Raw genomic sequence first — 142,201 nt, 5'->3', positions numbered from 1 at the left:
TCGTTTTTCTCATCCTGGCTGTCCTGCAGCACCTCTTCTCACCCTCTCTCTGAAATGCTCTGTTGTAGTGCTTGTTCCTCCCTCCAGAAAACAAAGTCTGCCCTGATTGGTCAGCTAGCCCGCTCTGTTGTGATTGGTCAACGTTTTCACATTTCAATCATTCCGCCGCTGGCTGTCGAGGTGGTGTCCTGCAAGCAATGTGGGCTTCGTAGACAATTGGCATACTTTCTGGGGAAAACCTGGTCTGATTAGGAGAGACGGCATTCATCCTACTTTGGATGGAGCGGATCTCATCTCTAGAAATCTGACCCAGTTCATTAGTGGACCTAATCCATGACCCAGAGTTCAGACCAGGAAGCAGAAGCAAAGTCGCAGTCTTTCACACTTCTCTGCGCTTCCTTTGGAGCAGTTACCCACCCATTTACCCACCCAAAACCCTATAGAGACTGTGTCTGCCCCACGGCCACTTCAATTATTTAAAGTCAACAGAAGAGGAGTTATACAAAATAACTTAGGTTGCATTAGTTAAGGCAACCAATGCAACAGTGCATCAAAACAGGACAATTAAATGTGGACTCTTAAATATTAGATCTCTGTCATCTAAGGGTGTACTTGTAAATGATTTAATATCAGATAATCATATTGATTTATTTTGTCTTACTGAAACCTGGCTGTGTCATGAAGAGTACGTTAGCCTTAATGAATCAACTCCTCCAAGTTATATCAATACTCATATTCCTCGAGGCACAGGCCGAGGAGGTGGAGTAGCAGCTATCTTTTACTCAAGCCTATTAATAAACCTATTTAATAAAAATTAAATTACAACTCATTTGAAAGCCTTGTTCTTAGCTGTGTTTAATTAAACTGATTGGACTTGATTAGGAAAGGCACACACCTGTCTATATAAGACCTTACAGCTCACAGTGCATGTCAGAACAAATGAGAATCATGAGGTCGAAGGAACTACCCAAGGAGCTCAGAGACAGAATTGTGGCAAGGCACAGATCTGGCCAAGGTTACAAAATAATTTCTGCAGCACTTAAGGTTCCTAAGAGCACAGTGGCCTCCATAATCCTTAAATGGAAGAAGTATGGGATGACCAGAACTCTTCCTAGACCTGGCCGTCCAGCCAAACTGAGCAATCGTGGGAGAAGAGCCTTGGTGAGAGAGGTAAAGAAGAACCCAAAGATCACTGTGGCTGAGCTCCAGAGATGCAGTAGGGAGATTGGAGAAAGTTCCACAAAGTCAACTATCACTGCAGCCCTCCACCAGTCGGGGCTTTATGGCAGAGTGGCCCGACGGAAGCCTCTCCTCAGTGCAAGACATATGAAAGCCTGCATAGAGTTTGCCAAAAAACACATGGAGGACTCCCAAACTATGAGAAATAAGATTCTCTGGTCTGATGAGACCAAGATTGAACTTTTTGGCGTTAATTCTAAGCGGTATGTGTGGAGAAAACCAGGCACTGCTCATCACCTGCCCAATACAATCCCAACAATGAAACATGGTGGTGGCAGCATCATGCTATGGGGGTGTTTTTCAGCTGCAGGGACAGGACGACTGGTTGCAATTGAAGGAAAGATGAATGCGGCCAAGTACAGAGATATCCTGGAAGAAAACCTCCTCCAGAGTGCTCAGGACCTCAGACTGGGCCGAAGGTTCACCTTCCAACAAGACAATGACCCGAAGCACACAGCTAAAATAACAAAGGAGTGGCTTCGGAACAAGTCTGTGACCATTCTTGACTGGCCCAGCCAGAGCCCTGACCTAAACCCAATTGAGCATCTCTGGAGAGACCTGAAAATGGCTGTCCAGCAACGTTCACCATCCAACCTGACAGAACTGGAGAGGATCTGCAAGGAAGAATGGCAGAGGATCCCCAAATCCAGGTGTGAGAAACTTGTTGCATCATTCCCAAGAAGACTCATGGCTGTACTAGCTCAAAAGGGTGCTTCTACTCAATGCTGAGCAAAGGGTCTGAATACTTATGACCATGTGATATTTCAGTTTTTTTTATTTTTATAAATTTGCAAAAAGTTCTACATTTCTGTTTTTTTCTGTCAAGATGGGTTGCTGAGTGTACATTAATGCGAAAAAAAAAACTTTTTCGATTTTAGCAAATGGCTGCAATGAAACAAAGGGTGAAAAATTTAAAGGGGTCTGAATACTTTCCGTACCCACTGTATATTTAGATGGCTTTTCTCCCATCGACCTTCAACAATTGACTTTAACTATTTCTAAGTCTAAACCTTCCACCTGTCTCTTAGACCCGATTCCGACTAGGCTGCTTAAGGAAGTTTTACCTTTAATTAGCAATTCTTTATTAGAAATTATCAATCTGTCTTTACTAACGGGCCATGTACCACAGGCCTTCAAACTAGCTGTAATTAAACCTCTTCTTAAGAAACCTACTCTTGATCCAGAGGTGTTGGCTAACTATAGACCTATAACTATAGACCTCTAACCTTCCGTTCCTCTCCAAGATCCTTGAGAAAGCAGTAGCAAATCAGCTCTGTGACTTTATGCATAACAATAGTTTATTTGAGGATTTTCAGTCAGGATTTAGAGTGAATCATAGCACAGAGACGGCACTGGTGAAAATTACCAATGACCTTCTAATAGCTTCAGACAAAGGACTTGTCTCTGTACTTGTATTGCTAGACCTTAGTGCTGCATTTGATACCATTGATCACCAAATCCTATTACAGAGATTGGAGCATCTTATAGGCATTAAAAGAACCGCACTTAGCTGGTTTAAGTCGTATTTATCAGACCGATCTCAGTTTGTATATGTAAACAATGAAAGCTCGATGAAAACCAGGGTTAGTCACGGAGTTCCACAGGGGTCTGTTCTTGGACCTATTTTATTTACCTTATATATGCTTCCCCTGGGGAATATTATCAGAAAACACTCAGTAAACTTTCATTGTTATGCAGATGATACCCAGTTATATCTATCAATTAAGCCAGACGAAACTAACCAGTTCTCTAAACTTCAAGCATGTCTTACGGACATAAAAACCTGGATGATCTGTAACTTTTTAATGTTAAACTCTGAAAAAACAGAAGGCCCTAGATCACCTTCGAATTCAATTATCTAATGATATAGTTTCTCTAGATGGCATTGCTCTAGCATCCAGCACTACCGTTAAGAACCTTGGAGTTATCTTTGACCAGGATCTGTCTTTTAACTCTTATATAAAACAGATCTCAAGGACAGCCTTTTTTCATTTACGTAACATTGCGAAAATCAGGCAAATCCTGTCTCAAAGCGATGCAGAAAAACTAGTTCATGCATTTGTTACCTCTAGACTAGATTACTGTAACTCCTTATTATCAGGCTGCTCTAATAGGTCTCTTAGATCTTTACAGTTGATCCAGAATGCTGCAGCACGTGTTCTAACAAAAACTAAGAAAAGAGATCATATTACTCCAGTATTAGCTTCTCTGCACTGGCTCCCTGTTAAATCAAGAATAGAATTTAAAATTCTTTTACTTACCTACAAAGCTCTAACTGGCCAGGCACCGTCTTATCTTAAGGAACTTATAGTTCCATATTACCCAACTAGAGAGCTGCGCTCAATCAATGCAGGGTTGCTTGTGGTTCCTAGAGTATATAAAAGTAGGATGGGAGCCAGAGCCTTCAGTTATCAGGCTCCTCTTCTGTGGAACCAGGTTCCAGTTTCAGTCCGGGGGCAGACACACTCACCACTTTCAAGAGCAGGCTTAAGACCTTCCTTTTTGACAGCGCTTATAGTTAGGGCTGGTTCAGGTTCGCCTTGGTCCAGCCCCTAGATATGCTGCTATATGCCTAGACAGCCGGGGACTACCTAGGATACGCTGAGCTCCTCTCTCCTCTTCTCTCCCTCCATCTTTATGTATTAATCTCCTATTTATGCACATTACTGATTTTGCTTCTTCCCCAGAGTTCTTGTGCTTTCTCGCCTCGCAGGTTCCCAGGAATCGGGGTTATATTTGGACTGTCATCGTGCCACCCACTGAGGTCCTGCTGACACCCACTACTACTACCACTATCATTATTAGTCACATTACTATTATTATTGCCTGTACTATTACGCTTATTGACTTGCTTGTACCCTGGAGTCTTTGTGCTTTCTCGCTTCGCAGGCTTCTATAAATCGTGGCTGTACCTGGACCGTGGTCGTGCATCCTGCTACGGCCCTGCTGACACCGACTGCTACCACCATTATTATTACTAGTCACATTACTATTACTGTTACCTGTACCATTAAGCATTTTAGCTTTACTTCCACCCTGAAGCCCTTTTGCTTTCTCGTTCTGCAGGTTTCCATGAATCGTTGTGGTACCTGGACCATAGTCGTGCCTCCTGCTGTGAGCCGACTGACACCCACTGCTACTTCAATTATTATTATTAATCACATTACTATCCCTATTTTCATAACTATAATTCTACTGTAATAATTGCTGCTGTTATTATAAGTACCGTATTTTCCGCACTATAGGGCGCACTGGATTATAAGGCGCACTGTCAATGAATGGTCTATTTTCGATCTTTTTTCATATATAAGGCGCATTAAGCGAAACAAAACAGTCAGTCAGTCAAACTTCCTCCACTTCCGTACCATTGATTCATTAATGTTGACTTCTCTCGCAGCTGCTCTATTCCCATGTTCTACTGCGTGACTGATAGCCTTGAGTTTGAAGTCCGCGTCGTCAGCGTGTCTCTTGACAGGTGCCATGTTGGGTCCTTATACACACACACTGTAATATTATGGTGAAGCACAGTATGTATTACTCCGCGACGCTCCTGACTACGGTAGCCGTAATGCTGCAAGCGGTGCGGCTTTGTAGTTTACCAAAGTCGTACTAAAACATGTTGACAGAGCGCCGTGTACCACACAAAATCGCTTCGAGGTCAGTAAGCACAACCAGAATTAATCCATATATAAGGCGCTCCGGATTATAAGGCGCACTGTCGTTTTTTGAGAAAATTAAAGGCTTTTAAGTGCGCCTTATAGTGCGGAAAATACGGTAGTCTTATTATATGAATCATTTATGTCATATACATTGAATGTGTTGTATCTCTGTTATGCTGTTCATTCTGTACACATGACATCTATTGCATTCTGTCCATCCTGGGAGAAGGATCCCTCCTCTGTCGTTCTCCCATAGGTTTCTTCCTTTTTTCTCCCTGTTAAAGGGGTTTTTCAGGGGAGTTTTTCCTGTGCCGATGTGAGGGAAGGGCAGAGGATGTCGCATGTGCACAGATTGTAAAGCCCTCTGAGGCAAATTTGTAATTTGTGATTCTGGGCTATACAAAATAAACTGAATTGAATTGAATTGAATTTTGTTGTTTCAGGGCCAAACTAGCCGGAAGGAGTTTTACGTCACTTCTGTAACATTATGACCTCATAAAGTTACGGAAGTGAAGGAGAGAATTCAATGGAGCCGTTTCAGGCAGCTCAGGAGCAGTGTTTCTGAGGGGGAGGGTAACTCCTTTTTGGCGTGGACTTCAGATTTTACACTCTACAGACCTTTTACATGTACAAATATATATATATATATATATATATATATATATAATAAATAACACACTAGAGGAGAGTCAAAAAGTGGAAAAGCATAATAGGGCCACTTTAAAAAGTTCATTGAGCTTTATCTAGTGTGCAGACTGTGCAGACTTTGTTTACATTAACAACAGGACATTTACACGCCTGATAGAGAAACTAAATGTAACAAGAAAATTGATGTTTGGACGCCTATAACTATCCTGAAAAGCAACCCCAAAAAAAGTCAGCCTCTGCTAACTTTAGCCAAAGGCTCATGGCTGTGATTTGCTGAAAGCTAAACTTTTAGCAACATTTTCTCACCATCTCTAATAGTTTAGCCTTATGCATGAGCTCACCGGCTTCTGGGGTATGTCAGCCATGATGGCTATGACGACTATGGTTCAAACAAGAGCTTTTTATTTCAATGGTAAAATCTCAAGTTGGAGCCGTACTACTACTTTGAAGAGTAGGCCCTCGATCTGCCACATGTTATTTTTCCTTTAAACTGCTGTATGCTAGGCAAGTCAGAAGATCTCTTGCGAGGAGCTTAGGAGCCTTCAGCCAGTTCCAGTGCGCCAGTAAGTCCTTCAAATGAGAAAGAAATTGGATCAGGGGACTAAATTGATGCATGACAATGCTTTTTTTTAAATTTATTTTTTTAAATCTAGCCTATGTAATAAAATAGAATTGTTTTGGTTTTTTTACAAAATAAATAAGCTACATTACGTATTATCAATAGACTGTTATGTTCTAACATAACAATTTAAGAGTAACAATATGTCTGACTGCACGTCTACACTTTTGTTTACACCATATGCAGCAAATTTCGTGCAGATATAAATTTGATCGTTTTTGTGATGCTTTTATTCTGAATAATTCGGGACGGAAGTGTTTTTCGTGTTGCAACTGCCGGAACTCAGACTTGACTGTGGTCCTATCGAGCATCAGCGTGGACTAATTGAATGAGAGGATGAACCGGGTCCGGGAGAGCAGATGAGTGAGCAGCTGGATGTTGGATTTAACAGACACCTGATCCGGTTCACATCGGTTTACACTCAGTGCTGCAGCCTCTACTGGCCTGCCGTCGTTCGACGCTTCACCCGACGTTCTGCTGCTCGTCGCTTTCTCCATTCTGTTACCATCGGTTCTTCTGTTCGGAGGATGCGACGGGCCCGCGGTGCTCTGCGCACTGTGGAAACATCCAGCTGCCGCTGTTATGCTCTCAGATGCCTGGAGCTTCATCTTCAACACAAACAATTAATCTGAATGATGGGAATAATTTAAGAGGGACTAAGTAGGAGGGAGTAAGAAGGCGTCGTTTAGGGCAGGCATTACTGTCGGGGTCTCTTCCATCCTTTTTAAGCGAGGTATGAAACAACATAAAATGTCTTTGGAATTATCTCTTATAATCTATTTGTACGGATACATGTGGACGGCTATTATTCTGCTGTAGATTTGTCTACTCAGAGGTCAAAAGCACTGATGGGCCTTTCCTGGGATCAGTTGTTTTTTACTGTTACTGTCTGTTGTGGGCTCAGTCTGTCGAGGTGGCCTGCAGCACCGCTGGACATTCACGATTATGCGCTGTAACTACAGTAACGGCATTTCTAACTGAGATCAGAACAGACATGGCATTCATGTACTGTATGTCCTCCATGTCAGTTAATATGAATGATATTTGTGTTAAACGTATTCTACCTGTGAGGCTGCTCCTAGCCTTTATATGTCCGCAAGTAACCAGAATTAGCTTTTTTAAACATTAGAAGAAACTATAAATGAATGCCAAATATATTAATAGCGCCAAAACAGGATATCAATTATTAATAATAATTAAATGAGAGAAAAATTTGAAAGATATTGAAACTACATATTGCCTAATATACATTCAATGGACACTTTGTTAGATACAACAGTAAAATATATTGGAATTCAATACAAGGCTTTGCCATAAATTGTACCATTACTGAGATAACATTGGTGGAAAATTTAAGCCAAATTTACTGCTGTATTTATCATTAAGCTTTAGCTTATCTCAGATATAAGAAATGAAAATAATCAAATCTTTGCTTTGGTTATTGAAATGAAGCCGTTGTTTTGAGTACTCACTTTAATCAAATGATGATAATAACAGTCCCTGTAGAGAAATGTTTCCCAGGTAAGCAGCAACAGAACTCTTCAGCTCCAAGAGAAACAAAACGAAAAGGCCTTGATGATGAATCCTTACATGGAAACCAATGCCTCATGGCATGGGTGGTTCCTATGGTGACAGTGATTCCGAGACTGAAATGAATATACAAAAGAGCTTTAATCTGTAGTGTTGTCATCAGTACTCAGATTGTTACAATGAATGTATTCCTCTTCAAAGACATAATCCCAGTGAAGCTGCTGTTACAACACACTTCTGGTTTGATAGGATTCATTCTTTCGCTGTAACTGAAGTATGTTCTACCGCTTGATACTAAAATAACACTGTTACTGTGTGCCAAACAATTTATAAAGGTTTAGTTCTGTCAGACCTTTTTTCAGACTTTCATTCAGGCTGTTGTCTTTCAGCATTTGTAGCTATATACGAAGAATAATGCAATGTAATCCGTAGATGTACCAATAAATCTAACTGTATGTAATCCACTGATCAAGAACCAGACTGCAAGAGCCCAAACAGGACGGTGGATGGATCAAACAAAAAACGATCCGTCACCCTGGAGACATCTGTTTGTTCCCTATGTGAAAAGATAAATTTGCTTTGATTTATTTGTCACAGTACTTGTGTACTTCAGTAACGTAGCTTCTGTAGTTATTTTAACCCAAACGATGATCTTTTCCTAAAATAACCAAGTAGTATTGTTGCCTAAATGTATTTCACAATCTATTCCGAAATCTAACTAAGTTGTTTCCTGTGGAAAAGACTGTATGCATGTAACGAGCGTAAAGACACATGTCGTACAAGAAACACACAAAGATTGAGAAGTAATTTTTCATCTTACCAACTGTTGTCTGAGGATACTTTGTTTTATTAGTTGGGGTTTCCAGAGCCATGCATGTATTCGTCAAAAACTTTGATGAATACATGCAAAACGAACATAAATTTGTGAGAATAAAGTGCAGTTTAACTTTGGGTATTGGTTCCCTCAGGAATTATACCATTGTACTCACCATTGTACTCACAAGTTTATTTCTGAGTTATAGGAAAACCGTGACATAAAAAGCCAGATTGATCAAAAAACATGAGCAGACTGCTTCCACTTCTTTCATTCCTTCCAGATCTCATGATTTACTTTTGACTGAGTCATACACAAAACATTTCCATGAAAAAAACGTTTTAAACAAACGTTTGATATTTTGTATTTTTGATAACCTTGACATATTATCACACATTTTACCCAATGTGACTAACTGAAATGTAATTTCCCATTTCAGAGATCAACAATTACATTTTGGATATATAGCCAAAATGATTATTGAAGATTTGTTCAATAATCACTTTGACTTGTGGGAATTCCTTTTTTTAAATCTAACATTTATTCAAGAAATTTTAGATAGCACTGGTTCATGGAGCCAAGACATGTGTCTGTATAACTGACTGATACAGATTTTTTAAGGCCATTACTTATGCAAGTTTGAACTAATATCTGGTAACAATATATTGTCCTTTATTCATACTATTAACAGAAACAGATATAAAACATTGTTATTGAAGATCCCTTAAATGTGGTTTATAAAGAATTGTGTGTACATGTCGTGCGTGTGCATACACATATTCTCTCTGCTGCATTTGTTTCTGTAACTCTTTTGTTTGTTACAGGGTATTGACTCATGTTTCAGAACTTCTGCCTTTTGTGTTTGCTATACTATTTGTGTCAACAAAAAGATGACAAAGATACGTAGGCAAAAAACATTTTACATCGAAAAATAAACTTCCAGCACACAAACTATGTAATGCAGACAATGTTTCTGAATGACCTCAAACATATTGACATTTCTTGTTCCTGTCAGCCAACATGTAAGCAGATAGTACTAACATATCTGTTATAAGCTAATAGGAGCAGGTAAAAGCTAACACAGATAATTAAGATAATTATGCATACTATTGTCAAATGTAGTTTTGTTTATTTGGCATTGTGACAGAGGACAATAAATCAAAACAAAAAATCTTAAAATCAATAAACCAAAACAATATAGTGTTATTGTGTGCAAAAGTAAATTACTCAGATTCTCAACACCACATAACCCAAAGGAACAGGTGTTGGGGTTTAAGTTCAGCAAGCAAAGATGAGCACGCTAGTTGTTCCCCTAAACCTACAAGGTAGTATTTAAGATACTGAGCAGCTCTCTCCTTAAAAACAGAGTTTTATTTAATGGCTCAAGCCTTCAAGGTTAACTCGAAAAACTGGAAAAGCAAGCTGCTACACCCATCGATCAATACTGACCTATGTTTTCACTGTTCTCTCTTCATCCTCAGTCCTGTACGTTGATGTGATGGCTGTGGTTTGGGGGCTTTCTCTCTCGGTGCTTCTTCTGTCCCTGCACACTCCGAGTCAAGCTTCTCCTTCCTGCCCTGTTCGCTGTCGCTGCTACAGCCTTACTGTGGAGTGTGGGTCCACTAGCCTTAGGGACGTTCCCAAACACATTCCTCCATCCACACAGGTAGGGCCTCATGCATGAACATTTTCGTATTCTTATCTTTGCTTTCCCTTAAATTTTCTTTTGTACATTGAGCTCGTAGGAGTGTGCCAGGTCAGATTCAGCAAACACTCCTAACTTCAGATAACTGTAAACTACCAGTGTAAACATTATTAATAGCACCTTTGCTTGAAAGGCTGTGCGTTCATGAGAATTGTGATTAGCATAACCAACAATAATACCATGTAAGGCTTTGCATCCTGCTGTTACGACATGTGGAAACATGTCAGCAGAGGTTCGGTACACGGGTCATAACAGGCAAACAAATCAGGCAGGGATGAGGCAAAAGCATGGTCGAGGATAAACAGGCAGAGATCAGAAAAACCATGAACATAACACTAGGAAAATAGCTGGAACTTGCCAGACGACTAAGACAAACTGGCACTGAGACAGGGGAACACAGGGTTCAAAAAACTTCTTGCTTCTCTTCAGTCATTGATCGACTTGTAGTGACAAGTCGATCAATGACTGCAAAGGGAGGGGTCCACAGGAAGTCTCCATCACAGAGATGGAGGAGAGATATATGCCAGAATAGGTGATGCTGCACTCTTTCCATTGACAGTGACTTCCATCTGTCCCTGCTAATATCAGGATGCTGTCTAAAGGCATGATCTCTTCTTTTGAGCTAAAACATCCAACAAAAGTAGAAGTTAGCCATCCATGATGATCCTGGTTACACTTCTCACTGACCATATTATATATAGAGACAAATTAATTAGTTATTTTGCAGAATGAGATTTCCATATTGATATTGCAGTGCTATACTATTGTATAGCACTGCAATAGCAACAATAGCCAATTTTGAATTAGATTATAATTCAAGTCGCAGAGTCAAACAGGAAAAGGTCAACATCATTTGGTGTAATTAAATGCAATTTATAGAAAAATAATTAAATATAAAATTCATGAGTGAAAAACTTAGAGTTGGATTACAGTAGACCAAATTCAAATGACTCCTCCAAAAGGTCTCGACAACTCGTAAATCGTGTTCATACCGAAGAGAAAATTCATACAGATCTTGCATGAGGCCTATTTTTACTTGTGAATGACCTAATATCCCAAGTCCTACTGCTGACAGCATACTGCAAAACTGGATTAGGAAAGGTATAAAAAAGATTGATGATCCATCTATTAATGGCATGTTTGCTAGCTTTCTCCTATATTAATTATTTGATTTACCAAGGCATGACCTTTTATGTATCTACAATGAGGGACATTGGATCAGAGATTCCCTCATAAACCTGAGAAATCCATATAGGAAATTGTTTTTTTGAGACCTAACTTTCTTCTACAATGGGCCTAAAAGCTTCCATATACAACACCCTTATTAATAACCTCCCAGCATGCCATAGATCTTCAATAATGCAAAAATGGGAATCAGACCTGGGGTGTTCTAATGGTGATGGTGACTGGTGTACTCTCCTAGAAAATGACAAACTGTATTGATTTTGACCAAACAACATTTTACACAGAACATGATGTACTCTTACTAGATAATATTAATTATGGCACATGGGGCCATGTGAAAGAGTTGTAGAATGTCTACTTGGATTCTTCTTCACATGCTCTGAACAGCACCATTTTCGATTATTATATAATTCGAATCGCAGTCAAACAGGAAAATGTCAACATAATTATGTGTTAACAAAATGTAATTTGTTTATGTTTTCTAAGGAAAAATTGCTTATAAAATTCATGAGTGAAAAACTTAGGTTTGGATAACAGCAGACCAAAGTCACATGACTCTTCCAACAGGTCTGGACCACTCCTAAATTGTGTTCATACCGAAGAGAAAAATCAAAATACGAGGAAATCTGTGAATTTGGCAAGTTCTCCAAAATCACTGAGAGTGGATCTTGCATAAGGCCCATTTCACTGAAAGAGAACTCTACTACGGATGTCACCTTAATCAAGACTGATACCAGAATTAAAGAACAACATACATAGAATGAAATACAGTTCACCACCAAATCACAATCCTGGAACATTCACAAATGCTAACTCTTCCTTTGAACGTATTCATCTTGTCTTCTCTCTATCAAGACCATCTTCCTCCAGGACAATGTGATTGGTCAGATCCGTCGACAGGACCTCATTCTGCTGCAGCACCTTCACTACTTGTACCTGCAGGTAGCAAGCATACATACAAGCACACACCTGTAGTTTTTGACAGAAATACCACAACAAAATGTAAAAGAAAAAATGCTAAGAAAACAAACAGTTTATCCCAGGGAAAAGTCTGAACAATATTCACCACTAAAAAAACCAATATATGTATATATATATACATATATCACCATGATATATATACATATATCACCATGTACTCAGCCATTAAGTATAACATTATACCTCTTAATTCATACTTTGCAAAGTCTGTATAACGATCTTACTGATATAATTCATGATTTGTAAAATGCAGAAAGTGCTAGTTTTAACATTCAGACCGCATATATGAGAGATTGCCTCCCCTCACTGCTGTCTTAAGTACTTTGTATACCTCTTTATTTTCCTCATACATATTTCTGTGAAATATTGTCCCAGTGCAGTACATCTACTCACATTTAAATGAATGTATACACACAAACATATATATATATATATATATATATATATATATATATATATATATATATATATATATATATATATATATACCAGTTTATCCATAGACTGCTGCATTCCCATGCAGAGTAATCACAATGACCAGTCAGTCTGCCAAGAGCGCGCCGTTAAACAGCTAACTTCTATGGAGGATGCATTGACATGTATCGTGTTTTTTAAGCTCTACTTACCAAAATGAGTATTGGTTGAAGGTAAATCATAACAATATAATGGTGTGTTTAAATGTCATCTTGTAAAATTAGTTTTTTGGTGAAATACTTGAATAATAAATCCAGTTGTTTGAAGGAGATGTTTTCAAAGCAATATAAACATGTAGCGTTGTTAATAACTACGTTAAAATAAAAAATATTGCTCACGTTAAAAATTGCGGGGCACCACTCCTTACTAGGAGAAAATAATAAAAATTCGATCAATAATTTGGTAACAAATTATTCAGGCTCAATATCTCAGGCGTAAGTCCTGATTTCAGTGACCTTATAGTTCACCTTTTGAAACAATATGACAGACAACGACTTGGCGATAAATGGGTAATTTATTAAAAAGGGAATTAAATGAATGGACGACAGGATTATTAATAAAACAAGAATACAAATCATGAATGAATGGATTTCAAATAAACAGGCAATATTATATCAAATAGTGAAGAAAAGTTGCGAACGCCTCTTTATCTGATTCCTACTCTACCTGGTCAATCTAATTTATTATTTGCTTCTATATCTCCTACACCAACTCTGGATCATAATAATGTTGATTGTTCCTACTTTGTGCCGTGGGGTCCAGATCCCTTTGGGGGTCCCTGCAGTTGCTTCAGCTGGTAGTTTCAACTCTTCACCTCCGTCGGAGGTGAAGAGTTGAGGGTTCGCGGACCGGTGGCTCTCCGCTGTCTCCGGGATTCTCACTCAGTCAACAGGCAAAAGTCTCTGAATTCTTTGTGTCTTGTTTCAAGACGGGCGTTGGATCCGGTTCGGTGTTTGGAGAGGGATATAGCTCTGAATAGTTTGATAACTCAGGCTACTCGTTGATATACTCAAACTAATCTAGTTTTGGCCTAAACAATAATAATTAAAGTTGATATCTCACGAGGTCAACAGATGTACACTAAAATAAAATAAGGCATGCTCAAAAGAATAATTCTAAGGTGCTCAAAGGAGTTTGAGGAGGAAAAGTATTGACAAAAGTTTTGTTTCTAAAAATAAAGTAACGGTCACGTGTAAGGAGCTCCGTTAGACTAAAAAGACACACACATAACATAAACGAATAATGAAAGGACAAGAGGCCGGACAAAGGAAATCTCCTGGTTTTATCTGTTCAGGATAGGTGTTTTATGGCTTTGTTTCTGCCAAGATTTCGGATTCCTTTGTTTCCTAGTTTCGGTGTGTGCTGGTTTGGTAGTTTAACTAATCTAACATTTTAAACAAATAACCCACATACTTTTCTTCACTATGAGCTTAATAGACCTTACACACTTGTATGGATACAGAGATGGAATTTCAGTTACATACATTTGGTATCCAGAATTTAACAGAGGTTATGCGTGTCAGATATGTGTTATCACCAATTGACCACTGGAGGGCTGTATGGTCACATGATGAGTCCGATCTGAAATATCTGAAAATTAATTTAACTGTTTTCCACTCCACAACTATGGGAGAAAAACGTATTATCCTGGAATCAAAGAATACGTGGTGTGGTTCCTGCTCCCTTTACCCAAGAAGTTTATGATGTGACCTGGGAAGACCAGATGTTCGGTTATCAGATAGAAAAAAGAGGGGGAGGAGAGGAAGAACGTTATTCATTGGTTCGGATTTCCCGGGCTGACTTCGTATCTTGACTTGAGATCTTCCTCTCAGCCTGTGGAGTGTCAGAGTTGACGCCTTTACGGCTGAAGGTGTATCCTTATTGTCTGAGGATGTGGGGGTCTCTGAGAAAGGTTATTCGGATTCCCTTGAGGAGGTGATAAGTGAGAGAAGAGGGGGAGAAGAATGCTTCGGGAGGACAAATGGAGGAGCCTCCATTTGATAGTTATACCAGGCGTGTCCAGCCTCGCTACAAACAAAATATTAGAGATAAATTATGACCTGATTAGCTTCCAAACACTAGCTCTAAGCAGCTTATAATACATAATTAAAACTACTAATGTGAGTAAGTGAGAGTTTTTTTAAATAATTAAAGCAAAGTAATCAGTTTTTGATAAAAACACAATAATTCATTTCCTTATCATTTGAATTTTAAAATCACCTGTTTCTAAAGCATCTCAAAACAAACTGGACGTCTTTGTATATTCCCTAGACATGTAAATAGTGTTTCTATTAGTGAATTGTCACGGGATTGTGCACGTTGCGCGCCCCAAGTTCCAAAAATTAGCTTCAGTCCATTTTTATATACAGTCCATGATATCATCGCTGTACAGCGCAACCTTGTGGTCTTCTCTTTTTATCCTCATCCCCCTTTGCCTCCGTCTTACTTACCCACTGTGGGAGAGGCTCTAAATAAAGTGCAACATGCAAAGGTCAAATTGGACACCCTTGTCTTGGTCAATGCTCTAATATGATTGTGTCTGAGAGATACCCTTTCTATTTTTGTCAGGGCTGATGGTTTTGCATACAATGACCTTAATGAAATTGTTCAGCATTCCAAATCTTTCAAGGACTTTATATTAAAAAAGACCATCTCATTGAATAAAAGGCCTTCTCAGGGTCTAGGATGACTAGAAAGGCATTAAAATGGTTGTGTTTGATTTGGTTTAATATGTGCAACAATCACGTGATGTTATTGCGAGTTTGTCTTTGTAAGATAAACACAGACTTGTCAGACAAGGTAGGATCTTTTCCAGTCTTTTTGGTAAGGATTGTTGTGTCAATAGGACCTACACATCCATTTAATGTTATATTGCAAGACCTAAGAAGGCTTGGCATTAGGTGAAAAGTAAATGAAAAGGCTTTCTGAAGGAATGTTATGCCTGCAGCAGCCAATATAGTCTGCAACAAAGCTGAGCAGCAGGCTACAGAAATCTGGTGAGCTGAATATTATAGAAAATTTCTTTCTCTATACAATTTTTTTAACTTTTCAAACTTGTAGTCCCAACCAATGCAGACTCAAGTGATTCACTTTAGAACCTTTTTTAGACTTCACATGGATCCCGCTGGAGAAACTATGGGCTTAATAGGACTTTTTCACATATGCAGTAGAACACCTGGAAACTGATTTTGATGTGGAAAATCTTTGCAGTTCACCTTTAAGTAGAAAACAAAATCACTTGTAATTACATTATGTGATGTTTAGATTGACAAACAGACAGAGTGCCTCTCTCTATATTAATGTGGTTGAAAAATAAATTCTAAACCGGAATGGAACAAAGTCAGATTCTGTTCCAGCTGGAAAGGAACAAAACAGAAGAAACAGCACCTAAGCAGTTAAAGCACTGGTTTATTTATAGTGCAAATGGTGTCAGCAGTAGAAGCTGCAGTTCCTGAGCAATAACCAGCCGCAAAGATGTTTGGTCACCCTATTATGTTTCTCTTACTCCAGAACAACACCATCTCGGCAGTGGAGCCTGGCTCTTTCCAGAACCAGGGTCAGTTGCTGGAGCTGGCTCTGAACGGGAACAGGGTCCACCTGGTGACAGCTGACATGTTTCAGGGACTTGAACATCTCCGCATTCTTTACTTGGCAGGAAATTACATCACACGCCTACTGGACTACACCTTCCGTGGTTTACAAGTAAGGCATGTTAGAGCACAGTATGATGTCCATGATCATTTACACGTTTTATCAATAAACTCAATATGGAGCTATCTATTCAAGATGCAATCTCCATGTCATGCTCAGCACTGCAGTCTTCTTCATTCCTAGACAAGGGTCCATAAATGAAATGTACCGTGTACCATGTCTTTGCAGCGCCTGCAGGAGCTCCATTTGCAGCACAACAATATAGAGATTTTAGCAGACCAAGCTCTAGTTGGTTTGACTTCTCTGGCTCTGCTGGATCTGAGTAGGAACAATCTCCACACCATTGGCCCTGCGTCCCTGCGACCTCTGGTCAGCCTACAGGTGCTGCGCATCACAGGTGAGACTGGATTACTGACATACATGATGTTTGGGGAACATACTGGGGAAAACTGTGTGTTTTTCTAGTTTTCTTTAAAATGCAACCTGCTGTTTTTGCATTATAAGATACATTGAGTTATAAGACAACCATTTCCTACAAATAGACAGAATCAGGCAGGCAGACCCCTTTTGACTGGTTATCTAATTAAAACATTATAATAATTTCATTGAATCAGTTTATTTCACATTCTTCCTGAAGTTATGCCTTATGCAGTCAATGCATTTCTCTGTCTTTGTTTGGTTACTCCCAAACCTTTAATCCAGTCAGTGCAGTTTCCTCATTTTTCAGAGGTCAGTCCAAAACCATTCATGACCGTCCTGTCAATACGTATACATTGTTTATATACCTTATACACACACCTTATTCACTACTCACAAAACATCGTCTTTCAGTACTCTGAAATGTCCTCTCCCTACCACCACCAGGGACTAGGACCTCCCCTTGCTCAGTATCAAGGGGTTGCAAGCTAACCTCCTGTCCTCTGTTCTGCTGTAGACAACCCATGGCGCTGTGACTGTGCTCTCCACTGGCTTAGGAGCTGGATTGATGAGGAGGGCCAGCGGCTGCTCAGCTCTGCAGAACGTCGACTGGTCTGCACCGAGCCGCCGCGCCTCTCTCACCTCAGCCTGGTGGAGGTCCCCCTGAATAGCTTGGTGTGTATCCCTCCACTGGTGCAGCTGGAGCCCAGGAGGCTAGCTGTGCGCCTGGGAGAGAGCCTCAGGGTGTCTTGCCATGCCTCTGGTTACCCACGGCCACAGGTAGGGATACTTAAAGAGAATAATTATAACTGTAGTTTCCACTACACTGGTTTGCTTCAGCATCCAGAGTAGTCTAGCAGCAGTTTGCTCACTTGGTTATGATGTGCGAAATAACTATTATATCAGAAATTCATTAAACTAAAATCTGATTCAGATAAATTCTATTTCTATTTGCACAAGCACATTGGAATTCTTAAGCATATATCTCAGAGTCAAAGACTTCAACAAATATACAAAAGATACACACTGTATGTCAGTAAATACAAAGTGAGCTGCTTGGTGTTGGTGTCTGAGGAAGTATAGTTTGTCCACTGAAGGAAGGTCAGAGCTGATGATTCTCTCTCGCAGTTTTATTGACTTGTTGAAGAGTTAACCTCTCAGCCTGATTTGTGTGTCCAAACCACACGATCATCCCACTGGTGAGAATGCTCTCCATGAATCCTTCTTAGGCCTGGATAAGGGGCTGACGGCTGAGTCCTGCCTTTTGAAGGAAAGACACTGCTGTTCTTTATCCACTGTTGCCACAGTGTTTTTGGCCCGGCTCATGTTTTTGTCATGTGAAGACCCTGTCAGCCATCACTGTGATGATGATGAGTTGCATGGGAGGGCTTTCCTCCTTAAGTACAGGACACTGAACGATGAAGAGTGTGGAAAAACCTGCGAGAGAGGAATATTAATTCTCGTCCAACAATCCTGGTGTGGAGTGGATTCTGGATTTCCTCACAGGTGTCAGTAATGAACGGTCGGCTCTGAAGACCATGTAGCCTGCTGGTGTTATGGACTCGTCGGGAGTCTGCCGTCTGAAGCCCGTTTCACAGAAGTACAACATGGAACAGTTGTGAATGTACCCTTCTATTTGGCCATCAGACTTGGCAGGGCGTCCATTTTATCATCCAGAGACTGGATGTTGGCAAAAAGTGCAACTGGAAGGGTTAGACTTCCTTTACTAACCAGTTGAAGCCACGCTTCCTTGGCAACCTCAGCTTGCTGGGAAAGCCCCCTACTGCGGCCTGTCTGGCTGTAACTTTGGGGTGGCGATGTGGTTTTGGGAAGGCATCGAGCACAATATGGGTAAAATATCCTCGAAAGTTGTTCAATCATAACCCTTACAAACCGCACATAAAGTCTGATGTCAATAAAAGGTTAAGTTATTAACTTCAACTGTCAGTGGTTTTAATGTTGTGGCTGATTGGTGTACAGGTAGTGTAACAAAAAGGTAGCCTTCATATGTGTTAAGTTGATGATGATGATGATGATGATGATGGTGATGATCAGTTCTTCATCATGAGAGACCTTAAACATGATCAAATATCTGTCAGTTTTAGGGAGTGCTGACAGTTAAAGTTTTTTCTTAAATACCAACCTAATCCCACTGAGCAGCTCTAATGAAAATAGTCAAAAGGTGAAATACAGTCTGATATAACCACAGACCCACGATGATGCTTGAATTAAATTTAAGAATTATGTTGTTCTCTTCAAATTTCATCGGACAAATGTTGTAGAAAAGATTGGGCATAACAAACAGAGCTACCTAGTGAGCTTTCTCTGTATTCCAACAATCCCACACACTGTTTTTTCCTTTGTGACCACTAAGTCAGGCTTTACTTCAGGTTTATAATACAAAAAGGTTCCTCCTTTTGTGAGTAATACAATGTTTTCTTTTCATCTTGATGGATTATGAGACAATGGTTGGCTGGGAACAATAGTTAAAGACCCCCAGTATATTAGCAGCTACAAAAGATTAAATATAATCAAAATTAATATTTGATAGGATTCCAAATATTGATATTGAAAAAAAAGAAAATGAAAGGACTTTTAGGATAATTATTAGGTGGGTCACAATTTTGATAAAAAATTAAAATAGATCCGACTTAGCTTTTGATTCAGATCTTCCCAGTCAAAAGCAGTATCAGTGATTTTTCCAGTATTTTTCCCTCCAACCCCGCCTTCTTGCTCTCCTGAAGAAAAGATACAACACACTTCATAGACGACACAGCGTAGCTTACCGGATGCCCGACCTGCAGCTTCAGTTTTTGAGACACCAAGGCCATCCGCGTAGTTGGAGATGATGGAGAAACATCAGAACTGTAATAACCTCCTGCTTCTCTGAAGTTATCTGAACATTTTCCCTGCCTTGTGACTCTAATAACATTTTGACTTTCCAACAAGAGATGCTCTGCCTTAAAACACAAGTTAACGTCTTTTTAAGTTAGTCTTAAATCAATAGTCAGGTGCCCATATGAACATTAAAACAGCTTTTGGTGTAATCATTCCTCCTGTTCATACTGACCAGCTATCTATCTACCCTTCCTAATGTGTTCTTTAAGTAATGGTATTTCATTCCTTTACAGAACAAGGACTGGATTATTTGTCAGTCTTAACAGGAGAAATGATTAAAGCCAGCAAAATTGTTTCACTGTTCACATGGGCACCTGATTTGTTTTAAGAGAGACTGGAAAAATACTGGGCCCATTCGGCAAACCCTCTATGGTATCAGCCTATATACTGTATGGTTGTCATAGTTCTGCTCCCATGCACTCCTGTCACTCTGTCTCACACTCACCTCTCAGCCACTCACACTTCACCAGCCTGTCACAGCTCTGCCCCTTCTCTCCTGCCACTCCATCTCTCACTCACCTAATCAGTTCATTCAGTGCACCTGTCTGCCACACCCACCTCATCAGTCCATCACTCTCACCTGCCCACTCTGCTGCACCTACTCACCTCTGTATTTAAACCCCAGTCACTCACTCACTCGTTGCCAGATCGTTCTCCGCACTATGCCAGACTTTCCAGCGTTTACCCTCCGACTGACTTCCCGTTGCCGACCCTGCCTGTTTGGACTTCTCCGCCTTCTGTCCCTGACCACAAGATTAGCCTCCGCTTCCTCTAGTTTCCGTCTGCCTGCTCCCCTGACGGCTACTCCAGCCTGGTTCTCTGTTGTATGTTCAGCCTGGAATGAAGCTTCTCCATTCTACTCCGTGTGTCTGTCGTACTGCTTCTGGGTCCACACCACACCCGTAACAGTTAGATCTGGCCTTAACATGGACCCAGCATACGACACCTCGTCCCAAGCCCGGTTCGTGTCTATCGAAGAGGCGATTCAGCGACACTAGACCCAGTTCGTCGCCAACACAGCTGAGGTTCGCCTCACTCTGGCGAACCAGGATCAGATTATGACCGCCTTGATTCACCAGGTACAGCAACTCACGGCAGCCACTACCCAGACGATCGCAGTGCCACCGCCGCCACCTGCTCCGGTTCACTCTGGGCTCGAACCGGCGCGTTCAACGCCCGTCTCGGAACCCCGGGTTGGGGAGCCGGAACGCTACGCTGGGGATCCAGAGGGTTGCAATGCGTTCCTGACGAACTGCTCCATCCTGTTTGCGTTGCAGCCCCTCACCTTCGCTTCTGAGGACGCACAAGTGGCGTTCACCATCAACCACCTGACGGGGAGAGCTCGCCTTTGGGGAATGGCGGAATGGGATCGCCGGACTCCTGCCTGCGCTTCCTTCCGGACCTTCTCCGGAAAACTGCCTTCAACACACCTAAGGGGCACTACGAATACCTGGTGATGCCCTTTGGGTTAACCAACGACCCCGCCATCTTCCAGACCCTGGTGAACGACGTGCTCCGGGATGTTGGACCGACATGTTTTCGTCTACCTCGATGACATCCTCATATTCTCCAAGACTCAAGAGGAAGACGTACACCACGTCTAATCCGTGCTTCAACGCCTACTGGAGAACTCCCTGAACGTGAAGGCAGAGAAGTGTGAGTTTCACGTACCCACCGTTTCGTTCCTGGGATACATTGTATCCAGCGGCAGCATCAAAATGGACCCCACGAAGGTTGCTTCCGTCACTTCCTGGTCTGTCCCAGACACCCGCAAGCAGCTTCAACATTTCTTGGGGTTTGCCAACTTCTACAGAAGGTTCATCAGAAACTACAGCTCGATCGCCTCCCCACTCACTGCCCTCACATCCTCCAAGATTCCCTTCCTCTGGACTCCTGCAGCCGTGGAAGCCTTTCAAAACTGAGGGTCAAGCCGGTCCCAGCGCCTGTCCTCCGAACTGCCTGTTCGTCCCTCAGGCCCTGCGGTCCGACGTCCTCCAGTGGGCCCACTCCTCGGAACTTACCTGCCACCCGGGCATCCAAAGGACTCAGGACGTGCTTCAACAGCGCTTTTGGTGGGCCTCACTCAACGAGAACACCAGAAAATTCATCAACGCCTGCCCAACCTGCAAACAACACAAGTCCTCTCACCAAACTCCGGCCGGTCTCCTTCACCCTCTCCCAGTACCTCATCGTCCATGGCCCCACATCTCCCTGGACTTTGTCACTGGGCTGCCACCATCTGAGGGGCAACACCGCCATCCTGACAGTGGTCGACAGGTTCAGCAAGTCAGGAGATGGAGACAGCCCTCCGCTGCCTGGTTTCCCGGAATCCTGCCTCCTGGTCCTGCCAGCTGATGTGGGTGGAATACGCCCACAATACCCTGACCAGTTCTGCCACAGGTCTGTCCCCCTTCCAGTGCGCATATGGTTTCCAGCCTCCTCTGTTTCCCGCATTGGAAAAGGAGGTTTCCTGCCCTTCAGTCCAGACCTTCATCCGCTGCTGCCGCCACACCTGGACTAAGGCCCTAACAGCCCTGCTCCGGTCCGCCGACCGCTATGCGACGACGGCTAACCGAGACCGCACTCAGGCCCCCGTCTACCAAATGGGTCAGAAAGTATGGTTGTCGACCCGGGACCTACCCTTGTGGGTAGAGTCCAAAAAGCTGGGTCCCAAGTTCATCGGTCCCTTCCAGATCGAGAGGATCATCAACCCGGCGGCAGTGAGGCTCAAGCTCCCCAGATCCATGTGCATCCAACCCCCGTTCCACGTATCCAAGGTCAAACCTGTCCGGGAGAGCCCCTTGATGCCTGCTGCTCCTCCTCCTCCTCGCCTCATCGAAGGAGGTCCTGTCTACTCGATTCATCGCCTGCTTCGCTCCCGCCGCTGGGGTCGAGTCCTCCAATACCTTGTCTACTGGGAAGGATACGCTCCGGAAGAGAGGTCCTGGGTCCCAGCTCGCAACATCTTCGACCCTCGACTCATCGCCAAGTTCCATCGACAGCATCCAGACCAGCCCTCCAGGACTAAGACGTCTGCCGGGAACACCCAGCTCCCGGTTCGGACAGTGAGGGCTCTTCCTCTGGTTCCGAGGAACCCTACCTCTGGACCCCCTCCACCCACCCGTCTGAGGATGCTGACTCTGCGGCCTCGGAGGAGTCCGTCGTACTGCTTCTGGGTCCAAACCACACCCGTTACAATGGTGTTTCAGTTCCTATCCATGATCTTATTTCAATTTCAGTAAACCTTTAGCTTTGAAAACTATTTTTTTAAATTATTTTTTTTAATTAATAAATAGAAGTACGTATTTGGTCTAACAACAATCCATGGTGGACTGTTTAAGTATATAATGTGTAAGTGCACTAAAAGTATCAGCACATTCTTTTTTTCATTACAACACTTAACAAAAGCAACAATCAACAAATACATAACATCCAAATAACCCTGCCTCCCCTACTCTGTATGCTACATTTGTTACATCTCTCAAAATCATGTGGAACTAATGACAGGTAGAAACATAACAATACATGATAAATAATAAATAGGATCAGAAATAATAAACTCAAGTACATAGATTAGTCGTAGGATATCAAGAAAAGAAGTGCAGTTACAGTCAAAGCTTGCAGTGTTTGTCCTTTTTTGGTATGTATTTGAAGTATAATTATTTATTTGCTGCAGATTTTGCAAGCAGGATAAATTACTTCTCATGATCAGTCATGTTAGGTGGGCTGTATTCACCCAGAATCCATACTTTGTCTCTGTGATGGAGACCTCCTGTGGACCCCTCCCTTTGCAGTCATTGATCGACTTGTAGTGGCAAGAAGTTTTTTTAAGCCATTTTCATATTCAATTCAATTCAGTTTATTTTGTATAGCCCAGAATCACAAATTACAAATTTGCCTCAGAGGGCTTTACAATCTGTGCACATGCGACATCCTCTGTCCTTCCCTCACATCGGATATGGAACCATCTCTCTTTTATTTCAGTAACAGTACGACCCTCAGATGACACAGCACTAACACCGGGTCTTGGATTGAGCAGGTCCCTATTAATCGCATTGCTGAAGGTGTTAAAAAGTATAGATTTTCTTTAACGGATCTCTGAAAGCATGACTAAAATCTCAAAATGTTTAAGTTCTCCTCTTTATGCTATGGTGCCGTGTTCATGAATGGACACTTAAGGACATATGGGGCAGGACGCAAAGCCTCACATGGTATTATTAAAGCGTTGATCATGATAATCCCAATTCTCATGTATGCACACTCATTCGAGCTAAGGTGGAAATCCTAATGTTTACGCTGGTTGTTTTTACACTTTAATCTGAAGTTAGGAGTGTTTGAATCGGACGTGGCACACTCCTACGAGCTCAATGTTGAGAAAAAAATTAAGTGAAAGTTAAGAAAATAATTTGAAAATGTTCTTGCATGAGGCCCATTGCTTTTTATCCTGAGAGTATATTACGTTCCTGCCATTAGCAGCAATTTAATCTTAAAGTGCCCAAATGAACCAGATTTCTTCCCAGAAAGTTTCTTCATCGAGCCGAAGGAAGGTATAATTGTTCCAGAGGTAGTTTCATTTTATGTTGCTCTATTGAGACCCATCTCACATCACTGTTCCCTGAATGCAACTAGATCCATATGTGAAACTAAGAAGCAAGGCAATGGAATCTGAAATTTGGGAAAATTTGGACCCATAAGGGGCCAAAAGTATGATGCGTTCACCCTCTGGTATTTGTAATGCCATAAAAATGTGGATAAAGCTTTTTTGAGGTTCTAAAAGATACAAAGAGATTACCAAAGGGATATAATGGAATAAATAAATACATTTGGATGGTATATTCTTTTTAGTTGTATTGATTTTACCAAGCAATCACAGCGGTGAGCCCATACACCACAAAAGTTCCATTTTAGTTTAGTTCAACAGTTTCTCATAGTTTTCTTGATAGACTTTACCAAAGAAACCTCCAACATGGATATCCAATATTTAAAACACCTAGGGCATCATTTTAGGGACAAAGAGAGACTTCTTACACTGTCGTCCATGTAGCGTAATTGCTTGTAGCTGATTTATTAAATAAGAATGAATTAATATCAAAATAACAAACAGTTAATACTAACTACATTTTTCAAAAACTCATGAATGAGTATAAAAAAGACTTGATGGTACTCAGCTTTTGCCATAAAACACCATTAGTTTAACTAACAGAATTCAACTTTAGATTAGATAAAGGACACCATCAAATTTTGGAAAAATAGGGAAAACTTAGACACAACTTAAAGTCACAATCTCAGGTTTGCAACGGAGTTCTTGGTCATGGTGTAAAGGGACCTCTTATTTCATATAGACACAAATCAAATGACATTTCTACATCCTTGTTGAATGATAGTAGTGCAATTGGATCACATTCTTCCATCTCTAGCTCTGAGGCAGTTGGTTGGGCTTTATCTGGTATCTTACACATCTTCTTTGTGTAGGTTCAAATTGAACCGTTTTTCTCCATCTCCATCTCTCTCTCTCAGAGAGAGATGTAGCTGCCGGGGTCATTATGGCATGTTTGCCAGTCTCAAAATGTCTTTAATTTTAGAGTATTTTCAATTCACTCTCTCCTAATAGCTGCTGGAAGAAAACTTCAGCACGTTTGTGCATCACAAGTTGGCGCTGCATGGCACGTTAGACAACACAGGATGGCCGTAGTGGACAGGTCAGGAACACAAGGCCAGAGAACAGGCAGAGCTGGCAGATTCACAAAGTAGATATTTGGCATGCAGGATTCAAAGTTAATAATCACAGCTGTAGCATATTAGAAACCAAGTGAAGGAAGGCACTTCTTCAGGTTTTTGCTGCTCAGGTCGGCTGGATGTCCTCTCAGCCTGTGGAGATGTCTTGGCTTGCAGTGGGCCTTCAAGACTGTAGGAGAGCCGAGTTTCTTCTGACTTCTTCTTGCTTTTATCTTCTTGAGAAAGGGGTGATGTGTTTAGTTGACACAAAACATCAAGCCACTCTCATCCAACAAGTATCGTGTTACTTTCAATTAACCTTCTTCCACAGAATTATTACTAGTTAACTGACATAGTATTTAATGTTTAAGTCTTCCATATTTGAAAGCTGGGCTATCTGCAGACGGTACCCAACAGATTGATATAAATCACTGAATAATACCTGATCAATTAGAAATATAATTATTAAACAATTATACAACATAGATCAAACAAAGTCCTATACACACATACATATATATATATATATATATATATATATATATATACATATACACATATATATGTGTGTGTGTGTATGCATCGTAAATAAATGAATAGGATTAAACTCAACATCTCAGCAAAAACATCCCTCCCCCCTCTTGGAACAGACAGGATGATGGTCTGTGCTTCTCTTTGGTTGAGAGGGGAGTTTCAGGCAGAACAATCAACATACAATTTAAATGGCAGAAAACTAAAATAATTGTAAACAGAGTGGGTTATCATTAACAAAACTATACACATGATTTATTGATATTTGGTTAACTTAAAGCTTGCAGATTAATGTTTAGAGGCAAGTTATATTTAGTGAGTCATTAACGTAAAATTTAATGTAAGAGCTTTTTATGACTCCAGAACAAAGATTAGGACCAATGCAAACAAACTCACTTTGTTTGCATGTGACAGTGAAGTTTTGATGTCAGCTGTCTTCTGTTGTGACCTGCCATCACATAGACAGTTCACATAGACAGTCAATTACAGTAAAATTGTGACTACTTTTGAGGCACACCAAGAGCTCACACACACGCATCCAACTTCAGTGGCTGCGTCACATGATTCCCCCTAATCAGTTTAGGTTGACTGCTGATTTTTTTTTATTATTTATGTGATTATAACCTTCCTAGCTTGTTAACTGTTCATGAAACCCTGACTGATTTTCCAGGTGACCTGGAGGAAGGCGTCCCAGGGTAAAGTGGTACTTTCTCCCAGAGGCCTGGTTCAGGAGCTGGGTGCAGGAGGAGGTGGAATTAATGGAGGAGAGGAACCTTCAGAGGAAGGCAGAGTTGGTCTGCAGAAGACTGACGCCGATCGCTTTGACCCCGACACTGGCAGTGGCATGCTGTTTCTCAGTAATGTGACAGTGGCTCATGCAGGTTTCTATGAATGTGAAGCCTGGAACGCAGGGGGTGTGGCCAGGGTGACTTTTCAGCTCGCCATCAACTCATCCACTTCATCTTCCTCCTCTTCTTCCTCCATCTGGGCCTCATGGTCGCAGGTGTCCTTGCCATACTCACCCTCCTGGCCCAGGCTGAGGGGCCAAGGTCCTGCTATGGGCTCAGATGTTAGCCGGGAGCCCCTGTATGCACTAGGCAGCATGGCCTTCAGCGCTCTGGGAGCTGCCACTCAAACTGCTATAGCTGTGGGCATCTCCCTGCTGGCTCTGACCGCTCTGCTGCTGGTCGCCATGATCTACAGCCGACATCGACAACGAGAGAAGGAAGCTGATGGAGCTGAGAAGGTGTGTGTATGTTTATCTGTACAAGATTAAATGGTACATTTCTTAATATCCAACCTAATAAGTAAGAGGAACTTGTTGAGGTATATATGTTATTGGAACAACACAACATTTATATACAGACCAAACAATGATTTTCTGACACATTACACATATGGAAGCAGGTTTGGAACAGTTTACATAGCCTCCTTAAGTTATAACTCTAAACCTTCCCTTTGGAACTGATATATTCAGTCTGGTGAAATTTCTAGGAGGAGTGTACGTTAAAGTATGCCTCCTGAAAATGGCAAAAATCTGAATGGCTGACTTCCTGCTGGGTTTACACATGTTGAATCTACCTACCAAACGTGTTCAAAAGTTCCTCTCCATGTTGCTGCACTGATTAGACTAAAAATGTGTGCCTTTTTTTTCCATTACTGCTGTATCCCAAAAGTGATGAATGTAAATTGTAACCTGCAGGAGGAGAGCATCCTGTACGTTAATGACTACTCTGATGGCCCCACCACCTTTGCCCAGCTGGAGGAATATCGTGATGAGCGCGGCCATGAGATGTACGTCCTCAACAGGTCCAAGCCTGTGCTACCTCCTGCTCCACCCACAGCTGTTTCCACCACTAACCTGGGTTGCCTCGCTCCATCTGACACCTCCAGCCAGACCCTCTCCTCTGGGCCTTGCCAGACCATGAGTCCCACTCTGGCCCCCAACAAAAAGCTGCAACAGCAGCAGGACGGGGACATACGGACCATGAGGAGGATGGCGGGGGAGGGAGGGGAAGCCAAGCCTGTGATCACATCAGAGGCAGAAGGGATGTATCTTAATCACACAGGCCTGTTCATGGACTCACAGATAGCCTATGAGATCCACTGCTGAAGTGGGGGAAATAATTCACTACTTACTTACTTGTTTGTCAAACAGTGGTTTACGGAAAAGCCTGTCAAATCTTAAAGCCAGGGTCACTGATGGAATCTACTAGTAACTGAGGTAAGTACACATCCCTGTGGAAGGTTTTTATTTCTACAAGTCTCATCCACCAGGGCTCTTATTGGAGAAGGTTTACATACCAGGCTCACGATTGGGTTTATTAAATCAATAGCACTAAGGGACTTTTCAATGAACAAACTGTGTATACTTGCACGTCAAAACAACAGCAGTGGCCGGTAAATTGGCATTCAAATGACACTCAAAGACAAATGTGATGAGACTCAGGTATATACTGAGCTGTGCACAGCTGAACTGTTCTGTACATGAATCACCAAAAGTTCACATCGTTCATCTCAAGAACTTTGAAGACTCAAGTTTGTGAGTATATCAAAATGGGGAAATCATGGAATCTTCCATTTCATGAGCATGTAGGAACAGTAGTGTATTTTATAACTGTGGTTAATGTCTGGACATGTTTTAATTCAATCTCAGACTTTATAGTTTGTTGTTGAGCATCTGAAGTGTCTATGTTACAACAACAGCTGTATTTTATAACTATTTATCAAACAATTTGGAAACATGTTAATTCTTCAGGCAGAAAGTATCTTAAAGGACAATTATGAATCTGAGTCTTAATATCTCACCATGAAACAAAAATGTTGAAGTGGCAAGTATTCAGCAAGGTAAACAATTTAGGATAGAATCTCTCAACTGAAGCAGAATAAAATATAATTTAGATATTAATACAGAGGCCTATTTAAGTTGTTAGGATGATTCATAGTATGGTGGCTCTGAGGGCCAAACACAGTCAATTTAGTGAAGACATGCTAATAGACAAATCACAAGCAAATTAAAAAAACATCCTAACCAATTTCACAACACAAAGGTTCAAAAAGATAAAATAGACAAACAAATGCTGAAACACATGGCAAATCACAACACAAAAACTGCTGCCCGTTCTTTCGTTCTGTACACATGACATCTATTGCCCTATGTCCATCCTGGGAGAAGGATCCCTCTGTTGCTCTTCCAGAGTTGTCTTCCTTTTTTCCTTCTTAAAGGTTTTATCTGATTCAATTCAATTCAATTCAGTTTATTTTGTATAGCCCAAAATCACAAATTACAAATTTACCTTAGAGGGCTTTACAATCTGTACACATGCGACATCCTCTGTCCCGGAACCCTCACATCGGCACAGGAAAAACTCCCCTAAAAAACCCTTTAACAGGAAGAAAAAAGGAAGACACCTATGGGAGAGCGACAGAGGAGGGATCCTTCTCCCAGGATGGACAGAATGCAATAGATGTCATGTGTACAGATGTGATGTGAAGGTCATATTGGGCTTTACAAAGAAAATGTAATTGAATTCTAGAGGGGTGTACATTTTATTAATATTATTTATGCCACCATAACCTAACCCAACTGCATTGCAATTTATTTTTTGCCTTGAAAGTTTCTTGGGGACAGTTCGGAAATTGACTATAGCCGGCCTATATAATATGAACCATTTTCCACAATTACTTGTGTGTATTTCATCAGATTATTTGAATTTGTAGGCAAATAATAAGCAAAAGGGCAACGCTATTTCTGCAATGACATCTGAAGCATGCTATCACAACAACCAAAAAAAAGGAACCACTTCTTAGTTAATTTTCCAACACCACTGAAGGATAGCCGACTTCAATAACAAGCCATGTGACTCGCTTGCTCTACATCCCTTGCATCACCTGCTACTTGCAGTACATTGACATTTGTAATTGAGTTTCTGAATTTGGTGTGTTTTCTGTATCTGAAGCACATTTTCTCTATTTGCATTTCTTTTTTAATGCTGCACTTGGTGCTTGATGTTGCATTTGCTGAAGATGTTTTAATTCTTGCAGTGTGTTGAGCTCTCAGGGCTATAATAATATACAAATAATTAAAATGGTCAGCAACATGATCAGTATTCTAGTACGTGAGGATAAATAAATTATTACTGAGAAATTAACTTTAAATCAGCCTGAAAATCGATTTGAATAAAACTTGAAGAAAAGAAGAAAGATAAATGCCTATTAAGGTATATCTGAACTGTTACAAATCACTGTGATTATTTTTTGTCCAATAAAAATGCTACAGGGGGCATTATATTATATATATATATATACATATATGCATATATATACATATATATATATGCCCTCAACTACCTGTCAGTTAATGTAAAATAAAGGCGCTTTGTCCCTGTCAGGATTTTGTAAGATTGATTACTCAATTTTAGGCTGTACAGGCTGTATGTTTTGATCTGATTTTATGAACCTTTTTTTTCCTCAAAATATTTTATTTAGCAGGACCAAACACTAAAGTAATTATATCAAGGATGTAGTGGATACACACACACACACACACACACACACACACACACACACACACACACACACACACACACACACACACACACACACACACACACACACACACACACACACACACACTTTTTATGTATGTGACATTTTTCTAATATTAAAATCAATTGTTCCAAGAAAAGAAAACTGTCCATCTCATTGTCAAAGCAAATATTAAATATAATTCTGAATACCATTATAATTTTTACAATTATTAGTATGCATTAAAAATAACATTTTAAAAAGTTTTAACCATGTGAAGGGCGTATTATTAGTATGCATTAAAAATAACATTTTAAAAAGACTCAAAAGGGGTTTTAACCATGTGAAGGGCTCCGTCATCCGCAAAAATTTCATAATGAGATGTGCAACCATGGAGGACATGGTTTCCACCTCGTGATAATACATTGACGTGGAGCCAAGATGAGTTTTGCTAACATGCTATCGCTGCCTATGAGTTTTGTGTGTGGGGTTGGTAAAGGAAGGAGAGAGAAAAGTGTTCAAGGCAAGGCAAAGCAAAAAATAATCCTAACTGCTGCGGGAATACACAATAGCAGCAACCCATAAGGCAGTATATATATACATATACACACATATACACACACACACCGGGTAAAATAAGTATTGAACACGTCACCATTTTTCCTCAGTAAATATATTTCTAAAGGTGCTATTGACATGAAATTTTCACCAGATGTCGCTAACAACCCAAGTAATCCATACATACAAAGAAAACCAAACAAATAAGTTCAGAAATTAAGTTATGTGTAATAAAATGGAATGACACAGGGAAAACGTATTGAACACGCTTACTGAAATTTATTTAATACTTCATAAAAAAAGCATTTGTTGGTAATGACAGCTTCAAAACGCCTCCTGTATGAGAAACTATTCTCATGCATTGCTCAGGTGTGATTTTGGCCCATTCTTCCACACAAACAGTCTTCAAATCTTGAAGGTTCAGTGGGCCTCTCCTATGAACTCTGATCCGTAGTTCTTTCCATAGATTTTCTATTGGATTCAAGTCGGCTGGGCCATTCTAGCAGCTTTATTTTCTTTATCTGAAACCAATTGAGAGTTTCCTTGGCTGTGTGTTTGGGATCATTGTCTTGCTGAAATGTCCACCCTCGTTTCATCTTCATCATCCTGGTAGATGGCAGCAGATTTTTTCAAGAATGTCTAGGTACATTTTTCCATTCATCCTTCCTTCAATTATATGAAGTTTGCCAGTGCCGTATGCTGAAAAACAGTCCCACACCATGATGTTCCCACCGCCAAACTTCACTGTTGGTATGGTGTTTTTGGGGTGATGTGCAGTGCCATTTGACCTCCAAACATTGTGTGTACTATGGCATCCAAAGAGTTCAATTTTGGTCTCATCTGACCAGACTATATTCTCCCAGTATTTCACAGGCTTGTCTAAATGTTGTGCAGCAAACTTTAAACGAGCTTCAACATGCTTTTTCTTCAGCAATGGAGTCTTGCGTGGTGAGCGTGCATACAGGCCACGGCGGTTGAGTGCATTACTTATTGTTTTCTTTGAAACAATTGTACCTGCTAATTCCAGGTCTTTCTGAAGCTCTCCTCAAGTGGTCCTTGGCTCTTGGATAACTCTTCTGATAATTATTTTCACTCCTCTGTCAGAAATCTTGCGAGGAGCATCTGGTCGTGGCCGGTTTATGGTGAAATAATGTTCTTTCCACTTCCGGATTATGGCCCCAACAGTGCTCACTGGAACATTCAGAAGTTTAGAAATCCTTCTGTAACCAATGCCATCAGTATGTTTTGCAACAATAAGTTTGCCAAGGTCTTGAGAGAGCTCTTTGCTTTTACCCATCATGAGATGTTTCTTGTGTGACACCTTGGTAATGAGACACCTTTTTATAGGCCATCAGTTGGGATTGAACCAGCTGATATTAATTTGCACTGACAAGGGGCAGGATTGCTTTCTTATTACTGATAGATTTCAGCTGGTGTCTTGACTTTCCATGCCTTTTTGCACCTCCCTTTCCTTCATGTGCAATACCTTTTCCCTGCGTCATTCCATTTTATTACACATAACTTAATTTCTGAACTTATTTGTTTGGTTTTCTTTGTGTGTATGGATTACTTGGGTTGTTACCGACATCTGGTGAACATTTCATGTCAATAGCACCTTTAGAAATATATTTACTGAGAAAAATGGTGACGTGTTCAATACTTATTTTACCCGCTGTATATATACACACGTGGACAAAATTGTTGGAACCCTTCCGTTAAAGAAAGAAAAACCCACAATGGTCTCTGAAATAACTTGAAACTGACAAAAGTAATAATAAATAAAAATTTACTGAAAATGAACTAATGAAAATCTGACATTGCTAACTAATGAACTAATGAAAATGGCCTGGGCAAAAATGATGGTACCCTTAACTTAATATTTTGTTGCACAACCTTTTGAGGCAAACACTGCAATCAAGCGATTTCTGTAACTCTCAATGAGACTTCTGCACCTGTCAACAGGTATTTTGGCCCACTCCTCGTGAGCAAACTGCTCCAGCTGTCTGAGGTTTTGAAGGGTGCCTTCTCCAGACTGCATGTTTCAGCTCCTTCCACAGATGTTCAATAGGATTTAGATCAGGACTCATAGAAGGCCACTTCAGAATAGTAAAATGTTTTGCTCTTAGCCATTCTTGGGTGTTTTTAGCTGTGTGTTTTGGGTCATTATCCTGTTGGAGGACCCATGACCTGCGACTGAGACCAGACTTTCTGACACTGGGCAGCACATTTCGCTCCAGAATGCCTTGATAGTCTTGAGATTTCATTGTACCCTGCACAGATTCAAGACACCCTGTGCCAGATGCAGCAAAGCAGCCCCAGAACATAACCATGTTTCACAGTAGGTACAGTGTTCTTTTCTTTGTATGCTTCATTTTTGCATCTGTGAACATAGAGCTGATGTAACTTGCCAAAAAGCTCCAGTTTTGTCTCATCTGTCCAAAGGACATTCTCCCAGAAGCTTTGTGGCTTGTCAATATGCATTTTGGCAAATTCCAGTATCACTTTTTTATGATTTGCTTTCAACAGTGGTGTCCTCCTCGGTCGTCTTCCATGAAGTCCACTTTGGCTCAAACAGCGACGGATGGTGCGATCTGACACTGATGGACCTTGACCTTGGAGTTCACCTCTAATCTCTTTGGAAGTTGTTCTGGGCTCTTTGGTTACCATTCGTATTATCCATCTCTTCATTTTGTCATCAATTTTCCTCTTGCGGCCACGGCCAGGGAGGTTGGCTACAGTCCCGTGGACCTTAAACTTCTCAATAATATGTGCAACTGTAGTCACAGGAACATCAAGCTGCTTGGAGATGGTCTTATAGCCTTTACCTTTAACATGCTTGTCTATAATTTTCTTTCTAATCTCCTGAGACAACTCTCTCCTTAGCTTTCTGTGGTCCATGTTCAGTGTGGTACAAACCTTGATACCAAACAGCACAGTGACTACTTTTCACCCTTTAAATAGGCAGACTGACTGATTATAAGTTTGAAGACACCTGTGATGCTAATTAGAGGACACACCTTAGTTTAACCATGTCCCTATGGTCAAATTATTTTCAATCTTTTCTAGGGGTACCATCATTTTTGTCCAGGCCATTTTCATTAGTTTGTTTTTTTAAAATGATTCTGTTGAACGACAATTCAAAAGCAATGTCTGATTTTCATTAGTCAGTTTTCAGTAATTTTTTTATTAATTATTACTTTTGTCAGTTTCAAGTTATTTCAGTGACCATTGTGGGTTTTTCTTTCTTTAACGGAAGGGTACCAACAATTTTGTCCACGTGTGTATATGTTATGGTATGGTATACATCTTATGGTCACTATGCTATTTTTTTAACAAGCTTATCATTCTGTTTATTATTATAATTCTGTTCTCATTCCTCAAAGGATCATTAAAACACTTTATAGTAGTAAGTGGGTCAAATATGTCTCATGAATGCATACAGAAGGAATGTATTTTGTGTTTTATACATAAATTAATTTCCACACGAGTAGTTTTCTATGCTCACTAAAATAGTTATGTTTTACAAATGATGGCCTTTCCTTCAATATCCCGGATATAAATTTAAATTCAGTTTCTGTATCCCTTTGGATTGTTTTGGGGTCAGAAGTTCAGGCCATTCGCCAAAGGTAACTATCTCAGCCGTTTCCAGATCTAGTCTTGAAGTATAGATTGCATGGATTGATTTTTCTGCATTATTTTGAAACATGACCTGCCTGAGTTTTTAATGTTTCCTAGATAAAAAAAAGGCAATGCTTTGTTATTTCCTGTGGTACATAGCCTGTTATTAAATACATATTGATTTTCTTTAAGAGGTGCTTACTAATGGCAAAACTTCTTTAAGCACCGCTATAAGGCTTCCTTAATATTCTAAAAGAATCGTTCTCATCGCTCTGATAATTTATCAAACAAAAAATTATTCACATTCTATAGTCTATAATCAGATTAGTGTCAATTATGGTTGTAGTCCATTTACCTGTGTGTGTCTGTACTCCACCTCACCATGCTGTGTTATTTAGTTTAAAGATTTGTGAGCAGTGTGCCATTTAAAATGCAATAAAGTCCAAAATTCTAGCATTAGATGACTCTATAGCCAAGCTCGATTTATACTGAAAAGCACCAATATTTTCATTTCACACATTCAATATTTGATGTGGACTTGAAGTGAGATAAAATTAATTAAATGTTGATTTTAAAGCAGTAGATACTCTTGAATGTCTGTGAGTAGCATAAGGATGGAAACAGTTTATTAAAGACTACACTTCATAACTTAAATACAACAGCAATCAAAACACAATATAAACACAAAAGGATGGCAAACGTCATATACTGTTTAAGGAAAAATAGTATATTTCAATTTAAAGACTTTAATACATTCTCCATGATCACTGGAATCCACCATTCAGAAAGGTGCTACAGCATTTACTGTGACCACAGATCAGAAGATAGATGTGTAAAACATAAGCACACAAATTGAAACAGCAACAGAAGCTACTTATAAAGTGAATTCCACACAGTAGGTCAGTTACAGATTAGTATGGTTTCACTTCCACCTGGAGTTAAATTGCAATTCAGTGTGATGCAAGGAATCCCGCTGCTTCTGCTTCATGCAGAGAAGTAAGCAGAAGCTACGGAGGGCTTTGTTTGCTGAGGGAACTCTACAAAAAAACAAACAGGAAACAGACGTGTCAATCAAAAGACTTAGCATTAGGGGTGTGTGTGTGTGTGTGGTGTGTGTGTGTGTGTGTGTGTGTGTGTGTGTGTGTGTGTGTGTGTGTGTGTGTGTGTGTGTGTGTGTGTGTGTGTGTCAAATGCTGGAAAAGATATGATGTTTCCCTGCTAAAGCACTCAATGTGAAGCTCTAAATGATGAGCGGTTTACCTTTGGGGAACACATTAGGTGACAGACCATAGACTGGGATGCTATCATCTCTCCTCTCAAAGTACTTAGAATCCAGACCTGCAGGGGCTCCACTGAGGATGAGAAGAACACAGTGAAAATGATTTACATCCCAAAAGTTGGACTTGTACACACAAGTGTATACTGTGGAAAGAAAGAATAAACACACGTGTGTCTCATGGTTTGCTGCACTGATCGCTGATCAGCAGGAGACGCTGCACCTGTCTGAGGGTAAAGTGCAGTATTAAGTTTTGTTGCTGTACTTGGAGTCAAGTGTGACAGTAGTGTCATGTGAACTACAGTGTACCTTCAGTCCTGTTGCTGCTGATAGAAGTGAATGCCTGTCCAAAGGTTCAGGAGACTGTGACTTTCTGCAGAACTGCTTTTCATTTAGCTGCTTGTTGAGCCAATTTATAACTGTAGAAAAAGAACAATAGCACAGAAGATGAGTGTGCTAATAAAGTGACAAAGTTCTCTGATCTTCAAAGTATTATAAGTACTATGTGTCATCAGTGTGGGGTCTAATGTCAGGAAATATTGAAGGGCTGCAGTTCTCTGTTGTGACAGTGGACTAAAGACTGTTACATCTATCTACTGACAGGAATACACCAGAGCTTTTCAGCCCTATGGCCATGTTCTTAGAAAGTCATTGAAATCAAATGAAACACATTATCCACAAATAAGCTGCTCACATGCTTCATGTCAAGAGTTTATCCAGAATAACAGAGTCACTATTTCCTGTGAATGATGCTGCTGCTCATTTCTTATATAAATATATTTTTTTTATAGTTGTGAGCATCACAAAATGAATTGTATTTGGTATCAAACCTAAATCCATTACTTTACTGAGCTAAACGTGTGTATCGGGAATGGAAATGGTCAGAACCATTCAACGGCATTGATAATTGGCACTGAATGCTGGTCAGATTCCAAAGTGCAGAGCACATTTGTGTACAGACCGAAGTAGTAGTCAGGCTGTGTCAGTTATCTGGATCAGAACTCTGCAGATCCAGTCGGATCTTATTCAGGGTCGGGCTGAAAATGTTAACTACATTTCTATTTCGCTTATTGTTAAGTGATTCTGAAGTTTGACCAGAATGACGCATGTGCACAGTTTGAAACATACCTCTGTGTTCACCTTAAATCGCTGTTTAACATGTGTATGTACAAGCAGAACTCTGTTACATCACAACTAGCTGGAAGCCAAGTGGCCAGTATGTAAGGGACATGTGGAATGTGCACAAACACTGAGAAAGGACTTTTCAGTGAAGTAGGAAACATCTGGGGACCAACAGTCAAAAACAATATTTGCCAAGTTGCTGGATTTTCAATGAGGGAGAAGGGGGAGATGAAATTTTAACATTTTCTCACTGAACGTTATTGTGAATTTGTTGAAAGTTATTATTCCATGTGTCTTACAACACGTCTGATCTTTACACACTGACGGGATAGCTGATGGGTCGGTTTAAAACTTAAACTTTATTCCTATTATCACACACATGAACTGTGAGCAGCTCAAGGACACGACATGAGGACAGAGGAGCCGGGGGATTGAACCGCCAACCTTGTGGTTGAAGGACGAACGGCTCACGAACAGTGACACAAGCTTCCTCACCATTCTCATTTGTCTTCAACACCTCTCTGCTTTCATTTAGCTTCTGTACCGTCGTCTCCAACTGCTCCTTCAGTTTTGAAACCTGTAGTACACAAATCAAGTTTATATCAAACCCCATCTTTCCTGTTGATATGCCCTATAGGCCAACTGGCCTTCAAACTGATGTTACCCTGGGTAATGTTGGTTTGGTGCCACTCAACCAGCCACAGTATAGAACAAGAACATGTATACATGTTTGTATTTCAAATCAACACTACTCCAACAAATGAAGACAAAGCTGTTATAAAATATACATTTCTCCACTTTGGTTTCAGATTTTTTGTCAAAGGACAAGGGATTGACAGAGTACACACATTTAAGATATAATAAGGTGAGGTCAGGTGGGGTGGGATGCGGTAATGGGATAGTATCTAGTCCTAGTAATTTTCCTAATAAACAAGATTATTAGGACTACATACTTTATAAAGGTGCCCCAATGTGAAAGTTAACTGATCATTACTGATGTGTCCGATACCAATATGATGACTGATAATATTAAGCTTACAAAATCAAAATGTTAACAAAGGCATTGTTTTGAGACTGACATGTTTATTTTTCTAATCATCACCATCTCTAGAATAACGCATATTGAAAGAATTTAGAATTTTAGTTTTGTTGTTTAAGTAGACTTCTGATCAAAAAGCATCAGCGCTGTTAAGATGAAGTGAGCTACATAAGAGTGCAGACGTACCTGCTCATCCCTGGTGACGAGCTGCTGCTGAGTGCTCTGTAGATCCTTTTCAACATTCTCAAGTTTTCCTGATGTGTCTTGGAGGAGCTTCTCCTGTGACACAGTCACAGTGTTTTTCACTTTTATTTTTCCAACTAGGCCTCGAACCTCTCCCTGCAGCTTCTTAATGATACCGTTAGCCTGGATTCAAAAGGAATAGAAGGTAGTAAGACACTGGACCCTGTTGAAACATAAGGAGCAGTTATACACTCAGCTCAGCCAGTTTATTAGTAAAACCCACAGGTCCTTCTAATATTTTCTCCACCCACTTTATATGGTAAATGGTAATTGGACTGTACTTGTATAGCGCTTTTCTAGTCTTCCGACCACTCAAAGCGCTTTTTACATTACTAATCATTCACCCTTTCATACCCATTCAGGGGCTACCATGCAAGGTGCCACCTGCCCATCAGGGTCTCTCTAATCATTCACACCCATTCATACACCGATGGCACAGCCTTCGGGAGCAACTCAGGGTTAAGTGTCTTGCCCAAGGACACATCGACATGGACTGCCGGAGCCAGGGATCGAACCGCCGATCCTCTGATTGGAGGACGACCCTGCTCTCCACAGCCGCCTTGGCGGTTAAGCTAAATAACAGCGCATGCAATGCATTAACCAAATCTATGAAAAAATGCCACAAAGCCATCTTGAATGGACACAGTAAGAGGGATACTGATGGGTAACAATTATCCCTTTATGTGTTGACTATAGGGGTTAAACCATAGCAAACCTTTATCAGCTCCTCAGACAGGGATTTCACTGTTGCCTCAAGTTTTCTAATCTGAAGTTCTTTAATTTCAGCATTTTCTTCCATTGATTCCTAGAAAACACACACAAAAAAAAAATTATTTAAAGAGAGAGAGAGATAGATAGATCGGTATGTATATATATACAAAATATGATTTTATCATGCAATAAAACTTACTATGATGTCACCAAAGACTTAATATATACACACAGCGGGTAAAATAAGTATTCAACATGTCACCATTTTTCTCAGTAAATATATTTCTAAAGGTGCTATTGACATGACATTTTCACCAGATGTCGGTAACAACCCAAATAATCCATACATACAAAGAAAACCAAACAAATACATTCAGAAATTAAGTTATGTGTAATAAAATGGAATGACACAGGGAAAAAGTATTGAACACGCTTACTGAAATTTATTCAATACATGCCTTTGTTGGTAATGACAGCTTCAAGACGCCTCCTGTATGGAGAAACTAGTCGCATGCATTGCTCAGGTGTGATTTTGGTCCATTCTTCCACACAAACAGTCTTCAAATCTTGAAGGTTCAGTGGGCCTCTTCAATGAACTCTGATCTTTAGTTCTTTCCATGGATTTTCTATTGGATTCAAGTCAGGTTATTGGCTGGGCCATTCTAGCAGCTTTATTTTCTTTCTCTGAAACCAGTTGAGTTTCCTTGGCTGTGTGTTTGGGATCATTGTCTTGCTGAAATGTCCACCCTCATTTCATCTTCATCATCTTGGTAGATTGCAGCAGATTTTTTTCAAGAATGCCTCGGTACATTTTTCCATTCATCCTTCCTTCAATTATATGAAGTTTGCCAGTGCCTTATGCTGAAAAACAGCCCCACACCATGATGTTCCCACCTCCAAACTTCACTGTTGGTATGGTGTTTTTGGGGTGATGTGCAGTGCCATTTGACCTCCAAACATGGTGTGTATTATGGCATCCAAAGAGTTCAATTTTGGTCTCATCTGACCAGACTATATTCTCCCAGTATTTCACAGGCTTGTCTTAATGTTGTGCAGCAAACTTTAAACGAGCTTCAACATGCTTTTTCTTCAGCAATGGAGTCTTGCGTGGTGAGCGTGCATACAGGCCACGGCGGTTGAGTGCATTACTTATTGTTTTCTTTGAAACAATTGTACCTTCTAATTCCAGGTCTTTCTGAAGCTCTCCACAAGTGATCTTTGGCTCTTGGACAACTCTTCTGATAATTCTTTTCACTCCTCTGTCAGAAATCTTGCAAGGTTTATGGTGAAATGATGTTCTTTCCACTTCCGGATTATGGCCCCAACAGTGCTCACTGGAACATTCAGAAGTTTAGAAATCTTTCTGTAACCAATGCCATCAGTATGTTTTGCAACAATAAGGTTACTTGGGTTGTTACCGACATCTGGTGAAAATTTCATGTCAATAGCACTTTTAGAAATAGATTTACTGAGAAAAATGGTGACGTGTTCAATACTTATTTTACCCGCTGTGTGTATATATGTTATGGTATGGTATACATCTTATGGTCACTATGCTATTTTTTTAACAAGCTTATCATTCTGTTTATTATTATAATTCTGTTCTCATTCCTCAAAGGGTCATTAAAACACTTTATAGTAGTAATTGGGTCAAATATGTCTCATGAATGCATACAGAAGTAATGTATTTTGTGTTTTATACATAAATTAATTTCCACACGAGTAGTTTTCTATGCTCACTAAAATAGTTATGTTTTACAAATGATGGCCTTTCCTTCAATATCCCGGATATAAATTTAAATTCAGTTTCTGTATCCCTTTGGATTGTTTTGGGGATCCTTACAGACTAATATGTCCATGTTTGGTTGACATCATAGTAAGTTTTATTGCATGATAAAATATATTTTTATTAGTTCATCGCTTTAATGCTGCAGCTGGTCAATGTTGAGCTCATTTGAATAATTTTAATATATTTCATATATTACTGACATAGGCAGGAAGGCAGGTAGGTCTGCACGAAACAAGAAAAATCTGTCGTGCCATATTCATTTGTACAATATTGCCATGACATTATGACTCAAGATAGATAAAAACAAATATTGAAACGTGCATATCACCTACACATTTCCTCACATTTTAAATATAACTAAATATTGTTTCTAAGGCAGCACTAGTTATGTTTACAACAGCAAAGTCACTTCATAAAGTCATGAACGTGTCACTGCACCAAGACAACAAACACTTTATTCAGTCCATTCCACCCTTAACTATAAAATTCCCCGAATACTGCTTAATAGAGGGATCTTAAAGCCACTCAGAGCCTCCATTAAGAGCTGCACACTCTGCTCGCTGTGATTGGCTGGGACTTACACCTCCACAAGGTGCCCAAAGGCTCTTTGTTGACGTCCAGAAACTTCCTGAAGGCAGCGAAATAAGAGGAGAGAACATCCAGGCAGAGGGCAGAGTCTCTGTACATTCAGAAACCACCAAACACGTCTAGTGGTCAGAATTGATGGAGCCGCATTTAAGTTTATTTTTTATGAATGTAATTTACTAATTTTCTTCTATATTTGTGTTTGAAAAGCAAAGAGTGCCCCGCCCACAGGTGGGGGAGAGAAAGCGGGTGACAGCAGATATCGTTTTTGATCTCAGCCTGTGAGAGCGTTTGCTGGTAAATGGCATCGGCAACGCAACAGTGAAATATTAAGGACACTAAAGACAACTGCATCTTATTTTCCCATTATGTTTATTTTGCAATAAATCACAATCAACTGTGAACACTGAACGCCCTTTGGACTTCTTTTTTGAAACAAGGCTGCGAGTCTAACAAATTGCACCCGAACTCTCTCTGTGGTAAACCAATAGGATAGTGGAACAGGAGTTAAAGAAAAACCCAGTTATCGAGGTGTTGCCACTACAATGATGATGAAGAGGGATCATTTTTTATGAAAATGCTGCATGTTATACCTTTAAGTTTAACCTTTAAATTAACACATCCAAGAAGCTGAAGCATATAATGTACCTGAATTCACAAACAGGAAGGATATTACTACGAACACTCTTGTAATGTTACGTTGCACGTCTGGTGTCTCAAGTTAACGTTAGTTTCATTAAATTGTTCATTTATATTATACATTGTTGCTTGCTGTTACTGGCTGGTATTCACTCATGTTACGCCCTTAGTAATTGTATGGTGTTATTGGAGAGGTTATGATTTCAGGCCCACCATAAAAATACTGAACACAAAAATGGTGACAGTTTAACTTTACAATTCAGAATGATATAGTTCACTCTATTCACATGTACTAACATGTATGTTGACAAAGAAATCTTAGAAGGCTCATGGTAGAATGTTATGTCACCATCAGAGCAGCAGTGCAGAAATTAGTTTTAAGATGGGGGCGATGAGAAACATTTAGGAAATCTATTTAAAGTGATTACTAACACAAACCGTACCGTTGTGTCGATAATCCTGAAATAACATGCTTAGGTGGCAACAAATACAAACCAGGAGACCCTGCTGCTTTGACAAAACGCTCCAGGGTGGGAGGGGAGGGAGATGAGATGGAGGCTAAGCTAACCCAGCTACGACCTACTCCACTACCCAGCCTACAGCTGGGTAGTGGAGTAGGTCGTAGCTGGGTTAGCTGTCTGATGTTCAGCCGCAGAAAAATAAGACTTTAGGCAAACCCAGCAGTGGGAGGTCAGTGACTGTTGATCCCACATCTTTACAGAGACCTGGCTCCATCGTGGTCCCAGATCAAGCTGCACTTGACTGCCTGATTGCCGGACTGCAGGACTGCAGGACTGAGTGCAGGACTCCGGTCGGACGAGAAGAGACGGACATCAATGATGCTTGGTGCTCAAACATAGTCAAAGCTGATGGACAATGTTTTCCTGATATCAAATATTTAATGTGTAGCCTACTTGCTTCAAAGCTTAATTTGGTGTGAATGCAGCCTAAACCACACAGTGGGATGAAAGAGACTAAACTGGGCCTGCAAAAAAAAACAACTATCCAATGAATCAAAACTATGTCTCTAAAAATCAACTAGATGAGGTCGATGTGATATTGAGTCTCAGTGCTTTTCAGGCGACTAAAAAGAAAAAACACAGCTGAAGTTGCACTTACCTTCTGCTGCTGAGTGGCTTCCAGCACCTCTTTTGAGTGGTGCATGAGCTGATCCTTATCTTTGATCTCATGTTCCAAAACAGACACTCTCATCTGCAGCTGGCTCACCAAACGCTCCTTGTCATGGACCTCTGTGTCCAGAGAGCTGTTCTCCCTCCTGAGAGACAGGATCTGCTGCTTTGAACGCTGGCACTCCTAAACAAACCAGCAGGAAAACAGTCTAATCGTCAATAAGCTTTCTTGAAATAATCCTTATCATCACCATTCTTCAAGTATGTCTTAAGGATATAAAAACCTGGATGACATGCAACTTCTTGATGTTAAACTCCGACAAAACTGAAGTTATTCTACTAGGCCCAGATCACCAGCGAAATAGATTATCTAATGATATAGTTTCTCTAGATGGCATTGCTCTGGCATCCAGCACTACCGTTAAGAACCTCTGAGATATCTTTGATCAGGATCTGTCTTTTAACTCTTATATAAAACAGATCTCAAGGACAGCCTTTTTTCATTTACGTAACATTTAGAAAATCAGGCAAATCCTGTCTCAAAGCGATGCAGAAAAACTAGTTCATGCATTTGTTACCTCTAGACTAGATTACTGCAATTTGTTATCATCAGGCTGCTCAAATAAGTCTCTTAAATCTCTCCAGTTGATCCATAATGCTGCAGCACGTGTTCTAACAAAAACTATGAAAAGAGATCATATTACTCCAGTATTAGCTTCTCTGCACTGGCTCCCTGTTAAATCAAGAAGAGAATTTAAAATTCTTCTATTCACCTACAAAGCTCTAACTGGCCAGGCACAGTCTTATCTTAAGGAACTTATAGTTCCATATTACCCAACTAGAGAGCTGCGCTCCATCAATGCAGGGTTACTTGTGGTTCCTAGACTATATAAAAGCAGGATGGGAGCCAGAGCCTTCAGTTATCAAGCTCCTCTTCTGTGGAACCAGGTTCCAGTTTCAGTCCGGTGCAGACACACTCACCACTTTTAAGAGTAGGCTGAAGACCTTCCTTTTTGATAGCGCTTATAGTTAGGGCTGGTTCAGGTTTGCCTTGGTCCAGCCCCTAGATATGCTGCTATATGCCTAGACAGTCGGGGGACTACATAGGATACACTGAGCTCCTCTCTCCTCTCCCTCCATCTTTATGTATTAATCTCCTATTCATGCACATTACTGATTTTGCTTCTTCACCGGAGTCCTTGTGCTTTCTCGCCTCGCAGGTTCCCATGAATATTGGTTATATTTGGACTGTCATCGTGCCTCCTGCTGTGGCCCTGCTGACACCCACTGCTACTACCACTATTATTATTAGTCACATTACTATTATTATTCCCTGTACTATTACGCTTATTAGCTTTGCTTCTACCCTGGAGTCTTTGTGCTTTCTCGCCTCGCAGGTTTCCATAAATCGTGGCTGTACCTGGACTGTGGTCGTGCCTCCTGCTGTGGCCCTGCTGACACCCACTGCTACTACCATTATTATTATTAGTCACATTGCTAATACTATTCCCTATATCATTATTTTAATTCTACTATTGTCATTGCTGCTTTTATAAGTCGTCTTATTTTTTTCCTTCGTTACTCTGCTTACTACTGTGATTATATGATTCATTTATGTCATATATATTGAATGTGTTGTAACTCTGTTATGTTGTTCATTCTGTACACATGACATCTATTGCATTCTGTCCATCCTGGGAGAAGGATCCCTCCTCTGTCGCTCTCCCAAAGGTTTCTTCCTTTTTTCTCCCTGTTAAAGGGATTTTTTAGGGGAGTTTGTCCTGTGCCGATGTGAGGGTTCCGGGACAGAGGATGTCGCATGTGTACAGATTGTAAAGCCCTCTGAGGCAAATTTGTAATTTTGGGCTATACAAAATAAACTGAATTGAATCTACAGAGGTCTTCAAAAGAATGGAATAACTACACCACAGAACAGGTGCCCCACAGTCAACTGTCGGTGCTCATTTTAGAGGCAAGTTTATACTGTTATTGTAAAAGGTAAACAGTTTGTCACACCCCTCCTAATCCGGCCCCCCATCCACTTACCTCCTCTGCACCTACTAGTTTAATTTTCAGGTCTCTGATGACAGACTCGTTTTTGTATTTCCTCTCTGTCAGCTCTCTGCAAGAGGCCTCCAGCTCTGTCAGTCTGCTGTGGAGCTGCTGGCTGCTCTTCTTATGTGAACTCTCCAGCTCCTGACGGAGCAGCTCCGTCTGCTGCTGAAGTCTGCTCTGTAACTAAAGACGTAAACCTCTCTTACAAATCCGGATGCAGAATGCATCTCTTTACTGTTCATCCATGAGCTTGGTTAATTCCAAATATGGTTGTCATGATATGAAATGTTGATATTACTATTGCCAGAGGAAATATCAAGGTTTCACAATTATTTATCACAATATTTATATAGGCCTAGCTAATGAACTAAAATATTCATAACCAGTGGTTATTTGCATATATATTAGGAAATAAAAGATTGTATCTTTATTGACAAGAGTATTAGTAGTTTCGAGGGTCAACTAATATGCAAAAGGCACTTTTCATGGCTTTTAAACATAAATGTGTGTGTCTACAGACCCCCAACGCTTATTGGCTTTGCTTCTACCCTGAAGCCCTTTTGCTTTCTCGCCTCACAGGTTTTCATGAATTGTTGTGGTACCTGGACCGTGGTCGTGCCTCCTGCTGTGAACCGGCTGACACTCACTGCTACTTCGATTATTATTATTAGTCACATTACTATTACTATTCCATATATCATTATTTTATTCTACTATAGTCATTGCTGCTTTTATTGTCTTAATAGTTTTCCTTCGTTAATCTGCCATGTTTATGTTATTTTAGTTAGTGTACTTAGCCGTCTGTTAGCCTGTTAATGTTAGCATGCTGCACTGCTGATGCGGCTCGCTTCAATTGTGGGTACACAGGTAATACAGACTGTGTGGACATTAAGCCTAACATAAAGCCAGTTAAATAACTACAGTGGGATGTGGGTAACAGACTTTTTACTTGTTGCCTAACTTGTACTGCAATGTAGACAATCTGCTTTGTTAGCATGAAGGCCTGTCTTCTCTGTGATCAACACAGGTGTGTGTGTGTGTGTGTGCGTTGCTGCTCTGTTGAGTGTGTAGATTTACTTGACAGACTGCCCTGAAGGCACAGATCTAAAAAAACAAATGGTCAGAATGTATGGAATAAAAAATGTTTATTCCTTTGCTTGGTTGTGTAATGTTAGCTTACACAACAGTAGTGACTCACTGTAGCAGCACTGTAGCAGTTCCAGTGTAACATAACATGTTAAAATACTGTCAGCTGATGCTCGGTTCTGAAGTTCCTGTCTAATGAAGTGTTCCTGAACCCAGCAGACTCTCCTCACAGTATGAGAAATCACCACTGACCTGAGAGCTCCATCAGCATCTGACACACCTTCAGTCGACAATAAACCCATGGAGCACATGATCTGGACATTTTACATACAAGTTATGGCTTTGCTACCAGGGTTTTTGTCATTTTTAAACATCACAGCTAATACAACCTGGGCATTTTTATAACTCAGTGTCTTTAACGACGGGGCATTAGAAACATGGTGTGTGCAGATAATTCTTACCTCTACAGCTTTCTCCCTCTCTGATTGCAACTCCTGACAATGACGGCTGGACAGAGAGCTGGTCTGACTTGTCCACTCTGAACGCAGTTTGTCCAACTCTTTTGTCTTTTCAGACAGCGTCTGTTAGAGAAACACACGTGTTATGAATGAAACCGTTTCTTCTTTTCAAACCACTCCCATAAATGGGCTGTACTTGTATAACGTTTTTCTACCTAAAAGAACACAGTGCTTCACAATTGGCTTCTCATTCACACTCATACGCTGCTAGTGACAGCGCTGCCCTGCCCATAGGGTTCAGTTTCTTGTCCAAGTACACTTGGACACGTGGATAGGCCAACCCTGTGATGAGTGGAAGACCCCCTGAGCCACAGCCATTGTTCATTTTTCACAAAATGTGGATTATATGTACACAATTTGTTACTCATACAGCAGTCTTTACAACAAGAGATCCTAGAAATGAGAAGTGAAATACTGTTGAAAAGAACAGCTGACTCACTTGATAACAAAATGCACATCCAACTTACATTTCCTAGATTGTGCCAGAAAATCAGACCCTGAGGTCTCTCAGCTCTCTTAAGGTGGTTTTAGACCCTGGAGACCAGTTTGAGCCCTAAAAGTAATTAATCAGTTATGAAGAAAAACAGAGGTTTGATAAAAGTAGTTATGAGTAATAAAGTAATAAAGATACCTGTCCCTACCTGAGGGCCACCGTTGTTCTCAGGCACACGTGTTAAGGGAGGCTGAGAAGAGGGGCATGCTGTTACTTGCGATCTGCAACCTCAACACTAGATGCCACTAAATCTTGCACGCTGCTCCTTTAATGTCTGTCAAGTTGAGCTTTCAATTCATAATGCCGGATAGTGTAAGGCATAATAATACATCATATTTAAATTGGTTTGTATTTTGTGAGTCAAATCTAAATCCTGAACGTGACCAGTCTCTGTGTAAGGAAAATGTAGTACTACAATGTTTTTCTCTGAAGTAGATGTACATGGTAAGTAGTATACCCTCCAGTTGCATATTCTTGAGTGCCTTTTGTAAGTTATTTTGGTGTACAATGACTTAAAAAAAGTAATAATTGCATTACATCATAATAAATCCATAGCTTTTTGGCTCCAGGCAGTTGTCCACCTTGTCTAACAGAAAAGACTGCCCTAGTGTTTTTTTTCTTAGTCACAGTATATTTCACCAGTGTTACTGACCGTGAATAGCTGCAACTTTGTTGTGTGATTCATTTATTTCACGGCAGGTGTGTTGCTGAGGACCCAAGGAAGCTCAGTGTTAAATGTGAAGTTGTTTGAAGGAGCAGTTCTCTGGAAGCACTGTCCAGGCACTTAGCCAAACTCAACACACACACACACACACATATAAATACATATATTTAAACATACATATACAGCGGGTAAAATAAGTATTGAACACATCACCATTTTTGTCAGTAAATATATTTCTAAAGGTGCTATTGACATGAACATTTTCACCAGATGTCAGTAACAACCCTATATACATACTTCATATGAAGTTTGCCAGTGCCGTATGCTGAAAAACAGCCCCACACCATGATGTTCCCACCTCCAAACTTCACTGTTGGTATGGTGTTTTTGGGGTGATGTGCAGTGCCATTTGACCTCAAAACATGGTGTGTATTATGGCATCCAAAGAGTTAAATTTTGGTTTCATCTGACCAGACTATATTCTCCCAGTATTTCACATGCTTGTCTAAATGTTGGGCAGCAAACTTTAAACGAGCTTCAACATGCTTTTTCTTCAGCAATGGAGTCTTGCGTGGTGAGCGTGCATACAGGCCACGGCGGTTGAGTGCATTACTTATTGTTTTCTTTGAAACAATTGTACCTGCTAATTCCAGGTCTTTCTGAAGCTCTCCACAAGTGGTCCTTGGCTCTTGGACAACTCTTCTGATAATTCTTTTCACTCCTCTGTCAGAAATCTTGCGAGGAGCACCTGGTCGTGGCCGGTTTATGGTGAAATTATGTTCTTTCCATTTCCGGATTATGGCCCCAGCAGTGCTCACTGGAACATTTAGAAGTTTAGAAATCCTTCTGTAACCAATGCCATCAGTATGTTTTGCAACAATAAGGTTGTGAAGGTCTTGAGAGAGCTCTTTGCTTTACCCATCATGAGATGTTTCTTGTGTGACACCTTGGTAATGAGACACCTTTTTATAGGCCATCAGTTGGGACTGAACCAGCTGATATTCATTTGCACTGACAAGGGGCAGGATTGCTTTCTTATTACTGATAGATTTCAGCTGGTGTCTTGGCTTTCCATGCCTTTTTGCACCTCCCTTTCTTCATGTGTTCAATAATTTTTCCCTGTGTCATTCCATTTTATTACACATAACTTAATTTCTGAACTTATTTGTTTGGTTTTCTTTGTATGTATGGATTACTTGGGTTGTTACCGAAATCTGGTGAACATTTCATGTCAATAGCACCTTTAGAAATATATTTACTGAGAAAAATGGTGAAGTGTTCAATACTTATTTTACCCGCTGTATATATACATATATATTGGGGTGTAATGGTTCACAAATTTCCCGGTTCGGTTCAATGGTACAGTGGTGCTGTATTTATTAAAACTAACATAACGGATTATTTATTTTTTTACTTTGAACAATGATAAATTAATTTGTGTACAGGAAGCTGCAGCAACATGGCTTTTCATCTCCCATTCAGCTGTGAGGTAATGTGCCGTTACAGTCAGATAGCTTTGTGTAGCCCTTTACCTCCAACCATCTGTTGTCAGAGCAACAATGGGTGTTCCGGATATTTGATTCTCTATTTTGGCAAATATGAAACCCTACTCTGAAATGGAAAACGCAGGCTTTACCAACATGCTGAATAATAATGATTCCAGTTACACTACTCCTTCACGAGCCCATTTCAGCCATACTGTAATTCCTGTGATGCACAAGACACAAGTAGAGATCAAATGTCCTTATTAGGGGTGTAACAGTTCACAAAAATCACGGTTCAGTTCAATACGGTACAGTGGTGCCTGCTAAGTACTATTTTATTTACTTGTACTATCTTATATAACATATTCAATTTCTTTTAACGCTAAGCACACTTTGATCTAGTTGTTGCGCTTACTCAATTAAAATTATAAACACCAAGTCCAACTGCCAAAGGCAATTTCTGAAGAAATGGCAATGTGAATGCTGGATGTTGAAAAGCTAATGCCAAACTGGATTGCTGGCTTTAAAAGTTAAACAGTATCCATAATGTATGAATGATGAGCGATTTTTTGCTCAAAGCATGAATAAGTTCAGACGACTTGAAAAATGTTTGAAAAAGTATTCAAATGTCTGAGAGCTTATTTAAATGGTAAATGGACTGTACAGCGCTTTTCTAGTCTTCCGACCACTAAAAGCGCTTTTACACTACATATCATCATTCACCCATTCAGACACTGAATGCAGGGGCTACCATGTAAGGTGCCACCTGTACATCAGGACTGCAACATTCATACAACATTCACACACACCGATGGCACAGCCTTCGGTAAAAACTTTGGGTTAAGTGTCTCACCCAAGGAAACATCAACATGGACTGCCGAAGCAGGGGATCGAACCGCATATCCTCTGATTGGAGGACGACCCCCTGATCTACCACTGAGCCACAGTCGCCAGTTCGGTGTGTGTCAAACTGTCAATCTCTCAATCAGCTCTGTGTTCCAACTTGTAACCAAAAGTTGCCATGGTGATGCTAGGTGACGCATGGCTCAGGGAGTTCATTGCATGAAGATGAGGCTGAAGCGCACATCTTACACTCTTGCTTCTAGTTTAAAGAACCCGAGTTTAGCGCTTCAATTTATAAGGTAGGACACCTTGCTGAACATGATGTGCGACATTTGTGTGTGTGTAGTTTTAAAATGTGAGTTTTAGTAGGTTGCAAAAGTCCTTGTTTCTGGTTCCCTCCTAAAAATGCTATTTTCAGTTTACATGACATTCTATACTGAAGTTAGTTGGCATTCCTGTCACTTGGCATCTCAGAAGCTCAGACAGTTGCCTGAAACTTAGAGAAATAAAGTTGAATTGCTTTAAGAAAGCCCCAAGTGTCGTGAAAGTTTTAAAGTTGATGAGCCGGTATGATGGTTTTTCTTATTGACTTCCATTTTAACAAAACTTCAAACAATGTTAAATATTTAGAAACGTTTTAATAGGATTTGAAAGTTGAATGTGAAAGATGTGGAAAACATTTAAAGTTTGATTAGAGTTTCTTGGTGAATGTATTATTGAGTAGATAAACGCACACCTGTTGGGCATAACTCAGCTGCCTGGACAGATCCTCGTCAGTCTTCTGAAGCTTCATCTCTAGGGCCTGCTTCTCTGCCTGAAACATTAAGAAAACAAGTCTTAACTGACTTAAGAACAAAAGGGTTTGGGTTACACAAAAAACATTATGGATGCTATAATTAGATGATCCACTAAAGCAAGCACTTTATTTATATATTGTTTTTCAAAAATATCCATGTGAGGTTTGCATATCTGTTGATTTTAAAATGAGAAGACACCTTGTGATCTATTGTTTTGCTCTTCTCTTACAAGAGCATAAAGTCACTGAACTACTTAAACTCACCTGGCTGAAAAGTACGAGTAATAAGCAGTGTACAGTCAACTCCTTAAACAAACAGCACAGACATAAAAGCTCTTGGGATTGTTAAAATTAAATTATCCCTATGCAATCCACACAACAAACCTCAGTTTGATCACTTGAATTTTACCGTTATTCTAATGAATGAGCAAACCTTGAGAGAGGAGAGACACACTGCCAGATAGTCTTTAATCTCTTTATCAGAGCCATGTACAAGTCTTAAAGACAAGTGGTTCAGGTGTTTAAATGCATTTGTCTCTACAACACTGAAGTTGGCAGGGCCTTCAAGCACTAGAGACTGACTGGACAAGTGCAAGAGAAACCTGTGGAAAGATAAGAAAACAGTCATTTAGAGTCTGGTTTTGTTTTACTGGACATCTCTAATATTGTGTCTATCACACAGATAAAACCCGATCAACTAATAAAAGCAACCACATGCATGTTAAGTTATTTCCAGATATATGCAACCAATCATAAGAGTTATCCAAATCAACTAACTTTTTTCTCTATAGCTCACAATATTTATGTAAAAGAAAATTAATTGGAATGGAATTATTAGGACTGATACAATCCTTATATAATGTGAAGCTGGCTTTATTTAGTAGAACAGTGTAATGCTGTGTGGTGGTTTTCTTCATACCTTGGATCGTCTGACTCTTGCTCAGAATAACACAGATTAAGCAGGTCAATAAACTTCTGAGGAAATGATGCAAAGTCTATCAGAAGCCCCTGTTGGACTTTCAAGCTACACAAACAATAAGAAAGAAAGACAACATTAGAGAAAATCTTGTTCATGACATCCTAAATTCCATTACTGACATTGTAGTTTACAGAATTCTACCAGCACTTACCTTTGGAAATCTTCTTCTGATATAGAGAGGTTGAAGAGAAAGTATGGATCAGTATCATCTGTTAGTCTTACTAGAAGATCCTAATACAAACAGAAACAACTGCAGGTTAAGTAAGCAGGAAGAATAACTTATAAAAAGGTTACACTGAGAAAAGAAATGGAAATAACAGGTGTAGGCCTCAAAGGGTTTTTCCAATTAGCTGACTACTAAAAACAACAGATAAGACATTGTCATAGACATTGTTATGTAGAAATCATACTCACCCTTTTGTGTACTGGACTGTTCGTCAACTGAAGCTCAATGGAGACTCGGATGTTTGCTTTCCTGTAAAATGAAGAAGTTAAAACTGCTTAATATAATAAAAAATAAATAGGATATGTCTCTCTCTCCAGCGTGTTCTGGATCTATGATGCAGCTCTTTTACCAGTTTGGGGTGCCCAACTCTAAAAAGAGAAAAAAACAAAAAAAAAAACAAAAAAAAAACAACAACTCTAAAAAGGGAGGGTCCTGTTCAGATGACCCAACCACCTCAGCTTGCCTCTTACAACACAAAGGAGCAGCGGATCTACTCCAAGATCCCTACGGATGTCTCTCAGGCTGAGCCCAGTCACCCCACGAAGGAAGCTCATTTTGGCCGCTTGTAACCGTCATCTCATTCTTTCAGTCACTATCCAAAGCTCATTACATAGGTGAGGGCTGGAACATAAATGGACAGGTAAATCAAGAGCTTTGCCTTACAACTCAGCTCCCTCTCAACCACAATAGTCTGGTACAAACCCTGCAGCACTGCTGAAGCTGCACCAAACGGCCTGTCCATCTCAACCTCCATTTTACAGTCCCTGGTGAACAAGCCCCCAAGACACTTGAACTCCCTCGCTTGGGGCAGTGACTCACACCTAACCCGGAGGGTAAAATTGATTTCCAGCAGAGAAAAATCACAAACAGCATCGGTGAGAAGTAGGGATGGGTATCGTTAGGATTTTATCGATACTAGTATTACTATCGATACTGCTTATCGGTTCGGTTCCTTATCGGTACTGCTCGATTATTTTGTGAGAAAGAATAATTTAAAAAAAAAAAGTCTGTGTTGTTAGAATTTAGTGCTATAACCTATAACGCTAACTTATAACAACACAGCTGCTCCCCTTATTAATAACTATGCATCAAACATCCCTTTGACTCCACTGTTGAGAATGGGTGCAGGCCTTTCACAATAAACTGTGTAACAGCCCTGTGACACTTGTTCACCCTCTCCGGGCATATATATATATAAAAAATATATATATATTTATTTGATTGTTGTTGATATAAACATTTTATCAAAGCAATAAATCACATAAACACCATTCATCCAGAACAATGGAATGTTGAATGAAGGTGGTGTAAATCTTAAATGTAATATATTTCAATGTTATGAATGGCAATTTAAGGCTAAAAGTCGTTTATTACTAATTCTAAAAAGGTACATGGCTCCAAATTCCCCCTGCAATCTTAAGTAAACTTGGTGGTATTGGCTTTCTGTTAAGATGTGATTTTGATGTTGACAAATTCCCTATGAAAGCCTCTGAATTTCACAAAGTGAAGTCCTCCTAGTTTTGGACAACAGGTGTATGAAATAATATATTAACTTGGATGGAAAAAGCTGCAATTATGAGTGTGCTCAAAAAACACAATATTTGGAAAAGGGAATTCTTTATAAACAATTTGATTTTCCTGGAAAAATGTTTTTTCTTGAAGCTTTTAAATAATTTAGACATAACAGTAAAATGAATTACAACTAACGTTACTTAACTCCCTTGAATTGTATTTTACATTATTCTGTTTCTCACACGTACGTTTTTGAAAATTAATTTAACTAGTATTTTATTTTAATTACTTGACTTCCCAGGAATTGTTCAGTTCCTGTAGCAACTGTTTTAAGTTCTGTTAAAACGTTAATGAACAAACGCTTACTCAATCATACAAATAAAAAGCAATCATCTGCGAAACCTCGCTCAAGCCAGCCGGCGCTGGAAATGTTATGCTAGTCTATTTGTTATGCTACGGTACGGGTGCTTGGATAGCCCAAAAAGCACGAAGATAGACCAACAGTTTGGCAATAATTTGTCCAATTTGATATATCAATGGCAAAATCAACATTATGCTGCACATTATATGAAATCGAATTAAAATCTGAAGTTACACTACTGTACTTATTTTAATAAAAAAAAGGGGCATCACAAGTTAAAATGTTATCAAATAATAATATTGGATTTGTAATAAAACCATTGCCTTTATTGGTTAGCTAGAATTTCCACTGGATGTCAGTTAAAGGTGATCCCGACTTTGTCCATCTCAAATTTCACGTGATTGTACTGTACAGTTTGTGAGAATATTAATTCGAATCGATATTGATTCGAACCCGTATCATTGAGTGGGAAAACATAATAGGTGGGCAAAGAACTGTGCCATTACGCTATGTCCAAAACACAGACATCAATCAGAGACATAGGATAAATATAAGGTCAACACACAGTCAGCAGTCGCTTTTTAAAGCACAAAGCAGCCAGATCAACTTGTGACCACCCTGTCCATGTCCTTCGGTGCAGTTTTGAATTATGCCGGTTAATTAAGTGTAATAATCCTAAAGTTGGTAAAAAAACACATAATCGTCTTTGGAGCCTGTTTTGTGTCAAACTGTTTCACGTAGAAAAACTTTGTGGCACCATTAAAGTAATAATACAAATAAAAAAAACATAATGGGGTTTGAACTCATATCATTGTGTGGGAAAACAGTTGATGGTCAGAGGTAATACAACTACGCCACGATCAGCGTGGTGAAATGTGTTGAAGGCAAAAATTAAGCCAAAACATTAAACAGTCAGCAGTCACTCCAAAGCTGCACAGAGCAGCATGATCAACTTGTGCCATTTTGTAATATAGCTGGTTTGCGAAACAAATGGACGGATGTTTAAAAACTGACTATTCTAAACGTCTTTGTAGCGCTGCAAATTAATGAGGCAGATGTTGTGATTCATGAGGTTAAAAATTGCATCAGAGGCCACAAAAAAAAACAGTTTTTCAGATCAAATGCAACCAGCCAAAAATACAGATTTGTGAAACAATTGAGAATAAGTAAAATACATAATCACATTCAATTTGTCTAATAGCCTCACAACTTGTATTACATGGTAGACACACTCAAGGGGTAAAATTAGCAAATAATTTGACTGTTTATCACTGATATTTTTTTAATACAAATTATCCATTTATGTTGTCACTTCATGACAACATCACAAACATCTTTATCATTGATTTTAAGCGCTACAATGACATTTTGAATCAACAGATTTCAAAGAGCCGCCTATTCATGCTTTGTGCTTTAAAGAGCGACTGCTGACTGTGTGTTTACCTTATATTTATCCTATATCCCTGATTGATGTCCGTGTTTTGGACATAGCGCAGTTCTTTCCCCACCCATTATGTTTTCCCACTCAATGATACGGGTTCGAATCCCGTTAAAATATATATACAGTGGGTACGGAAAGTATTCAGACCCCTTTAAATTTTTCACCCTTTGTTTCATTGCAGCCATTTGCTAAAATCGAAAAAGTTCATTTTTTTTCGCATTAATGTACACTCAGCAACCCATCTTGACAGAAAAAAACAGAAATGTAGAAATTTTTGCAAATTTATTAAAAAAGAAAAACTGAAATATCACATGGTCATAAGTATTCAGACCCTTTGCTCAGTATTGAGTAGAAGCACCCTTTTGAGCTAGTACAGCCTTCTTGGGAATGATGCAACAAGTTTCTCACACCTGGATTTGGGGATCCTCTGCCATTCTTCCTTGCAGATACTCTCCAGTTCTGTCAGGTTGGATGGTGAACGTTGGTGGACAGCCATTTTCAGGTCTTTCCAGAGATGCTCAATTGGGTTTAGGTCAGGGCTCTGGCTGGGCCAGTCAAGAATGGTCACAGACTTGTTCCGAAGCCACTCCTTTGTTATTTTAGCTGTGTGCTTCAGGTCATTGTCTTGTTGGAAGGTGAACCTTCGGCCCAGTCTGAGGTCCTGAGCACTCTGGAGGAGGTTTTCTTCCAGGATATCTCTGTACTTGGCCGCATTCATCTTTCCTTCAATTGCAACCAGTCGTCCTGTCCCTGCAGCTGAAAAACACCCCCATAGCATGATGCTGCCACCACCATGTTTCACTGTTGGGATTGTATTGGGCAGGTGATGAGCAGTGCCTGGTTTTCTCCACACATACCGCTTAGAATTAACGCCAAAAGTTCAATCTTGGTCTCATCAGACCAGAGAATCTTATTTCTCATAGTTTGGGAGTCCTCCATGTGTTTTTTGGCAAACTCTATGCGGGCTTTCATATGTCTTGCACCGAGGAGAGGCTTCCGTCGGGCCACTCTGCCATAAAGCCCCGACTGGTGGAGGGCTGCAGTGATAGTTTACTTTGTGGAACTTTCTCCCATCTCCCTACTGCATCTCTGGAGCTCAGCCACAGTGATCTTTGGGTTCTTCTTTACCTCTCTCACCAAGGCTCTTCTCCCACGACTGCTCAGTTTGGCTGGACGGCCAGGTCTAGGAAGAGTTCTGGTCATCCCATACTTCTTCCATTTAAGGATTATGGAGGCCACTGTGCTCTTAGGAACCTTGAGTGCTGCAGAAATTATTTTGTAACCTTGGCCAGATCCGTGCCTTGCCACAATTCTGTCTCTGAGCTCCTTGGGCAGTTCCTTCGACCTCATGATTCTCATTTGTTCTGACATGCACTGTGAGCTGTAAGGTCTTATATAGACAGGTGTGTGCCTTTCCTAATCAAGTCCAATCAGTTTAATTAAACACAGCTGGACTCCAATGAAGGAGTAGAACCATCTCAAGGAGGATCAGAAGAAATGGACAGCATGTGAGTTAAATATGAGTGTCACAGCAAAGGGTCTGAATACTTATGACCATGTGATATTTCAGTTTTTCTTTTTTAATAAATTTGCAAAAAATTCTACATTTCTGTTTTTTTCTGTCAAGATGGGTTGCTGAGTGTACATTAATGCGAAAGAAAATGAACTTTTTCGATTTTAGCAAATGGCTGCAATGACACAAAGAGTGAAAAATTTAAAGGGGTCTGAATACTTTCCGTACCCACTATATATATTTTTTTACTTCTAAATGTTCTACAGAGTTCTTCTACTTGACAACAACAGACGCATTCGGCTGAAATTCGCCATTACCATGGTTAAAACACCGAGGTTTCGCAGATGACGGCTCACTTGACCGCAGTTTATTTTTTGGAGATTTTTGGGGGAGTTAGTTAACTGACTGAGTTTATCTATCAAGCGACACAGGGTTAGTCATTAACCTGGTTAATGTGGTAACATGCTGACGTGCACCTAGTGGTCGCGTTAACTTTGTATATTCATCTTTATTGCTTACATAAACACATTAGAAAGATATCTTGCTGGTCTGCCGCTGAAATACATAACGCCAGGTCACGTTAGCTAGGTTTTGTTAAAATAGGAAAATCAATGTCCGCAGTCTTACCTCTCCTCACAGTCCCTGCACCTCACGTTCACTTGTAACCCTTTGCTGTAGAGTTGCTCCATGTTGTAGTCAAACTAAATACGTATTTAGTTGTTACTCCTTCATTGTGTTTGATTTGGCGCTTTTCAGCCGCCAACTGAATCCCCCTGGAAACGGAATGTGAATTATTCTCTTCTTTTTGAAGTTTATTTGACGCTGGCAAACATAAAACCCCTTACCGCCGCCTAGTGACTTGGAGTGGAACCGGAGAGGATTGTATTCAATTGCAACAAGTAATAATCTCAGCAGGGGAAATCCATGGTGTGTAATAAGGTGCAGTTCAAATTACCTAACTCACCTACTTTCCATTCAAGTGGCACCTGTACTGCATAGTTTGTCTGTTTTTAATTAGTGGAGCAAAACAGAGAACACACATGTGTGGTATGACATGTGGGGGCTGAAGTTTGTTTGGGTGTAAAAAGAATGTATTATAGAGACAGGTATTTAAAAAAAATTGAAGAAAATAAAAGAAAGATATTTTTGTGTGAAAGAAAATATCCACCAAGTTTGGAGATTTTTGTGAAATCTGTGCCTGGTCCATGTTTGGAATGGCTGGCGCCCATTATTGAGCGATTTCGATTGCAAAATAGTTGAACAAAAAAAGGGTCAACTTTGACTCCTTTAGACAAACAAATATTCCAATATAATTTTAAATTCATGTAAACAGCATATTCTGTTTGGGTATTCTAAATTAGGTCTTATTCCAAATAGAGCAATTTCCATAGAGCCAGGATGTGCAGATAGCAAGGTTATGGTTAAGTTTTCTTTAAAATAAAATCAGTTAACAAAACACTCTTAAATATTCCCAAAACAAACTTTTCAGCTGAAACCAATGTATATGGGTATTTAGTAGTGTTGTTTAATCATGACATTTTAAAGCAAAGTATTTGAATTCTACATATTGCATTATACATTATAGCGTTGTTAATGACTACGTTAAAATAAAAATATTGCTTACGTAAAAATTGCGGGGCACCACTTCTGAATAGAAGAAACAAATAAAAATATGATCAATAATTTGGTAACAAATTATCCAGTCTCAATATCTCAGGCGTAAATCCTGATTTCAGTGACCTCATAGTTCCCACCTTGAATCAATATGACAGACAACGGCTTGGCGATACATGAGTAATTTATTTCTCAAGGGATTAAATTAATGGATGACAAGATGAATAATTAAACAAGGATACAAATCAGGAATTAATTGATTTCAAATAAACAGGCAATATCATATCAGATAGTGAAGAAAAGTTGAGGTCTCCTCTTTCTCCTATCCCTACTCTACCCGTTCAATCTAAATTATTATTTATCAGAGCTTTTATATACCCCACACCAACCCTGGATCATACTGAAGCTGGTTGTTCCTACTGTGAGTAGCGGTGTCCAGATGCCTTTGCAGGGGTTCAAACAGCTGTTTCTGCGGCCCTCGGAGTCGGCTCACATCCCTCAGAACGGAAGTGGTTCCGTCGGTGAAGCGAAGGAATGCCGGTGCAGGGCTCGCAGGAGCGTTGATATTCAGCGGTTCTTCTGAAAGCTCACCCAGTGAGCTGGCAAAGTGTCTCTGAAGTTCTTTGTGTCTTGCTTCAAGACAGGTGTTGGATTCGGTTCGGTGTTTGGAGAGGGATATAGCTCTGAATAGTTCTTTAAGTGAGGCTACTCGTTGATATACTCAGACTAAACTTGTTTGGCCTAACGATAATAATCTAAGTTGATATCTCACGAGGCCAACAGATGTGCACTAAAACAAAGTAAAGCTTGCCAAAAAAAAGAATAATTATAAGATACTTAAAAGTAGTTGAAAAGGAAAAGTACTGACAAAAACAGCTGTTCTAAAATAAAATAACGGGAGCTTGTATGAAGCTCCCTAACACTTAACAAGACACACCTAAGACCGACAAAAACGAAAAAGACAAGAGAGCGAACAAAGGAAATCTCCTGGTTTTATCTGTTCAGGATAGGTGTCGGGTCCCAGGGTGTGGCTTGATTTTATGGCTTAGTTTTTGCCAAGATTTCGGATTCCTTTGTTTCCTAGTTTCGGTGTGTTCTGGTTTGGTAGCTTAACTAATCTAACATTTTAAACAAATATCCTGCATACTTTTCTTCACTATGAGCTCAATAGACCTGACACACTTGTATGGATGCAGAGACGGAATTTCAGTTACATACATTTGGTATACAGAATTTAACAGAGTTGTTCTGACATGTTATCACCACTTGACATGTTATCACCACTTGACCACTGGAGGGCAATATGGTCACATGATGAGTCCGATCTGAAATATCTGAAAATGAATTTAACTCTGTTTTCCACTCCACAACTACGCGAGAAAAACGTATTATCCTGAAATCAAGTGGGAAATAATTTGGTTGGGGTTATTGAATGTTTCACAGACTTATGCAGTATTATACAGGGATACAAGGAATAATTGCAGAGATAGGTAGTGTGGTTCCTGTTCTCTTGAGCCAAGGAATTTATTGCTTTGACCTCAGTTAGCCTTTTATTTTAGTTCCTGGCTGGGCAAAAGAAGGAGGGGATGTTTACACATACAAACGAAAGGCATGCTCGAGTTCATCCCTTCCTGATGGCTTTTCCAGATGTCGCGTGCGTGACCCCCACCCCCTTTGAGGTCTTCCTCTCAATGATGTGGAGTGTCAGCCCTGACGCCTTTATAGAGTGGGGGTTTTGGGAGTGTCTTTGCGAAAGTGTATTGAAACCTCCTCTATAGAGATGAAATACCAGAGAGGGGGGGGAAATGAATGTCTCGGGTTGTTAGTCACTTCAGGCCTTTCCAACCTCGCTACAACATATCAAATTCTATTCAATTCAATTTATTTTGTATAGCCCAAAATCCCAATTCACAAATTTGCCTCAGAGGGCTTTACAAATCTGTACACATACAACATCCTCTGTCCTTAGACCCCCACATTCGAACAGGAAAAATTCCCCCCCCAAACTCCCTGTTAAACTTTAACAGGGAGAAAAAAAAGGAAGAAACCTTTGGAAGAGTGACAGAGGAGGGATCCTTCTCCCAGGATGGACAGAAGTACAATAGATGTCATGTGTACAGAATGAACAACATAACAGAGTTACCACACATTCAATTCATATGACATAACTGATTCATATAATAAGAGTAGTAAGCAGAATGATGATGGAACAATTATATTATTATAGATATAGTAGAATTATATTGATGACTTAAAGCAGTTATGGTATATCCATCCATTTCCTTCCGCTTATCCGGGGCCAGGTCGCGGGGGCAGCAAGCTAAGGAGGGTCCTCCAGACGTCCTTCTCCCCAGCAACACTTTCCAGCTCCTCCTGGGGAACCCCGAGGCGTTCCCAGGCCAGACGAGATATATAATCTCTCCAGCGTGTTCTGGGTCTACCCCGGGGCCTCTTACCAGTTGGACGTGCCTGGAAAACCTCTAAAGGGAGGCGTCCAGGAGGCATCCTGATCAGATGCCCGAACCACCTCAGCTGGCCCCTTTCGATGCGAAGGAGCAGCGGCTCTACTCCGAGCTCCCTCCGGATGTCTGAGCTCCTCACCCTATCTCTAAGGCTGAGCCCAGCCACCCTACGAAGGAAGCTCATTTCGGCCGCTTGTATTCGCGATCCCATTCTTTCGGTCACTACCCAAAGCTCATGACTATAGGTGAGGGTTGGAACGTAGATGGACTGGTAAATTGAGAGCTTTGCCTTACGGCTCAGCTCCTTCTTCACCAAAACGGTCCGGTACAACACCCGCATCACTGCTGACGCTGCACCGAACCGCCTGTCCATCTCCCGTTCCATTTTACCCTCACTCGTGAATAAGATCCCGAGATACTTGAACTCCCTCGCTTGGGGCAGTGACTCACTCCCAACCCAGAGGGTGCAATCCACCGTTTTCTGGAAGAGAACCATGGCCTCAGATTTGGAGGTACTGACTCTCATCCCGACCGCTTCACACTCGGCTGTGAACCGCCCCAGTGCGTGCTGAAGGTCCCGTTCTGAAGAAGCCAACAGAACCACATCATCTGCAAAAAGCAGGGATGTGATTCTGAGGTCCCCAAACCGGAAACTCTCCTCCCCCCAGCTGCACCTTGAAATCCTGTCCATGAAAATCACAAACAGGATTGGTGACAATGGGCAGCCCTGGCGGAGGCCAACACACACTGGGAACAAGCTCGACTTTGTGCCGAGTATTCGGACGCAGCTCTCACTTTGGTCATACAAGGACCGAATGGCTCGTAGTAATGAACCAGGTACCCCATATTCCCGCAGTACCCCCACAGGACTCCCCGAGGGACACGGTCGAAGGCCTTCTCCAAGTCCACAAAACACATGTAGACTGGATGAGCAAACTCTCATGCACCCTCCAACAGACCTGCAAGGGTAAAGAGCTGGTCCGCTGTTCCACGGCCAGGACGGAATCCTGGTTATGGTATAGGGAATAGTAAAAGTCACAGGACTAATAATATTGATGATAATGATAGTAGCAGTGGGTGTCAGCAGAGCCATGGCATGAGGCACAACCACGGTCAAACTGTTACCACTGTACATGTAAACCTGCAAGGAGAGAAAGCACAAAGACTCCGGAAAAGAAGCAATGTAAATAATGTGCATTAATGGGAAATGAATTCATACAAACGAAGATAGAGAAGAGGAGAGAGGAGATCAGTGTATTCTAGGTAGTCCCCCGGCTGTCTAGGCATATAGCAGCATATCTAGGGGCTAGGCCAAAGCAAACATGAGCCAGCGCTAACTATAAGATAAGATAAGATAAGATAAGATAAAATAATCCTTTATTAGTCCCGCAGCGGGGACATTTACAGGATTACAGCAGCATAGAGATAGTGCAAACAAGAGACATAGTAAGTAATAAAAGTAATAAAACAGGAAAGAATATTAAATAAGTAAAAAAAGTAAAAAAGTCCACAATAACTAAAAATATTATATATACAGACAGAATAAATATAGTATTGCACAGTGTATTTATATTGCACAGATTTTCTAGTGTTTTGCGCTATCAAAAGCGTATCAAAAAGTAAAGTCTTAAGCCTACTCCTAAAAGTTGTGAGTGCGTCTTCCCCCCAGACTGAAAATCTCTCTAGTGGGGAAATAGGGTACTTTAGGCTCCTTAAGATATGATGGTGCCTGGCCAATTAGGGACTGTAGGTGACGTGAGGGATTAAATTATTGATTTTAAAGAGAGCCAGTGCAGAGAAGCTAATACAGGAGTAATATGATTTATTTTCTTAGATTTTGTTAGTATCAGTGCCTAAACATTCTTGATCAACTGGAGAGATTCAAGAGACTTATTAGAACAGCCTAATAACAAGGAATTGCAGTAACCTAGTCTAGACCTGCAAACAAATGTTTTTCTGTATTGCTCTGAGACAGGATTTGCCTGATTAGCAACTGCCCTTTACTGGTTGAAACATGGCTATTGCATTTGAATTTTACTTTTGGCAGATTTATGCATAAAGAAGGGTTCAATTCTGGTTTTACTGGCAGAGGGATACAGTGAGCATCAGGTTGCTTCCATCTTTAAAATTTCAAAGACGGCGGTTCATAAGAACAAGGTCAAACAGCAGACATTAGGGACAACAAAGCCACAGACCGGCAAAGGACAAAAAAAACCTCTCCACTCACCGGGATGACCGCCAACTCATTCGAAAGTCACTCAACAACCGTAGGATGACGTCAAGTGACCTCCAAAAAGAGTTGGGGTGGAGTGCACGGCGAGGACGGTTAGAAACAGGCTCCTAGGGGCAGGGCTGAAGTCGTGCAAAGCTAGAAAAAGCCCTTCATCAACGAGAAGCAAAGAAGAGCCAGGCTGAGGTTTGCAAAATACCATAAGGATTGGACCATAGAGGACTGGAGTAAGGTCATCTTCTCTGATGAGTTCAATTTTCAGCTTTGCCCAACACCTGGTCGTCTAATGGTTAGACGGAGACCTTGAGAGGCCTACAAGCCACAGTGTCTCGCACCTACTGTGAAATTTGGTGGAGGATCGTTGATGATCTGGGGGTGCTTCAGCAAGGCTGGAATCGGGCAGATTTGTCTTTGTGAAGGACGCATGAATCAAGCCAAGTACAAAGTTGTCCTGGAAGAAAACTTGCTTCCTTCTGCTCTGACAATGTTCCCCAACTCTGAGGAGTGGTTTTTCCAGCAGGACAATGCTCCATGCCACACAGCCAGGTCTGTGAAGGTGTGGCTGAAGGACCACCAGATCAGGACCCTGTCATGGCCAGCCCAATCTCCAGACCTGAATCCCATTGAAAACCTCTGGAATGTGATCAAGAGGAAGATGGATGGTCAAAAGCCATCAAACAAAGCCGAACTGCTTGAATTTTTGCGCCAGGAGTGGCATACAGTCATCCAACAGCAATGTGAAAGACTGGTGGAGAGCATGCCAAGACGCATGAAGGCTTGTAAATCAAGGTTATTCCACCAAATATTGATTTCTGAACTCTTCCTAAGTTAAAACATTAGTATTGTGTTGTTTAAAACAGAATATGAACTTGTTTTCTTTGCATTATTCCAGATCTGAAAACACTGCATCATTTTCTGCAAATAAATGCTCTAAATGACAATATTTTTATTTGAAATTTTTATTTTGAAATGTTGTCAGTAGTTTATAGATAAAACAAAAATTTAAATTTTACTCAAACACATACCAATAAATAGTAAAACCAGAGAAACTGATAATTTTGAAGTGGTCTCTTAATTATTTCCAGAGCTGTGTATATATATATATATATATATATATATATATATATATATATACAGTACCAGTCAAAAATTTGGACACACCTTCTCATTCAATGGTTTTTCTTTATTTTTAAAAAAAGAAATATTCTACATTGTAGATTAATATTGAAGACATCCAAACTAAGAAGGAACACATATGGAGTTACGTGGTAAACAAACAAATGCTCAACAAACCAGAATATGTTTTATATTTTAGATTCTTCAAAGTAGTTGAATGAGAAGGTGTGTCCAAACTTTTGACTGGTACTATATATATATGAAGGAAATAAAATAAATGTATTGTTAAATAATACATTGTCTATTTTATTTACAAGAACTATAAATGACTGAAAAATAGTTATTTGACATAGCAACTGATTTAATTATTATACTGATTATTCACTTAGAAAACAATATTATTTAAGAAAAGAACTATGAATGAATTATTAAACATGATTGGAAAAAAAAGATCAAAAACATAAATAAAAAAATATACAGTATATATATATATATATATATATATATATTTATATATAATTCTGCTGACTAAGGGTTTCTGATGGTCTGCTGGACCTAGATGGAGTACCACAATAAAGACGCTGGTGTTTTTGGTAATGGTTACATCATCTGGGTGGTCTCCAGAGTGTTAGGGATGCACCTCTCCACTGTCCACCTCATTGTTCCTCACTGGGTTTGCAAGGCTAACATGTCACTAAGAATTCTTTTCAGAAATAAGGAAGATTAAAAGACTCACAAGCTTATTTTTAAAGAATCAGTCTCAACACAAGAAAACCTATTCAACAACAAATTTTAACTCATAAGGTATCACAACTTCACAATTGTTTTACTTGCCTAAAAATAATTATGGTCACGGGGTACCTCCTCGAGGGTAGACACCTCTGCAGACAGCTGGTCCCGCTAAGGAACACCAGGGACTGCCTCTCAACAGTTCTCTCCTCTGGCACGTCCTCCACAGGCTCATCTTCTGGGGCCATGCTGTCACCATCCCAAAGGCAGATGTGGGGTAGTGATGTGTGCGGATGATGGGCCATTCCTTTTATGACTTGAAATGGTAAAAAGGCAGAATATTGACATATTTGATCTAGACCACATAACTACCTGGTCAGATTTAGGCAACATAACTACTTGGTCAGATTAATGCAACAGAGCTAATTGGTCAAAATTAGGCCAGAGAGCTACTCTATCAGATTCAGGCAACAGAGCTACTTGGTTAGATTTAGGCAACAGAACTATTTGGTCAGATTCAGGCCACAGAACTACTTGGTCAGACTTAAGCATTGGAACGACTTGTTTAGATTCAGGCAACATAACTACTTGTTAAGATTTAGACCAAATAACTACTTGTTCAGATTTAGGCAACATAACTACTTGTTAAGATTTAGGCCGCATAACTAGTTGTTCAGATTCAGGCAACAGAATTACGTAGTCAGATTTAAGGCCAAAAAACTACTTGGTTAGGCAACAGAACTATTTGGTCAGATTCAGGCCACAGAACTACTTGGTCAGACTTAAGCATTGGAACGACTTGTTTAGATTCAGGCAACATAACTACTTGTTAAGATTTAGACCAAATAACTACTTGTTCAGATTTAGGCAACATAACTACTTGTTAAGATTTAGGCCGCATAACTAGTTGTTCAGATTCAGGCAACAGAATTACGTAGTCAGATTTAAGGCCAACATAACTACTTGGTCAGATTTAGGCAACGCAACTACTTGGTCAGATTTAGGCAAAATAACTACTTGGTCAGATTTAGACAACAGAACAACTTGATCAGATTTAGACAAGAGAACAATTTAGATTTAGGCAAAATAAATATTTGGTCAGATTTAGGCTACATTATTACTTGATCAGATTTAGGCAACAGAACTAATTGGTTAGATGTAGGTAAAAGACCTACTTGGTTAGATTTAGGCAACAGAACTACTTGGTCAGATTCAGGCAACATAATTACTTCTCAAATTTAAGAAATCAGAACTACTTGGTTAGACTCAGGCAACAGAACTAATTTGTCTAGATTTAGGCAACGCAACTACTTGTTCAGATTTAGGCAACACTGAACAGAAGATGTGTCTCATCTCTCTAAATCACCCCATTAAAAAAGAAAGTTTCAAAATGTAAAATAAAATCTAAAAATATATATTTTATGTAAGACTAATGCAATTTATATCTAGGTTTTCCAATGTACCTAAAAATTGATTTTAACATGTATTTTTCATGAAAACAAGTTAATTATCGTAATGGAACTATGATCTGTGAAGGGTAAATAACACCATTTCACTAAATACTGATTGAATTGTTAGTATTGGTGTTGGTAATGAGGTACAAACTATGTTTATTAGGATTTTTTGGTTTCTGACAAATTTTGGATGATTAAACATGCATCGGGGCACAGTGACCCGGGAACATCATTGCTGTTCCTTTCAAATGAACATAACAGGAGGGTTAAGCCACAAAACTACTTGTTTGGATTTAGCAGTGGCGAATCGTAACTATCAGAACGGGCCCTTTGATCTCCCTACAAATAAAAAAAATTCTAACTAGAAATATGGTCGTCCCTGGCCGCTTTTATGTTATATGCAAAACATAATGTTACTGCTCCACAGGGCATGCATGAATATTATCTTCACCTATTTTCAGAGTCGGCTATCAATCACTAATTAGCACCAAGCTAGGTTTCGTGAGCGGGTCTTCTAGAACAGTGGTTCTCAACCTTTTTTCAGTGATGTACCCCCTGTGAAATACTTTTTTAGCCAAGTACCCCCTAACCAGCGCAAAGCATTTTTGGTTGAAAAAAAGATGTAATACTAAGCGCTCTGCCATCAAGTGTCTGATTTATTAAACTGTCAACACTGCATTGCACTGCACTGCATTAAATTCAGTTTATGAACTTACAGTTATATTTTATTGAATATTTATTAAATAACAATTTTTAAAGGATTTTTGAATGGATGCTAATTTTAAATATATTTTTTAAAAATCTCACGTACCCCCTGGAGTGCCTTCACGTAATAACAATAAAAATATATAAGGTTATTTATTTGGTATCTGTAAATAAAGATATTTATTGAGAAAGCCTAATTCCAACTTGATTTCAACATTTTTTCAGTCAGAGAACTGGAATGTGTGAAGTCCATAGATTAATGATTGTGAAGCATCAGAAAACATTAAAAGGAGAGCACAATTGTAACTGATGGAAACTTGCGGTGTTACTTTTCCTCAGTATGTAGCCTATTTATGTAACACGTGATGTTTGGACTGTGAGTTTTTCAATTTCTGAAATTAAAATTGTATGATTTAGAAATGACACTACCTTCAGGTATATTTATTTATATAGATGTTTAAATAAATATGACATCCAAGAACTAAAATATGCCCAATCTTATATCCTCAATTATAACAAAGATATAGTTGATAATTAAGAAGATATCCAAAAGAAGTCTGCAAACTACAGGTAGCCTACAAATGTAACGAACAGGAAGTAAACATTTCAATGACTTCCTGTGTTTTCATGAGGCTCGTTCGAGATGAGCCAGTCCTGCGCAGAATCGATCACCGGCGATCGCCGCACAATGCATGTGGGTTAGATTTGTGTCCAACGATAACCTCACGAGAGCGAGGCGGCTGCAGGTTTTGGATTTAGGCCAAAGTACTCACTTGTTAGATTTAGGCCACGGAACTAATTGGTCAGATTTAGGCAACAGAACTACTTGGTCAGATTAAGGCAAAGTAACTAATTGGTGAGATTTAAGGGCATAAAACTACTTGGTTAGATTTAGGCAACAGAACTACTTGGTTATATTTAGGCCATATAACTACATGGTTATATTTAGGCCATATAACTACTTGGTCAAATTTAAGGCCACATAACTACTTGGTTAGATTTAGGCAACAGAACTACTTGGTCAGATTAAGGCAACAGAACAACGTGGTTAGATTTAGATAAAATAACTACATGGTCAGATTTAGGCCGCATGACTACTTGGTTAAATTTAGGCAACATAACTACTTGGTCAGTTTTAGGGAAAATAACTACTTGGTTAGATTTAGGCAACAGAACCACATGGTCAGATTTAGGCCACAGACCTACTTGGTCAGATTCAGGGCACAGAACTACTTGGTTAGATTTAGGCAACAATACTACTTTTTAAGATTGAGGCCACATAATTATTTGGTAAGATTTAGGTAAAATAACTAGTTGGTTAGATTTAGGCAACATACCTACTTGGTTAGATTTAGGCCAAAGAACTACTTATTCACATATAGGCAACAGAGCAACTTGGTCAAATTTTGGCGACAGAACTACTTTGTTAGATTCAGGCAACATAACTACTTGGTCAGATTCAGGGCACAGAACTACTTGGTTAGATTTGGGCAACAGAACTACTTAGTCAGGGCACATAACTTCTTGGTTAGATTTAGGCCACATAACTACTTGGTCAGATTTAGGCAACAGAACAACTTGGTCAGATTTAGGCAACAGAACTACTTGGTCAGATTTAGGCGACACATCTACTTGGTTAGATTCAGGCAACAAAACTACTTGGTCAGATTTAGGCAACAGAACTACTTGGTCAGATTTAGGCGACAGAACTACTTGGTTAGATTTAGGCAACATACCTACTTGGTTAGATTTAGGCCAAAGAACTACTTATTCACATATAGGCAACAGAGCAACTTGGTCAAATTTTGGCGACAGAACTACTTTGTTAGATTCAGGCAACATAACTACTTGGTCAGATTCAGGGCACAGAACTACTTGGTTAGATTTGGGCAACAGAACTACTTGGTCATATTCAGGGCACATAACTTCTTGGTTAGATTTAGGCAACATAACTACTTAGTCAGATTTAGGCCACATAACTACTTGGTCAGATTTAGGCAACAGAACAACTTGGTCAGATTTAGGCAACAGAACTACTTGGTCAGATTTAGGCGACACATCTACTTGGTTAGATTCAGGCAACAAAACTACTTGGTCAGATTTAGGCAACAGAACTACTTGGTCAGATTTAGGCGACAGAACTACTTGGTTAGATTCAGGGCACGGAACTACTTGGTTAGATTTAGGCTAAAGAACTACTTGTTCAGATTTAGGCAACTGAACAACTGAGGCAGATTCAGACAGCATGTACGAAAGCCAGTAGTTATTTATTCCAGTAGTTTTCATGGAAGGGCACAGCTGATTATTTGTATTTTTGGACCTATCACGGTTCTTCTGAAACCAGCAACAAAGAAACTTGATCAGCAACACACATCAGCAGTGTGGGACACACATTTACAGTCACTCCCATTGATTCATGTAATGTAAGCACACTTTGTCACAGTCTGCTCCACTGCTTACCTGCTGCATCCCAGTAGTTTTCCACTCACCCAGCCTTTGCTCCGCTCTTTCTGCCAGTAACTCCAACCTCATCTGCATACCCCACTCACCTGTGTAACCCAAGTGAGGTGAGATGCATCCCATCTCCAATCAAGCCAGTACTTAAGCCTCTCCTGCTCACTCTCTTGTTGCCCCAGTGGACGAATATGGCTCAGTGGTAGAGTAGGGTCATCCTTTTGGTGGTTCAATCCCCATCTCCGCTAGTCCATGTCGATATGTCCTTGGGCAAGATACATAACCCGAAATTGCTCCACAGGCTGTTCCTGCCGTTTATGAATGGGTATGAATGCAGGTGATCTTCCCCATCTCTATGCAAGGCTCCCCAGAACTCATCCTTGGACTGATTTCTTGTTGCCGACCCTGCTTGCCTGGGCCTTTCCTGCTTCATTGTGATCCCGAAAATCGCCTCAGGCCTCTGTCCCTGACCACAAATTCCGCCTCAGCGTTCCTGATTTCTGCCTGCCTTTCCCCTTGGGTGTTTGGCTTTTCTCAGCGACGTTGCAACAGTGAGTTTTCTAGTCTACTTAGCTGCGGCTCAGACACTTTCACTGTGTCATCACCATTGTTGTGGGTCCTGTGACCATTTACCAGCTGGCTTCACAAACCTCCCCTGGCCCCGACTTACCTTCCACCTGGTCTCTACTGGTTTCGTCTGCTTCACCTGAGTGCTTACCTGGATATTTCTGATCAAATTTCATGTCTTACCGGTACCTGGAACAACACGTCAACACCAATGCAGCCTCCTACAGGGCTGTTTTTTTGTCTTAAGAGTGCAGGCAAGTTTTCACAGTCACCATTATTCAAGCAGATATGAATAACATGAACAAACAGGAGGTCTGTTGGCCTAGTTGTGGTATATCTTGTTTATTAATGATAGTTTTTCTTGCATAGGGAAACATACTAATTTCCAGTCATGAACTCATCAGCATTTGCTGATAACAATGGCTAAATATGGTTATAATGACATATTATCAAAGATGTTAATATCCCCCACAGCAGAATAACATTAGGCCAGAAATGCTGGTTCAGACAACTGTCAGTCAAACTATGAGACATTCAAACAGGAACAAAAAGTCCAACCTTGTGCAAACAGTTGTCAGTCCATGGGTGTTTCTCAAAGTCAAGTAATGATCCTTATAGTTCTTAAAATAATTATTCCAAGGACAGAGTTCTTCGCTCAGAGGTTTTTCAAGGATGCATGTGTTTATCCTCCGCGCACCTAAAACACCCGCATTTCCTGTCCACTGATTTGGAAACGGGGGAAATATGCTCGTACATTTTCAGTTATTACGAGTCTGCCAAAATCAGATTCTTAACCAATTCTAGCAAGATTGCTTAAAAGTTTGATTCCACTTTTGATGCTCAGTGAGAGACTTGCTCAGTGTGCTATGAATAACACTTAGGCCGGCAACAACAGGGAAAGAAGGCATGGTAAAGCCAGCATATTTTCACGTCTAACTCTGTGAACTAATAATGAGTTTTAAAATGTTTCAATGTGGCTCTGCTAGGAAGAAATTTTGCCTAGCCTCTGTAGAACCTGACTTGGAAGGACCCGTCCTACCAAGGAAGGATCCTTGACTTTGATGAACACCTCATGGCTTCATTTTAGATGGCCATAAGAAGACATAATGATACCACAGTGTGGACATCATTTCCTGTCCCTGTCCAAATTAAGTCTAAGTAGAACAGTTTACATCATGCAAATAAAGGTTGATTATTAATATTAGCTTCATCTAAAAAATCCAAAGGAAAAAGTACTTTAAGCTCTCGTCAAAGCTGCTACAAACTACATCCAGCCCAGAGCAGCAGCCCCTTCCACAGTGAACATTTTAGGCCAGATTTAATACCAGCCTCCCAATCTGGAACATAAGAAAAACAATGGGCCTCTCCCCCATCTATAATTTTCTCATGTTGGGATACCAAGTCATGTATTATTGCATGTTGGCTGTCAGGTGTCAATTACAATTGTAAAGCAAGTTAATTACTCAAGTTAAACAAGAAAGTTGTGGCATAGTCCTTTTTAGCGTGTTCTTTGGGAAGTGGCCATGATATGATAATGCACTCTGAGGTGTTCCAATATATAAAATAATAGACTCCCCCTCACCCTTGTCTGTTGTTTTGAGGTATTGGTTTCCAAAGAATTGGTGTTGGTATTCCATAGCAAAAGAAAAAACTATATATAACTCTGCTGTACAGTTCATGTGAAAGGACTGTGGTCCTGGACTGTGGTCATGCATAACTGATGAAAGCTGTTCATGCCTATGCTCTCTCTCTGATGTAAGGGATATATATGGAAGCAAGCAAAGCAGTCCTTTAATATAATATCTGAAAAGTTATGAGAAATATGAAACTGCATTAAAAGGTTCTCTGAGAAACAACTATTTCGTTCATAACAAACTCTCTTTAGCACATGGAATATAAAGTGTGCAAAAGTAATGTACTCGCAGATACAGAAAGGAATCAATATGGCATCACTATCACAGGAAGCTTGTAGGACAACAAAATCGGATTTTCAGTAGCTAAAAGATGTTTTCCAACTGTTGTGAATCTGAATTACAGAAAAAGGTTTGAAGGGCCATTGAAAAATACAATTTCATTAAGAAATATCAAAAAGAATAATTTATTGGAGTAGCTAGGATTTCAGGCAACAGCAGCAGTAGGGTAGACTGTGAATACCATTAGTAGGTTATAGAAAAGCGCCCCCCTCTATGAAAACATACCCCAATCCCACAAAATTCAATTCTTTAGGAGCCCTTTTTCCTCACACAGCATTCAGCTACAGATCTGATCAACTGCAGCTGCTGAGCTAACAAACAGGAATCACTCCCTGCAGTACTACTATTCTGTTACAATTATAACGGCTTAAAACACCAAACTATAACCAGCCAATCATAAGGGTAAAACAGTTATGATTCTGATTTGATGCATCTTAACAGGAGTCGTACAGAAACATTGTCTGGTTATTCACTGCTAACAGTGGTCAGAACAGCACTTGGTTTGTACCATAGAATAAAGCAAGATCTATAGGGAACATGTTAATCAGCACTTAGCCCATAATTCAAAAGATCTTTACAATTCCTTGAATGGAATTTCCATAAAAGTATACAGGATTTCAGAACCTACCATCAGGGTAAAACTATAATCATGTCATCTTAACAGCTTCAACCAAGTTTAACACACCATCAGGTGGATCCTGTTGTTAGTTATTATAACTGTAAGGTACTCCAAATCCTCAGTAGTCCCCAACTAGTAAGGATGAAATTAGGAAGTGCTAATCAATGCATAGTTAATGAATAGCTCCAGAATAAATCAAGGATTGTAAAGAATATAATAATGAACCAGTATGTAATGATTTGTTCTTATAAATACTAAATACTTAAAAAAACGATAGTGAATAACTCAAATGCTGAATTGATGCTTAATCAAATGCTAAATAGTACATAACTACTAGCTGCAATGCCAACGCTGGCATTGTTTCACCTTTGTGTGTGTCATAATGGCAAAGTGTGGTCCAGGTAACACCCCCTGTAGCAGGACTACCTAAGAGGAGATGTAGAGTACTATGCCAGGTGTTTATGTCTGTGAACAGATTTTGTCAATGTGTTAAGAGTCACAACCGCATAAGTCACAAAACATTACAGGTGTTAAGTTTAGAAAAAAATGAAGGCCAGGTTCAAAGATAGGTTTGGTCCAAGCAAGGGCACCAAAGTAAGGGGTAGAAAGTGGGGAAGAGGCCATTGGCCCCCACTTTATGCCCCTGACTCAATTTTGAGTTGTGGCCAGTGTGATCACAACGCAAGAGGGTCTCTAGGAGTCTGTTTATGTGCTGTACTGTAAAAATTTTTTTTACAACAGCTCCAAGTAAATCATGTGTTTAAGTGACATTGAACCACAAGCACAATTCCAGGGAAAAACATCATGTGTGAAAAGGTTTATGAGAGTGAGGTCAATGCTTAGGACATGAGAACATGATCCAACTTAAAGTGAAGAACCATGAGCCATGAATCCTGGTCTGTTTCCTCTACATTTTCTTCAACTCTTTGGGTTGTTTATGGCTTGTTACCGTAGGACCTGCACAGCCCATCTCCAGTGGCCAGGGCTGGTGATGAGCCCCAACCCCAGGGCTGAAGTGTGTCCCACGACCATGTCGTGTTTTAACACAACACATACTGCAAAGCACTCTATCATAAATAAGAGAAAACTAGCAGTTAAATTATATACTCAGTAGAATATATCAGTAAAATGTCATGATCTGTCCATGCTGTCTGCATGCTGGTATATTTGAATAGAGCAGAGAAAGTGATGATGTGATGTTCTTTGACCCGAGAGAGCACATTATTTGCACTGAACTGATGTGAACTATTTTCTCTCAGTTTTGTGATGAACATGAGTATTTTCACCTCACCACACTTTGGAATTGAGGTATCCTGAACATACTGAAGTCGATCATTGTTAATTCCTCCATTGGACTATTACACAACTTCACAAGAGTTAATAGAAATTGTCAACATTCAAAGTGGAGATTATTCTTACCAGCAGTGTGTCCAGAGTCATTGAAAGCTGCATGGTACTTAACCTTGTCAGCTTGTGCTTGGTACACTGTAGAGGCCTGGGCTTACTGTATGTTAATGCATTTTTTCTTGCTGGGGGTTTAATTTATAATAATCCAATGTCTCTATTCAGTAAATTTTGTAGTATGGAATGAAGAGCCATCCCACTGCACAACACAGTGGATTTGTCTACCACTCAGCTGGCTGCTGTCTTGTAGGGAGCCATTTGACTTACTTTGTGCAATGACTGTATTGATAGTATCGAAGTGAAGAGTATTCAAACTTCATAACCTGCTTCAACACAGAATCAAACCTCTCCCGACAGCCAGGAAACATACAAACATCATCTCTATAAGTCCAGGGTTAGAATCAAAATCTTTTTTTCTTTCTTCTTAGCTACAAGCAGAGCTTCTACAAGACAAAATGAAGCAGTGACGAGATTCTTAAAGTACAATGTGCTCAGTAATCTTGGCCGTCAGTCACGAAGCCACTGCAGTACATCAGCCTTACAATATATATAACCTTTGCACTTCTTCCAAGAGAGGTGATTTGAATGGCAATGTTTAGCTTTGTTGTGTTGGGTTGTGCGACATTATATTATTGTGTCCACCCCCTTACATGTATTTGTCAGGCAGCCACGAGTTCCACAGGCTCCATACCTGGTTTTGCTGGTTACACAGTCTTGGATGTATCACCATGGTCATATTATTAAGAACTCTACTTTGATTGAAAGAGGGAGTGCAAACATTTAAGCATATAACATTGAAGAGACAAATTTTAGTGTCAACTGTACATCTGTAGGGATAGTACCTTCATATGGTTACTTACAAAGCACTTTTTCTTTGGCTCATCATTTACCACAGAACTCCTAACGAGAGGCCTACTTGAATCAGATCCAGTGTCAGATTATAATAACTAATTTAAAAGGTCTGTGCCACCTTCGCAGAGGTATGCATTCTACCTCTGTTTAACTTAACTTCTCTACCAAGTTTGTCCCTCTCCCACTACAAGCATTCGTCATCCCTCACATGGCTTAAATTTACAATGAGCCCACCAACAATTTTACACATTTCATGGCTCCCTTGCTCTGTCACCACTTTAAGAAAGCCAAAATAAAATGCACAAACACAACAAACTTAGACACTCTATAAATCCTTTTTATGACTGATAAGTCCATGTTGTACATATTTAACACACTGTGTTGTATTTAAAACTATAATGCTACAAGCAACATAATAACTCGAGAAATAATAATAATAAATAATAATAAACCTAAAAGCCAAGTTGAGATAAAATAGTATTAAGTGCATGCATCCATATAAAACTCAAACTCATCTATTGCATTTGAAGTAATTTATCATATTATTCGTCACATGGCCAAAGTCATGCATGTTTAATGGATGGTGTTCTGTGGCCATAGTAATACAGCTGTAGAGTCTTGGAGACAGTTTTCTATTAGATAGGACTGAGTGGCTAAATGCCTGATAATAATTGACTTTTCTCTGCAATAAATACTATCATTGTGTTAAACACTTAATATTAAAACAGGATGTGAACATTTAGGCAATACTTAACCACCAGACTTCACTTTCGGAACCAAAGTGTTTGCTTTTACAGTGCTATTTTGAGATAAAAGGTAGACAAACTGTACCTTGTGATAGTGTTTAATTTACAACACACTGGCATCCCCATTTTGGGACAACACACATCCAGCTCATTTTAAACACTGTGTCACACACAGCAAAATTGTCAATGCCCACACACACCTATGAGCCATCACTTCATCTTAAAACAGCTGAGCTACTGAACCAGATCAGCTCAATGAGTACAATCAATGTCATGGGGATGATTCAATTGTCATATGACAAAGAATAGAACTTTGTCATGTGATACAGTATCTGGAGGGCAGATCATAACCATTGATGCCATCCTTAAACCAGGATGTGGGTTTAGATCTCCCCTGTATGTGACCACTTGTTGTCAGCATACCAAAGTTCCATACTTAGGTCACTGAATGACACTAGAAACAACTCATCAGCTAATAAAACCTGTGAGATGAGGTCGAATGCAATGGACAAAGGTAGTAAATGGACCTTGAGCTGAGATAATAGGGGCCAGGGTTGGGATTTCTGTTGTGTGTAAGCTGCCGGACGGTGGAATGACAGAGATATCATCCTTCTCATGAGACTCTGAGTATGACAGCAAACATGTGGAATTCCCTATGTCAGAATTTTCTTACACTGCAGACGTTTAGAGTCTTTAGGTGGATAGTAGCAGAGGATGAGTATGGCCCCAGTCTCTACTGAAGCTGATGAAAGCTGTCTTTGAGCTTGCAGTTACTACACTGCCCATGTCTACCAGCTACACTGGTTATTGTCAAGCAATCACACATGCAGCTTTTTTATTGTTGTTTTCTAAGTGCTACCAGCTGTTCCATAAAAAGTATATCACTTCTCCATAAAGTATTACTGTTCTTTAACTAAAGGCAAGGCACATAATGTGTTTTATTAAATATCGTGCAAAATAGAAGTTTAATAGCGGAACTAATATCAAAATCTAAAGAAATAGACAGCAATACACTTTAATCCACTGTCTTCGGATGTAATACAGAGTACAAAGAGAAGAAAGGGGAGGAGGAAGAGCGGTATAGAGAGGGAGAGGTATCATCAGTTTGAGCCATGCATTCATTAGGTCAACACAGCGACCAGGGCAAAACCATGCAGTATACATCAGCTTTAAGCCAACTTTAACCAAACCTCAAACCTGGCCCTTCCAAACAGCTAATATCAGCACCTTCAGTGTAAACGATTAACCACTCGCAGACACTGACACTTACCCAGAGAAAGGAAATGACACCTGTGATCAGATTGAAAGCATAGCGAATTTTAGACACAGCCTGACTGCATGCAGAGTCAACAGAAGGACTAAGATCCTAGGTAGCACCAAATCAGGTGGATAGCCTTCTTTGTGAGTGGAAAAAATCAATCCCACAGTTTGACAGTAACATTTAAAAAAGCAAAGGTGCAAAAGGAAAACTGTTCCTGGGGGATTTCAGAGTTGGAGCTGACGGAACAGCCACTCTCTGGGGGGATACCTTAGGGCAGCGGTCCCCAAACCCCGGGCCGCGGTACCGGCCGCACAGAAACTTATATTATTTCCATTTTATTTATTATCAGAGTCTGAAAGATGTTTTATTTTTGAAATAATAGATTCTCTCGCGTCTTGACACATGTCAAGACGCTTGTCTCAGTCACGTGATACGCTACCTGAAAAATTAAACCCACAAGCTAGCGAAAATTAGGGATTTTCTGCAGTGACAGGAATCAAAATTAGGGAGTAGACTGTACATAAGGAACACACTTCGGGTGTCATTGTCTCCCATTACCCCCAGATGGGACTGTCTCGTTGCAGAGAAACAAGCTCAGGGCTCCCACTGATTCAGCGTTATGGTGATTTGTATTTTTTATGCATTTTATATTTATTTTCATGCCGGTCGTATCGTTTTATTTCGTCGTGTTTATCCGCCACACCTTGAGGGCCGGTCCGTGAAAGTATTGTCTTACATGAAACCGGTCTGTGGCGCAAAAAAGGTTGGGGACCGCTGCCTTAGGGGATAGTTATCTTTTACTACTGGCAGTTGCCGTTTCCAAAATTGTCTGCCTTCTACATGGAATGATTTTTTCCAAGGGTGAAACCATTGTATGAATCCAATATTTCCACTGATAGTGCACCACGGCTCTACTATTCACTGGATCAGGTCCACTGCTAAGGCTTCAGCATGGGTGGGAATTATTGCATTTTTAACCTTGGTTTGGCCCTTGGAGGACATTTTATCTTTCGAGGTAGATGGAGGACACCTGTGTGACCACTGCTGTAATACAAGTAAAATAATAATGTTTTGACTTCTCCCGTACGGTTTGCACAGGGAATGCAAGCGACCAAATCATGGAGTATAACGTCTTTGGACGGCACAAACACTCGAGCAGTCGAATTCATGTGAATAGAGCAAATTGGCTTGCAGTTCCATCTGATCACATCTCAACACAGAAACACCAATCCACATCCTCAGGCAACGTGTTTCAATAGACTACTTTATAGTTGCAAAGCCTTGGAGATTAAAAAGATTGGCACATATTAAGAAATATGAATACCTTAAAATAAAATGTACATTCAGTGGTTTCATCTCCAAAGATATGGTGTACAAAATAGCAAAAGGCCAGGCTGCATGCATTTACTTTTACCGACAAATATTAATAACGCTATATTTTCTCTTTTGATTTTGGTTCTGCATTTAGATCTTTGACAACTACACACAGACTGAGTTGTTGCTATAAGCTGACCTGATATCTCTCTTTGTTACTTTGAAGATTCTTACACTAAGTTAAAAAGCAGAATGTAAGAGTTTAAGCTATTAAATGTCTTTCAAACAATTACTGACTGAATTAAGCTTCCAAAAGATAGAATATTGCTTTGCCTCACTAAGGAAAATATGATGCAAATATTGTGTCAAGGTTGGACACAGAAAAGCAAGCGTATTGCTTGCTGCCGGTGGTAAACCATCAAGGTTGGACTTGAAACACTGGCTTTCTGTTCATCTGAAACCCAACACAAACCCTACTGTTGCAGACAGGTCAGGTCAGGTTGGCTTCTAGACCATTCTGGAGCTGAACAAGAAACTTCAAGTCAGTCAGAACCATAATCATTGACATCTACAAGAGAAACCCACCACAGCCTGTCGGTCTGCTAATATGCCACATCATGGACTTAATCCTAGTGCAATGCCTGCTGTAGCTCTTTTTGATACACCTTCATACCACAACAAACATGTCACTGTGCTCTATTAGACACAAACCAAATAATTTCAAAACAGACCAGGGAGTGTAAATGCAGGAGCCATACTCACAATCTGACATACACACACACACACACACACAAACAGTCACAGACACAGTCACAGACACACTCACACACACTCACACACACACACACACACATACACTATGCTACTGTTTCAAACACATTGAAATCAGCAGCCAGTCTACTGCTGCCACATGGTCCAGGTTTCACAGGCGGATGCATGTCAGCCCTCAAACAATTGTGTCATGACAAAATGATGAGCATCTGAAAAGATGACCACAGCCCCTCCTGGTTCTAGTCCCACTGGGCCTAACTCTACACTGGTGTTCAACTGTAGCACTTATGTTTAGTAAAATCAAACAGTCTTAAACACATTAGCTTAGCAAAGCAACGTTATGGTTTTAGGCTGATGATTGTCAATAAAAAAGGCAAAGCCTCTGTCTTTTGCTGGGAAGAGAAAAAAAAACTGCTCAGTTTAAACTCTACATTTTCTTCAGATGTATCCATAACACAATAAAAAATGCAAAAAAACATTACATACAACAGGATCTCTTTCTAGTGGGTTCAGAAAAAAGGGAGGCTTATTTGCATATATATTTTAAGCAGCACCTGCAGCGGAGAGGGGAATTCTGGGTGTTGAGGTGGGATAAGGTCTGTCCTGGGGAGGAGTCCTTGCACTGGATATAGAGTAGAGACCCAGGGTATATGGCTAAAGGCTGACATCCATTCCAGGGATACGGGCCTCATCCTGGGAATACAGTTGGGATACAGGCTTCTTAGGATCTGGTGTGTTTAGGCCTGCTTCTGGTCTGAGTTCATCTAGACCAACCACTGAAAATCACATCGCACCAGTGGCCATTTGTAAGAACTATTTAGTGTCACATGGCATAGTTCACTCTGTGTCTGTAACATGGCTGAGTGAGAGCGGCATCCTTCTTCTATCCAGGCTGTTTCTTCTGGGTACATACAGATATACAAATATATTACACTGTATATTTATATATATGTATGACCACATGTTATACTTCTATAAAGATGAATATATTTTTCCTCTGGTAATGTCATGACAGCATCGTTTCCTTTCCTCCAGGACAGTGCTGCTTTGACAATCACCTTTCCTCCACAGTTCACTTAGTTGCCCAGATACCAAGACTGGAACAGAGACAAAGACACAAGTTTTGAAATGTTAAACTTCAGCCTGCATTTCTTCACACACAAGTACATAGAATCTAACATTGGTAATCAACACACTGTAAGTTATATAATTTGTAAACCACAAATATATATAAGAATTTATGCTATTACTTATTTTATGATTTCTTACAGAATGTGAAGCTATTGATAGTACAAATAACGATCCTATTTAAATGATTGGTGCTGACCCACTTTGTGGAACATTTTAAAAGAACACAGAACTTTCCTGATTGGCTTAAATAAGCAGCAGCAGCGGAAAGGTTATTCAGTACGACTCCAATCCCCATCAGCAATGAACCTGGTCCATCGCTGCTCACGCTGTCAGAGGTTAGCCAAGCTCGAGATCTATTTCACACTGAATAAGAGATGAGAACTGAATCCTGCGATGATACTCACCCTCAACCCAAACTGTAATAATCCATGAGGGCACCAATCAAATGATGAAAAGGAAACCCTTCAACTTTTGCTAGCTGTTATTTTAAATATAATTCTCTCTCCCATTCCTTTTAACATGTTTCACTAATCAAAAGCAAAATAAAAAATAAAAGCGTTTACAGATTTATTAAAGCAGAACATGATTGAGATGCAAAACTTTAACTTAATCAAACTTGTCCGCTTAGCCAAATTAGTTGTGGGTAGCTTCAATAGGGAACTCCTCCGTCGCACCCGGGTACAACGAACCCCAAAAAAACCAAGGTTACTTGGGACTAGGTCGAGCAGAGTTGAGATCTGAGCAAATGTAGTGGATGTAGTCATTTGTCTAGACCCCATGATGCAAGTGTATGGCATGGGTTAAAGTGATAGGATGAGGCGGAGAACTTGGAACAAAGCCTCAAAAAAACAACAAGCGAAAAAGGCAGGAGAAAATGTTGTTCCTAAAGTTCGAGCAATGTGAGGATTTTTGTCTAAGGAGCAGATAGTGTGTATCCATAGTGACGGCGAGTTACCAGTAGGAAGTAGCTGCTAAGATTTTTTGTGTAGAAGACCTTTGAGAGTGATGTTATGGATTAGGGTTAGATAGTTAGGACAGCTGGAGGCCAGGCTAGGGCTACCGCATAAGAGTATTAGAAGCTTATTCTACTACGCTAAGTTGGATGGTAAGTGTTCTTGATGGCTATCACAGAATGGGCAATGGTAACTAAAACAGATCATGGGACAAGATTGAATGACGGGAAGATTATGGTGTACTGGTCACGTTGAGGAAGTAGGGGAAACTCTTCCAAGCTGACCAGTTGAACGAAAAGGTTGATGGAGAAATTTTATCGACTATGGAGTTCTCTAAATTGATGATCGGCGAAATTGGGGCAGGATTTACAAGTTGATCGACAGCGTAAAATATGAAGGAGCTGATGTTGGATGGGTGTCTGCAAGAAGGCCGAACTTCGGAACTTCTGGATTGAGAAACGAGAAAACAACTGTGTTTGAGTGGCCTGGACATGTGCTGCCTGGAGAACGTACTGGTGTGTAATAGAGTGCTGGATTAGGCGGAGCGTGAAATGCAAGATTGATGGGGCTGTGCGGCATCCTTTGATGATGAGGTAAATGACTGCAAGGTTGTCTACAGTAAAGAGATGGACTAGAGCAAGCTGCTTTGTTTGCTGGAAGTAGGTGGCGTGTAGCACTGGAATCTCGCTGACAGGTGCCCTGGTGTCTATAATCTCGAGATCACAAGTTAATTACCAAATTTTCTCAATAAAACTAAAGTGTTTTTCCTCTTATAATGTTTATCAGAGTACAACGCCAGCATGCATAGAGATGTCACTTGCTTCTCCGATGTCAAAACAGCTGACTGGCATTTGGAATGTTTTCCTTTACTGTCATAAAAAGACTCTATGAGCTGACAGCTTGCAACGGATGGAGGTAAGCATTAGGATACACATGTGACTACTTCCTGTTGTCAAAATAAGGTGTTCAAAAAGAGTATGTACAAAAAACATTCTGTATGTAGTAAGTGATGTCTGCAATTCAAATGAATACCAGCCATTGCCAAGAATTATTTAATTAATAATTCTTGGCATAATTCCAGTATTTATTTAATTAATAATTACTAGGAGTTATTTAAATTAAAATCAAAGATTAAAGGTATTTCCCTAACATTTAAGTGGTATTTTCTTTGTTTCTATTTGTTTTATACTTGTAAAGAAAATCGAATTCATCTTATTTACTTTATATAGGTATTTTGTGTACACCCTTTATGAACAACTTACTTTGAAAACCATACCTAGTCCTTCCGCTAACTTTGCTGAGTCAGCCGCTAGCTGCCTGTTCATTTTAATGGATAGAGACTTATTATATTATCATTTTTAGCTCAATCTGAACCGGTTGAATGCATTTTGTATAAATGACAGTATATGATTTGACCATGGACTGAGATCAAGTGTTGGCTTGATCTCAGTCAGCACCTCTAGTCTTCAGACCACTCAAAGCGCTTCAACACTACATGTCATTATTCACCTTTGAGCACCACCAAGCAAATTTGTATATTCATTTTTTATTGACCTCTATTCTATGTCTGGAATGGCAGAGGTCTCAGAGGCGGATATATCCAAATCTCAGCATCTTCTGCTGCTATTTGCATGGCGAGATACTATGATAATTAAGTGGCAACTGATTTGCTTTTGTTACCGATTCTGGAGCTCTTAACCACCCAATAATCTGGGCAGGAGAACTGAATCTCTTCCAAATTAGGCTAAATATTGTCAAACGAATCATACTAACCTGGGCTTGGTAGAGTCCACCTGGGTCTCGAGGGGTGACTCCAACGAAGGAGGTGCGATTGGCAGGGGGTGTCCCAGGGGCCGAGTATGCTGAGGGTGTTTGCGTTAACAACATCAGTCTCATACTATCTCTCATAATGCCATGTAGCTAAATTGCAAGGGGGAGTAGCCTACTTCAAACAAAATCTGTCCACAAGGAGCTACAACAGAGACCAGCATCAAACTGGCTAGCCCTAACTGCAAATAAGTCACTCTTTAGTTGTTTCATTGTCTACCAAGGAAAATCAAACACCAACAGAGGCAGCAGATCTGATGTTGGAGTACTGCCCTGCTCCTCACTTATTGTCTGCCTGTTGCAGGCAGGAAGTCAAACTCCACCCAGCTGATATGTTTACACCTGACCTGAGAGGTATTCCAGATTGTGGAACTGGCAAAAATGTCTAACAACTGGTATTATTAACCCACTTCTACTGTAGGAACTTAGAGGAATATCATGTCGTGTGTCCATTGTTTCCTCCGTTGTCTGCTTTGGGGGAAAGTTCTGGTTCCCTGGCTCGGTGGCTAATTCCGGATACACTTTGGATAGTGATAAGTCAAGTATCACAGCTCACCGAGGACAGCTATAACAAACACAACAGCAACCACCGCTTTATGTATGGAGCAAGAAAACCAATACTATAATAATACAGTTTATAGAAAAAAATAAGGGTTACAGTGCATTCAGCAAAGCAAACCAAAAACCTACGAAACCTTTTGACTCGCTGAACTCTGTTTTAGGTGAACCAAGAAGGGACCCGGATCATCTCTAAGAGTACAAATTGTATCTCATATTTACCTGCTATGAAATCAATTTTTTAATGATTGCCGGTCTCACAAAAACTTACTTGACTTATCTACCAAAACTACAATTGAAAGCTCCAGAATAGCTACTGAATGGATTGGACCTTGAATGGATGGACTTTGGGGTAGGGTGACTTTGTCAACTGCTCCTTCCAAGGCCTTTAAAGTAGCATTATGGACATTACTGGAATAGACAAGTTCACAGCTAGATTTCTCAGGGTTTAAAGTTTGTATGAAAACGAACAGGGAGTGTATGTTGTGTGTTAGTGTAATTCACCTTTAAGTGTGAAATCACAGTAAGAATCACTGTCTTTTGATGAGGCATCAAAGTTTAGATGAGTATTAAGATCAGACTCAACCTCCTCTAGCCCCCTGTTCAGCTCCGCCTCATCTAACCCCGCCTTCACCCCACCTCCTCTAACCCCGTCTTCACCACCTCTAACCCCATCTTCACCTCCACCTCCTCTTACACCCTCTTCACATCCTCTAAACCCCTCTTCAGCTCCACCTCCTCTAACCCCCCCTTCACCTCAACCTCTGCCTCCTCTAAACCCATTTTCATCTCCACCTCATCTAACCCCCACTTCAGCTCCACCTCCTGTAACACCCCCTTCACCTCGACCTCTGCTTACACCCTCTCTGCCTCCTCTAAACCCCTCTTCCTTTTCACCTCCTCAAAACCCATCTTCAGCTCCACCTCCTCTAACCCCGCCCTCCAGGTTTTCCTTTGGCGAGTGTGTGCTCACTCAATCTCTACTTTGTAGTTTTGTTTAACTGTGTTGTAATTTGGTTGAGTCTAATTGGTGGTGCTTTCTGTATCTGGCGCCTTATGTGTTGGTGGGCTGAGTGGTTACTGTTACAAGCAGGCTCCTTTGAGGGCTTCAGTTTCTATCTTGAATGAAATTAATGAATCTACCTCCTTTTTCTTTGGGATGGAGAAGCAACAGGTGAGGATAAGCACATGCACTGTTTGCATTTGTCTGATGGGCGAGTCACTTCTGAATTAAGAAATTAAGGAGGGGACTGTAGACTTTTATGAGAGACTGTAGCTGAGAAGAGTGTGATCCAGCCAGGCGGCAACCTCCGGTTCTGCCAAGTGAAGTCTATTAACACTTGCATTCTCTCTACTGACCAGCAGGGGGCCACTCCACCGTTTAATAATAATAATAATTAAGCCTTTATTAGTCCCACAATGGGGAAATTCAGTTCTCTGCATTTGACCCATCCTGGAGGAGCAGTGGGCTGCAATGAAGCGCCCGGGGAGCAATTTTGGGGTTAGGTGTCTCGCTCAAGGACACCTCGGCATGTTGCCGGTAGAGGGGTTCGAACCACCAACCTTGTGGTTGCGGGTCAAGCGCTCTACCTCATGTGCCACAGCCGCCCCAGAAATAAATCGGATTGCATGGAAGTCAATGAAAAAACAACTGTACTAACTTGATCAATTAACTCAGTAAACATTGTGAATTTGAGTTTATGTCTTCAAATGCTAGTTTCAAGTCTTCTTTAATACAACACAATGTTCATTTTATAAATTATGGTCCATTTAGAGTCAAATAGACCATAAAGCTCTCTACATAATTTCTCAAAATTTCAAATATGGTAACTTCCTTCAACATGGCGACTGTGAAATCGTTAAACTCGCGGCCTCACGTCACGATGACTCGTCCACTTCTTATATACAGTCTATGAATCCAGAGTTTGCTGAAGTACTGATGGAGAGTTTGCCACAACTATCCCCAGAACTGAAGGCTGAACCCAAGAATGAGCGTAGCAAAACACAAATCAGAAAATAGATACAATATTGTTTATCAAATCACTACTAAACTCACAGGATATGTTTCATGACAATGTTGAACCACTTGTGTAAAACTATTTGGAAACTGCCCAATAGGGGGCACCACTAGTTCCAATCTTGTGCATGGGCCTGACGCATATCTGGCCAATGACAGTTTGTCCAATCACCAAACTTGCTGAACATTTTTAATTGAGCAGTTGAGACATGTCTCCAACATGCTAAGACAAATGATGGAGAGACGCTGAGTGCGGTATTACTGCATTCATTGTCTTGATGAAATAAGAAGTGTGTGATGCTCCCAGTCCTTCTTTAGACAGAATTAATTTTGCTCAGCTCTGTGAAGCCCAAACCCGCTCTCTGCTGCCTGCTATAGCAATTCATACTGTAATAATCAGCACATAATGTAAGAAAACCATCATAATATATTAAGTTATAACATTATGAAAAAAAATACCAAAAACTATTTAAATATTGTAATAAATTCAGCACATAGTGTAACATTATTATTCAAGGACGTTTAAAAGTCAAAAAGTCTCTCTCAATTCAATTCATTATGCTTTATTGACATAAACCAGCTTCCAGTTTCAGTCCGGGGGGCAGACACACTCACCACTTTTAAGAGTGGGCTTAAGACCTTCCTTTTTGATAATACTTATAGTTAGGGCTGGCTCATGTTTGCCTTGGTCTAGCCCCTAGATATGCTGCTATAGTCCTAGACTGCCAGGGGACTACCTAGGATACACTGAGCTCCTCTCTCCTCTTCTCTCTCTCCATCTGTATTTATGTCCCATTTATGCACATTTCTGACTTTGCTTCTTCCCCGGGGTCCTTGTGCTTTCTCGCCCTTGCAGGTTTCCATGAATCTGGGTTATATCTAGACCGTGCTCGTGCCTCCTGCTGTGGCCCTGCTGACACCTACTGATACTACCACTATTATTATTAGTCACATTACTATTACTATTCCCTATACCATTACTGCTCTTATCATTATTGTTATTCTACTATATCCATTGCTGCTGTCATTTTTAGTAGTCTTAATTTTTTCCATCATTATTCCCCTTACTACTATCTATTGCATTTCTGTCCATCCTAGTAGAAGGATCCCTCCTCTGTTGCTCTCCCTAAGGTTTCTTCCTTTTTTTCTCCCTCTTAAAGGTTTTTTTTAGGGGAGTTTTTCCTATGCCGATGTGAGGGTCCCGAGACAGAGGATGTCCTATGTGTACAAATTGTAAAGCCCTCTGAGGCAAATTTGTTATTTGGGTTTTGGGCTATACAAAATACATTGAATTGAATTGAAAAAATTGAATAAAGTACCACTGTTTCCAAGGCAGAAAAATAAATAACTCTACCCCCCATTAAAGTGCTTTTTAAAAATTTGGTACAATTAAGACATTAACAGCATGATATTATTAACAGAAATCAAACCTTTCTTTCTACAGTAAAACTATTAGTAGTTAAAAACTATATAAATGTTTACTTCAAGTGAAGAATGACAGAGGCATTATCAGCACAATGTACTTAAATGTACTTATATTTACTTAATGTCTGTTCAAGGTGGCCCCTTCAATTTATAATGCTGGATAGTTTAATGCATAATAATAATCATATTTTTTAACTCATATTTTAATTGGTTTGTATTTTGTGAGTGAAATCTGAATCTGCAACGTGACCAGTCTCTGTGTAAAGTAAATGTAGTACTACAATGTTTTTCTCTGAAGTAGATGTACATGGTTAGTAGTATACCCTCCAGTTGCATATTCTTAAGTCCCTTTTGTAAGTTATTTTGGTGTACAATGACTTAGAATAGTAATAATTGCATTACATCATAATAAATCCATAGCTTTTTGGCTCCAGGGAGTTGTCCACCTTGTCTAACAGAAAAGTATGTCCCTAGTGCTTTTTCCTGAGTCACAGTATATTTCACCAGTGTTTCTGACCGTGAGTAGCTGCAACTTTGTTGTGTGATTCATTTATTTCACGGCAGGTGTGTTGCTGAGGACCCAAGGAAGCTCAGTGTTAAATGTGAAGTTGTTTGAAGGATCAGTTTTCTAGAAAGCTGCCAGCAGCAAAACCAGGCACTCAGCCCCGTTCTGAATAGCCATGTTTCCAACAGCTGCTGCGCTATCCTATATAAAGAGGGTATTTATTGGATAACTATATCACATCTTATTGTCTTAAACAGAAAAATAGATAAAGAATTACAATAAATTGATGAGTAAGTCTGCGACCCTTAACTGGATAAGCGCTTACGGAAGATGAATGATGAGTAAGTCATCAAATCTAAAGTTTGCTAATATAATACAATCTTAAAGTTCTACTGTGTTACACACTGTGCGGCTGGATATACAAACTGTGGCTTCATCAGTTTTTCAAACGTTGTGAAGAACAATGTTGTCAATTAATTTAAGATGTGTTTGTGCTGTTACTCAGAAAGGCTGTGATAGTGGGCTTCAGGATCAGCTTGCGCCAACAAGTGAACCTCGAACTGGATCACTTTAATCATGCAGAGAGACAAAAGGGAATGTTAAGGTCCTAGGTTTCTTGTTTAGTTCCCGCTTTATTTTGTAAGCTCGGTTCTCCCCCTGTGTCATGTCTGGCTTTACTTTGCCTTTGTGATTGTCTGCTCCTTCTTAATTTTTCCACCTGTGTGTAATCACCCTGCTCTCCTTGTGTGCTTCCCCTGTGTCTATTAGTGCCTCTTCTTACTTTGTATTCAGTAGTCCAGCCTGTTCTCCTGTGTGTCAGCGCTTCTGGTATGTTTTTGTATTTGCATCAAATTGCCTGTTTTGTGGACTTTCACTCTGTAAGTTGAATTATCATTAAATCATTTATCACCACCTGTTTGGGTCCTAACATTACTGAAGCATGACAGAGAAGTTTCCCAGATGTGCTCTACATCTGTGGTTTGGGCTGTTCTGTGGACCTTGATGATTTCCTTAAATAACTGTAGGTTAAGTTTGTTATGTTAAGTTGTTTTTCAATTGGGGTTAGTTCCATGATGTATTCACTTTCACATGAGGATGGGATGAATTACTATACTGACTGGTTTTAGCCAGATTTAAAATGGGTGATTGACTATATTTTGTGATGCTACAGTAGGTCCTGTGTGCCTTATCTGTGAGGGAATGTATTTCTTTGCCATACCTCCCAGATGCACCGATGATTATGCCCTAGTACTTGAACCTTGAAATGAGATTCCTTTCCTCCTGTAGTGAAACTGTGTATGGATTTCTTTGACCTGGCCTTTTCTTGAATATCAAGATATAATATTTTTGTGGAGGTCCTTTTGTTCCATTAGCTATACAGCATTAATTGTCAGTATTTGGATTTGATTAAGTCTCATATTTTCCTCCAAAGGCATAGTGAATGAGCTGGAAGAACAATTATCTTTGCCAGTCATGATGGGTTATGATTTCTGAAAAAAAACAATGTTTTTTTGGTGTTTTGAGTTGTCTTTCTTTCATATTGACAGGGTAGTCAAGCAAAAAGTCAGTGGGAGCAGGAAACAAACCAAAAATGCAAAATTATAAAAAAATTGACCCTTCGCTAAGTCCGGCCCCGCGAACGTAGACTGGCCAATCATAGTTTAGTGTCAGTCAGCTCTGGCCAGCGCCCGACAACTATTCCACTGTGCTTCTCTCATGCAATAGTTTCACATCTTCTTCATTACCAGGCTGGTTTAGAGGGACGTTGTTGTTTCTTAATTTCATTGTCTTCTGTCCCGACAGTCAGGTGATGTGGGGGTTCACTTTTACACTTTAGCTTCTATCTTTATCTTTTTAACCTGTTTTCATCCTGTATAAATCCATCAAACAAATGTTGTTGACCCTTCCGTCTGTTCCCTAAAATCACTTTTTCGTTTTGTCAAAACATAGGCAAATATTTCTTCAGGGAGTGCAGTTTGTGACAGTGTGGGCTCCATGGAAAGGTAGATCGAAAGAGAGCTTGATGGAGTAACAGCGGGGAAAGGGGCTTAGCCAATGGTCAATTAGAACATGTTTAACATCCTTAAAATTGAGGTTTGTATTGGACAGGTTCTCCATAGCATTTTAAGCAGTGCGGCTCAGGATCTTTTTGGATGTTCTGGGAAGCGGCGTTTTATATTAATGTGTTTCCCATTGGAATCACACAGAAACATAACTTTTCTGTTGCTGTGAGGGTTTTTGAGAAGGTGTTGGTTATTAGGAGATTAGGAGAGGAGGGGGTTCCAGGCAGTGTCACTCTTCTACCGATTGATCGTGTCATCAGATGTCTGGTAAACACTGTTCATTGTGTTCTCTCTGAAGGCTATGAATTCTTGCTCCAATGTTGAGAGTCCCTCCCTTAGCACTCTCGGACTTCAGGAAAGTTTGCGTGTTGATTCAATGGAAGGTATCGGAGGCAAGTTGCTGGCGACGGCAAACCTGTAGCTCTTCCTGACGAGAACATGCTTTAATTATAAATGTCAATACAGACTTCAATGTCTGGAAACTGATCCTGGTTTCTGATCCTTGAATCATAACTGTCCCGTTGTTGCAGAGGTGATGTGCATTCTTCTATGTCTGAGCAAATGAGTCATATATTTTGCCAGATTGCAGGTTATAAGGGCGGTGAGTGAAGAACAGCAAGCTGCATTTAACCTTACAGTTGTTCCTTTGAGTAGAGTCTGTTAGTAATGTATCTGGCTTGTCACTCAGGACTTTCAGGACTTCTTCAGGATACTGAATTTTCAAAGTCATTCATGTGTCCTGGATGTCTATGTGTAGCATGAAATGTTTCTACTTTCTGTCTTAATTTTCTGCTGTTCAGTAGCTGCTCCAATGTGTCCATCAGCATGGGGGATTCTTACTGACAGTTTGTGACAACTGCTTTTTTGTTTGAAAGCAGTTATACTGAAATAGATATGGTCATGTAGATGACCTTGCTTAGATGTTTGTCCAGTTGATCTGAGCGTTGAGTCCGCTGATAAAATAAACAGCGCTGTGGTAATCTTTGTTGTTAAGGTAGACAAAGTAAACAAAGTGATTGAGTCTGGCGTTGTTGATTATGATCCGTTCGTTTCAGTGTCTCCTCTCACTGCAGCGGCAAAAAGAGACATGTATTCTGAGTGTGTCCTCAGAATGAACATGGTGAGGAAACAGCAGAGACTCAGCATAGTCAGTATAAAGACAAGGGGACAGCAGAGACAGAGTAGTGTCAGAATAGACATTGTCAGGGGACTACAGAGACACGGTAGAGTCAGAATAAAGATGAGGGGACAGCAGAGAGACATTAGAGTCAGAATAAAGGTGAGGGGACAGCAGATATACAGTAGAGTCAGAATAAAGATAAGGGGACAACACAGACACAGTAAAGGTAGAATAAAGACAAGCGGACAGCAAAGACACAGCAGATTCAATAAAGACAAAGGGACAGCACATACACAGTAGAGTCAGAATAAAGACAAGGTGACAGAAGAGACACAGTAGAGTTAGAATAAAGGTGAGGGGGCAGAAGAGACACAGTAGAGTCAGAATAAAGGTGAGGGGACAGAAGAGACACAGTAGAGACAGAAAAAGGTGAGGGGATAGCAGAGACACAGTAGAGACAGAAAAGGGTGAGGGGACAGCAGAGAGACATAAGAGTCAGAATAAAGGTGAGGGGACAGCAGATATACAGTAGAGTCAGGAAGAAAGAGGGAGGACAGCAGATACACAGTCGAGTCAGAATAAAGATAAGGGGACAGCACAGGCACAGTAAAGGTAGAATAAAGACAAGGGGAATTTTAAGAGAATGTATTATTTTTAAATGGAACGAACTGGACACTGCAGCTTCACTGTTTTGGATCCGGGAGGAGTCTTTAATTCAAGGGACCCTGATGGATGTTCCGGACAGCATTAGACCTTGTGTCACCCAGCATTTGTGTTCAGCTGGGGCAGTAAAGCTGAGGCCCATAGTGAATGCTGCAGGTCCAGGACTTGGTAACACAGAGGCAGTGATCTCTCTACTTGGTCTAAGATCAAGTCGTCACACCACAGACATATTAAAGACATGGACTAACAGGCTGATGACTGAGGACCTGCGAATACTGCAGGAGTACATCCCAGGAGCAGAGACTCCTTATAAAGGGGATCCTTTCCATGAAATGGGTCTTAAAGTAGACCGGACTGACGGCCCATTACCGGCTTTATAACTGTTGCAGCTGCAGACCTGTACATGTTGAATGGGAAAGCTCTGTACAAGTACTGTGTCCAACATTTGAACAAGAGCGAGGTGAGTGGGAGAACAGACACAGTTTGGAGAGAGAGAATAAACTAGTTTGGAGGCTGTTTTATAAAGCACCTTTGGACAATCCTGCAGGGGGCTGGCTGTCAACCTCTTTGTTGCAAAGATCAGTCCTACTGTGTCCAACAAATGTCGTTTTTGTCAGGAACCAGAAACTTTCACTGTTTCCTGGACTATATGAGACTTGAAGTGTTGTTTGAAACTTTGAAAACTTTGTTTTCAAAAGAGTTGGTCTGAAAACTGCTTTTATATATTGTATCTCAGTGGTGTTTTGCTAAAAATGTCAGTTCTGTTGTTGAAGGGCAACCTACCTAATTATTTTATCCCTGTTTACTCTGGGAACTGTCTTGTTGAGATTACGATTGTCTCTCTTTATAAGAAAGTAGAGGTTTTCTACAATCTGAAAAAAGTCTCTCTCTCGCTCCCTCCCCCTCTCTGTCTCTCTCTCTGAATAAGAGAGATAAAATAAGATAATCCTTTATTAGTCCTGCAGCGGGGAAATTTGCCGGATTAAAGCAGCAGAGTGGATAGTGCAAAAAAGATATATAGGTATAAAAAAAAAAAGTTTCAAAACAGGTATACTAAATAAGTTATCATACAGTAAAGAATAATAAATAAGTGTCAGCGTCATTTATTTATTTAAACTTGGTGAACTCCATATGATACATGTCCCTTACAGTACGGATAGTAAAGCTTTCGTTAAAAGGTTCATCACCAAATTGGTGACTGTGATAATCCAAGGGCGTACTATATTTTGAAACACTCCACAACTGCAGTTTATATTTGTGCATAGTCACTCTGTCATTACAACAGAAAGTAGTGCTGTGTTTGCATTCATGTCTTATGATGAGCTGAGAGGAACAAATTAACACTTGCTTTGGCCATCATAATGTGGGAACATGTCACAAGTGGCCCTTTCATGTGTTTATTATATGTTCTATGGCATGAACTAGATACACAGACAATATTAGCTAATAGGATCAAATCACTGTTCGGTTGGCTCTTTTCATGGGATTTGTTGACATTACTACTGCATCTACTGCTACTACTACTAATAATACCACTAATAATAATCAGTTATAATTATTATTATTCTAACGAAAACAATAACAAAGATCAGGGTAATCAACAACGTTATTCCTGCATAGCTCAGTCATGGGGTTGAGGGTTTGCGGACAGTTAGTGAGGAGTCAGTCTGGAATACCCCCCAGGATCCTTAACACCAGTAAACCCTTTTTGTTATCTTTCTTCTGCACTTTGATCTCAACCTGTTATATATTTGGCTATTAATGATAATATATTGTGTTGGAAGGTTTTAAATATACGTATACATCATGTGTCATCAACACTGACAATAGAAGTTAGTTTTGACCACTTACTGGGTGATGTGGGGGAGTTTGCTCCCCCATCAGAGGAGGTGCTAGTGGCCTTTGACTCTGCAGGCAGAGTCGGCCTGGGTAAGGAGGATGGAGGAGGAGCAAGGGAGGGTGCAGGTCCAGGGGGGCCAACATCTGAGAGGATATGTAGTGACTGGGCACTTTCCCTTGATTGTTGCCATTCAGCTGGAAAAATCAGACAATGAAACAGAAATAAAGTCATATTTCACATATGTTGCAATGCGCTTGCAACTCACCTCACGTAAACGTAAACAAAGATTACCGCTGTGTGAACAAGACTTAACAGGGAGTGGCACTGTGCATGTCCGATTGTAGAAAACAGTAGGTGCTACTGATTCACATTAACACTAAGTGGTTGTTTATGAAGTTCTATTGAACCCTATGGAGCTTACTTGTCACAAACTCCAGTCTTCACATTCTCCACAAGGGGTAGCTGTTTGGACTTGGTCTGACTAGTTCTATAAATACCAACCTGCAAATCCTAAAGGAAATGAAAAGGTTTGGCAGCAGCAGTGGAAACAAAACAAGCTTTAGGTGCTGCAAATGTAATAGTTTGTATGTAAGCTAAAATTTATTTTCTCTTTCGCTCACCATTTTATTCTGACTCGATTTCTTGATGTGTGTGCATGTCTGTTTGTTTAGCTTTTACATTTAACTTGTTAAGCTAAAATAAAATATTAGAAATATTAATTATGGTGCCACACTGACTTTCAGACTATCCTCAATCCAGATAGTGAAATTTGAATTAAATTGAATTAAAATCAGCTTTTAAAAATGTTGCTAATTAATTTCTTATATCTTTATATTTCTGGCAAACATCAGGTTTTGCCAGGCACATGATACGAGCTAGTTTTATTGCGTCATTTCCCAGGTAAAATCCCTCCAAACTGTTCTACCAGTAAACAAACTAATTCAAGTTCAATATCATCAACATATTTTAGTCAACCTACATGAATCATTTTCTTTTTTGTGGCATTGCATTGTCTGTCAAAAAATCAGTAGATGGCAGACATTGGTGTCCACCACAGCAGTTCTAAAGTGTTGCTGGTATTATACTTACGGCACTGCAACCGGCTGGTATTGGTTTACATATATAACTAGAGCAGAAGAATCTGTCCGCAAAGACAATTATATGCATTGTAAAACACTAGCTATTATTCAGCTAAAGTAGTAGCTCTGTCACATATTCTTTGACTGGTTGTACTCACTGAGCTTGGGGTTTGATTGGCAGGGTCGCAGGCCAATGAGACCAGATCTTTGAGGGGGTCCTGGGCTAGGTGAGGAGGATAGCGGATCGCTCCATGGGGGAAATAGGACGAGGGTGAGAAATGAATAGATGACGAGGGGTGGGGACTCCGAGACAGACCTGGCCAGAGAGAGATATGAGACAACACAGTAAATGGCATTTTGTTCCTATGTGTATGTATGTATGTATATGTGTGTTTGTGCGTGTGTGCATACGTATGTATGTGCATGTGAAGAAAGTGTTAGGAGGCAGACACGAAAAACTTTGTCTGGAAAACCATATTTATTTACAATAGTGGCACCCTGTTACATGTGTAACCAATATATATATACATATATACATATATATGTATATATATATATATATATATATATATATATATATATATATATGTGTATATATGTATATATATATATATATGTGTATATATGTATATATATATATATATATATATATATATATGTATATATATATATATATATATATATATATATATATATATATATATATATATATATTATTACAGTCATTTAGCAGACGCTTTTATCCAAAGCGACTTACAGGAAGTGTATTCAACATAGGTATTCATAGTCACCAGATATATATATCTATATATATATATATATATATATATATATATATATATATATATATATATATACATCTTTTACTTAAACAAGCATATATAAGCCAGGGCAAAAGTATAGTATTATATAATAATGCAACAGACTAATCCGATATAGTAAGTATAATATAAGTGCAGTAAACAAATACAAATTCAATAAGTGCATAACTATATACAGTAAGTAGCAACTAATACATATATGTATATATATATATATACATATATATATATATATATATATATATATATATATTTTGTTTGGTTTTCTTTGTATATATATATAGATATACACAAAGAAAACCAAACAAATAAGTTCAGAAATTAAGTTATGTGTAATAAAATGGAATGACACAGGGAAAAAGTATTGAACACATGAAGAAAGGGAGGTGCAAAAAGTCATGGAAAGCCAAGACACCAGTTGAAATCTATTAGTAATTAGAAAGCAATCCTGCCCCTTGTCAGTGCAAATTAATATCAGCTGGTTCAGTCCCAACTGATGGCCTATAAAAAGGTGTCTCATTACCAAGGTGTCACACAAGAAACATCTCATGATGGGTAAAAGCAAAGAGCTCTCTCAAGAACTTCTGAATGTTCCGGTGAGCACTGTTGGGGCTATAATCCGGAAATGGAAAGAACATCATTCACCATAAACCGGCCACGACCAGGTGCTCCTCGCAAGATTTCTGACAGAGGAGTGAAAATAATTATCAGAAGAGCCAAGGACCACTTGTGGAGAGCTTCAGAAAGACCTGGAATTAGCAGGTACAATTGTTTCAAAGAAAACAATAAGTAATGCACTCAACTGCCGTGGCCTGTATGCACGCTCACCACGCAAGACTCCATTGCTGAAGAAAAAGCATGTTGAAGCTTGTTTAAAGTTTGCTGCACAACATTTAGACAAGCCTGTGAAATACTGGGAGAATATAGTCTGGTCAGATGAGACCAAAATTGAACTCTTTGGATGCCAGAATACTGACCATGTTTGGAGGTCAAATGGCACTGCACATCACCCCAAAAACACCATACCAACAGTGAAGTTTGGAGGTGGGAACATCATGGTGTGGGGCTGTTTTTCAGCATACGGCACTGGCAAACTTCATATAATTGAAGGAAGGATGAACCTGTGCTGACGTACTGCGGTAAGCGTGTTGCCTCACTTCCGGTTCTCAGCGTAGTTGATAGCGTAATTTTCGCAGCTCCAGCGAAAACTAGTGAATTGTGTGACATTCCTTATTATAGCGGCTAATCACCTGTTTTACATTTAAATCACTTGCACACAATCTTAATTCAGCGACTTTTTCGCTTAAACCAACAGTTTACACGTTGTTCAGTTCTGCTAACGCTAGCTAGCCTCATTTAGCTTAGCAGCTAGCGATGGCGCTCCTCTCTCCTTCCCTCTCTCCTGCTCCCTCCTGCTCAGTGTGTCTCATGTTTAGCCATGCCTCTGCCTCCTTTACTGATAAGGGTACATGTAACAAATGTAGTTTGTTTGTTAGGTTGGAGGCGAGGCTCAGTGAGTTAGAGGCCCGGTTCCGCACCATTGAAGCTCAGTCGTTAGCTACTGCAGTTAGCCAGCCCACCCCCGTAGTCGGTGCGGGCCAACCAGACGTAGCTCCTGCTAGCCGTCCCCCGGCAACCCCCGAGCAGCCGGGAGGCTGGGTGACTGTCCGGAGGAAGCATAGTTCCATGTCGAAGCACACGGGTCACCACCAACCGCTTCACGTTTCTAACCGGTTTTCCCCGCTCAGCGACACACCCGCTGAGAAACCAACTCTGGTGATCGGCAGCTCCATTCTGAGAAACGTGAAGTTAGCGAAGACAGGGGCCATAGTTAACTGCATCCCCGGGGCCAGAGCTGGCGACATAGAATCCCATTTGAAACTGCTGGCTAAGGCTAAACGTAAATACAGTACGATTGTTATTCACGTCGGCGGTAATGACACCCGATTACGTCGCTCGGAGGTCACTAAATTGAACGTGGAATCGGTGTGTTCGTACGCAAAGACGATGTCGGACTCCGTAGTATTCTCTGGCCCTCTCCCTAATCTGGTCAATGATGAGATGTATAGCCGCATGTCATCATTCCGCCGCTGGTTGTCGAGGTGGTGTCCTGCAAACAATGTGGGCTTCGTAGACAATTGGCATACTTTCTGGGGAAAACCTGGTCTGATTAGGAGAGACGGCATCCATCCTACTTTGGATGGAGCGGATCTCATCTCTAGAAATCTGACCCAGTTTATTAGTGGACCTAATCCATGACCCAGAGTTCAGACCAGGAAGCAGAAGCAAAGTCGCAGTCTTTCACACTTCTCTGCGCTTCCTTTGGAGCAGTTACCCACCCAGTTACCCATCCAAAACCCTATAGAGACTGTGTCTGCCCCACGGCCACTTCAATTATTTAAAGTCAACAGAAGAGGAGTTATACAAAATAACTTAATAAAAGTTAAGGCAACCAATGCAACAGTGCATCAAAACAGGACAATTAAATGTGGACTCTTAAATATTAGATCTCTGTCATCTAAGGGTGTACTTGTAAATGATTTAATATCAGATAATCATATTGATTTATTTTGTCTTACTGAAACCTGGCTGTGTCATGAAGAGTACGTTAGCCTTAATGAATCAACTCCTCCAAGTTATATTAATACTCATATTCCTCGAGGCACAGGCCGAGGAGGTGGAGTAGCAGCTATCTTTGACTCAAGCCTATTAATAAACCTATTTACTAAAAATTAAATTACAACTCATTTGAAAGCCTTGTTCTTAGTCTTTCAAACCCGAGCGGGAAAGCATTAAAGTCAATTTTATTTGTTATAGTGTATCGTGCTCCAGGTGCGTATTCTGAATTCTCAGAGTTTTTATCTAGTTTAGTCCTTAAGACAGATAAAGTTATTATTGTAGGGGATTTTAATATTCATGTGGATGTGTATAATGATAGCCTTAGTACTGCGTTTAGTTCATTATTAGATTATATTGGCTTCTGTCAGTGTGTACATAAACCGACTCACTGTTTTAACCATACCCTCGACCTTGTTCTGGTATATGGTATTGAAATAGAAAATGTAATTGTCTCTCAACAGAACTCTCTTTTATCGGACCATTATCTAATAACCTTTGAATTTTTTCTACCAGAGTGTACGCCATTAGGCAAAAGTTTAAAGAAGCGATTTCTTCAGGGTTTTATTCAGTACCATTGCTCAATATAACAGAGGACTCCTACGCTAGCTTTAGTCCGTCTCAGATTGACCATCTTGTTGATAGTGCTGCATGCTCACTGCGAATGACACTAGACTATAGCTCCTCTAAAAAAGAAGCTAATAAAAGAAAGGAGGATTGCTCCATGGTATAATCCTCAAACCCGCGATTTAAAGCAAATATCGCGAAAACTTGAAAGGATATGGCGTTCCACCAATGTGGATGAAGCGTGGTTAGTCTGGCGAGACAGTCTTAAAATATATAAGAAGGCACTCCGTAATGCTAGAGCAGCCTATTATTCAGCATTAATAGAGAAAAATAAGAACAACCTCAGGGTTCTCTTCAGCACTGTAGCCAGGCTGACAGAGAGTCACAGCTCTGTTGAGCCGTGTATTCCTATAAACCTCAGTAGTAGTGACTTCATGAACTTCTTTAATGATAAGATTCTAACTATTAGAGAAACAATTTATAATCTACTGCCCTCAACCAGTACCGATCGATCCATAGCTGTAGAACCTGAAATATATTTAGATGGCTTTTCTCCCATCGACCTTCAACAATTGACTTTAACTATTTCTAAGTCTAAACCTTCCACCTGTCTCTTAGACCCGATTCCGACTAGGCTGCTTAAGGAAGTTTTACCTTCAATTAGCAATTCTTTATTAGAAATGATCAATCTGTCTTTACTAACGGGCCATGTACCACAGGCCTTCAAACTAGCTGTAATTAAACCTCTTCTTAAGAAACCTACTCTTGATCCAGAGGTGTTGGCTAACTATAGACCTATATCTAACCTTCCGTTCCTCTCTAAGATCCTTGAGAAAGCAGTAGCAAATCAGCTCTGTGACTTTATGCATTACAATAGTTTATTTGAGGATTTTCAGTCAGGATTTAGAGTGAATCATAGCACAGAGACGGCACTGGTGAAAATTACCAATGACCTTCTAATAGCTTCAGACAAAGGACTTGTCTCTGTACTTGTATTGCTAGACCTTAGTGCTGCATTTGATACCATTGATCACCAAATCCTATTACAGAGATTGGAGCATTTTATAGGCATTAAAGGAACCGCACTTAGCTGGTTTAAGTCATATTTATCAGACCGATCTCAGTTTGTATATGTAAACAATGAAAGCTCGATGAAAACCAGGGTTAGTCACGGAGTTCCACAGGGGTCTGTTCTTGGACCTATTTTATTTACCTTATATATGCTTCCCTTGGGGAATATTATCAGAAAACACTCAGTAAACTTTCATTGTTATGCAGATGATACCCAGTTATATCTATCAATTAAGCCAGACGAAACTAACCAGTTCTCTAAACTTCAAGCATGTCTTACGGACATAAAAACCTGGATGACCTGTAACTTTTTAATGTTAAACTCTGAAAAAACAGAAGTTATCCTACTAGGCCCAGATCACCTTCGAAATCAATTATCTAACGATATAGTTTCTCTAGATGGCATTGCTCTAGCATCCAGCACTACCGTTAAGAACCTTGGAGTTATCTTTGACCAGGATCTGTCTTTTAACTCTTATATAAAACAGATCTCAAGGACAGCCTTTTTTCATTTACGTAACATTGCGAAAATCAGGCAAATCCTGTCTCAAAGCGATGCAGAAAAACTAGTTCATGCATTTGTTACCTCTAGACTAGATTACTGTAACTCCTTATTATCAGGCTGTTCTAATAGGTCTCTTAGATCTTTACAGTTGATCCAGAATGCTGCAGCACGTGTTCTAACAAAAACTAAGAAAAGAGATCATATTACTCCAGTATTAGCTTCTCTGCACTGGCTCCATGTTAAATCAAGAATAGAATTTAAAATTCTTTTACTTACCTACAAAGCTCTAACTGGCCAGGCACCGTCTTATCTTAAGGAACTTATAGTTCCATATTACCCAACTAGAGAGCTGCGCTCAATCATAATATAAAAGTAGGATGGGAGCCAGAGCCTTCAGTTATCAGGCTCCTCTTCTGTGGAACCAGGTTCCAGTTTCAGTCCGGGGGGCAGACACACTCACCACTTTCAAGAGCAGGCTTAAGACCTTCCTTTTTGATAGCGCTTATAATTAGGGCTGGTTCAGGTTCGCCTTGGTCCAGCCCCTAGATATGCTGCTATATGCCTAGACAGCCGGGGACTACCTAGGATACGCTGAGCTCCTCTCTCCTCTTCTCTCCCTCCATCTTTATGTATTAATCTCCTATTTATGCACATTACTGATTTTGCTTCTTCCCCAGAGTTCTTGTGCTTTCTCGCCTCGCAGGTTCCCAGGAATCGGGGTTATATTTGGACTGTCATCGTGCCACCCACTGAGGTCCTGCTGACACCCACTACTACTACCACTATCATTATTAGTCACATTACTATTATTATTGCCTGTACTATTACGCTTATTGACTTGCTTGTACCCTGGAGTCTTTGTGCTTTCTCGCTTCGCAGGCTTCTATAAATCGTGGCTGTACCTGGACCGTGGTCGTGCATCCTGCTACGGCCCTGCTGACACCGACTGCTACCACCATTATTATTACTAGTCACATTACTATTACCTGTACCGTTAAGCATTTTAGCTTTACTTCCACCCTGAAGCCCTTTTGCTTTCTCGTTCCATGAATCGTTGTGGTACCTGGACCATAGTCGTGCCTCCTGCTGTGAGCCGACTGACACCCACTGCTACTTCGATTATTATTATTAATCACATTACTATCCCTATTTTCATAACTATAATTCTACTGTAATAATTGCTGCTGTTATTATAAGTAGTCTTATTATATGAATCATTTATGTCATATACATTGAATGTGTTGTATCTCTGTTATGCTGTTCATTCTGTACACATGACATCTATTGCATTCTGTCCATCCTGGGAGAAGGATCCCTCCTCTGTCGTTCTCCCATAGGTTTCTTCCTTTTTTCTCCCTGTTAAAGGTTTTTTTTTAGGGGAGTTTTTCCTGTGCCGATGTGAGGGAAGGACAGAGGATGTCGCATGTGCACAGATTGTAAAGCCCTCTGAGGCTAATTTGTGATTCGGGGCTATACAAAATAAACTGAATTGAATTGAATTGAATGAACGGAAAAATTTACCGAGACATTCTTGATAAAAATCTGCTGCCATCTACCAGGATGATGAAGATGAAATGAGGGTGGACGTTCCAGCAAGACAATGATCCCAAACACACAGCCAAGGAAACTCTCAATTGGTTTCAGAGAAATAAAATAAAGCTGCTAGAATGGCCCAGCCAATCACCTGACTTGAATCCAATAGAAAATCCATGGAAAGAACTAAAGATCAGAGTTCATATAAGAGGCCCACGGAACCTTCAAGATTTGAAGACTGTTTGTGTGGAAGAATGGGCCAAAATCTCACCTGAGCAATGCATGCGACTAGTTTCTCCATACAGGAGGCGTCTTGAAGCTGTCATTACCAACAAAGGCTTTTGTTCTAAGTATTAAATAAATTTCAGTAAGCATGTTCAATACTTTTTCCCTGTCATTCCATTTTATTACACAAAACTTAATTTCTGAATTTATTTGTTTGGTTTTCTTTGTATGTATGGATTATTTGGGTTGTTACCAACATCTGGTGAAAATTTCATGTCAATAGCACCTTTAGAAATATATTTACTGAGAAAAATGGTGACATGTTCAATACTTATTTTACCCGCTGTATATACAAACAAAAATGAAAGTTAACAGTTAACTCGGCTTAACTGAATAAAACTCAAATTATAATGAAGGTTACTCTGACGTCCACCCCCGTAACAGCCAAAAGCATCTGCTTGAATATAGCCTCCCATCAGCAGGGGTAAATTTAGTCCATACCATGACTGCAGGTAACTCAAATCATCTTCTGAGACAGGTAAGTGATGAAAACAATTCACATAGTTAACCATATAAGATACATTTGCAACCATGCAGAACAGATCACAAGGGTGAAGGAAGAGGAAGTGGCTGGGCACCTCCTCCTTATGACTTTGGAACACATGGTGGGTATGGTCAGTCACAATGAAAGAAAATGATGCAGAGGGAACCAATAAACAATAACTAAACTTGACATTACCTGTCTGTGTTTGACTTTACCCAGAAATGTTAAATGGGACAGGAAGTCAGCGATGACATTCTGTGTCCTGGTCTATACTGGACCTGATAACAATAAGGCTGGAAAGACAAAATATAATCTGGTAATTCTAGCATAAGTGTCATTTTGTGGATCCACTGCAAGGCACCACGGTATGTCTTAAGAACTAACTATTTGCCAATCAGGTAATATTTCAAGGTGTCTAACGCTAATTCAACAGCCAGAGCTTCCTTTCCAACTGTTGAGTACCTCATTTCCCTGGGGAAGAGTTTTTGTCTGATGTTCTGCAGAGTCAACTGGTTTCTACCCTGTCCTTGCAATTACACTTCTCCGAGACCTATTCCAGAAGTGAAGGGAAGAGTGAAATCTGCACACTACAAAACAGGTTCTTGACACAGTTTTTCAAGTCCTTGAAAGAATTTTCCGGAGTCCACTTTACCTTATGGTCACCACTCTTTGGAACCAACACCACAGGGCTACACAACTTACTGCGACAAGGCTCAATTATTCCTGTAGCAACTATTTCCTCTACTTCTTGCTTGCGTTCGGAAAGAAGTCTGGCTGAAAATGCGGCAGGTAATGTCCCTGATTGGCAGTTCAATTAGATTTGTACATCCTCGACTGAAGAGCTCTTAAGGCATGTGGGCGTGCAACTACCGGCGTTTATCTGGCATGAGATGACTCATATCTGGAAAACACAGGAGTCTCAGTTGAAGAGGGAAAATACTGCTCCTGAAGCTCTTCCTTGCATGCCCACAAGGTTGTAGACTTATCAGGTTGGTCTACCCAGTCTTTCAGAAGGTTTACATGGAAGACTCAATGCTTTTGGGAAAAAGGAGTTCAAACATGCCTGGGCAGGCCTTTTTTGTTGGCTGTTGCAGCATTGGACCCTCCCAAGCCTCCTTCAAGACACCCATGGGCCCCTTACTGGATGCCTTTATAGCAGCTGTAAAAGTGAAAACCCTGTAGATGTTGGTGGATATCTCACACCTTGAATTCCCAGCATGCTGTACACCTCTTTCAGCAGGCTTGAGGTGAAGTTGGATCCTGGTGGTGTAGTATGAAGTCAACATGTCACAGGGAAGAGAAGTAAGTGCACTTCTACACTGCCATCATTAAGTCCATCCTCTCCTCCTCAATCATCGTCTGGTACGCTGCAGCCACTGCCAAAGACATGGGCAGACTGCAGCGTATCGTCCATTCTGCTGAGAGAGTGATTGTCTGCAATCTGCCCCCCGCCACGATTTGTTCGCCTTGAGGACCCTGAGGCTGGCAAGAAAGATTGTAACCGACACCTCTCACCCTGGACACAAACTCTTAAATCCCTTCCCTCTTGCAGAAGGATGCGGTCCATCAGGACCAAGACCCCACGCCATAAAAACAGTTTCTTCCCGTCCGCAGTTGGGTTCATCAATATATCCTAGGACCCCCAGGGACCAACTGACTCTTACACTTACATCCCCTGGATCATTTCCAACAGTTATAAACCCCTGCAGATCTTTTATTTTCTTTATTAATATACACGTTGACACTTTAATTGTATACTTGTTTTAATGTACTCTTATTTGTTTATTTGTTACCATATTGTATTGTACATTTTCATATTTCTATTTTTAAATTATGTCTTATACTTGCACTGTCTTTACTGTTTGACTGTTACGCACCAATAGATCACCTAGCCAAATTCCTTGTATGTGTAACTTACTTGGCAATAAGTAGCGTCTTTGACTTCCGGTTAGAGGATGTTGTGAGTTGACGCACGTGGAGAGTCTCCCGACCAATTTCAATATTTTACCTTTAAGACCTCCTTTGTGTTTTACTTTTGCCTCACAGCAAGTTGTTGAACGTGCTACGAACACTTCTGGGTAAAGAAATGACACTCGGGCTACTTCGCTATCTGCAAAGCTAGCTAAAATGGCTGCGGGCTCCGACTCATCTTCAGGTGAGACAAATCACCCAGCCGTCGAAGGTGGAAGCGAGCCCGTCACAATACAACAACTGGCCTCGCTGCTGGAAAACCACCGTACCAGTATGAAAGAGGAACCCAAGCAGTTTATAGCGGACTTACTGATTGACGACACTGGGGCCGGAGCTGTTCACTTCTCCTCCGCTGATTGACCGCGCACACTGCACCGTTACCAGAACGTGGATCCACCAAGTCCAGGTCCTTTATTATGTGCTTTCACAACTACTCAGATAAGGAAAAAATATTAAGATGGGCCATGAAACACGAATTAAAGTATCATAATGTGACTCTGAGAGTTTACCAGGACATGAGTGTGACCCTTGCCAGAAAGAGAGCGGCTTTTAATGACATTAAACAGAAACTGTAAAGACAAGGGGTCCGCTTCGGACTGTTACACCCGGCCTGCCTGCGCGTCACCTTTGAAGGAGAATCCGTCTACTTCGACACCCCCGAAGAAGCAAAAGCCTTCTACGACCGATGGATAACCGGTTAAAGAAGTCACTGCATCAAAAGATGGTCCCAGAAGCAGGCGCACATAGGCCTGCATGTATGTACACTACCCGTTTCGTGATAAGTGGACGGTTTTTCTTTTTGTCTGTTTTTCTCCAACTTTTTGGGGTGAAATGGTTACTGTCAGCCCGCTAATATTATTGTAAAGGTGAGAGCTACTCTTTTCTTTTGTCTAAAAAATTAATAATCTGTCACCCTGTGTAGTTTCAGAAGTTCAAGTTTTGATAACTTTCAACATATACTTGTTGTGGGCAATTACACTCTACTTTTTTACTCTTCATTGTGGTGCCACAAAGCTGGTCTTAAACACTAATTTGATGTGTTGGGAGAACCTCCTAGTTAGAAGCAACTAAGGAAGGCCTTACTGGAAGTCCAAGTTAAGGGAGTCCTGCGGCTAGCCCGTTAGGGAGACCAGCATAGGAATGGTGTTTTATGTTCAAGAAGTTCTAGTTTTAAGGGTATTATATAGTTCAGGGTTGTTCGGGATATACACTGCCTCTATGACAAAAAAAAAATCCTAACTTTAGGTACAAAGTAGAACTATGTTAAATGGAATAATTACAGGAGCTGGTACAACAAGATTGGTCACTTGGAATGTCAAGGGACTAAATGGCCCCATTAAAAGAGCTAGAGTCTTCGCTCACTTGAAAAAACTAAAGGCTGAAATAATTTTCCTACAAGAAACCCATCTATCCACAGCAAACCAAGTGAGATTGCGAAAACCTTGGGTTGGTCAAATCTTCCACTCTAATTTCAATAGTAAATCAAGGGGGGTGGCCATTCTTCTTCATAAAAAAGTACAATTTACTGCAGCAGACATTATCTCAGATCCAAATGGTCGTTATATCATAATTTCAGGTTCACTTTTTCACACACCAGTGATACTTGTTAATGTTTATGCCCCTAACTGGGATGATGAACATTTTTATAAAGAAAATAATCTCCAATATTCATACCCTAAACTCTCATAATTTAATATTCGGAGGAGATCTGAATTGCCTAATTAATCCCAGTCTGGATAGACTACTACTTTAAAACCGCCTTTGAAAATGGCGAAGACCCTGTCGGCTTTTATGGATCAGGTTGGATGTATTGATCCCTGGAGGTTTAAGAACCCCACTGATAAGATTTTTTCTTTCTATTCACATACCCACAGACCTACTCTCGAATAGATTCTTTTTTTATTGATAAAACTCTCCTTCCTTCAGTGGCTAACACAGAATACTCTGCAATGGTAGAATCTGACCATGCCCCAGTAATTTTAGATCTATCATTTAATCTTTTACAAAAACCCCGTCCCCTATGGAGGTTTGATCCCCTTCTGCTTGGGGATAAAAGCTTTTGCGATCTGATAAATAGAGTTATTGATGAGTTTCTTATAAATAACCAAAAAGATAATGTATCCCCTTCTCTTCTTTGGGAGACTCTTAAAGTTGTCATTAGGGGGGAAATTATTAAAAAATTAGCTTTTTCCTCTTTGAAAAATAAATTACGTAGGGAGAAACAAGATCAACTCATTAAATCAATCAGAGATTTAGATTTACAAAACTCAACGATACCGTCTCCTGAACTTCAAAAACAAAGATTAAATCTGCAAAAGGAGTATGATTTACTGTCGACAGGCAAAATTGAAAAACAACTATTACGAACTCGTGGTCTTCACTATGAGCATGGTGATAAAGCAGGAAGGTTACTAGCTCATCAACTTAAAGTTAACTCTGCCTCTCAGCAAATATCACAAATTAAAAACATCTCAAATGATGTGACAGTAATTCCATCCGAAATTAATAATATCTTCAAAGACTATTACTCTAACTTATATCAATCAGAAAACCCGCCAAACAACACAGACATGGAAAAGTTCCTTGAGGGCCTTATATTCCCAAATATTGATAACGACCAAGAAAAGGAACTAGACCAACCATTGAGTATGGGCAAGATACTGGGATCAATTAAAGCTATACAAAGCGGCAGAGCACCTGGACCAGACGGCTTCCCCATTTAATTTTTCAAGAAATTTTCAGATAAGCTATTGCCACTCTTGCTTAATATGTTTAATGACTCGCTATCCAGAGGTACTCTGCCACAAACCCTGACAAATGCATCAATTACTCTATTGTTAAAACCTGGAAAAGATGCAAATGAATGTGGATCTTATAGATCTTATTGATCTTATAGACCAATATCTCTTCTAAATTCATTCATTTTCCGTAACCTGCTTATCCAATTAAGGGTCGCAGGGGTGCTGGAGCCGATCTCAGCTGTCAATGGGAGAAGGCAGGGTACACACTGGACAGGTTGCCAGTCTGTCGCAGGGCTGACATGTATAGACAGACAACCATTCACACTCACATCCACACCTACGGGCAATTTAGAGTCTTCAATGAACCTTAGTTGCATGTCTTTGGACTGTGGGAGGAAGCCGGAGAACCCGGAGAGAATCCACGCTGACACGGGGAGAACATGCAAACTCCACACAGAAGGTTGTCTGGCCCGGGAATTGAACCCAGGCCCCTCTTGCTGTGAGGCGACAGTGCTAACCACTACACCACCGTGCAGCCCTCTCTTCTAAATGCAGATTATAAAATTTTGGTGAAGGTCCTAGCTGTGCGTCTGGAAACAGTTATTCACCATGTTATTTCTGATGACCAAACTGGTTTCATAAGGAATCGCCACTCTTTCAGCAATATCCGCCATCTGTTGAATGTTATCCACTCCCCTGTGTCTGGAGAGACCCCAGAGATGGTTAACTCTTTGGATGCAGAAAAGGCATTTGATAGGGTGGAATGGCCATATCTATTCAGGATTTTGGAAAAGTTTTGGTCCTAAATTTGTGGCATAGGTAAAACTCCTCTACTCCTCACCCAGGGCCTCTGTTGTCACCAATAGATCAAACTCAGAATATTTCAATTCATACAGAGGTACCCATCAAGGCTGCCCTTTAAGTCCCTTATTATTTGCCTTAGCTATCGAACCGCTATCTGTTGCTCTTAAAGCATCCACGAACATCAAAGGAATTCACAGATGGAGCACTGAGCATAGAGTCTCGCTATATGCTGACGATTTATTAGTTTATATTTCCGACCCGGTAGAATCTGTTCCTGCATTACCGTATTTTCCGCACTATAAGGCGCACTTAAAAGCCTTTAATTTTCTCAAAAAACGACAGTGCGCCTTATAATCCGGAGCGCCTTATATATGGATTAATTCTGGTTGTCCTTACTGACCTCGAAGCGATTTTGTGTGGTACACGGCGCTCTGTCAAAATGTTTTAGTACGACTTTGGTAAACTACAAAGCCGCACCGCTTGCAGCATTACGGCTACCGTAGTCAGGAGCGTCGCGGAGTAATACATACTGTGCTTCACCATAATATTACAGTGTGTGTGTATAAGGACCCCAAAATGGCACCTGTCAAGAGACACGCTTACGACGCGGACTTCAAAGTCAAGGCTATCAGTCACGCAGTAGAACATGGGAATAGAGCAGCTGCGAGAGAATTCAACGTTAATGAATCAATGGTACGGAAGTGGAGGAAGCAAGAAGATGACCTGCGCCAAGTAAAGAAGACCACACAGAGTTTCCGAGGGAACAAAGCGAGATGGCCACAGTTAGAGGACAAAATTGAACAGTGGGTTATTGAACAGAGAGCAGCAGGTAGAAGCGTCTCTACAGTCTCTATTCGACTGAAGGCAACAGCGTTAGCACGGGACATGAATATCAATGACTTTCGAGGCGTTCCTTCTTGGTGCTTTCGTTTTATGAAAAGACGTAATCTCTCCATCCGCACACGAACTACCGTCTTGCAGCAGCTGCCAAAAGATTACCAAGAAAAGCTGGCCACTTTCCGCGCATACTGCAAAAACAAGATCACTGAAAAGAAGATCCGGCCAGAGCACATCACCAACATGGACGAGGTTCCCCTCACCTTTGATATCCCCGTGAACCGCACCGTGGAGAAAACAGGGACCAGAACGGTGTCTATACGCTCCACAGGGAACGAGAAGTCATCCTTCACTGTAGTTCTCGGTTGCCAGGCTAATGGCCAGAAACTTTCACCCATGGTCATTTTCAAGAGGAAGACTTTGCCAAAAGAAAAGTTTCCAGCCGGCGTCATCATCAAAGCTAACCCGAAGGGCTGGATGGACGAGGAAAAGATGAGTGGCTGAGAGAAATTTACGTCAAGAGACCGGATGGCTTTTTCCACAAATCTCCGTCCCTATTGATCTGCGACTCCATGCGCGCCCATCTCACCGATGCTGTCAAAAACAAAGTGAAGCAAACTAATTCGGAGCTTGCCATCATTCCGGGTGGATTAACTAAAGAACTCCAGCCGCTAGATATTGGTGTCAACAGGGCGTTCAAAGTTAAACTGCGAGCTGCGTGGGAGCAGTGGATGACAGAAGGCGAACACACATTCACCAAGACAGGGAGACAGCGCCGGGCGACTTACGCTACTATCTGCCAATGGATCGTGGATGCCTGGGCTAAGGTATCAGTCTCAACTGTGGTCTGAGCTTTCACGAAGGCCGGAATCATCACTGAACTGCCAGGTAACAGCAACGACACTGACTCTGACTCGGATAATGACGAGAGGGATCCGGGCATGCTGGATGCCGTAATCGCCCAACTGTTAAACTCGGACACTGAAGATGAAGAATTTGAGGGATTTGTGAACGAGGAATGAACTGAAAAAGTGAGTGTATTGTGTTGTATTTTACGTGTTACAACTGAACAGGGTTGGGAGTTATTGTGAATACGCTCATTAACGTTTGAACAATGTTGAGAGTTATTGTGAACACGTTTAATAAAGTTTGACTGACTAACTGTTTTGTTTCGCTTAATGCGCCTTATAGTCCGGTGCGCCTTATATATGAAAAAAGATCGAAAATAGACCATTCATTGACAGTGCGCCTTATAATCCAGTGCGCCCTATAGTGCGGAAAATACGGTAGTTGGTATCCTTAAACAATTTGGGACCTTCTCAGGATACAATTTTTCCAAAAGCGAATGCTCTCCTTTAAACAATTTAACAATAAGGACACCAGAAATACAACTGCCATTTTGTTTATGTAATTCTGAATTCAAATATCTGGGCATTTATATCACTCGAAAATTCGAAAACTTGTACCATAGGAATTTCTCTCCATTAATCAGTAAGATGAAGACAGACTTTGATAGATGGAAAACCATCTATATTTCACTCACAGGCAGAGTTAATTCTGTTAAGATGTGTGTTTTACCACGCTTCTTATATTTGTTTCAATGTCTGCCTGTGTTCTTGCCTAAGCTCTTTTTTACTATCCTAGATAAGCATATTACAGAATTTGTATGGACTGATAAGCAACCAAGGATAAGTAAAGTGATGCTACAAAGACATCAATCTCAAGGTGGACCCTCTCTTCCTAATTTCAGATATTACTACTTGGCAGCAAATATACAGAGAATAATATACTGGATCAAGCATCCTCAAGTAAGCTGGTGTCTAAATGAAGCTAAATCGTGTACATCTTCCTCTCTTCTAGCATTAGTAACCTCTAGACTACCCTTCTCCCCAAGAAAATACTCAACCAACCCTATAGTAATTGCAACATTGAACACAATTCCGTAAATAATTTGGCTTCACAGACTTATCCACTCTAACTCCTATTCATGATAATCACCCCTTTCCCCCACCCAGACTAGACTGTGCATTCTCTCTATGGCTTAAAAATGGCATTTCCAACATTGGTCAATTATACATCAATGGGGTGTTTGGAAGTTCCGGAGATATATTTGAAAGATACAATATCCCTCAATCCGATCTTTTTTGCTATTTCCAAGTGCGACATTTTACCAAATCTTACAACTCCAATTTTCCTAATTCACCTCTAGACTCAGTGTATGAGAAAATTCTGAACACCCAACCAAAGGTAAAAGGATTTATATCCCAAATATATCAAATCATCAACTCAATTACTGAGACTAACATTGGTAAAATCAAAGCGGATTGGGAAAAAGAACTTGGCACGAGCATTCCAGATTCAACCAGGCCCTTATAAGGGTCAATAAAAGCTCATCGTGTGCATGGTTAAACTTACTACAATTCAAGGTAAAGCATCGCCTGCACTACTCTAACTCCAAACTTTCGAAAATGTACTCTAATGTGGTAGATAGCTGCAATAGATGTCATAATTCACCAGCAGATCTTACTCACATGTTGTGGAGCTGTCCACAACTCAAAACTTACTGGGACAAAATATTCAAAGTCTTATCAGACTCCCTCAGTCTTAATCTCCTACCCAACGCCTATATGTGCATCTTTGGTGTTCAGGGCGACGGATAAAACTTTAATAAATAAACACAAAAACATAATTGCTTTCTCAACTCTTTTGGCGCGAAGACAAATCTTAATGGATTGGAAGTCTCATCATCCCCCAAATTGTTCTATGTGGTTGAGGGATTTGGTGTTCTTTAAATTCTCCACTTGGGGTCCGATCATACAATACTTTGACAAATTGAAGACTCTCTCTTTAGATTCATAAACCTTTTCCATTTTCCTTGGACTTTCCTTTTTGTCTTTTTTTATTTTAATTATTATTGTAATTATTATTTTTCTATTTTATTTTTTTTACTCATAACTTGTCTCTGTTTTTCTTCATTTACCATCCTGTAATTTGTTAACTTATTTTGCTTAAACTCCTTGAGTTATTAATATTGTAGTGTACTTTCTGTATCGAGGTAGTGTGATCTGTTCTGGGGTAGGGGGTGGGAGGGGAGAAAATTGAAAAATGACATGTACATTGTATTATTGCATTCTTTGTGCTTCTGAGAATAAAAAATAAATAAATAAATAAGCAGCATCTTTACAATGCCTTTTTTTAGACAAACGTAATTTTTCAAAAAAATTGTAATGACATACTATAGTGGGCCTTTTTTTAGGTAGGTAGGTAGGTAGGTATGTATTTATGAATGTATGTTTGTGCATATGTATGTGCGTATGTATGAATGTATTGTAGGGGACTGCCTATAGTTGCTTGGGGTTCCAGCCAGGGTATCGTCCAGCAATTTCGATGTTTGAGTTTATTAAGGTCAACCCCCCCACATGAATACAGGGCACCATACAATCTGTAATGAACCGACATCTCATAAATCTGAACCACCAGGTTAAGTGCACACACATTTTCAAGCAATAATCAGAGAAACAAGGCAAAACAGTTAGATATTTCAGTGTATTGGAGAGGCAATTCAAACCACATTAATACTTAAAAAATAAAATAAAAGTCCTGATAAAGGGCTCAACAAAAATAAACCACTTTCCAAGTTTAATGTTTTCCCTATGAGTAAATCAAAGTCGAAAACAAAATAATTACAAATGAATAATAATAATACAAATAATAATAAAATAGTTATATATATATATATATATATATATATATATATATATATATATATATTAATATATTTGTTATGCATACTGACCACTGTGAACAGCTATGACTGGCCGGTGGTGCTGAGTGAAGGAGCCTAGTCTTGGTGAGTCTTCCTGGGAAGAGGGACTGTCCAGCTCTGCTTTCTTCACTGGAGGAGACAGACCTAAAACAAAATTGCAGTCAGACATTTTATTGGTGTTAGAATCAACAGTGCTAGAAGCCCTGTATTTGTTAACTTTTTGGTCTGAAGACCAATGTAAGAGCATTTTTTTCTGACCTCCAGCACCACCACTGCCTTATTGGGCTTTTAAGGGAGTTTGTCAGTGTGAAACTGGATGCCTCAGACTTTTCCTCAGACCAGTACCCTCCTCGAATATTTTAACATGTTAATGTTTGTCAGTTATGACTATTGACGATTGAAGACATGATCAGCGATTGCTGATGCCTTTCTGAAAAAGATGATTCATTTATTAATTGGCTGGTTGGGCGAAATGTATTTATGAACTGTATATAAATCCTATTGTGTCTAAATCTGTGTTTTAAGTTTAGAGCAAGAATAAAATACAAGCCAGCAGTGTATATATTTAGCTCCGCCCTCTCATGTTACTTCTGGTTGCTAACAAACAAGATCGAGATGGCCAAAAACCAAGATGGCATTGGCTAGTATATATAGGTACAAGTCCATTTACCATTTACTCTCTACTCTACAATCTGTTATCAAGCCATGGTTTTGGATGGATACGACTAACAAGGCTGCGCTAGAGCCATTCTCCCCCTTGATTTCGTGAAGTTTGATGAATCAATGGTGACATGTACACTATGTTATCTGATACATACAGATTCCATCACTTATAGTTAACATATACCCAGACTGAGCTATTAATGACTGAGCCGGTCCATAGCTTTCCACTCAGTAAAATTTTTTCGTGGTCAGTCTTCATTGCTGTTGCTGCATTTTGTTTGCTCATATATACATGTGCAGCAGCTGAGCTGTCACTTTATAAAAGTCAACACCCACATGACTGCTGACGACACACCGATCATCCCTTCCAGCCACAACCTCCATTTCCATCATTAGTTTCTTATTGGAGGATAATTCTTCTGTGGAGTTTGGCTTAATTTAGTGCACTTTGAGTTTCCTGATTGTAGACCTTAGCTCATATTTTGGAACAAGCTATTATACCTTGTCTCTGTAAATTAAAACACAGTCTTCATTCCTATATAAAAGCTGAATCTCTTTTGTGGACAAGGATTGTTATTGCTGCAGAGTTTCACTGTACTGGTGGGGATGCTATTCATTGTGTATGTACAGATGTAGATTGTTTCCTTCACTTTGTAATAATGTGTTTGTTTAAGGATAAGCACGTGGGTTATTTTCTGATGATACAATTCACCACGGGGATACTGTATACAACCAAATAGAATAAAGTGATTTATATCTGCTGTTTATTAACTTCCCGTAAAGGTAATGTACGTTTTTCTTATTCCGTTACCTCCTTCCATGTCATCAGTCCAGTTCCTGGAGCTGCTGGCAGGAGAGGAAGGTGAGGGGTAATACTCCCCTCCTGGACTGTCAGCCTCTTCCTCCATAGAGCCAGACTTATGACGCTTACTCCTGCAGACACATATAAAGACACTCAGACATCAGGATCATGGCTTCAGGTTACACTGTCTGAAGTTTTAGAAGCAGAGAGCTAGAAAATATACGTCCAAAGAGACTTCTTAATTAGGTTCTTTCGGGTCAACGGCTACAAGAGTTCAGTATCTACAGTAGAAGAAATGGTTGGAGGGTAAAGAGTGAAGTAAGGCCCCTAGTGAACACAGATGTTATGAATAATAGCTGCCATTTGGCAGAGAGATCGTTTCCATAAATAAAGCTTAAGAAATATTTAACCAGTGTTGAGAAGTGAACTAAATGTAATTAAACTAGTAGTTTAACTACATTTTGCAGTAGCTTGCTGGTAGTCCAACTACAATCATACTTATAAAGGGATTAAGGTAGTTCAATAAAAACCTCACACAGCGACAGCATCAATATGAATAAACCTCAGATTCTCAGCCTGAGAAAGAGGCACCAATACACAAATACATGACACTGTCGAGCTCCAACAACAAATAGTGTGAGCTATGCAAGCGATAAAACATACACGTTTTTTGTATAAAAATGTGTCAGAATTTTCACTGTAAATTGCGAATTTGAGTTAGCGATACTGACTTGATATGAATTTGATAACCTGTGATGACATCATCAGGCTTATTTTCCCAGCCTTGATACATTTCCTGTAGAGCTACAGAGGAAATAATACAGCTATTTCACATGACCAATAAAATGTGTCAGTGGCAGCAAAGTGACTATGGAACACTCAGATTTTTTGTATTCTACTTTTGCTTTAGCTCACAACACTTTCTTCACTCCTTCTGTACGGAAGCTACAGCAATGGACTGTGGTTGTGCTGGCAGATAAACCAAGGACAGTTTGCAGGAGTTATGTTCTTCCTCTTTTCACAGGACTGTCTCCCATTTATGGCTGGAGTTCACTGAGTGCCACCCCTTAACCTTTGAACAGTTCCATCGATAGCGTTGGTTTGTATAACGTCCAAAAAGATGTCAACTCTAACTTCTATTTTGAGATGGAGATGCAGTGTCGAAAGTTTACATGCCTATCCACCACAACCTTACTTTACTTTAATATGACAATCACACTACTCAATGCACTGGCTGAACCATATTATGACCATACAACATCAATCAATAATGCAGGATATGATGATCACTACCATGTGTATGCAAAGAACATATATACATGTTTTTTTCCTGCATGGCAGAATTACACCAATCAATATTTTATGCACAGAAAAAGATGTAAAGTTTTTGAGTGATGGCCACAATGATAGCACAGACCATTCATCCACCCATCAGCTCACTCACTCAGCCATCCATCTATCTACTGACCCTTTCTATACAGCCATCCATTCGCTTATCTGTCTATCCACCCATCCACCCATCCATCCATTTGCTTACTCATCAACTCATCCAATCATCCATTCATCCACTCATCCATCCATCTATCATCCATCCAGCCATTTACTGACCCATTCCATCCATCCATCCATCTATCATCCATCCATCCATCCATCCATCCATATACTGACTCATTCCATCCATATATCTAACTCACCCACCCATTCGTTCGTCCATCCATCCATCCATCCATCCATCCATCCATCCATCCATCCATCCATCCATCCATTCATTTGCTCATCCATCTCTCCAGCCATCCATCTTTTCATCCATCAACTCCCTCATCCATTCATCTATCTACTGACCCTTTCTATCATCCATCTATTCACTCATCCATCTATCCATTCGCTTACTCATCCATCCATCCATCCATTCGCTCACTCATCCACCCACTCACCTATCTATCTACCCAGTCCCTCCCCAATCCTAACTGACTGGCACATAATGGATTTGAGTTTGTGAAAGATACACCATTAACGTCCTCCACATTTAGGAAAACGAGGCAGTATTTATGGAGCCTTTGGAATAGGACAGCCTTGTCAACTTGTTATGTTATATTTGGCCTAGAAATACAGACTTTGGTTGAGGGTAGGCCTTCTAATTTTACACACAGAGTTCTTAACAGGCTGTTTAGGGTCTTGACTTGGGTCTAACTAAGCTTAGTTTAAGGTCATGGTAAGGGCTGACATCAATAATTGTTAAAGCTGCTTATGCACCACCTGATGTCCTCACGGTAAGGGTAAATAAAAGTCAATCAGTGTGTGTGTGTCGGTGTGTTTGTGATTACCCGCTGGATGAGGTGCTGGCCAGTGATCGTCTGAGGCTGACTGGCTGGTTGACAGACTGGTTGAGGTCGTATGCCAGATGACCCTGGAGCTCCCCCATAGAGAAACTAGGTCCTACTCCTGTGACTACTGGAGCTATACATACACACACACACACACACACGCACACACACTACATATTCAAAATTAAATATCAGCTGCTTAATACTTGGGTTGAGTGACTAAATATGTTGTCTTTATTAATACATTTTGCCCTTCTTGCAAAAATGTGATGCTAATCAAATGTTCATTATCCTCATATGATATATACGGTGTATCTGCCAGTTCAGAGCAGCAAACAGAGTAAAGATGATACTTCAGATTATCACATTCAGATGTAAAAAAAACACAAAGCTGCACCTGATTAGTTTGGTCATAAGGTTTTTTTGAATCAGCCTTCATCATTTCTGTAGGTTCACTTCACTGTATAACTGTCCTGTTTAAACACTTAAAATGAATTATTACCAGCATCTTAGTGGCAATTAGTATATGCATCAGTATCCAAGTCAAAATGATGATTGGGAAACAATTTTTTCCTAAATTTGATGTAATATAGCACTGTACTGTTTATGCAAAGTATCTGAACTGCCCCATTGCCAACTCTTCAATCAAATGGAGGGACATGCTCAATGTAACTGAAACTCAAAAAGTTGTTGGTTCAATAAATGGTGGTGGTTAGTTGGTAAAGATTAAAGCTAATGGTAAATCCCACTTACTTCTTGAGACCTGGACCAGCTCAGTGACACTGAAAACGCCTGATGTCACAAAACTCTCCTGGAACTCTGGACCATCTGCAGAAACACGACAGCATTTAGAGACGTCTGCTATGTTTGTGTGCGTCTTGAGCAGTTTATTGAGAAGTTCTTTCATGTTCAGTACACCATTATTTTAGTTGTGCTTGTGTACAAAGTGTTTCCCCTGTACAAAGCTATGTGGAATTAGCACTTTTGATAGTTTGTTATCATGTAACGTTTACTTTTCTTTTGTTTTATTCTTTCAGTGTGTTGGTTTTGCATTGTATAACATTAAGATCAAAGTCTTTCCAGTTTCTTCCTATGCCAGATATTGAGTTTGGAAGTAATTGTACTCATATTTTGAAAACCTTATGTCATAATCCTACAGCACTGGTCCAACACAAAACCAATGCATCAATTCTTATGACATGTTGCACTCATCAATGTGAGTGATCAGGTGGATTAGACTGTCCCCCCAAAATATATGACTCAGGCCATGTGACTCTCCTTTGTCATCTTCAAACTATTCCAGGCACAAAGAGTTGATGCCGATAATGTTAGGAGGTACAGGCCATACAATCTCGATACATGGATGACATGTTACAGTTCGTGATCACAATTCTTCCCTTTCAAATGTCTGAATATCCTTTGGGACCTGGTAGGAATTTTTTCCATCACATCAAACAAGGTTGATGGCTTATCTATGGGTAACATAATTATTGTAGTTGTTCATATTATTGAACAAATTGATGAAGAAAATTGATAGACACTAAAACAGGAAAACAGTCCTATACATCGACAAAAACATGTGCATTTACATTTCAGATAACCAGGTTCCACAAAAGGAAAAACTGAATATTCATCAATAATGGAGTATCCTTTACATTACCCATTGTGGTAGTTCGACTGTCCTCCTGGTCAGAACCCACACCTGTACGACTGGGACTGCTGCTCTGATCTGCCTCTGGAGAGAGAGCGAGAGATAGAGATTTGATTCATCCATACATCAGGACAATTTTAACAAGACACAGTTACCGGATTAACATAAAGACTGAGAGCTGACTTCAGATGATGGATGTAAATGGGTAGGTAAGGGTAAAGAACCTTCCCCACATTCATCAGGGTTTCTCTTAGCTGGTGTGTCTCATACACACTTGGCTATCAACGCTGTATCCTGGGACAGTTAGGTTTACTGCGGTCTAGGTCGTGTTGAGTCCATCATTAGGGCCCGAGCACCGACATCGTCGGGCTGCGAAGGCCCTCTTGAAACTGTAATGTTGTTTCTTATTATTCTTCAGCCAAATTAATTGCCTTATTGAAGGCTTTATCATGCTCAAAGTCTCACCAAATTGACATGCATATCAGGACTGGTGAAAATTTTGATATTTTATGGGTCTCAGGCTCAGGCATGAAATAATTGCTCGCTAGCGCCCCCTAGAAGTTTGAAAAGCAAGTCCCCTGAGCCTGAATGCCCAATTGACTTGAAATTTTACACACACATGCAACTCAGTGAGCTTTACAAAAAATCCTCTTGGAACCCTAAGCTCTGCCGAAATATTCCGCCAATTTGAATTTTTTGAAAAACACATTTTTGCGAACTCCTCCTGAACACTCAGTCTGATCCACCAAACTTCTTGTGGATCCTTATCTGATCAATTTCATCAAAAGTTTCTTGTTGCGTTTAGAAGATATGGACCAATGAACTTGATAGGGGCGTGGCTTCCTACATCAATACACATAACGTAAATACCAGTTGACCTATAACCATGGAATTTGCAGTGTATGTCCACACAGCATCCCGTTACATACCCAGAAACTTTCATTCCATTCTACCACTAGGGTAGTTGTACTTTAATGAACTCCTCCTACAGAATTTATGCAATCGACTTCAAATTTGGTCAGGATGATCTTAAGACCTTTATGATCAAAATTTATCAAAATGGTGAGTTTTGATCAAAGGACATGTGGCGTGGCGACAGTTTTGTGGCAATTTTGTGCCAAACGCCATGAAAGAGGTCTGGCCAAAATAGTCTGGCCAAAATCTCTAATGCATGATGCTGGTTCAGGTCTGAACACATTCCCATGCAAAAATGTTCACAAGGTCATAGCGCCACCTACTGGCAAAATTAAATGACAAGTTTTATACTTTGATGTACTGCTCATTGCCAGTGAACCAGATCAACTTCAAATTTGGTACGGAAAGCCTTAAGACTTGTTGATGCATCATCCTGAATATTGTTAGTTTTTGTTGAATGCTGTTGTCGTGGCAACGCTTGGTTCGCCATGAAAATGAAAGTTGATTTTTCTGTGGCTTGGGATGCTCACAAACTCATGGATCTTTTCACACGTGTAATAGGTGATATCAATTATTATTTCGTATCAGATTCGTGCTTTACCGTTTGAAATTGCCTCGATAGCGCCTCCTAGAAATTTTCAAATAAGCTGCCCCAGCTCTACGTTTGACCTAGATGTATGAAATTTGGTAGGCACATGTGGACTTAAAGAAAATGCTCCAAACCCAACCGGAAGTCAGCCATTTAGATTTTTACAGGCGCTATACTTTAACGAACTCCTTCTAGGGAATTCACGTCAAATTTGGTCAGTACAATCTAAAGACCTTTGTGATTAAAAGCTTTCAAAAGTTTGAACGCCTTTACCGTGGCGACGCATTGTTCGCCATGAAAATGAAGGTGTTTTTTAAGGTCTAAAAATGCTTGAAACATAACCAAACTTGGCACACACATTAAAAGTCCAAAATGTAGTTACCTGATATGATTTTAAGTGGCAAGTCAACTCAATAGCGCCCCCTACAAAATTTTGATTTAGAAAGGCCACGGCCCTCATCCCGTATGTCCAATTGACTTGAAATTCTACAAACATATCAAGTTCCATCTGCTCTACAAACCACGCGCTCTAACTTTTAGGCTCTGCCTCCTAGATTTTCCGCCATATCGAATTTTGTTCAAAACACATTTTTGCATACTCCTCCTAAATGCCAAGTCCTATTGCTTTCTCTGTGTTATCACTCGATCAATATCATCAATAGTTATACAAAGCTTGTTGATATCTCATTGCGTTTAAAATATATGGAGCAGTGAACATAATAGGGGCGTGTCTTTGTACAACAACACAATTAAATTGAAAACCGTTTGGCCTATCATCACGAAACTTGCAGAATATATCGGCATCACATCCTGTAATATACCCTGAAATTTTCATTCCATTCATCCAATAGGGGCAGCTACAGTAATTTGGTAATTTGTTTTCAGGCATTGAACTTTAACAAACTCCTCCCAGAGAATTTATGCAATCGACTTCAAATTTAGCCAGGATGATCTTAAGACCTTTAAGATTAAACTTTATTAAAAGCTTTAGTTTTGATCGAACGGCCTAGCTGTAGCGGAGCACTGTGCAGGGAGCACTCCTGAGGACCTTTTTTGACTCTTTGGTGGCATCAGCCATCTTCTATGGAGTGGTCTGCTGGAGCAGCAGCATTGCGACAGCCGATAGGAAGAGACTTAACAAAGAAGGCTAAGAAGGCCAGCTGTGTGCTGGGGTGTCCACTGGATACAGTGTAAGTGGTGGGAGACAGGAGGGTGATGGCCAAGCTATCATCCCCAATGGACAACACCTCCCCCCTAATGCAGGACACTCTGACAGCTCTGTGCAGCTCCTTCAGCCACCGGCTGCTCCACCCCCGGTGTGTGAAGGAGAGGTACCGCAGGTCCTTCTTTCCTGCTGATGTCGGGCTGCACAACCATCTCTGCTCCCAGTAGACCACACATCACTAAAAAACAACTATATAAATCTGTGCAATATAAAAATACGTGCAATACACTGTACAATACTACAATCATTTTTTCTGTATATATAATATTTTAGTTATTTTGGATTGTTATTTTATAATCTTTACTGTGTTAATACTTGTTTTGATCCTGTTTTTTACTATGTCTCTAGATTCCAGTATCTTCTCTGCTGCTGTAATCCTGCAGATTTCCCCACTGCGGGACTAGTAAAGGATTATCTTATTTTATCTTAGCTTATGTGACAAACAGCGTCCGATTTACATGACATTTAAATTATATGGTCTACATTGTTATAGAACAACATAATGCATTTTGTGTTTTCACTTTGGCTTTATCGTGGATACGGGAAGTGTTGGAATTTTTGCAATCTAACTATTGGACGCGGTGTCCGATTGTCGCAGGCGTTCGCCGCCTCTTGAGACAGCGTCCCGCCGGTAACCGTCGCGCGCGCAATGCTAGGGCCCAATCATCGCTGCTTGCAGCTTTAATTATACATTGCTTCTAAGGCAGCAGCCAGATAGCCCCCTTTTACTTTGAGATGACACAGACTAAGCTGATCAATGAATGGAACCCTGGTGTTTTGGTCTGACATTGTCTGGTCTGTATATCCTTCAGGTTCTGTCCCATCAACTTAGTGTTCATCATGGTGGACATTTTGACTTGTCACACAGTTACTACTGAAACAACAATAATAATAGCTACTTTCAGTTAAGGTGTGCCAGGCTGGCTCACTGGTGTCTTACTGGGACGCTTATGGCCCCGAAAATCCATTAAAAAAAAAGTTGTTGGGAAATATAAAGCCAATCAAAGCCAGTGGTGGTTCATTTTATATACAGTATGAATTAGGTGATGGATTGTGAGGGAGAGGAGAGCTAATATATCATAAAGGTTGCCTGAGCTTATGAAAGCTGCAGGTGGATTCAAGATCGATATTCCAGCGAGTGGAGTCGATCGCAGCCACTCTAGACACCTTGTGAATCCGGCATGTGAGCCATCAGTAGTAAATGCTGTAACTTTGTTTCTTACAAAGGGGAAGTGTTTGAGATCTGGACTATGATCCACAAACTAAACATAAGCCTTCGGTCAGTATAGGAAATATACAACCCAAAATTTTCTCAACTCTACATTCAGGTAAGTTGGTGATTCATTCTTATCACATGTTGTCTGCTAATACTAATAACAACAACTACCTATTGTGCTGTTAGAAACAGCATTACTTTGAGAGCACTAAAGTACTAAAACCACAGTCCTCAACACATCCTGCTGCCAAACATCCTGTTACCCTGGCTGGCTGTCCATCATGTTTATTGTGCAGTCACTTGATATTTTATTAATGCTGCAGCGATCTGGTATCTCTGCTGTCCTGTCCTATTAAAAACGTCCTTCTTATTGTGTCACAGCTCTTGAACCCACAATAAGAAAACCAGATGGGAACACTGCGTTCTTTGTTTTTTTTTTGAGTCAACTTTTAGATAGATAAGATACTTTAAACATAATAATACAATGGGTTTCAACCAACCAATGAGAAAAAAAGAGCTCAGTACAGAAGTTCTCAGATAACTTCTGTGTCACTAACAGCAACTCCGACTATGATTCAAAAACACCCAAAGCCCTCAGAACCACAAGTAGCTTCTTAGAAATTCTCTCCATATTAATTAAGATATGGATAATTGTGGCACTTCTCCAGCCATGTTTGCAGTGTGGCTCTAATGATGGAAATACCTGTCGGTCGGTCCGCCACCTTGGTCCAGACTGATATATCTCAACAACTATAAGATAGATGTGCCTGTACAAAGGTAGATGCATCGGGCCTCAGGCTAAGCGCATATCAATTCTTCTGCATAAACAATGCATTCTTGAAAATTCCATCTGTTTTCTTTCTGCAGCTTCTAACAGCTGGCAACAGAACTTTAACATATTGAATCTTGTGAAATCTAGGCAATTATAGCATATGTTAAGGTACCTCAGAAAGTATCTATCAAGAAGACCTGTCTAAGATTATATGCTACTAAATATATATTTTTAAAATGTATTGGCTGCATTGATTATGTTCAGTTAAACTACAAAGCAGTCTGAATAAGAGTATCACTATACTAAACCTTGCCCCCTTCTGACCTCCATCCTTCTCTAGCCTGGTCAAACTTGGTCTAACATCACACATTTATCTGAAACCGCTTAAAAGGTGTCCTAATGCCTCCTTCTCTATGTATTTCCCCAATTATTCACCACCTGACACACACCAGTCAGATCTCTGCCAGTACACCCTAAATACAGGAACCCCTGGGAGGAAGACTGGAGTGTTGTATGACATTATTATTATTATTATTATTATTATTATTATTAAGACTAGTAGTGTCACTAAAACAGAAATGACTGATATCATTCTGGAAGGCGACCAGCGCATCAGGTTGATTATGACACTTTCAAAATCTTTTTCCAAAACATTTTCAATGCCGAGATAACTTATTATTTCCTCCCACCTAGTATTTATTACTAGCTGCACACGCAGAATATTGCTTGAATCTGTGAAACTTAAACATAGTAACCCTTATTAATCTATCATGTTTATTTTTTGCTGTGGACAAATCATTTTTTAATTCTATTTAAGGCCTCCCTGCTTGTTTGGATAATCTGGCTCAATTATTTAGTTTATTGCTGCGGTTGACATAGATTGACTCTTAACAAGAGAGAGAACAGCACCCTGTGTTCATAAGCTTGTCTCTGAAAGAAAAAAAAGTTGATGCTTTCAAGGCAGTTTTGTTTTCAGCTCTTGTTATATTGTTGTTTTTCTAGGTTCTTCTAATCTCAATAGGGAAATGTATTTGCAGCTCTGAAATTAGACAATGTTGGTATCTGTATTCAAACTTGTCACTATAGCCAACATAGACTGGGTAAACCATCACAAAGTCAATGGCCTGTTGTGATTGGTCCAGACACACAAGATAGTAGCTAAATAAATGTTGGCTTTAAGTTTTTTAGAAAGGAAAGCATTTTTTGTGGTTATTGGGTATTTAAACATATATAAAGAAGAATAAAACACTTGTTTTCCCATTTGTTTAGGAAGGGCCAGTTGTGCCAGTGGGGGGATCCAAGCCAGTTGCGCTACTGTGGGGAACATTACATCAGTGAAGCAATAAGGACCCTGCACAAGAGGCTGAATGAACAGCAGATGCACAAAACATCTGCATTTGAACACCAGTTGATAAACGTGATTGCAGTGGACTACACATAATTATTACACATATTCAAAACACATTAATCACTCATGTGGGTGTGACGTCACTGGCTGCACATATATGCAGGTTGTACACCCACACATCTCCCTCTTTCTTTCCACCTGATCGGTAAGAGATTAAACCAGCTTTTTTCTCAAAGTTTTGTTTGCCGATTGTTGGACTGCCTTGCACTTGGCAACCCCTTGGCATTCGTTTAGTTTCTTTTGTTTGCAAGGAAAATTGCACTTGCCACGTGCATTACATAATCGAGAGAGAAAAAAAGAGGAGAAAAGGAAGTATACTGTCTTGGTGTTGGTTGCTCTGTTTCTTGGAGGGCTGATGCTTCCTATGCTTATGGAATTGATTTTGAGATTTCTCGTTCTGAGGCATCTCATTTCTCTTCTGTTATTCTGACGCAGCAGTTTTGTCCAGAAGAGAGAAAAGAAAGCCCTTGAATTGGTGGGTGGGGACTGCCCTGAGCCCAGAGGGCCTGCTCTCGCTGGTGGCAGTGGCTGCCGGGCTTCCTCCCAAAAAAACAAGTTCCTAGCCAGAGGCAGGCTTCGTTGTTTTTGTACTCTGACTTGGTCAAACATCTGCAGAGGTCTTGGGCTCAACCCAGGGAGGCTTTTGCACCCAACTGTGCACTGAGCAGCCTAAAATAGTGCTGAAGAGCACGGCCTAGATGGTGTGAAAATGTAATGCCTCTTTCTGCTGTTTGTTGGAGCGCCACCCATTGGCAGTACAGTTATCTGTCCCCTGAATATGAAGTGCTGTGCCACTGATGGGTTGGTGGTTTATCAGTCTGCAGCCATGGCCTCTAGGCTGGCAAACACCATTGCACTGCTAGTGTGATTCAATGGTCTGGTACGGGACCTGGAGTCCAGAAGACCAGCTAACGTTCTGTCAGAGATGGTGAAGGTTGTTGATACAGTGATCCAGGACGCTAGCTTTTAGGCCAGGGTTCTTGGTAATTCCCTTGGCGCATCTGACCATGACCGGGCGGCATATTTGGCTGAGCCAATCTTTATTGGCAGATGCAGACCAAGCTTCTTCCTTGGAAGCTTCGGTAACACCTGGTGAGGAAATTGGGCTGGCAGCAGAAGTTGTATTGGATGATGCACAGAAGGTCATGCTGCGCACAGAGTCCATCCACCAGCCTGGACAGTTGAGTATTTGGGACTTATTCTAGATTCAGTTACCATGAGGGGGCTGCAGGGTGACTATACCTCCTGATGACTCCCAATCAGGCACCCCAGTGAGTGACGCATGCATCCGCTGGTAGTGGGACAGATGTGGCTTCACAAAGAGGTACCCTCTTTGCCACAGCGGAGTACACTCACTGTCCTTTGTGGTCATCAATGTAAGGCCTGGAAGGACCTCTGGGGATAAGACAACCTGAGCCTTAACTTGTCACATCTCATCTCATTCTGCCCTTCCTCCAGTACCTCTTTGCTGTGGGTCAAGCGGAATCTACTATTAAGGGCTACCTTGCAGCAATCCCCTGCAGCGAATCCTCTGGCTGCTAATTTTTTATAAAAGGTGAGAAGGAGTCATCCAGCCTGGTGCCTTCTGCTGACCTCTTGGGACCTCCAGGTGGTTCTCAGAAAATTTCAGGACGCACCCTTTGAGGATGTGTGTGATGCGACGGGCGACCGGCTTCTTCCGCTGACCCCTCATTGGGGATTCAGCAGATTATTGAGATTTTGCCATTTGTTCCTCTTTTTTGGCCCCCTCTTTTGCTTTACATCACATTTGAGCGGCATGGGCCCATGCTTCAGGATGTTTTTATTTTTCTAACCATTGACCTGGGGGGAGGCTAATATTGTTCCCATACCTTTCAGTGGCTTAGATAAAATGCTTGAACTCCATTGATTGTGTTCTAAGGTTTTACTAAGATGTGATTGAATCTTCCTCTGTACAGCTTTTGACCTGTAGGTGGTGCCAAATCACTCTCCTTATGACTGATTTGGTATGCTGTTGTCACATGATCACAGGACGACTGAAATTAAATAAAATGAAATGAGAGTGAACCTGAAGCCATTCATTGTCACTAAGATGTGAAGGCTGGCCATTACTTTTCCTTCTCTTTGGTATAATTGATCCTGAACTGAGAGTGATAGTCGCATGGTTAGAGCTTCACTTTCAATAAAAAAAAAATGTATATGCGTAAATATTTGTTTTCTGTACTACTCCATTCAGTTAAAAGCTTTAAGTAATAGATAGATCAACAGAGCGATAGATAGATCGCTCTGTTGATAGTAAGATGGATAGAGAGGTGTATTTTATTAATCCCAAATTGGGAAATTAATTAATGTTAAAGCTCTACTATGAAAATAATACCACCCCACTACCTGTATGTGCACAGCAGGCTTTTATTGTGACTTAAAATTAATATTGCCAAAGAGTTATTCCATGTTGTTTTAGATTAAGACATTTTCGGCAAATATCTGACTAGTGCTTTCATTTTTATAGAGAATGCTAAACCTGAAACCAACATACAAACAGAGGAGAAAAATATGTAGCTGTTTTCTCTGGCTGTTTCCTCAACATCCTGATTTAGTGAGCCAGTATTTGAGTTTTACCTTAATGAAAGTTTGTGTTCGTACATACCTCTCTCTTGCACATAGTAAGCGAGGTAGAGGTCAAGCTCTTTGACAGAGACAGAGATGTGTCTAGGCTGGACACAGAGTACTGGATTGGAGCACTGTCCTCCCTTGACCAGCCGCTCTCCATCTGTGCTTTCCAATGGGATTCCTTTAAACAGGATGACCATCACCAGGTCCAACCTCCACACCTTGAAAAGACAAAAAAAAATGAATCTAACTCTAGCCAAGGTAAGAATGACAATATACCATGAGGATTCAATGCACAAGTGCCCCTCTTTATGTGAACCATACTGTTTCCCTAAATAGTTTCAAGTCACCTATGCAGTTTTACTTTAAATTTAAAATTGAAATACCTGTCAACCAAATAAAATCCGAGATGTCATCTACAGCAGGTTAAATGAATATTCTTCTCTATGTGTGTGTGAGACCAAGGAAGGTCACACACAAACACAAACATATCTGTAATCTAGATGTTTTTCTTAATTTGCAGTCTAGGAAAAACTCTATTCATTAAATTATCGACTATGTTACCCCAAATTGTCAACATTATTCATGCCAATTTACTAGCTTACATGATGAAAACCCAGTCAACCACTTGACCTTTCAATTGAAATGCTGTTAACAAAATGGTATCATTAGCCAACTTTTACTTTGGTAATGTTGTCAGCCTGTATTTACTTCTTACAGTTACATATCTGGTATATGGAGGTAACTTTTGGGTTCTTGGACTATGATAGAAAATTATTTGGATGGGGAGTGGGGTTGAACTTTTTCTTTGAGTTTTATAAAATAAACATTTCTTAGCATTACAAGACCTTTGCTCCAATATCTCAAAATACTAAAAGTGCATAAAAAATGAATGACAAACTTACAAACATAATAGCATTGAATCAGACATCCCGACCACTTCCAAACTTTCGTTGGAAATTTTTTCCTAAAAATACCGAACTTAACCAACACCCAAATACAGAGGAACATCTTCCCTGGGATGTTACCTCATTATATATGTATGGGGCACAACCTGAAGTTGCCCCGGAAATAAGCACCATCTCTGTGGTAATGTGGGGGATAACAAGCACATCTTATTATCTCTAATCTCATGGCAAAATTGCAGAAGATTTACAGTTTCTTTATGATCCCGTTAAACATCGACATGGCAAGGCAAGAGTAATTCAACTTTTGCACTGACCAGTTGAAGTTATCTTGGGATCCTGCTGACAATGCCAATTAGTATGTTAAATACTATTATAACATTGAAGGTGCTAAATACAAGATTCAGAGAATTTCCATTTCCTTTCAACAGCTCTCAACATGGCGACAGCTTGATGAAGACCTGCAGGTAATGGCTCTAACAAAGCTTACTATGCAAAGTATGCCAGAGGCGCTAGTAGAGCTACCAGTGTTTACCTGACGCCATGAGTCGGGACGGTGTTATCAGCTGTCATTCTGTATGAGAGTGGCTGTCGTGAGCCAGCCAGTGGGGCATGCTCAAATGCACTAACTTGCAATATAGGGCACGTTGTTATGTAAACAAATCAGGGAGAAGCTTTGATAACAACACACACAGAGGGAGAGAGACTTCATTCTCTACTCACGTGAACATTACCCCTCTATATATTTACATATAAACAAATCGGGGCTGTACCTGGACTGTGGTCGTGCCTCCTGCTGTGGCCCCCACTGCTACTACCATTATTATATGGTCAAATGTAAGGCCACAGAACTACTTTGTTAGATTCAGGCAACATAACTACTTGTTAGCTACCATTATTATTGTTAGTCACATTACTATTACTATTCCCTGTATCATTACGCATATTGGCTTTGCTTCCACCCTGAAGCCCTTTTCGCTTTCTCGCCTCGCAGGTTTCCACGAATCGTTGTGGTACCTGGACCGTGGTTGTGCCTCCTGCTGTAACCCGGCTGACACCCACTGCTACTTCGATTATTATTATTAGTCACATTACTTATACTATTCCCTATATCATTATTTTAATTATACTATAGTCATTGCTGCTTTTATAAGTATTCTTAATTTTTCCTTTGTTACTCTGCTTACTACTGTGATTATATGAACAATTTATGTCATATACATTGAATGTGTTGTAACTCTGTTATGTTGTTCATTCTGTACACATGACATCTATTGCATTCTGTCCATCCTGGGAGAAGGATCCCTCCTCTGTCGCTCTCCCAAAGGTTTCTTCCTTTTTTCTCCCTGTTAAAGGGTTTTTTAGGGGAGTTTTTCCTGTGCTGATGTGAGGGTGTCGCATGTGTACAGATCGTAAAGCCCTCTGAGGCAAATTTGTGATTTTGGGCTATACAAAATAAACTGAATTGAACTGAACATAGAAAATAGTTGTTTGATGAGATATTAATGGTCTAAATCCTGTATATTGCATCTTTAAATATAAAGTTTAATGTTATATGATGTTAGTATAATAGTAATTTCTATCTTAATTTAATAGTATACTATACACTCCTAGTATATTATTACCAGTTGGAAAATGCAGAACTTTAAATTATTTACAACCAACATTTTATATTTTTTGTAGGTTTTGTTCCTTCATTAAATGAGAGAAACAATAAAAATAAGTACAATTTGTCATTGATCATGACGATGTAGCACATAAACCTTGTTTTTAATGTCCCACTCTGCAAAACCTTGACAACAGTTGGTACCCTGGTACCCTGCTCTCTGCTGCCAGTACTTTTGTCCTCACTACACTGAGATGATGAATTCATTATTTTAAAACATTTGACCTCAAGGGACCTCAACCGCGTCTCTCTCAGCTTTTTAGCACTACCTTTACATTTTTAGTCAATGGCTAACAACAACGCATCCCCCACCAGTCACATGGGGACGAAAATCACCGTTGGGAAAGAAGGCTCCACACACTGAGGTCCACTTTTGCTGAAAATAGCTGTGTGCATGTGATTTACTCCAGACTATAATCTAAACTTTTAAAGACCAGATTCAATTGCCTTTGTACCTCAGAACTGGGAGAGAAGGTTGGCCGCTAGCACTAACTGTGTTTCAGCCATACATGCCCGACAGAGTTTAAATTATGTTTTAGATATTTTCTATTTAGATTTTTTTTTTCAGAAAGCCATTCTCCAGTACATGAAAAAACCTTTGGGATTGAACACGTGAACTAAAACTTTTCGGTCCCAGGAACAGCTCGATTTTAAAGCAAGCAGACAATATCATCAATAACATCAACCATAACTTATCATCCTTGCTTGTGGTGCAAACAGACTTGCTGGAAGAAACTGCTGGAAGTAAACACTATTAACACTATTAATTATTATGTACTATTAAGTTTACCTTGTCAGCTTGTCGGAGACAGTCTATGCGTCTCATTTTGCCTTTCTGGTCAGGGTTTGACAGGACGCAGCATGCAGCTTTCTTTCCAGTGATTGACAGGACAAAGTCTTCTCTGCATTCAGGTCTAATGTCCTTTCTTAGCTTGGCCAAAAGACGGCTGGCCCACTTCTGTTTCACCTAGGAACGGATGATATTCCAAAGGCAGTTAGAGAGTCAATTCATTTATTTAATAATGGTTTATTAATATATGGGGATATTAAACTATATTAAAATTTTGTAAAATATTGGATTGAGAAAAAAAAGTGTCTTCGGTTTGTTTATCAGAAGTTGAATTAAACCTGAATTGTAAAACAAAATGTAATTGTTTATTTCTATTATCCACCACTCAATTCCCACCTCTGCCTTCTCCCCCAGCAGTTCATCTTTTACAACTCTCTCTTCTTCTTTGGTCATCCTTTTCTCATGTTTTTTGAAGTACTTCCTTTTCCTGGCCTGGAGGTTGAACCATGTGTAGGCAAAGGCACGGACCTGGGGCAGCAGAGCCTCAATGAATGGATGGAACTCATCCTACATGGAGGACAGACATGAATGTAAATACACATATAATTATGAGTAACCACAGCAAATTTCACCACATTTTCCTAAGATCCCACATAAGGCAGGGGCTCTATTTTCCCAGGAGTATACCAGACATGTTTCAGCTTCAAGTCATCCATCTGACAGTACTGATATACCTCAGTGGTAATCAATACATGTTTCAATCGCTCTTTGTGCAAATAAAGTGTCTGTGGCTAAGGAGGAAAGCGGGTTGTTGGGTTAGCAGTTTGATCCTCCTGAACTCTGGCTGTGCTTTATGGCAAAACAATCTAAACCCAAAGTTCATTTACTTACTCATTCAAGAGTTTGCGACCCTATGACACAGTCGGTGGTGCTTGGTTGTCATTAAACTGTAGATGTTTTAATTGTCCATTATTTTGAGCACTTTATGATCATAATATATGATGGATGAATTAATGGAAAGTTTGAATATCCATTGTTCCATGACAACTGAGCAAACTACATCCCCTGCTGCTCATGAGATGCTGTTGAAAGCTTCAGAATAAGCTGGGGGACCTTGATCAGTATTTAAGTCTGTTTCTGGTTATTCCAGTGGGATAGCAAAAAACAGAAACATGATCTGGTTCTTTTTTTACTGCATCTCGGCTACCCAAATTAATTTTCCAGAAAATGTACAGTAACAGCTTATTGTCCTGTAATGGTAAAACATTACATATAGCAAAGGCATTAGCTGTGTGCTCATTATGCTTGCTCTGACTTCTTTGGACCATGGTGTGGTCAATGTTCTCCCAATGGGCAGGTTGGAGAGGCTGATTATGATTCTGAGCTGCACAGTCAATTCGCATATGTACCTTATACAACCCCCCTTCAAAAATTGTACTTAAGTACGGTACTTGAGTAAACGTACTTAGTTTCATTCTACCACTGCTTATAACAGACAGAGGGAGAGACAGCCAATGTTTTTTTACCAGAGATGTTGAGGAACGGACATTGATATTAGCGATAGTTAATTACGATGAACTATATAATTTTCCACCCTGTGATAGTCTACCGACCTGTCCAGGGTGTACCCTGCCTTCGCCCATTGACAGCTGGGATAGGCTCCAGCCCCCCCGCGACCCTGAACTGGATAAAGCGGTTACGGAAGATGTATGTATGTATATAATTTCCCCTTCCTCCTCATTCAACAGCAGAGCATCAGCTAGAGCTGAATGTCTGCATTGAATGGTCTTCCCCTCATCATTTACATTTAATCACCCGGTTGTGCAGCATCAGCTGTTTAGCCGGACTTTGCCAAGGGGTGTTTTAGCGCAGAATACTGACCACAGGAAGTCAGCCCATTTACACAAACTTAACGTGGTGTGGTCTTTATATGACATATTAGCGTGGGTTTTCTGGCACAACAGTGTACACAGGAGGTGGGGCAAAATTTGCAGTATATCATCAACATCATCATCATCACCATGCACTCCACGCAAGACACAATATCTAAGTTGTGTGTGCAGTGTCTGACGGTCCAGCAACCAGCCTCCTGCCAGTTCTTTTGTACATTGCAGCTTTAATTATTGTTATTTTTCTGCTGCACAATTGCTATTTGATGGGCTTGGGATTCTGGTAAAATGCAAAAACTTTTTCAGAATATCGCAAAGTTGCGCAGGTGTCGGGCTCGGGCATGGCCAGTGCACGGGATAAAATTGGGATAAATGTTCCTTTGATGTTTATTACTGGAGGCGATCTCAGCTGACATTGGGCGAATGCAGTGTTCACTCTATCACAGAGCTGACATATAGAGACAGACAACCATTCAAGCTCACATTCACACCTACCTGTGTGTTAGAGAGAGAGAGAGAGAGAGAGAGAGAGAGAGAGAGAGAGGGACATATTCATAATAATAATAATAGTAATAATAATAAATCCAACTTTTCAGTACAGCTTTAACTGTAATCAAATCACACACACATTCCTGGTTAGTTGTCTGACAGCAGAAAAACAAAACTCAACTCAATTGTGTGTGTCTAAGTGGAAACAGACATGATGGAGGTGTAGCTCAGCGGACTACCTGATCACAGAACTTTGCTGACTTAAGTCAGGGGACCAAGAGACAAACACAAAATCATACGAGCAACATAGACACATCCACTGTGATATAAATATACCCCCCCACCAACAACATCATTAGATGAGTCCCAGGTTCAGCACAGACTAAAACTAGAGTTACCGCATCATGGTTGTTTGCCTCCACAAACAGTAGCCGTTTACATCCATGTCAGTGAGCTCTCCACCCAGCACCACAACTGTGTATGCACAGCTCTAGAAGTCCAATAAATGTGTATGCATATTTCTACACACTGCACCATATTGGTTATTATTAGATTGTGAGAATCACTTTAGATTGCAGTCTACATCCACAACTACAATTCAGTGATACACACATCTGTGATCAGATAGACTACAAGAAAACAAAGTCAAACACCCCTAAAGCTTCCATTAGGACTGCAGGGACTCTGACTATGAAGAGAAAACTGTAAACTATCAGAAAGATATGTCACACAGCAATACATTAGAGTTTGATGAACCCGTTATGTCATGAACATAACTAGGCTCAAATGAACTGTCATAAATAATTGTAAACAGTAGCATCTTTGATAATTATGAAATAATATTGGGATGGTGCTGTTGACTAGCTCCTAATTTGGCCACTGATATAGCACAGCTGATTTATATGAAAGCTATTCAAGACACACATGTAACTAGCTACTGTGTTTGGTGAGACAAGCACACGAAGACCAATCTTGGAAACACAAGAAAACCTTTTTAACTTGAACCATGTACACAACTAACACCACAAATTCAACTCACTAGAAAGAGTCTCAAACAAGGTAACAGGGTTGCATTGTGGAGACCGGACTTAAAGATGCTGTCACCTCACTGAATGGACATTTCTCAGCCAATGCATGAGCCAAAATGGCTTTCTAGCTTCCAGGTCTCTTTCATAATGGTTGTCTATGGGGAATCTGTCTGATGTTTGCTTTGTGTATCCTCACCTTCTGTCTCTTACAAGATGGGTCTCTGACATCATACGTCTTAGTGCAGAGAAAGTGATTTTTCTTTGGTCATAGAGCCAAATACGGACTTAATATATCACAGTCAAATGTAATACTAGCATGAACCAGAGGGCTGGATGATGTTATCAATGCAATGCCTAAGACATTAGATCATTCCTGTTTTTTTCATCAATTACCAAACAAGCAACCTACAAAAAGGATGCCAACAACAATCTTCTATATTCAGAGCTGAACAAAATATTTTAAGCAGGGACACCAGAGAGCCTCTATAGTATTAGTGGCTCTAGACTCTAAGGGCAACCAGACTCTGACCCTGATCTTTTCCTAAACATAACAAATCATAAGATATCAACCAATCAAATGTATTTATAAACTACCAGAACAGATCAAAGTGCTGTACAGACCAGGGCAGGAAAATCACTGCACACAGCTCATATTTCAGCTTCGTACAAACCATTGGATGAGAACAGGTTGAAGATTTCACCACACTAACTTCATCAGTGGGTATCAGTGTATCAGTATATATATATATATATATATATATATATCATGTCATAGCTATGTCATTTTAAAATGCTTTGTTTCTTGACTTTTATTGACAAACCCCATACAGCAAATCACACATGGCAGTAGTATGTTACTTTATTTAGCACCACAATGTGAGCACAATACAAAGTCAAATAATATAGTTCTTAAAACTTGATCTGGACACAGCACAAGATTAGCAATAATACAATAATAAAGCATCCACATATGTTGATATTGTACGCAAGTGGTGCAAATTTCTTAACCAATGTGCAATCTTTAGCCCCCTGGGTTCCTGTGGTGCTGCCAGGTTGGTAATCCATCCTTGATAGTGGCAGTGGCATTTATACATGCAGGAGTCATTGAATGTGTAGCTGTTGCAACAGTAGTGGAAAAAAACAATGCAGCAAATGAAATGTGGATCGTAGCAGAACTAAATAGTAGTAGCACTGCAAGACTTCTTTAAAAGTACAGACAGCATCAGCAGCAGCAGCAGTGCTAGTAGTAGTGATAACAGTAACAGCATTAGCTGTGGTACTAATAGAAGTACTAACAGGGGTACTGATCAGTAGTAACAGTAACACTAGTAAAAGCAGACGTAGCAATCTGTCATATCAGCAGTTGAGTATTAGTTTACTGTTTCAATCATTTCATCGTGACAAGAGTAAGTTCTAGAGAGAAACCTGAATATTTGGTCATTTATTGGACCACAGTGGTCATAATTAAAAAATGATGAAAGAAATACATAGAAACAGCTGCACATTAGCAATCAAACACCGTCACACTGTACACCACCTCTCATAATAAAACAGATGCCCCATTTTCCTTTAACAACACTTTAGGAATGTAGATCTGCATATTGCACCAGTAGGTGTTTGTATAAAAGGAGAGGATCAAAAGTCTTTTCCAACCAAATTAATGTGTCACGTGTTACGGCTAACCACAGAGAGGAATATGGTGGGCAGCTAGGGTGACAGTGGAGGAACGCTCTCTGTCAAGTCCCTGGATAGAAAATAGATGATAGCACATAAGCTGTCTTACAGGCAGTAGAGGAGATCTATCTCAGCAGGTCCCAGCTAACAACCATGTTAATGCAACGGCCTGGTGCAGTATATGTGCTGCAGCCCACTACCTGCTGCTGAGAGAATCACACCACTGTTTGCCCCATTCTGCAGTGAGGACTAGTTGAAATAGTGTGAATGAAGACATAAGTAATTTTGGGTTTCCTTCATACACACTGCATCAATAAATGGAACACAGTTCCTTGTGGGTCGGGCTGTGATACCACAGCAGCGATCAGCGGGCACACAGAGCACAGCGCAGTTTTACCTGAGCCACACTGAGAGGAGAAAACATGGTGTTGATGAATCAGACCAGGCTTTGCGTTAACGGAAACATCCCCAGGCTCGCAGTTAGTTCCTGCACATTTCTTCGCGCTCCTCCAGCTGAGTCGGTTCAGCAGCTGTACCTCCGGGTTAGAGAAGACGCTGCATTTCCTGGACTGTTCCAATGGCTTTTTGAACGATCCAAATATGAGAGAGCTCCGGTCGCCTCGGATGACTCTGCCGCGTTAACTCCAGAAATGATGACACGCCAGAAAAGTTGAGGCTTCGGAAAAATGTCCCGCAGTGAGAAAAACACCGAGAAACTTCGGAATAGTCATTGTGTGGAGAGAGCGGGGGACGGCGTTATTCCGAGAGGGAAGGAGATGAGGGGGCGAAGAATAAAAGAAAGAGAAGTGAAATGACGTTATGAATTGAGCCCATCCCAAACGGGCTTAAAGCCGCAGCAGCTGCTGCACTGAGCCTCCTAACACACAGTGTTCGCTCCGGCCCGGCCCTCCGACGCGGAGTTCATCTCAGGATCCGCTCACACAGCGGCCTGTTTGCTGGCCTTCACACGACTATGTGTGTTCACGAGGAGACGAAAGTGAACACAGAGAGTCGAACACACCGCGTCATCCCAAAAAAGCAAGCAGCGGAGAATTATGATGTGCATCCAAAAAACAGCTTCAATGGAACTAAACACACTCACTCGCCACATCGCAGAGAGAAAGAGCACTTGTTATTGCACTACATTTTTTGGCAAATAGTAATGTAACTAAACATATCAAGATTTTACATCTGATATATAATTATCTTGTAAAGTATGACACATTGTTAACTACTAAACAGAATGTACAATATTTAATATTAGCTCCTCCTCTACCAAAATGCTACTTAAACATTAATACAGTCTGAATAATCTGTAGAAATGGAATGAAGTGGTACAATAGGGTGCATATTTCTGCTCAGAATACTTTAAGTACACTTTTCTAATAATACTCATGCACTTTTTTATTTATATTTTCAACACAGGACTTTAACTTGTAACAGGAGTATTTTTTACAGAGTGGTACTTATACTTAAATGTTCTGAATACTTCCACTGTCACTGTCAAAACCAACTATGTAATGATTGCAATTGAGATACAACTTCAATATATATATATAATGAAGCTGACATGTCACTAATGTACCAACGAACATTATTGACAGGACCAATAAAAAGGCTTGGTTGATATATATAGTATATATATGATGCTGTCCTATTAAAATTAATGGCATGTGGTTATTCAGACCCAAGTACCAAAGTAGCCCCTCCATGAAATCAAAGTCCACTTAAATTGTTTGAAAAACATAATTTAAAATAGAAACCCAATTATTGAACTACATTGAATCATTTATATTAATTTACACTAATTTATATATTTATTATTTATTTATATATATATTTGTATTTCAAGATTTATTTCTTAGCCATATTTTTTATGTCATAGGCATATTCATTTATTTAATATTGGATTAACTGGGATTCTGAGAGGAGGTTTATAGTAGCCTGGTGTTTATGTCCGAGGACAGTTTTTGTCAACGTGTTAGCGTCACAACCACTTTAGTTACAAAACATTACAGGTGTTAAGTTGAGAACAAAATGGAGGCCAGGTGGGAAAGGGGCCATTGGCCTCCACTTTATTCCCATGACCTGATTTGACCTCACGGCTGGTGCAATGGCAGGTCATTGGTCTTTATAAAATGGTTTGGTCTCTATGCTTACAAACTGTTGCACTGACTAAACTTCCATGTTTAATAAAAACAACAGTGTTTCACTTGAAGTCTTTTGACCCTTTAGCCTATTCTTCCTGTCATATGGCTACCCCTATTGTTGTTGCATTCAATCTTAGCTTGAATGAAATAAAGGCCTAATCTGTGTTCAATCTCTCCTGACTCCAGTTTTTGGTGATGGAGGGGCAACATTTGGCTGCTTTCTTTTCTACAGTGGCATCTGCAGTTGTCAAGTGGTTTACTCCCCCAACTTGAACCCGGATCTACCAGTGAGCGTTTCCAGTACAACCTCCGCCAACTGCAGCTCTGTGTTTATCCTAGCGACTCTCTGCCCCGGCTGTATGCCGAGGCAGGAGGGCCCTCTGTCGGCTTGTCATTCTTACTCAGCCCGCTGGCTCTTACTGCGGCCATTTTCTGCTGACTAACACACACACACAAACCCGGAGAAGGATCGAGCAGAACTTCAACTTTGCCTTCCGCCGTCCTGTGGGAGGAACGGAGTGGAAGCAGACAAGCCTGCCGCTGCACGCGCTAAGACAGATGCCACAGAGTCCATTCACTTGCGACTGCACGCGCTGATAAACACACACCAAATCATGTTGTCCGGTAGCCCACGCGCCGCCAGGGGTCGGAAACCACATTTGCCGGTGTCACGCCAGTACGCCTGCTCTCCCGCACGGAGGCGACGTTGCTCCAAACTTCATTCAAATCTGTAGGATTTTAAAATTGCCTTGTTAATGCCTGACATACTTGTCGCCTCACGTGTGACATAAACCAATCTCCTATTTGATGGTCTTTGGGGAAATTCGGCTAATATTAAATGTTAAAAAATGGCTTAATGTCAACAAAATATGAACTTTTATGATCGTGTAAACAGCTGGCTTCCGCCCTGCACAGAGTGTGACGGAATGACGAACCGAATCTAAGGTTAAGATTTTTATCATGTATGAGGTTCTTCAAAAATCGTGTGTGTCCCGAATGAACGAGTGGATCCTGACAATTCAACATTGTTTTCAAGTTGTGTTGTGCAAGGTGTGCATATTTGCCTGGATGCTAAGGTTAGTTTATTTGCCAGATTTTTGAATGAAATTCAGCGGCAGATTCTCTCCTGTGACACACGTCACTTATCGGACTATAATGTTCGGACGCTGTCATAAACTTAAAGACGGAGGTAAATAGAGAAAGCGGCTTGCTGTAATTGAGAGAAACGGATGTAACCACTGCCGCTATCTGCTCCACTTTAAGCTGCGTAGCTGATATACTCGCTCAACTCCTCGCATTGCGTCTTTTTTGGGAAACACGAAACAGCACACCAATAGGAAGGAGCACTCTACTACGTTATTGTACCGGAACAGGTTTTGTCCTACCATTTCGAAGCTGAGCCGCCAACGGGGGAAGTTAAAGCTGATCTCAACGCCTGCCCATCTCACGCTGTCAGTCGTTATCATTCCACATTCATTTCTATCATCATGCGCGTACCAGATGGAGTGAAGCCAGAGACGTCCCGCGTCAAGTCCCCCCCCCGCCCGGTAGGTTGCGGCAGAATAGAATAGTGCTACATTCACCTCTACCTCGCTTCTTTCTGTCTTCTTCTCTCATCATGTTCTCCTCTAATACGCCTACTGCCTCTTTCTCCTTCTTTCTCCTTACTTTTCCTTTCTCACTTACTTACTACATTGTCCTCCTCACTTTATATCTTAATTATTCAAAGAATCTGTCAATAGCTTTGATTATAAATTATTGATTAGATAAAAAGCATGATTTTTCAGCGCTTTATTCCAAAAACAAAACATATTGGTTGTGTTCTTGTACAGCGCTCTTTTTACATAGTAAGGATATGAATATATTTAAATAAAAACAAATGATTGCTCAACTCAACTTTGATTTGTAGCGCATCACACCTGTCACACCGCATTAATTTGACTGTCCTGCTCTTAGTTTGAAAGCAGCATTAGTGCCTCACTAATTTTGTTTTATAACTTAGTTTGGGAACGAAAGTACAAAGTATTTAAAGACAACTGAACCATTGACCCCCTCTTTGACTCAGCTTCAACATCCCTCCCCCCAACCCCCTTTTCTTTCTATATTTCTTCCTCCCTCTCTCTCCCTCTATCGCTCTCTTTATCACTCTTCCCTTCAGAGCTTCTGAAGAGACAGCCCCCACTCAAGAGTCCCCACTCCCCCGGTTCACGCCAGCCATCGGACATCAGCGGTCCATCATCGCTCTTCTCCAACCATCATTCCAGGACCCTCTTTACCCACCTCGATCGTTTACCCTACACCCTCTCCTTCCTTACACTACATCCCTTCATCCAAAGAACCCATCATTTCATCCCCTAGCCTCATTAATTGATCCCTTCCCTTACAGCCTTCAACCGACGACCCCATCCTTTCATTCCCTAACCACATCCCTTCATCCGCTACCCTTCATCTCATGACCCTCATCCCTTCCTCCCTTAACCTACATCCCTTTATCCCACGACTCTCAACCCTCATCCCTTCCTACCTTAACAACCTTTCGCTCCCAAAGTCCTTCCCTCTCACTTCAACATGCAATAAACCATTTGAAACCTTTATCGTTATTACAAAGCCCAGACGTAAACATTGCATTCCCTCTTCATCTTCAATAGTATTCTGTTGTGCTGTGTTTTATTCATCATAGGCCAATATATTTACAGAAACCATCCACGTTTACCTGGAAGTTCTACAGTTTGTTGAATAGGGCCCTTGATTTAAGATGTCAGAATGTGATGCAATGTCCCACTGGGTTTAGCACTGACTTGGAATTCCAAATGTACTTCCTGCAAATATTTAGCACTTTACCCACCTCCTTTGCCCTAGGAATTTCCCCTGTTGAAATTGTGTTATTGCAATGCCATGATTACAGTTATTACATCCATCCACAGAGATAAAAGAAATAATCCAAGTATATAACTACAAAAAGATCCTGTCTGTAGTCTGTAGTTTTGTTGGAATGACAAGCAGAATAGTGAAAAGGCAACAATAACAACAGATGTGGGAGGTTCTGCTGTGGCTTACTGTGTTTTTGCCATAATTCTGAAGTGGTTAAATGAAAATGAAATCAGGAGTCCACACTGACATGCTATTTCTCAGCAGACTAGTGCTTAAAATATATTTTTATGATTTGTATGTAAGCATATTCTCTGTTTCAGTCCCAAACTAATCTCAAATTAAGATTCAGGAGTCCGTTGGCAACCGGAGAAAGACCAACCGTCCGTTCACATCTGACACCAGAGACCAGAAACCTTGCCTAACAAAAAGCCATGAAAAATAACTACAATAGTAGATTGGATGTGGGTAACTGTTTTATTCCATATTGCCTTTTGTGAAACTGAGTACTGCAATGCAGCTAAGCTGCTTTGTTAGCATGAAGGCCCGTCTGCTCTGTGTGTGTGTGTGTGTGTGTGTGTGTGTGTGTGTGTGTGTGTGTGTGTGTGTGTGTGTGTGTGTGTGTGTGTGTGTGTGTGTGTGTGTGTGTGTGTGTGTGTGTGTGTGTGTGTGTGTGTGTGCTGTGTTGAGTGTGTAGATTTACTTGACAGATTGCCCTGAAGGCACATATCTGAAAAACAAATGGTCAGAATGAATGGAATTTAAAAAATAGTTATTCCTTGCTTGGTTGTGTAATGTTAGCTTTGAATAGTTAGCACCTGCCACTAACTTGCGCAGGCCAGTGGAACGGGGAAGCTGGGCACCCTTGAAGGAGAAAAAATAAAATAAACTAATTTATATAATGAGACTTTTGCACTTCGTTGTTTGTTATGCAGCAATTCACTGAGACAAATTCCTTGTATGTGCTACTTGGCTATAAAACGATTAGGTGGCTAGTGAGTGGTCAAGCAGGGAGAGAGAGTGCCGAGGGGTGAGCTCGGAGGAGACAGCTGTTGATCAGAGCAGAGGAAGAAATATTAATAAAGTCTGTAAACGTCTTCTCTGTGTTTCTTGACCACGGAGAGCGAATTTAAAGACTCTGCAACGTGAATACTTCTTTCAGTTTTTTGTTGTCTCATAATAAATAATAATACGCAAAAGTGTACAAAACTATCTGTAGCAACGAGCTGAACAGTGTGTAAAGTTACTATGACTGTTATGATTCACAGACACACTGTAATATCAGATCAGAATCAGAAGCTGCTTATTGCCAAGTACGTTACACATACAAGGAATTTGGCTAGGTGATTAATTGGTGCGTACAGTAAATAACAAAAAACTGCAATACTAAAGACGTAATAAAAAAATTGAAACAAAAATATATACAATAAAATATTGTAAAAAGTAAACAAGTAAACAAATAAGAGTATGTTAAAGCAGGTATATTATATTATTGAAGTGTCAAGATGAGCAGAGGTGTAAACTGTAAGAGATTGTCCAGGGGATGTAATTGTCTAAGTCCGTGGGGGTCCCGGCCTTTCTTGATCAACCCAGCTGCAGATGGGAAGAAGCTATTAGTGACTCACTGGAGCAGTACCATAGCAGTTCCAGTGTAACATACATGCTGAACTACTGTCAGCAGCACTCGGTCTCTCCGGTCACAGTCTCACTGAGTCTCACTTGGTCCCTATTGGGACTTTCTACTGAGTTTCCAAGCTTTCGGTTTACACAACACCAGTGCCTCGTAGTAAAAAATTTGGGTCAAATACATTTCTTCCACCATACTTGATTAAACTGATTTATCATTTTTACACAGTTTGTA

General features: G+C 40.3%; 3 protein-coding genes across 3 annotated transcripts; 1 reads left to right on the top strand and 2 right to left on the bottom strand.

The window, feature by feature from the left end:
* The first annotated feature begins 10,007 nt into the window (after positions 1-10,007).
* On the top strand, positions 10,008-28,179 carry LOC129089230 (leucine-rich repeat-containing protein 24-like). Its single transcript, XM_054596620.1, has 7 exons — positions 10,008-10,175; positions 12,255-12,341; positions 16,365-16,556; positions 16,734-16,902; positions 17,440-17,702; positions 26,737-27,312; positions 27,769-28,179. Exons 1-7 carry the CDS (start codon positions 10,008-10,010, stop codon positions 28,177-28,179), a joined length of 1,866 nt encoding a protein of 621 aa, XP_054452595.1.
* A 7,193-nt stretch (positions 28,180-35,372) lies between these two features.
* sass6 (SAS-6 centriolar assembly protein) lies at positions 35,373-58,057 on the bottom strand. The gene is made up of 16 exons (XM_054596125.1): positions 57,902-58,057; positions 52,636-52,696; positions 52,373-52,452; positions 52,162-52,266; positions 51,676-51,844; positions 51,183-51,260; positions 46,906-47,025; positions 45,350-45,541; positions 43,293-43,487; positions 39,165-39,254; positions 38,393-38,572; positions 37,663-37,744; positions 36,355-36,464; positions 36,217-36,272; positions 36,030-36,121; positions 35,373-35,806 (listed from the first exon to the last, which is right to left on the bottom strand). The coding sequence occupies exons 1-16, from the start codon at positions 57,961-57,963 to the stop codon at positions 35,754-35,756; spliced, it is 1,725 nt and encodes a 574-aa protein (XP_054452100.1). The 5' UTR covers positions 57,964-58,057; the 3' UTR covers positions 35,373-35,753.
* A 22,460-nt stretch (positions 58,058-80,517) lies between these two features.
* Positions 80,518-138,957, bottom strand: nfic (nuclear factor I/C). The gene is given in 13 exon segments (XM_054596302.1): positions 80,518-80,642; positions 93,659-93,784; positions 93,787-93,841; positions 94,885-95,042; positions 112,758-112,871; positions 114,202-114,323; positions 116,517-116,649; positions 117,270-117,344; positions 118,177-118,251; positions 126,919-127,102; positions 130,243-130,419; positions 130,639-130,809; positions 138,858-138,957. Coding segments are annotated over 13 exon segments (1,596 nt in total). The 5' UTR covers positions 138,939-138,957.
* Positions 138,958-142,201: the final 3,244 nt, after the last annotated feature.

This window comes from Anoplopoma fimbria, chromosome 3 (genome assembly GCF_027596085.1).
Source record: "Anoplopoma fimbria isolate UVic2021 breed Golden Eagle Sablefish chromosome 3, Afim_UVic_2022, whole genome shotgun sequence".
Lineage (NCBI taxonomy): Eukaryota > Metazoa > Chordata > Actinopteri > Perciformes > Anoplopomatidae > Anoplopoma > Anoplopoma fimbria.
The sequence above is the reverse complement of the archived record's forward strand: the minus strand, read 5'-3'. Positions and strand labels throughout refer to the sequence as shown.

Excerpts from the sequence above, each read along its gene's own strand:
- LOC129089230 (XM_054596620.1), top strand. The coding sequence starts at position 10,008 with ATGGCTGTGGTTTGGGGGCTTTCTCTCTCGGTGCTTCTTCTGTCCCTG. Across the intron at positions 12,342-16,364 it reads TTCACTACTTGTACCTGCAG|AACAACACCATCTCGGCAGT; the intron begins GTAGCAAGCATA and ends CTCTTACTCCAG. Across the intron at positions 17,703-26,736 it reads CTGGTTACCCACGGCCACAG|GTGACCTGGAGGAAGGCGTC; the intron begins GTAGGGATACTT and ends CTGATTTTCCAG.
- sass6 (XM_054596125.1), bottom strand. The coding sequence starts at position 57,963 with ATGGAGCAACTCTACAGCAAAGGGTTACAAGTGAACGTGAGGTGCAGG. Across the intron at positions 51,845-52,161 it reads CAAGAGTCAGACGATCCAAG|GTTTCTCTTGCACTTGTCCA; the intron begins GTATGAAGAAAA and ends ATCTTTCCACAG. Across the intron at positions 39,255-43,292 it reads AAGCCACTCAGCAGCAGAAG|GAATCAATGGAAGAAAATGC; the intron begins GTAAGTGCAACT and ends TGTGTTTTCTAG.